Genomic DNA, 112347 nt, shown 5'->3' on the forward strand with positions numbered 1-112347 from the left:
TATAAAAGAAAAAAGGACAAAAAACAAGAAATATGGCCAACAATTTTGATAGAAAACTCACCATACAGTTCCTCTGTAACTTTGGTGTAAAAAAAGTAGAGTGCAGAGTAGAGACCAAAACTTTCAGCTGGGCACAAGTTTAAGATCTGGTCCTCTGGAACTTGTTTGTGAGAGTAGCTCACAGTACGGGACGTCCCATTCAACAGCTACAGGCCCCCTGCAGAGGGAGCTGCTGCCTGCTAACAATGGAGAGGCACACATGGCGAGAAACTTGGCTCTGGGTGAAGGACGAGTCCCGACCAGCCAGTGACCACAGACTGTACCCATTCACAACAAGAGCCCCTCCTCTCCTGTTCCCTCTGTCCATCACAAAGTCTGGTTATGTTTGTTGCAGTTTGTAAAACGTATTATGTCATGTTATAATATGTGAAATACGGATATGGATGAAAATAAGACAACAAAACTAAAATGTTTTATACGAGTACCCCGAAAATGTACCATGAACATCCACCAATAAAAAATAGTTTCAGTTTGAATTAAGGACTTTTACTTGTAGAGAATGACAATTTGTGATATTAGTACATAAAGTGAATGAGCTGAGTACTTCCTTCCTCACACAACCCAGAGCATATTTTATAAAGATTGTAATCTCTGTAATGTGTCACAAGAGGGTGCTCTCCGGCCCTATGCGATGTCCTGAACGGTTTGGACTGAGGTCAGTGCTTTCAGGCTTCAGCCATCAGTCAAATGTGCAGACAAAATAACAATATAAACATCTGGCAAAGATACCTGATCCCTTTCATTTTAGCATCTTTCATTCTATATATTTTACCTGAAGTAATATTTGACTTGTGGCCTCTACTTTCACTATCAAAGCTCTAAAGTTTCTCCCTTTTCTTCCATCTCAACATCTCCTCTCTCCTACCTATTTTCCCCACCTTCTCTCTACTGCCTTCATCCCCCTAATCATGCCCGTATTACATCCTGCTCCCCAGTTCTCTCACTTTCCATCTTTTTTTCCTCCTCTCTTAATCACTCTCCATTCAACCGTCAATTTAGCTCAAGCTCAACTGTGGGACACCCGGTGCTGTCAGGCCGAGCGACAGCTCCTTTGACCCGGTGGTCCACGTCCTCTTCAGGCTGAGGCGGTCCGGACCTGGCAGACAGCCGAGACACACACTGACTCTGTGGAGCCAGACTAGATGGAGAAGTGTCTCGAAGGAGAATGTGCTGCTCACATTAAACATGAAACCAAAAGTAACCCATGATGCCAAACACTTTAAATGAGGGTGTACAGCTACTCAACATGTGGCTACACTAGAAAAACTCTATGTCCTCTGTGACAATGATGCTACGTTTTTATAAAAAAATAAATACCAGGTAGGCTTAAAGCTCACATATACGACAAGCAAGCAGAACGTGGATAAATAACTTCTTAAAGCTCCAATTTTCACAACTTACTGCATAACCCAAACTTCATAATCAACTGTTTGACAAAACGGAGCTATAGAGGGAAGATGGTTTATACTGTGTTTTGCAACACCAACAACAATTCTGCTGATCTTTTCATTATTTGACAAGGTTTAAATACAAAGACCTTGTTGTGCCCAGGGATAATTCTCAAACGGATGTGTGTATTTCCAGACAGCCAAGTTATGTGACCACATTGTTCCTGGGAGACAGTGAAGCAGCAGGAGGCCCCTTATCAAAGCAAACATCTTCCCAATTATGTTTGCTGTTTTGTAGCTCATGGACCTATCATCTGCCGTGCTGACACGTGATTCAATGAAGCAATAGCAGCAGCAACAAGCAAAATAAAAGCAGCTTTTTGAAAGCTTCAACTTAGCCTACACAGTAAAACGTGTGTTTTGGTATTTTGGTTTTCAATAGTCCATTAGACGTTTGTCATCTATATCTTTGTGTTTAATAATCACCTTAAGAAACTTGAATAAACTTGAATGATTTTGTGCTGGACCAAAACTTGAATAATTTTCAAGTTGGACCTTCTTAAAACTAGTAATGCACTAAACTATTTATTTACTGACTGCATATGGTAGCCTACATGAACTATGAAATGAACTGAACAATAAAGACAATGTTCGATTACAATTAAAACAGACTACTCACCGTGCACTAGCCTATAGCTAATCGCATGCGCTTCAGAAACTAAACGTGCGCGCGCCTGCTGCGGGGGGGGGGGGGGGGGGGGGGGGGGGGGGGCTTGAGGTAATTGATTCCGTTTGAACGGTGATTAGCACGTGCATGGAGACCAGCAGAAGACCGAGGACTCCCGGTGCGACGGGAGACGTGATGCTGAGTGTGGCAGGTATATAAAGCTGCTCGGCGGGTCTCCGGTCCACTGACTGTGAGAGGAGCCAGACAGCTGCAGCATGCCGGTGATCGGAGCAGGAAACCACCAGACTAGAGACACCTCATCGGCATCTACCACAGGTAGGAAACACTTTTAATTATGAAGTTGTTACAACTTTCAATTTGCCGTATTATATTTGGTAGTGTAAATAAAAGTTCTTTCTCAAAAGCAGTATTTTGTGTGCACCACAAAGCTGAAAGTAATCTCCAGAGTATATTTTATCACCTTCTAATCAAAATTAAAAAACCTCTATGTTATTTATGTGCTTTCGACTATGCTTTAATACTGCATCCTATGGTTACATGTTTGTATTTCCTTTAATACTCTATTATAAAATGCATTGTAATGGTTTTGTTTTCTCCCTGTTATTATGTTGTATTACATTATGGTGTGTGTGTGTAGTTAGTTCTGGAGAAAATCCAATATTATTATAATAATAATAATAATAATAATAGTTATTATTAGCTATAGGGCAAAATTCAGCACAATTATTCATACTGTATTTATATTTGTTGTCACTGTTGTTAATTGTAACATGAATTATTAAAATAACAATGATGTCAATAATGTTATTAAAGTACACATTTAAAAGAAGTAACTGATGACAGGTCAATGTAAAGCTCAAAGCTAAATTATTATGAATAGTGCTGTTATAAATGCCCTAACTTGTGAATACGATAATTAAATACTGGTTTATCCTGATTGAAGGGCAAAATAACCCATTTGTTAGTAGGCTACAAACTATGATGTGATCATGTGTAATGCAAAGGCACCAGTAGTTGTCTGTTCCACCTTACATGCTTCTAAGTTCAAGGTGGAATATTCTTAAACATCTCTTTATTGTCATGCCACCATTCTCTGTTTCTCACAGTTGAGCCGATTTAGAATTAATGCCTTTCTGGCAAATATGATGAAGCACACCTTTTTCCAGGGCGCACACCCTGCTGTTCTTCGATTCTTTCTGTCCAAAAGAGGTCAGTCCAGTCCACAGCTCAGAGCCAGCCCGACTTTACGGTGCCAGTCGTAACCCTTGACCCCGTGGTGTTACCCTGCTGACAATGCCAGTGCCTCATTTGGCACAGCTTCTCTCCAGCGGGTTGGGATGGCAACTTACATGCAGGGTTATGATGAAAAACTAAAGGAACTATACTTACTCAGTGATCCACACACACATTCAGTACAGTGTATGGGTAAACACACACACACACACACACACACACACACACAGACACAGACACAAGTTCAAGTGAACATTGGCCTCCATTTGTCTTTTTCAGAGGAAAAGCATTCCAACATGAACTCTCAGCCCGACAATGGCCACCAGCAGCAGGCTGATAACGGGAGCAAGCCCCAGGGACCAAACCAGAACCACAAACCAGAGCATGTAGATGGACCCGAGACGCACAACTTGCCCATTCCAATCCCAGACCCCCCCATTCAGTACACGCAAGTAAGCTGCACCCAACAGTTAAGAGCCAAAGAAATCAAGACTAGGGTGTAAACTTTAAAAAGAAATGTACTCTTCTGTGAGTATTATTCATTCTCTAATTTTCCTCTGGAATCTCAGTTGTTCATCAATAACGAGTGGCATGAGTCCTGTACTGGAAGAAAGATTCCTGTGTATGATCCTGCCACAGGGAAGCTGCTGTGTGAAGTGGAGGAGGCTGACTCAGTGAGTAAATCCTACATCACCAAGATGTTCTATGCTGAACACATTGTAATGCCCCTTCAACCTAATTTGTGATTTGTGATATAAATAAAATGTAATTGAGTTTTGTGACCACCTCCCCAACTTGAACCTTTTGTAGGAAGATGTGGACAAGGCAGTGAGGAGTGCCAGAGCTGCTTTCCAAATAGGGTCTCCATGGCGATCCATGGATGCCTCAGACCGAGGCCTTCTACTTAACAAACTTGCTGACTTAGTAGAGAGAGACCGTCTACTACTGGCAGTGAGAAACGCACGCACACACACACGCACACACACACGCACACACACACACACACACACACACACACACACACACTCAACTGGTCGATGAAGTGATGATGCTTTATATTAACTACTGTGGTTTATTTCTAGACACTTGAGGCTCTGGACTCTGGCAAGGTATTTCTCATGGCATATTTTGTAGATCTAATAGCCACAGTCAAAACCTTGAGATATTATGGTGGCTGGGCAGACAAGATTCAAGGCAAAACCATTCCCGTGGGTGAGTTGCCCTTTTTTCCAATATTGCTCACCATGCATTTAGATCATAGATGTTGCCATGTCGGACAATTATGTTTTAATATAAAAGCCACAGTGTCTGTGATTGAAGCGATCATGAATTAACTGTGCATTTTTTTCAGATGGAGAGTATTTTACTTACACACGCCATGAACCCATTGGGGTGTGTGGCCAGATCATTCCTGTGAGTATAAAAGACCAAACACTTAATAAAAGATGTACCATGGACATTAGTTTCTCCACTGAATTGTAATGAGAAATGTTGTAGTTTAAGTATCCAGAATATATTGCTGCATGTACCTGCTAATGCTTATTATATATTAATCATACTCTTTCAAGGTCCTCATGTTGTTGCAAGTCAAACATGTCTATGCATTTTGGCCCACAGTGGAACTTCCCAGTGATGATGTTCGCGTGGAAAATTGCTCCTGCTCTGTGCTGTGGGAATACTGTAGTCATCAAACCTGCAGAACAGACCCCATTATCAGCCCTGCACATGGCTGCGCTCATCAAAGAGGTACTTGAAGTATCACTGTTTCCCCCCAACAAAGATAGAAGATCAAAAGACCATGTGGGCAAAAGCCATACATTTGTATTCAAAGATTGCAGAGACCTATGTAGCTTTAAAAGTAGAAAGACTGCTCTTAGATTATGTCTCATTTAAAGATTAACATGTGTCTGTGTTCAGGCTGGGTTTCCTCCAGGAGTGGTGAACGTGGTGCCAGGTTATGGTGAGACAGCAGGCAGCGCCATTTCCCACCACATGGATATCGACAAAGTAGCCTTCACCGGATCTACTGATGTGAGTGTTTGGCAAATTGAGCAGGTGTCGCTTCGCTTCTCTTCTCTCTTTCTCCCTTCTTTTTATTTGTGTTCAAGTGACCTTTGCTCCTATTTGTGTTAACTCTTTCACTGTAATGTAACTGTGTTTGTCCCACATTGTCGTAATCGGTTGCCAGGTTGGGAAACTCATTCAGAAGGCTGCGGGTGACAGCAACCTGAAAAGAGTTACACTAGAACTCGGTGGAAAAAACCCAAACATTGTCTTTGCTGACTGTGACTGTGAGTAGTAACAGTTACTGGATTACTTTACTTACACCTTAAAGGTTCTGTTTGTACCTTCACTGTGTGTTTAAAGTATTTTATCTCAAGGATGGCATTATTCTATGCACTGTTGATGAAGTCAAGATGCTTTAAAATAACTACAAATGACAGCAGGCTAGACTGATCTTGTTAGTTAAGTATTTCCAGAGCATAAGTCAGTAACCTTGTACTGTACCTTCAGTGTAAACTGTGAATGTACCACACTTGAGAGGTGGCAGGTGTAACTCCAAACCCTGCACTATTGCTTATCAACATTTTCAAATGGCACTGATGGCAAATTTAGTTCAAACAGGGATTACACAGTGTCACCCTTTCCACTTCCTGGCAACAGTATTGCTGCAGCACTTTATATATGCACATGTTTGTCTTGCAGTAGAGTACGCAGTGGAACAGGCCCACAGTGGCCTGTTCTTTAACCAGGGCCAGTGCTGTCTGGCTGGATCCAGGGTGTTTGTAGAGGAACCGATCTATGAAGAGTTTGTCCACCGCAGTGTGGAGAAGGCCAGATCTAAAGTCCTGGGGAACCCATTGCTGCCAGGGGTTGAACAGGGACCACAGGTACAGCATACAGTTAGACTAAAGAATCTGCTCAAGTTACTGCAAGCTTTACGTGCAAAGAGAACATTTGATTTGAGCTGCTGTTTTCTGCAGATTGACCAGAAGCATTTTGATAAGATAATGGAGCTGATAGAGAGCGGGAAGAGGGAGGGAGCCACGCTGGAGTGTGGGGGATCCGCATGGGATCAGCAGGGACTTTTCATCCAACCCACCGTCTTCTCAAATGTCACAGACGACATGCGCATCGCTGAAGAAGAGGTACTGAAACACACACCTGCACGGACACAACCACACTTACACGTGTTCTGAATTTCCTCGTCATGTAAGCTATTCATCGTTGCCACCACATGTCCCCCTTTTCCCTTTCAGATTTTTGGTCCAGTGCAACAGATCATGTGTTTCCGTGGCACTCATGAAGTCATCCACAGAGCCAACGCCACACACTACGGCCTAGCAGCAGGAGTGTTTACTAACGACATCGACAAAGCTCTCACAGTCTCTTCTGCTTTGCAGGCTGGAATGGTCTGGTAGGGATCAAATACTCTAAAATTCATCTTCAGCAGCCCAGGGTTTGTGGATCAAACAGTGAAACCAAAGAAACCTTATTTAAAGAAATATTAGACTTTAATAACATATTTCCATTTTGCCCCATAGTATCTATCAGCTGGTGTAAAAGGTTTGGCGATTTCATTGAATGATGTGAATCTATTGTTTCTTCTTTTTAGGGTGAACTGCTACAATGCCATGAGTGCTCAGTGTCCTTTTGGTGGCTTCAAGATGTCTGGGAACGGGAGGGAACTGTGAGTATTAACATTGAATATTACCTCAACTTTAACTTGGCTGGTGCTCGATGTTTGGTTTCAGAGGTAGGGACATGACATTACATTACATTTACATAGTAGTTTTTATCCAAAGTGTCTTTACAATTAGTGCATTAAACCATGGCTATGAATAATATTCATATTTTTTCTTTATTATATTCATTTATATCATCTAGTTGATAATATATTATGATTGAATTGGTTATCAAATAATAAAAGCCACAAGCAAAAATGTAGACTACCATATCCAGTGTCAATTCATTTTTTTTAACTCAATAAATATTGTTTTATTTCTGTCATTACTTTAAAGTGCTCTACCCTTTACTGCATTATCTCTGATTTATGATAAGTTATTGCATATCTCTAGGCAAATGATATGTAAATAAAAACAACAACAACTTTTTTTAGCAATAAGTAGTCTGCAGGCTTTTTCATGAGCTGTATATAGCCCCAATAATCTCCACCAAGAAGGCAGAGAAGTTGGTATGTTGCTTAACATGACAAATGTACTTCCTACTGTTTGTAAAACTTAGTGCAGTGAGGGTACTGTAGCCTAGTTATTTTCGTGAATTAATCAAAATTGAAAAAGTGTAAAAGTGAGTGGGACAAAATAGGATTTTAAAAATGTGAGCCCATCCCCAGTGCCCAGAGGAAAGGATGTCCTTGCTGGTACAACAAACATGGCAGCAGCCTTTTATACTCAATGTATAAAAGGCTGCTACACAACATAGTCCACAACATAGCTACTACATGTAGGTTGGTTCTTCGGTACTTTCTAAGTATTGTAAATATTGCTCATGTAATGTTCCTCACATAATCAGTGGTGTATTTTTTTTTTTTCAGGGGGGAATATGCTCTTCAGGAGTACACAGAAGTCAAGGCCGTCACCATCAAAATCTCACAAAAGAACTCATAATAACGTCATATCACAGGATTTACTTTTTCCTGTCTTTAATTCTCTGCCACCACACAGCTTCAGATCCTCCAAACACATTTAGCAATAATCATATTGCACCTGGATATTTTGAAGGCATCATCAATGATGTGCCACTCCATAAACATATACTCCTGTCATTTCACTTAAGATATACATATTTTTACAACTTTGTGTCAATGTGGTGTCTCTTTCTCTTTATATTGCTGTGACAATACTGACTTTCATTTAACTTTTTTCCTTTAGTGTACTATTGCAGATCTATTCAACAGTTTAATGAAAAGCATGTTCTCTATTATTGTTTGTCATGTGTATCAAGAGAATCTGTTTCTTCAATTATTTTAATAGCTTTCATACAAAAAATAGAAAGACATTTTACATACTATTTACATGGCTTTCCAAATGAAATTCATAAAACTTTTGACCCATATTAAGAACCAGTAAACTTTACACGGATTGCAATGCAGTAAACATGATCATGTTTTTGTAGAACTGCTATTAATACACATAAAACACTCATGGCTGTGTCATTTCCTTTCCACACGGTCCCAACTCATCTCCACCTTCAGTCTGAGGACATGAAGGGATTTGACTGTGGATGCTGCATTGTGCTGTTGCATTGATTATAGACTTTCTCAATAGTTAATTATACTCGATTAAGTATTTGGCATGTTTGAAATGGTAATTGTTTGCATTGAGTTGGAAAGTAACTGTTAATAAATTAATGTATATTCATATTTTTTCTCAGACAATCAATTACTTCTAAAGAATTTAAATGAATGATATTCTAGTGGCACCCTTCATATACTGTATGACTGTGACTGCAGTTGTAATGTTAACAGACACTATTATCTAGGATACATTTTAGTCCATGAATCATGAGTCATGTCGCCTTGGAGGACCAGCCCGACCTCTTCCTCGACTAGGCCCAGGTTGAGGCCCCCTGGCATTCCCAGCAGGCCCTCTTCTTGGCCCCGGGGCATAGGTCACTGGAGCTCTGGGGTTTGGGGCAGCCAGTGACACATCCTTTTGCAGATTTACCCCCTTTGCCGCTGCACCTGGCTTCATTTTGGGAGACTTGCTGCCCTTCGCGTTTACAACACCTTAAAAGACAGATGGAGAGCAAGAAGAGTGGTAAGGACAATCGGATGTAACGTCTCTGATAGCATGTGCAATAATGGAATCTATTTGTGTGTGTACCAGGTGGGGTTGGCTCTTCCTCGATGGGAGGCGGTATTAGAGACTTCTTTGGCAACAGGTCCTCCAAGTCTATCATCACTTGATTAGTGCTGTCCTTGTTGTTCCTGCGATTCTTCTCTTCGTCTCGCGCCTAAAGTGTTCAACCAGACAGCCATGTGTTTGATTAGGTCTTGAACACATAATATGGAAAAAAAGAGGACAACAAGAGGAGGAAAACCAAACTTAGACATAACAGGAGAATACTCATACTGACCATTTTCATCTTCTTTTTAAGGTCCATGTTTGCTTGTTTGTATCCCTTTGACACGGCATTCAGGTAGTAGAGGGCCAACCTGTTGTGCATTATTAGATTAAGTCTTTAAACGGTACAACAGCTGAGACCACAGTCAGGCTTCAAACACAGGTCAGTAGATACTGAGATCACGCCCTCCAAGTTATGACTTTGCTTGCTGCACTTTTAGACAATATGTATATATTTGACTATTTTAGGTCTAAAAAGTAAAATAAGGTTGAAGACACTGTAGGAATTCAACATGTCTGACTATGAATGGGTGCCCCCCTGAGGTAGTATAAATAATCCCAGCAAGTCACTGGTTAGTTGGTCATCCGTTCTCTACCTTTCAGATTTGGGTTTTCTGGGAAAGATACATCGTCCCTTCAGCATCATAGTCTTGGATTGTGGTTCTCTCACATCATCAGCTTGTCCATCGTTGCTACTTTCAGAGATGACCTCCAATCTGACTTCTGCTTCGACTATTTATGTAAAATTTGGTTGCCACTTTCTCAAAGTTACCTGGTAAAAGTTACCTGGTAACCATTACCGCCGAGCCCTGAATATAATTTCAACACTATTTGTTTTCCTTCCTCTCAAGTAGCTTACGGGGATGGCTTTCCAGCTCAATTTGCATTCTCAGCAGATCCAGCACAGTGTTTTTCAGTTGATATTTGAGTGATACCTACAGCATGAGGAGGACAGCAGGCAGGATGAGTCCGGGGTTTGTAGCATACGTAAAGATGTTGGCGATGAAGGACGGTAGGTCCTGTTCTATAGTCTCCATGACAACATCATATATCTTATCCTGGCCACTGGGGGGGAAACATGGATCAAACGCAATAGTTGTATATCAATAAAAGGTGTCCAGCAAATGTGAGACAGTTTTACCATGTTTAGGATCAAATGTGCTTGAGTGCACTTTGCAAGCTACTGCAACATGTATTTAAACTAGTTTAATTAGATGTAGTTCAATACTACCCAACACTGAGAATGAGCAACTGACAGACTGACACTGTAACGACGAAAATAAGCTTTTAATAGACACATTATGTTCATTACATGACTAAGTTTCTTTAAACCTTTTAACCTGCAGAAGAACTCATCATGAACTATGACAACAATCTAGTATCAGTCCTACTGTCTCCATCTCTTACTGACCTGAATGGCCCACAGTCAAATGACGGGGACAAGGTCATGATGGCGTAGACAACAGGTAAGAGGCTGAGGAACAGCACAAGCAGCAACAGGCCCATGTAGAAGTTGTTGGACCGCGAGGCCTTGAAAACTCTCTCATGAGGAACATTACAGCACATCACTGCCCAGCACTGGTAGTACATTGAGGACAGGAGACGTAAAATGTTCAGACCCACCAGGCCTGGAGCGTAAAATGCTCCCATCCTGAGGAAAAACACAGCAAAATTATCTAAAAAATATTGCATTATCAGCCAGCTTCTAACTAATCATATATAAAGAAAAGAAGTCAACTGAGTATTCTAATTTATGATTTAATGTCATTCATTTGAATTACTTTAACAGTCAAACAAATAACACACATATGTTAAGGCAAGCACTTAATTATTCATTATTAGCACATTAGTGACAGAAACATAAGGAGTAATTCACCATATCATTCCTTGATTGAAGACAAGCCCCAGCACATTTCCACTGATGTCAAATTCTCCATATGAAGGCTGGAATCAACACAACGATATGATTATCATGTTCAAATTAATGAATAAGAACCAGCTTGATCACTTTGCATTAACTCACTCACTCACTCACTCTCTCTCTCTCTCTCTCTCTCTGTAATTAAGTTCTCATTGCAGTGTCCTGTATCACTGGATGTTAGGGATCAGCTGTCCTGCCAGATGTCATTGTATGGTATCAGGTTGACTTGGATCCAATAAGAACTGTGTTGTACTCAAACAGTGTTCAATAATAGCTGAATGACATACATATACAATGTTGACATAAACGGATACACCATCTTGAAATTCACATTGGGCTCCATGACCGCAGACACATGCTGTAACTCAATCTTTTCAGCACAAAAAAATAGCATATGCAAAGTTTTGTTAAGTCGGTAAACATTTAATATTATTGATTCTTTACCTAATCAAACACAAACAAAAAAACACACATAATGTACAGAGACACAGTGACCCATTAACACACACCACGAGTAGCCTACTCACAAATCCGGCCTCCAGGTCCCAGCACCAGCAGTAGTTAAGAAAGCGGACGATGACAGCTCGCAGAAAGTCACCCACCAGGATGGTCAAATAGCTAACCTGAATGTCCGACACGACCAGCTTCACAAATCCCTACACAGCATCGGATACCAACGTGAAAAGAAGCAAAATAAATACAACAAATACAAACCTACCAATTAATTCAAATGATTGGTCTCTTCTGTTTGATTAAACAGAGGGTAGTAAAGTAAAGGAATGATGCTGCAAACTGAGTACAAATAACCGGTGTCTACTACTGTTTATACGCCCATAATTTCTCATTCACCATTGGAAAACAGTATAATGCCACTACTGACAATTCCCACTGCATTCTCCCAGCAGGGTCCTCTGATGACGTCAGCTGGGGACACATTTGGAGGAGGCACATCTGTTGTGTTGAAGTAGGAGCTGTAGTTGGCGTAGTACTGGTTCAAAGCCCATATAGTGGCATTCCTGATGGACTTCTCTGTCTCCAGCTAAAGAATAAGAAATACGTCAAAGCATATTCAAAGTAAAGCAAATCAAACTTTATTTACGTACTACAATTCACACGCATAGAGATATACAAAGTTTGCCGTCTTGGTTTAAAGGAGTAGTTTCAGGAAATACTTTTCACTTTCTGTTTGAGAGTTGGATGAGAAGCTCGATAACACTTTTCCCATTATATAAACCTTTTGCTTTAAAGGTATCTGCTGTCACAACATATGCAACAGTAAGAAACATATACACACACATCCATTGTACCTTTTCATTAACCTCATCAAACAGGGCGAAAAGGAAGGTGTAGAGGTTTCCCAGGAAGAGGGCAAAGATTCGTCCTAGCTGCCACTTCAGAGCAATACGAGGGTGATAATCTTCCAATTCTGCAATGGTTTCAAACAGAGGAGGACACACCAGCCCCAGCAGAGACATCACAAACTCCACCTGATATATTGGACAAGAGAGGGGAGTTACTGATCTCATTTTCACTCTCATTTTCAAGCAGAAATTCTCCCAAATCTCCTTGTGTTCCACATTAAATGTCCACCTGCCTCGTTTTTTTCAAGCCACGAGAGTTTGTCTTGCTCCATCTTAGCAAAGTCTTGCGAACGTTTCACTACAAAGTAGATGAGGTATCCGCTGCCTCCAAGAGTGCATGTGATCAGGAAGTTTGCCAGAACCCTGAGGAAGCGTCGGAGATGGATGTTTTCATCTTTCTGGTTCTCCTGTTCATCCACGATGGATTCCTACAGCAGGGCAACATAAAAGTTGTGATTAGTTGAGATTTTAAACTTCTTTTCCATTTGCAAACTGTAGACGTTTTCACATATTACATTTTATTTAATCAACTATTGCAATGTAAAAAAAGTTGCTTCCGTGCATCTCTAAAAAAAGACAAAAATGACATACACGTACAACATAATACAATATAGCAAACACATAGGATGATAAATTGATAAAACAATTGCTTTGTGCTACATTCGTATTAAAGTGCAAGTTGCTTTGTGAAGCTACCTTTCTACTTTCAAATTATTGGTTGGCTGATGCTTGTTCTATCACTAAAGATGTGTGTCGGAGTTCAAGTAGCAAACAGCCTCTGCTTAAGTACTATTCCTGAAGCAAGATGTCCTACACCTAAAACGCTCAAACTTCTGTAGGAGAAAGATTTGAGGAGAGGGGGGCCAGCGATCACCTTCCCAACGCGTTTCCAACTGTTCCCTTCTCAAGGACGGTTGTGCTGCCATTCAACAGTATGAATGAGAAGACACTCTCCATATAGCTCAGTAGAATTGCAGTATCGACCCACAGCTTTGTCGTGGAACCGTAGCAACAACCCTGCGTTTACCCCCTGAGGTAAACACTGTTAGCTCTGTCAGCACTGTTGCCATTAATTGCATTGTTTGCTCTGTTAGCACCGTTAGCTACTAGCCGAGCAGCTCAGCCGTCGCCATGTTGAGAGCCGTTGGGAGGTATTAGAAATGCTCTGACTTCCATTCCATAAGTTAAACTGCTTATCTTCCAATACAAATATACACAAACACACACACCTGCTCACCTTGAAGCTGGTGGTAATGGAGGCGAACTTGTTGTCTGCAGTCTCTGGGTTTCCTATCAGGTAGTCCCAGCTGGTGAACATCTTCCAGCTGAAGGTGAATTCTCCCTCCTCCGCCCCGTCACCGCCTTCATTTGAGTTACGAGCCATCCTGAGAAGACAAAAAGACCACATTAAAAATACACAAACATCTCTGTCTTCATGTATACATGTACATCTGATTGTGTGTGTGTCTTGCCTTACGTTCTTATGACAACCATCAGACTGTACCCAAAGATGCCAACTCCCACCAGCAGGTATGACAGAGGAAGTCTAAACTTCAGCACCCCGATCGTTCGATCGTTGTTGTAGTAGCCGTAGAACAAAAAGGAGTACTTGCAGAATCCCTGTTGATCAGATATTCAAGGATTACAATTTACAGACATGCATTACAACTATGCAAACTGGTCCCCACGTTTTTTAACAAGACTAAGAAAAGATTCAAACATGGCAAATACAACGATAACATATTGATAAATCTTAATGAAAAACAAGACACCCAATGGGTCTACAGCCATGCTATGAACAAACTAATGAATAAAGCTTAGATCCTTACTTCAAAGTCATTGAGCACAGAGAAGTCCATGGCTGTGTCCTGCTCCTCTCTGGGCACAGTTTTCCTGGGAATGGAGCCGTATGGAAGACCCATGAGAATCTAAACAGAAGAGAGGGATTGGAGGTGAGAAAGGAGAGCAAAAAACATGTACAATGTCCTAGTGTACCCAATGTGCCCACTGTGCTAACATGAGAAAGGCTGTACCTCTGGCAGAACCACCAGGCCAAACATGAACCCAAACAGGACCATATTTAGACCGTACATCCACCTCAGGAAAATAAAGTAGGATGCCACAGATGATCCAAAGTGACCTATGATTATGAGAACAGAGAACTTGACTTAGAAATTGGGTTTTATTAGAAACATTGAGGTCATAGCTCAGTGATTATTTGCCATTGATGTCAGAGCAGTACCAACTTTCTACATCCTTTATCTTCCTCTCCCAGGGTATACAGGCTGTTTTGAAGTTTTCAAAGTCACGTTTAAACTTGATTAGTTTCTGAAATAAAAAATAAAAAAGTAACATCTCCACAATATCCTCCTCATTCTAAAGTTGTATTAAGTGTTGCAAAATGAGCAGATTACCTTGGTCATCATGACTTTGAATGCATACAGCTTCTTTCCTTTTCCTTTTCCAAGAGCTCCTTCAAATTCTTCAACAAACTTCTGCGCCTCCCTGTTTGACCATTCAGAGAAAACATCCATAAGATTAAATGTGAAACATACAAATGAAAAACCCAATCTACCTAAGCAATGACTTAATTAGTCAGTGGCAACAGGAACGACAGGAAAACGACAGGTTTGGCATGATTTACTGATTGATGAAGATACCTTGTTTAAGATAAGAGCATCGGAAGGAAGACTTGGCAAGCAGCGGCTCAGTTAGCCACAACATGCACATTAAACAGTGTTAAGCTCATGAAAAGGTTAAGGCAGTTCACCTATCAGGTTGCTTACACTGATCTGTACATAGAGAAAGATACACACCGAGTACACACACTATTAGCCCTTCCAAAGGCAGCTGATAATGTCTTCTTACACTGAGAGGAAGATAGCAAAGCTACAGCCAACTGTGTGGGTGCGGTAATAATTTATCTGAGATTTACAACTGTATTCATGTGTCTTCTGTGCATGTCACAGGAGGGAGAACTTATATAGTTGAATATATGTGTGAATGTTGATGAACAAAGGCTTGGATCTAATCATTTTTTTCCATAGTTTCCATAAAGGCTGTGTTTCGTGTTGTTTGCTTTTTTAGAATAAAATTTATCTGAGAGTGTCATTATGAGCGTATCGGCTTTGATTTGCAATATAACAATACTGATAAAGAGAAGTACAAAACCGCTAGTAATGAACATGTTTTAATAGTGAATGATCAACATCACATGTACATGACATGAGTGATGGTAAGCATTTAGGAAGGTGTTTCTAAGAAATAGTCAATGACAAAAAAAACATGGGGAACAAAATGCAGTCAACAAAGATTGCAGTAATCACACATAAGCAGACAGAGGATGTGAGTTTTTGTTTTTACTTGAGCAGCACAAGTCTCTTCTTCATGCGCCAGGGTTTGTTCCTTAACGTAACAATCAGTTTCTTCTTCTCCTCTAGCTGTTCCTTCAGGGCTGCGATCTCTCCCTCCGACAGCGATTCTTCACCAGAATCAGAGGAGGAGGAAGAGCTGAAGAAGGGAAAGAGCTGTCACATGCTGGCTTTGACAAGGCACCACAGCAACCAAATCTAAAAACTTGAGTGAACCTCTTTTCATTTAAAGAAAAGCGTGTTTATGACCAAATACCTACAAAATGAAAGGCATTCCCATCAGCCTCAGCTGTACTTTGTGTTTAGTGCTGGTTAGCAAATGTTAGCTATCTCGTAGGTTTAACATTACGCTTTCATCATCTTGTCATGCTCATATTACCATTTTGCTCAAAGTTCTGTACAGTGCAATTAAGGAGTACAGTCTAAAAGAGGTGCTAGCTTGGCCGGAAGGCAAAAGTGTGTATAGTTTCTTCGATTGCCTCACTCAAAAGGCGAGGTGAAAAAGCTTGCAGGAGATGCAACAACAGTTTAAACACAGGGATAACACACTTTTTCAGGCTGTCACTCCTGGAAGACAATTATTTCGCTTCATGAAGTGGGTGTAAAATTTGAATGGTCAGTTTTGGAAAATTATAGACCAATTTCTTTAATTTTTCTTTATGGCAGCATGCTTTGCTGTTTGCGGTCAGTGTTAAATTACTTGACATTTTCTAGGTCATTTAGAGTGCAATAATGCCACCATTTCTCCTTTTTTTCAATTTACGCAGTGTAGTCTAAACTTAGTCAATTCATATGCTTTTTTGACATTTAAAATGTAGCCAACTCCCAAACACTCCCAATGAAACAGGAGTCAGATCTGGTGTCTCAGGATGTTTTGTTCTGTTGTCTTTACTTTAAGGCAGCAGTAGCCTAAATAATGGATGAACAAATGAGATTACGGCAACTCTCACAGCAGCCAAAAATCAGCAACCTGAACTTGTTCATCATGCTGCACATTTGGTTGTTGATGGACATTTAGAGTTATTAGAGTATTCTATGTTGTAATAATATTGAAGTAATTATAGTGTTAATGTTTCATTTCCCTGAACATATGCCACATAGCTTCGTATCGCCATAGTCTGCCAGAGGTCTGCAATAGACTGAATGAACAAAGCCCAAACAGGTGTGTGGGGCGTGCGGATATGTGAGCGTCAGCTTTCAGAGAATACTGCACCTGCTCAACTTCCCATTCTTCTTTTTCTTGTCATTCTCACCGCCCATATTCTTCCCTTGTTTCCCTTTAACATTTCCCCTCTTCTCCTTGTTCTGGTCCTCTTTCTCCTTTTTGGACACGGCTGTCCCTCGCTTTTTCCTTTTCTCTCTGTCCTCTTCGCTCTCCTCCTCGCTCTCTTCCATAGCTTTCTTCCTGGAAGCTTTTGAACTTTTTCTTTTCACACTCCGGTTGTCTTCCTCATCCTCTTCATCGCTTTCCTGGGGCTTGGCCTTCTTTTTTCGTACTCTTTTCCTTGGTGATTCATCCTCCTCATCCTCTTCATCCACCTCATGACCACTGACTGGTTTGGATTTACATCGTGGTTTGGCTCTTCTGTTTTTAATCCTCCGCCTTGCCTCATCTGAAACAAACACCTACATTTTAGATAAGTAGCTTGTACAAAGTACAATAATAATGCGGAGAGGAATCCTCAGAAATTATTCCAATCAGTTTCTATAAAAGAGAAAACTACGAGCAGTAATTTACACTTATTTGCCATCACCACATTATGGCAAATCTTAAAGACATACTAATACCTTGTTCAATGTAACTGTTTCTCCGATGAAAAGCAAACAAACTCACCTTCACTTCCACTGCCTGATACAACATCAATTTCCAACCCAACTGTGAACATACAGAAAAAAACAACAAACAAAAGATATTTATCACTAAACAATTTACTTGTATTTAGTCATTATCAATATAATCAAAAAGTGAATATTTAAAGAAACAATTAAAGACAGGTAAATATTACTATAATAATAATAATAATATTATGAGCGTAATTATATTTTTACCTTCTTCAACCTTAATTGCAGCATTGTTTTTCCTCTTTGGAGGCATTTTGCTGCGTCTCTATAGGTTATTTCCTGCAGTTAGTCCTCTGCTCACTTCAGACTCTGTCTCCTCTCCATCCATTAGTCACTTGGTGCAAGGGGCTGTTACACTTGTGAAGGTACTGTCAGAAAGCCAGGATACACCCACACCCACACACACGCACACACACACACACACACACACACACACACACACACACACACATACATGCATGCAGGAACAGGTGCTCCTCTGTTTAGGCTGTTCAAAGACCGGGCTCCTTGACGACCGTCGAAGACAACACAGTTCATTAGATGGTAATCAGGATGCCGGGAGAAAACAGGATCAGACAATGGACTATCAAATGCTAATTGTTTTTTCACTGGAGCAATTGGAGCTTAAATACAGTGTAATCCTCCAATTTATTCAAATTGGATAATGGATAATAATTAGTATCGTTGTCCTATAATGTGTGTGATTATATGAGGAAACAATGCACCAAAAACTGATGGTTGGCCATTTGCTATCACTCAGTTGTGAACCAGAAAAGAAACACCAGAGCAAATGTTGACATAATGGTCAGGCCCTCATTAAAGTTAAATGAAAGCTTAAGTAATCCTGAGTGAAAAGTGAAACAATTCACTGTATTTAAATACTGTACAGAGCCTCTGTGGGAGTACAGTGCAAACTGAACACACAAGAGTAACTCCAGTGATTATGTAACTAGGGTTTTATTAAAGGGACAAGCCTGTCCGTTTTACAAGCTGTTTATTAAGCTAGGTTCACATTTACCTTAAAAACAATATTCACACGCCCACATGTACATTAAAAGACCTCACTGTTCGGAAATAAATCACAAGTCACAGTCCTTTCAGTATGAAATGATGTCCTTGTGTTCCATGGTAGCTAAACAAGGAAACACTGACCATCAAAAAGACTGATCATCATCCATTGTTTTAGGGCAGACTTTAAAAAGGTGACCTATCCTTTTATTAACAGCTAGAAATGAGGACTGAGGGATGAACAATGTTGCCTATGCCCCTATTATGTGTTTCAACCTGTGTAGTTATGGTCCAATGCTTGAATAATACAGGAGGAAACAGGAGATGCGTGCTGCTGCTAACAGAGAGAGCAACACACTTCCATAGTTATAAGCATGCTGGCTTACTTGTTCCTGAAAGACCAGCTAAGCCCTCGGGTTTGTAGCTTTCATGTCCTCCTCATCCAGCTCCTTCTCGCACTCCTCCCCTCCATTCTTGCAACCAATTCAATATTCCTCTCCATCCTTTCTTCTGACTATACTGGATTGAGGCTTACAGAATGTCTTAATACATTTATTCTTAAAATTGTGTCTCTATAACTTTCCACCAGTTCACACTCCAGTTTGGACAACCTTTGTTCTCCAAAGCAAACCTGTACAATGTCCCAGCTGTCAAATCAGTGCTTGAAGCGGCGCAATGTCTCTATCCTCCCTTCAATGTTAGTGAATAAGATATGTCCATCAAGATACAGCGGGCCTTGAGATATCCGGTCATGTGTACCCCGTCATGGTTCAGTTTTCTGCTACACTGTATACCAGCATGCAGGGAGACTGGGATGTTAGCCAAAACACAACTCCAGTGACAGCAGGCATCAGGGAATTGGTATTAACTGAATAAATAAGAGGGAGGCAGATTATGACTCTAGCATAGAGATAAGATGGAGGCTTTATATAATTATGTGATTGACATTTCTTGGCCCACAATGAAAGAATAAAGCATAGAGGCTTATTCTATCCTCTAGTTCTCAAATAGCTGCAGAGATTAATACTTAATGCACTTCATGAATTGATTATTAGCATCAATGGGATTTGATTGGCACTGAAATTCAATGACAGTGGCACAAAGAGCTTGTTGACTTGTTGTCTTAAATGATGTAGACACAACACTAATTCCTCAATGACAACCCTTACATTGCTCATCTTGAATTTCAAGTGAACAAGACTTTGAATTACCATTAATATATAGGATTTCAGGTTAATAAAGTTTCACTAATGAGACAACACCATTACTTTTACGTGTGACTGACAGGTCAGCTAAATGAGAGGTTGATTGACAGGAGTAGAATCGGCTACTGGGACACTGGATATGACCATGCAGTTATCGGATGACACGACTCATGATACATGATGAAGGTTAGGAGATCACAGTGAATGGGTTTACACTGACAGCTCAAATCTGAATTCTTGACACAGATTGAATTTGTTTCATTTATGTCCGAAAAAAGAATAATCTAACACTCTTTACGTGTGTTTTCAAGTTCAGAGCAGTGTATCATGTCATTACTTAATGGCTGTAAAGTTGAGTATAAGTTCAGCCAGAGATGAAGTAGAGGTCCATTTAAGCCTTGCTAGGTTAAATGGCCTCCATGTCTAATGAATTGTTTCATGCTTTGGCCCAGTCACAGGTCCAGGAACACTTGTGCCCAGGGTCTTAGTTTTAGAGGAAGAAGAGAAAAATACATGTCAGTGCGATTTTACATGATCGGAATTTTGAATAGAACTAATTTGTTAGGAAACTGAAAGATCAATACGATTAAAGTAAAGTTAAAATATGGTTATGGCATGTGATGTTATCTTCTATCAAAAAAGATTTGTAGAATTAATCAAAAATGAATTAATACAATTTAGAAAAACAACACCTCCTTGTCTAGCCCTGATTTCTCCACCATGCCTTGAAGTGCTGATGAGTTGCTGTGATATCAAAGATCAGGCCAAGCAGAGCTAATATGAAGACTTCTGTAAACCGCCATCTGCACACCTTACCTACATTGTAGCATAAACACACACTAACAGTTTCCCAGTTTTGTATGCTGCATACAAGGAACATTGTCAGTTTATTTAGATTTCAAATGAATTTACAATAACATTTTGTATTTACTCATTTACGGATCGGTGGTTTCAAAAGACACGTGACGCATTTCAGAAGTGTAATTCAACATAGAAAGAAAATACGATTGTGTTCTTCTTAACGTTTATTTGGTAAACAAACCAACAACTACTTATTGAAATGCTTGCAGCTTTTTTTATTATCATGAACACAGTTTTAAAAAGAAAATGTCCACTAACTTCCCATTACGCGATTTTCTCCACGTGCTTGATTTTGAGTGACATTTGCTGACAAACTGATTTTCATTCCCTTAGTGTCTCTGCAGACTCGGCACCCTGTGCATCCTCGGTTCACTTTGCCGAGGGAAACCGGGCAGGTACCCAGGAGCCCCATGGTTACCATGGTGATAGACCCTGGGGACAGGGGCTCTGGTGGCTGGAAGTTGGCCTTCTTGTTCTCGACCTGGAGGAGGAGCGTTGCGTCCATTCTTACCGTGATATAGCCTCTGACTACTACTGTGGTCTTCTTCTTCATCTACTGGATAAGAAGATAGGGCAAGAGATATGTTTCACGTATTAATCGTACCGATAAAGAATTATCTGTTTTTTTTATTGTCTAGAATAAAAATGCCTCACCCGCTTGGTCTTGTAGTGAAGAATTGTTGTTCTTTTGTTGCTCTGCAGTCTATGATGAAGCTTTTCTGGCTTCTTCTTGATCCATTTGTGCCTTCAGCGCTGCTAGTTTGTTCTTTTTCTTATTCTCTTCATTTTGCTTGCAAAGGACATACAATAAATTATTATAAGATACGACTTAAGAAACCACTGTATGATGTAGAAATGTAGAATAAGGCATACAGAAATGTACATCAGTTGCTATATTGCTTTTATTCAACTGCTGACTCTTGACAAGCTCTTTGGACAGATAGGAGAAGTTCCTCTGCTGCCCTCTGTTGGACTGATGATACTAATACAACTATTGTGGCCACAGAAAGACACCAGAGGAATCAGGCTGTGCATCTACACACTGTTGGGAAGTTTGAAAGCTGATAAAAAAATGTAAAAAAGAAATGTAAAACAAAAAATTGTGAAGAACAAACAAATAACAATCGTGAAAGTTCCTGTCCATTTTTTACCTTTATGTGCCTGAAATGTAATTTATTTAGAATGTTAAAGGATAGCTTTGTGACATACTTTATGTCACATTGGTCTTGCACAAATGTTCCCCAATTCTCCTTCACTTGATGATGGGCATCATTCACGTGAAATTTCCAAGTACGAACTTTAGTTATTCTCGCATATCTAAAATCACATTAAAGCTAGAGGGGAAAAACTAATTTGGGTTACCGTTTGTAGTTTTTTCTTCAGTTCCACATTAGCTTCTTTGTAGCTTTTGGATGTGGATTGCAAGTAATAAATGGCCAGTCTGAAAGATAAAAAAAACACATCATTACCAACAAAGAACCTTAAACTGTCCTACAAAAAAAGGAAGTGATGACAACATGGTCATGTAGTTTAACTCAAGCAGTGCTGAAGAATATTCATGCAGTCTGCTGTTGACTCACACCATAAGCAATATGAAGGGTAGCACCAGTCCAGGGTTAGATGCATAGCTAAACACTTTACCAAACCAGGCAGGAAAGTCCAACTCAAGAGTCTCCTGGATCACATCAAACATATGTTGTTTCCCACTAAGGACAAGAGAAGAATTGTGACAGAATGTCAAGTAATCAAATGGAAAATGCCAGATCCCTTGAACAAGCATCCTTACCTGAAGGGTCCACAGTCAAAGGAAGGGGGGATGGTGACGATGGTGTAGATGGCAGGCAGAGTGGACAGGAAGAGAATGACCAGCAACATGGCCATGTAGAAGTTATTAGAGCCAGAAGCCTTGAAGACCCTTTCCTGCGGCACATTGCAGCACATCACGGCCCAGCACTGCAGGTACATGGATACGTGGAGCCGGAGGATGTTCAGGGCAGGCAAGCAGGGGGCATAGAAAGCACCCATCCTGAGAAAGAGATTAGGCAAAACATTCAGGTGACCTTGGGTGACTTGAAAGGCACCTCCAAATAAAATGTATTATTATTATTATTATTATTATTATTATTATTCAATAGAGGACTGACTGAAAGTGCTATTCATCATCACCCTTTAAACGTGCTGATTGTTTTCTCACCAAATCATTCCTTGATTAAAGATTAGGCCCAGTACGTTCCCACTGACATCAAACTCAGAGTAGGACGGCTGTCACAAACGACATAAAAAAGACATGACATTTAAATTCACCTCTGGAAAAAGATGCACATTTTTAATGTGTAATCACATATACACACTTAGACATACAATTGTAGGGGAACAGTCACTAAAATCAATTTGAATAGATGACTCACAAATCCGGCCTCGAGGTCCCAACACCAGCAGTAGTTGAGGAAACGAACAAGCACGGCTCTCAGGAAGTCACCGATCAGCAGCGTGATGTAGGTTGTCATGGTATCAGATATGATCAACCGAACAAACTCCTGCAAAGCATGAAGCAATCATACAAACAATGCTTGTATGTATGTGCATATTATATATAATGCAATGGATAGTTTCAAAGAAAGAATACTAAATGGTTTCCTATCTTGATTTTGGTGGTCAGCTTACAGAGGTTATACATTTGGATTTACCACTTTATCACTTTGTATGTGTCTCAATATTTGAAAAGCATGTTCAGGTTAGTTTACCATTGTGTACATGTTTTATATGTAAGACATGAAACTGCACTATATGTCCTACCGAAAATAAAAAAACACGATCATTTAATTTGAATGCAAATTATTAAATGTAAATATAAGATAAAAGGTCATAATACTGAGCTAGAAAAATGTGTATCTATTAAAAAAGTCACAATTCAATGGTTATATTACATATTTAAAATGTATATGGATATTCAAAATGTCCTATATTTTTATTTAACATTTGTCACTTTGGGTATCTATAACTTTATGCTGTAAAAAATGGTTACATGATACAATTACATACTAGTTTACACACATGCCACTGACCTGGCCCACCATGGTCTCCCAGCAGGGCCCTCTCGGCACATCAGCAGGCTGGATAGTGACGGGTGGAGCGGTGCTGTTTTCTGATACTGTACCATTATAAAGACTGGCTTCCCACGTGGTTATATTAAACTTAATTATCTTTTCCTCTTCCCTCTGCAACAAATATACACACCACAGGTGAAGTATATTATATATTTATAAAGTATGCTACATGTATCCGTGCTGTGGTTCTCACTTTGAGGTTGATCTCATCCATGAGTGCAATGATGAAGGTGTAGAGATTTCCCAAGAAGAGGGCAAAGATGCGACCCAGCTGCCACTGTAGGGCCACACGAGGGTGATAGTTCTCCAGGGCACTAATGACATCAAATAGCATAGGGCAGAACATCCCCAGCAAGGACATGACCATGTTCACCTGAGAAACACAAATTGATAATAATTAATGTTGCTAAAACAATACCAAAAAGATCAGTAGGCCAGCTACTAAGGCTTTAAAACCCTGTATCACATGTAGAACTTGCTCAACATGCATTTATTTATCTGTCTCTTTGATTCTCTTTCTCCCATTTATGATTGCTACCTCATTCCTTTCCCACCAGCTGTGATTCTCCAGTCCATCAAGGGCAAACTTCTGAGAGCGGCGCACTACAAAGTAGATGAGGTATCCACTTCCTGCTAAGCAGCACAAGACCAGGAAGTTGGCCAGGACACGCAGAAAACGAGTGAGATGTATGTTGTCATCCTTTCGGCTCTCCTGCTCCTCTAAGATTGCCTCCTACAGAGGTAGAAGAATACAGGATATAGATGAATGTGATGTAAATGTCATCCGTCACTATATTGTATCAGCTACACTGACCTTGAAACTGGTGGTGATGGAGGCAAACTTATTGTCTGCAGTTTCAGGGTTTCCTATCAAGTAGTCCCAGCTGGTGAACATTTTCCAGTTAAAATTAAAGCTGTTATCATCTCCGACCCCCGACTCATTTGCATTACGGGCCATCCTTTAATCATAAATAATAACAAATTCAGTAAAACATTGTGCCCAAAGGAAATTAATCATTTGAATGCATTCATAATGAACGTACGTTCTTATAACCACCATATAGCTATAGGCCACTGTTCCCACACCAACCAGGAAGTATGACAGAGGCATACGGAACTTGAGCCAGCCAATGGCTCGCTGGTTGTTGTAGTAACCGTAGAAGAGGACTGAATACTGAGCGTATCCCTGTGGATGCACATTTTTGTTGAGGTGATATGCAACTAAGAATGCATTATTATTGTTCAGATGTAAACTGACACACAGGCCTAAAGATTGAGGTGAATGTGAAGATGCAACTGACTCCAAAGTCCCATAAAACAGCAAAGTCCATGGCACTGGTTGCCTCAGCCCTGGGGACAGTCTTTCTTGGGATGGTGCCATAGGGTCTCCCCATTAATGCCTGTTGGAAATAGGCATGGTAGCAAGGAGGGTTATTGGAAAAGAAACTCAGCAGACAGAATGAACAGAGCAATATGTGAGAGCAAAACTGCAGAAACAATACCCGGAAATTTGTTTCTGGTTTAAAAAAAATGCCATGTACAGTACCTCTGGTACCATAACCAGGCCAAAGGTCAGACAAAATAAGATCATGTTGATGCCATACATCCACCTCAGAAAGATAAAGTAAGAGGCAACTGAGGAGCCAAAATGACCTGAGAGGCAGAGGGAATAAATATGAGGATGATTGTAACACCAGTTATGACTTGCTGTAAACAGGGAAGCTGGAGAACGAAATGTGAGGCCTGCAAACCGTACAGTATACGCTGTATGATTCATCCTGCATAGACTTTAAAGTCTTGAATACTATGAAATGAAGATTGATACTATTAAGAAACTTACTTTCAATCTCCTTGATTTTCATCTCCCATGGAATACAGGCAGTTTTGAAATTTTCAAAGTCTCGTTGAAACTTCATCCATTTCTACAAAAGAAAAATAATTCCAAAAAACCTGCATCATATATTCAATAGAATTATTTAAATAACTATATGAATATATACAGTATTGATTCCTTACCTTGGTCATCATTACCTTGTATGCATAGAGCTTCCTGCCTTTCCCTTTTCCTAATGCTCCCTCATATTTCTCCACAAACTCCTGAGACTCCCTTCAAGGAAGAAGATGATTTGATTCAAAGTGATCCAGAGGCCACATGTTGTGTTACAGCTGATCATCAGGAGATTCTGACTTTTTCAGGATCCTAATTCAAAGTGCATGTCGATGAAAACATGAGTGATTTTACCATAAAGTCACACATTTCTTTTTCATTGGCCAAGGTTTTCCCCTCAACACTTGGATCAGTTTCTTCCTCTCGTCCACGGCCTCCTTCAGCTTCTCCAGCTCCTCCGATGACAGAGACTCTGGCCTCACCTCTACCTCCTCATTGTCCTCTTCATCATTGTCCTCTTCCTCACTTGGCTCTGAACTATGGCATAGAAGATGTGTTAAATGTCTTTGCACCTTTCTTGTGTGCCTGACATAATAGTTGTGTGAAAAAGACCTTCTGATAATTCTGCAGAATGGGAAGAGTACAATAGTTTTTCTCAGCAGGAAATTAGAGATAAGGTTAATTTGTTGGATAATACTTTACCTTGTTTCAACGACCTTCTTGTGCTTTTTTCTCTTCACTCCCTGTGCTTTCTCCTTCACTGTACGTTTTCTTCCATCCTCGTCTCTCTCTTCTTTGTTGGCACTACCATGTTTCCTTTTTCTCTTGGCATGTCTTTCTTCACCTTCTCCCTCCTCCACCTCCAGCTTCTCCTCCATTTTTCTTTTTTTTTCATATTTTATGTGCTTCCTTGTTTTTGCCGATTTACCACTTTTTATTTTGGCCTGCACCTCCTCGTCCCTCTTTCTCCCTTTGTCATCTTGATCACGCCTTGTTCTCTTTCTCCTGCCCTTTTCTCTTCTATCATGCCTGGCCTGTGATTCCCCCTTCCCTTCCTCTGCTCTAGATGCTCTTTTTCTCCTCCCATTTCCCCTCTTTCGTCTCTCTCTATCACTATCGCTTCTTTTTGCTCTGTGTCGTTCCCTCTCACGTTCCTCTTGAAAAGTAGAAACTTCAATCTCTTCACCTAGTAAAAACGTAGTTTCTTTGTTAAATCAGTATTAACATAAAATGCTGTACAGATGATTTACACTCACTCACATCATTGACACTAAATGGTGTCACTTGCTTTCTCTCTGTGTTAGTTATCTTATGGTATTGTGAAGTTTGTCATTGTTCCCTACTCAGTTAAACCATCTCTTTTTCTCTCTAACTGATATATTTTTGTGATACTGGAGACACGTATCATGATAGGGGGGCAAAGGGGAGTGTAAGTATTATATGGCACTGGGTATGGGGGGTAAACACTGAAGAAGATTAACTGATAGAGCAGTGAGGCCAAATGTGTACAGCTCCTATAATCCCAACCCAATAGGATAAAGTGGGACAATATTATTAAAGAGCATTAGGTCAAGACTCCTCTGCCACCCTGGACTATAGGAACGTGTATCATTCATGCAATACCATTATAAACCCACTCACCTTCAAAGTCCAGTCCAATGTCAACTGCCGGAGAAAAAAAAAGTTGAGAATATCAGTGTTTTTAACATCTATTTGCTATGTCTGTTAATTGCCACTATGTTATGAGAACCGGCAACTGTATATTGTGTCAATATTAATTTGATGTGGTAATTGCTAATAACATGCACGCAAATTAATTATTTAATTCAAATGCCAATATTATGTCATATATGTGGTAAGGCTGACATGGATACCAATCTTTTTCACGGTTTCCATTGTTCCATGACAGGGATAAAGTCGATGAGACTCTTCTGAGACATATAACAAGGCACATACCAGCCTCCATCAGGAAACCTTCTTAATATTGAAAAATAGAAGACTTTTAAAGAATTTGATCCCAATACAATGCAAGCTGGGAACATTATGAATAAACTAACCATGTTTTTAAACAACTTAATTTGAAGAGTCACGTAAAATGGCGTTTTATAAAACCTTGTGAATAAGGACCACGCCCCGAGCTCAGCTCATTTCCCGTGCACTAAGTACATAAGCACAACGAACCCGTTCACTTCCTCTTTGACACAGTTTCCACATCTCTACCCCCAAACCAGTTCTTGTCTCTCTATTTCGCTCTCTCTCTCACACATGATTACAGGAACAACGGAGAACTCTGCACCAGCAGAGCTTCCCCACTCACAATCTCTCCATCCCACCCGTTCCCACCAGCCACCGGACCACAGCGGCCTGTCATCGCACCCCTCAAACCTTCTTTCCACAAACCCATCTACCCTCCTTGTTCCTACTACCCTACACCCTTCCATCCCTGAACCTTCATCCCTCAACCCCTAACCCTTACCCACCACCCCTTCATCCCTTCCTCCCTCAACCCCTCTCTGCTTCCTAACTCTAACCCTCTCTTTCCATCTCGCAATAAACCATTTGAAACCCATATCGCTATTAGCGTGTTCTTTGGGAGTGACCGATGAGTTGGTCAACTAAGTTACAAGACTAGACTGAGTCAATGATTGAAACACAATTCATGATGACATGCTTAAAACTGACACACTTGTTTAATACACTGAGGTAATCAAAGAGCAGAAGTATGTTATGAAGTAAAGAGTACAATGTTTGTCTATTGTCTATGTTGTCTCATGTTCATGTTTTTTCCTCTGATGACCTCAGCTTTCTAAATCCAGTCCTTTTCTCACTAACCCTTTCACTGGCCGAGCTTAGCCTACCTTATTGTATACCTGGCACTATTGTCCTGCAGTAAAAAGGGGCTAAAAAGTCAAACAAATAGGACCACTGGCAAATTGGACTGATATTTATGTAGTCAGCCCTTTGATGTGTGTCATTAGGGTAACCGGAGTAGCCAGCGATCGGGTCATTATGGCTGTGTGCAGTAGAGGCGCACAAAGTAGTCAAACAATGGCCTAATGAAGGGAGACGGGGTGGCTAAGTCCACAAGGAGGGGGAGACAGCTGAGGGCCAGAGGCCAGCTGCCAAATATGCAGCTGGATATGAAATAAATATAAATATATTTGAGGTTGTCAATGGGTAGTCTTTTATTGATGATTAAAACCATAAAGCCAGCTGTGCTGTTTTTACTTGTCTGTTCTATTCATATTAATGAACTAAAGGCACTACTAACACAATAAATGTGGATGTTTTTGTTCAAATAATTAATCACAACTATGTCATAAACACACTACAAACACAGAAACAAAAGTCCTTGCTTTATTTAAATAATCAGTAATCCTTTATCCTAATGAACAGCAATTGAAAAATAATTTAGATCAGATTGCATCAAGTTAGTCTATCAGACATTTATCCCCACAGACAAAAAATAATGAATGTATACTAAAAACAAAACTATAGACTCGTAATATGTGAAAACCAGAATAGCAATCTGGTCATGCAATCTGGTCATGGAAATATAAAGATGGTCATGGACTTACTGTCATTCTCAGAGGTGATCGAATTGTCTCGAGGCATCTTCCTCTCATGGTCCTGTCACCCCTAAAGCAGTGGCCCCAGTATGCAGTCGGTTTTGTGCACATGTGAGGTGGAAATTAAGCTGCAGGGTTTCAGTGGTCTCCCACCTTTTTACAGGAAAGGATGCTGCTTATCCAAGCTCATACACTGCCATGGGGTCGAAGAGAGAGTGTGTGTGTGTGTGTGTGTGTGTGTGTGTGTGTGTGTGTGTGTGTGTGTGTGTGTGTGTGTGTGTGTGTATTGAGGGCCTGATCCACGAGTAACTCGCATGAGAAGTTTACTTTTTCCTCGCCACCCATCGACCCGAAACAGGGACAATGACAGCATGGAAACCCTAGAGCGACGCAATTTCACTAGCAATCAATTATTAAAAACAGTTATGACTGCCTTTATATAGCTGTATGTGTGTTTGTGAATGTTTATTAGTGTCTGTCCACTGCTGAGTATATATATTAAAAGACAAATACATGCAGGTTATGAAAGCTTTGGCCTAAGAGGGGATGGTGAGAGATTGTTTTCATTGCATCATCACACATGACTCAGCTGTTTGGGTTCACTGAGAAGTGAAAAATCATATTCATGTAGCTAAATGTCCTCTTGGTTTACAATTTGATATAAGGACAATTGCTTTATATTGTGTTATCAGTGTAAAGATGGCTTCCTAGATTTGTTTATTCACATATGCATCAGTTGCAATGTTCCTTCTGTTCTCATACACTGACCCTTGACACTCTATGACTAAAAATAGCAACAGAAATCAGTGTAAATCACCAGTAAAGAAGTAAATAAACCCTGATACCGATTCCTGACGAACTATTTCTTGAAATGCACTGCTTTGAATATGTGTCTCACTTGTAGACTACAGCACCAGTCAGTCTGGCCCCATATTATCAGAGCAATAGTGACTTTCTGTCTGTTTCTGGTCACAAATTCATCCCTCTAATGAAACTTAAATAAAGGCCAAAGCTGACATTTCACATTATGTTAGAGTTTGGTCCTGGCTGGTGAAGAGTATGAAATGACTTACAGATTCATGGGTTCATGGACTAATTCAGCAATCTGAATGTGTTTGTGTGCTTGCAAAATAATTTGGTGCGGGGGGGAAATCACATTAGGATAACTTACCACCCATTTAGGAACGAAAAGTTGGCCCTCAAAAGGAACATCACATATGAGTATGGTGTCATACTGACATGATCAAAACATGAGGCAAACATACTGAACATAAAAATAAATGTGTAAGAGGCAGAGATGCGTACCAAGCCAATAAACCTATGGAGGGCGCTGTTGCTCTTTACTGGAATGTGTAGGAAGACATACCTCTGCCTTGTTTATGATTATTTTTATCTTTAACTGACTTGTCTATTTGTGCATGCATGAATGGAGAAACCCCAAAGCCTCACAGTAAGCATGTTTGTGTACTCTGGTGTGATATGGGAGCAAGGAGAGTAGGAGGGATATCAGCTTCCTTTTACTAAACTTAGCTGCTGCTATGAGGGAGTCACTGAACAGAGCTGAGGGAGATCAAGAGGCCACTTGAACAGAGAGTGGCATCAGAACAAGCTGCATGATGCATCCGACTGTAAATGGATCTCTTGTGGTATCTAGCTATGAAAAGACCCTTTTAACATGCAATATTTTAATACACGTCTGTCTGTCAAACGATATGAAGCTGAGCATGTGTATTTGTGTAATGCATGGTACTACATGTGTAACTCCTTTAGAGTAATATCTTTTTTGGGTTTAGAGCCAGACATAGTCTGTGCTGATTGTTTTGTTTGGTCACACTCTAAAATGACTTGCAGCTATCAGTGTGCTCTTTGCAAACATTCAACAGTGATTCATGGCACAGTTGGCGTGGTAAAGGGGTTGTGAGCCCTGCAAAATGGCCTGTATGTACTATACAAGTAAAACAGCAGCTACCGAACAGATGATCTGTCTGTCATCAAGATATCTGCCCCCTGATGCAGAGGCAGAAAAAACATCACCGACTCAGAGGAAGCCTGTCCACTAAGTCATAGGCATTGCACAGTACCTTAAGAAATGAGGAGTTAACAAATCATAGTGTTTAAAGAATAGCAATAAACTCACTACACATGCAATTTAATCAAAACAAATATAACAGTTGTTTGCTGGTCATATTTAGATATGTCCTATTTCCTTTAGTTTAAAAGCACAAATGCCTGTATGGCTGATTCTGCATGTCTTTCTCTGCTGAAAACAACCACTGAACTTTGTTTATCATTTATGTCCCTTTAGCTCCACAACTGCTGACACTAAATGTAAAGCAGCAGGGAGTTGTGGCCCAGAGGGCAAAGCTTGGCTGTTTGTCAGAGAGAGAAGGGAGTTTAGGAGCGCATATTAATCACTTGTGACTGCAGGCTATGAACACATTTTTACAAAAAGGGATTAAAAATGACACAATTACTGTAGAGTATTTTTATAAAAGACATCCACAGCACACAGTATCAAGTGTAGTATAAATGTGATACAGAGGATTTACCCGCAAACTGTCCAGGTTGCTTGTTTTTCAGAGACTATAGAAACTACTTTGACTACTAATGTTGGGATTTCATCATAGTCATTACAACATCCAAAGCGGGGGAATAAAGAAAACACATTCATATTGTACCATCACCAAAAACATAGCCTTTGGCCACCTGGTGCTCTTCCTCCCTTGTTTCCCCCCTTCACTAAATTCCTTCCTTGTGTTTCTGCACAAGAGAACTGACTGTTGTCCCAGTATGAAAGAAGAGGAAGAAATACAACTCGTCAGGAAGGAGAGCTCAGCCCTCAACTTATCAGGAGTGAGAGAGGAAATAAGAGAAAGAGGTGGTTCACATGAAAGGACGAGAGGAAGTGTGTTGCTCAACGTTGTGGCAGATTGTTCATGGCACAGCTACAGATAGACAGTGAGGGGGTGAGTGAGGGAAAAAACGAGAGCATGGTAAGTATGCGTGAGTAAAACAGCGTCATCGAGCAAGGAGGCGGAATCTGTCAGACGATGGGTGTTGTTAGGGGCGGGATTTGGCTGCTGCAATTGACAGATTACAGCGGCGGAGGCGTGGCATGTTCTTGCAGACAGAGAAGCACGTGGCCAGGCCCATCTGCACGAGGGAGCAGCAACAAAGGCCAGTCAGTCTGGGGAACAGAACAGAACACAGGACATCTGCTGCACACGCATGTACACGCACACACACACACACACACACACACACGCACACACACTCTCTCTCGCTTGCTCTCTCTTTCACAAACTCACATGCAAGGGTTCACATTTGTTCACCTCACACAGGCATGCAAACTACAGGGTCTCTTGTATCAGCTGCAAAGGAGAAACCCCATGGCACACACAGCAGCATACTGTATATGTATAACTGGCAACTAGTCTAATTATTTAAAAGACACAGCAACGCTCATTATAAACATATGCACTAACTATCTGCTACTTTCCACAAGAACCACACGTATACACACAAAAGTTTTACACACCGTGTTATTCCAACAATCATCTCGATAGCCATGTACGGTGGGGATTGTGTGTGCAAAGAAGGGGGGAGGAACGAAGAAGGGGAGTTAGGACAATTTAGTGTATGCTGGAAAAGTTTGGGGGTACTCCTTCTTGGTTAGAAATAACCAGGACACACATTAATGAAAAATGTAGAGGAGTTGTGTAGCCACACATGTGAGGGACAAAATGGTCAGTCGGTGCTGATGCAGCAGATCACATTCATTTGATCAGATTGTTGTTCTTTCTGTATTCATCTCTCTTTTGCTTTATGCCTCTTTCATTTATTTTAGAACATGTAATACTTTGTTCTTGACACTTTAGCAAAGATGTGACCCAGGTGTATTTTACGTCACACGTTTCCTGCAGTGTGTACCCCTTAGTGTTTCCTCAACAATTACAGCAACAACAGTGTAAATGGAACCGCAAGTAGCAAGTATTTACAACAAAGCAGTCCATGATCTCCCCAGAATCACACAGACAGGCACCCTCTGTTCGTAAAATGTTTCTCTTTACACCCCCCCCCCCCCACACACACACACACACACACACACACACACACACACACACACACACACACACACACACACACACACACAGACACACACATACATACATTTTTGTAATGAGAGGATGCACATGAAGTTGAATGTGGACATGGCAGGGCGGGGGATCAAGTTTTGAAGCAATGGTTTAAGTCAGCCTCAGTGCAGAGCTTATCAAGCCCCGCACACAGCTTATGTAAATGGATAAGCTGCCATTTCCACCACTAGCCCCTTTATCAACAGTGTCTCACCACATCGACTCCAGACACAGGCAAGCTGTGCATCTGTGTGTAACTGTGTGTGTATGTGTGTGTGTTAGTGTGTGTGTGTGTGTGTGTGTATGTCGGGGCCCATATCTGCCTAGTAACTATAGACAGACAGGTGGTTCCAGATTCTCAAGTAATCCTCAAACCCACACAGTCACACACAAGCACAGACTGAAACGTAACAAAAAGCATAGCTGACAATTGTATGCATCCGTTGTCATGGCAACATTGTACCTTGCAGCTCCTCGCATGGGCCTGTCGTTGTTGTGCAAAAGAATAATTGGCCCACTCCCCTTTAATTTATCCACCAGCACCATTATACCTAACCACCCCCACACACACTCTCAGTACTGGTACCAAAACCTACAAACACACACTCACACATATAGAAGCCAAGCCATGACAGCAAGGGGGATGGGTAATGATACTCGACACCTCCCACTCTCTCCTCAGCTGCCCCCTCCCTTCACTGAAACAAATGAAGCCTCACATACTAAACAGACACACACTTCACATATACATGCTCCTTCTTTTCTGCTTCTCTGTACAGGGCTGCGTTAACACAACACTCACACACAGAGACCTCAGTCAGTGTAAAACACAGACCTGGTTTTCCCTTAACCTCCCCCTCTCTTTGCCTTCTTGACTGAAAAGCTTACCTCTGTACTCAAGGGAACCACTACTATTGCTTACATCGAGGATGATTTGCATTAAAATGCCACATGATGAGCTTTCACAAGCATTCTTCACATGTGTCTGAACATAGCTGCCTTTCATTGGTTGTCAATGTTTCACCTTTGCCATCGTTTGATTACATTATTAGATTACTGCGTCACTTTAATCAGCAAATAATGTTCCTGGCTTTTGAGGACCCTCCCTTGATACCTTGTTGTAAATGGTATGCAAATTTACTCAGTGTTGTTAAAGCAAATAAACAAGTGAATGTGTGACTCTGATTACCACTGGCCAGTTAAAGTGACTCAGCTGGTTTAGTTAGAACAGACATTCTGACTAAAGATGATCAGAGCTTGTTGTCAAGAAAGTACACCTTTAATATTGCTGTTATTATTATCCGTTTCCAGGTCTCTTCAATTCTCTTGTTGTTTGTAAAAAAATGAGAACAAAAGTTTCAAAATGTGTATAACTATGTTGTAGTTATTGTATTTTTGTTATTATTACTATATATATATATATATATATATATATATATATATATATATGTATATATATACATATATATGTATATATATATATACATATATATTATTTATTTATGAAGGAACCAGGTCACATAAACACTTTACACAGATGTTTTCCTTTTTGAAACTCAGAAACTGTGCCCTCAAAAAATAAATACTCGATGAAGAAATCTATGAATAAACAGAGTGTGCTACGCAGGCTAGTAGAAGACAAGTTAGTCTGATATTATCGAAATGTAGTCTGATATTATCGAAAGGAAACCGATTGCACATTTGCACTGTAAAAACATGTGTTTATGATTGATTTATTTCCTCTGGAAGAGGAGTGTGTGTGCGCATGTGTGTGTGTGTTTGTGTGTGTTTGTGTGTATTCCCCATAAAAAAGCTAGGGGAAAATCAGCAGCAGCTACTTTTACTTTCACTCGGCTGAATCTTTTTTCAATGTCCACATCAATTCTGGTTTGAACTGGAGTGAACAGAATGTATTAGGCAATAGCTTCCAGACTGTATTAGCCTTCTAAGTTTCCAAGAATTCATTCACTGATAGATGACAGCATGTTCCCTCAAACTTATACACACACACACACACACACACACACACACACACCACAAGGCCTGTAGTGCCTGCATGTGTGTAACTACACTGACAAGGTGGGGGATTAAGTTGGGACTTGTCAGAGCTGCAGGGCAAACTATACAGCACACATGACACACTGCATTTGAGTGGAAGGGAGGTGTTTACCGGTTTCACAAAAACAAGCCCAGCACGACATGATCTGGTGGTTGTTTGTGAGATAAACAGCAGGCCAAAGTCAAATTTGATGGAACAAAATAACTCACATGATGCTGTAATGTTAGCATGTCAGTGACTTTTCAGCCAGATCATGATAGTGAACCACTAGAAGTATGTTTAACACCAGTATTTTAGAAATACTAAATACTAAATTATATTTTAAGTCCTCTACATGACATTTTGGCCAACGGCATCAAATACACAGGAATGGTTTTCTTTTCACACTTTTTGTATAATTTACTGTTAAAATATCATTCCTCAGAATGCAAGAAAAAAATTCTGCTGGAGAAATGTGAAATTGCTATATTTTAGCATATGCTTTTAGCCTGAATTTACTTAAATTTGGAATTTGCAATTCTTTTGTTGAACTGAAAAGATTGCTTAATCCCCCCAACTTCCCTGAAACTTTACTGAGGTCATGCCATCAGGGCCCTCGATGGCAGCTACAACCGTGTTTACTGAAATGTATTTCACAACCAATTTCTGACAGTACTATCCTGAGACTATCCTGATTTCATTTTGCTCTTATCTTTTGTAGCCTCCCACAAGACATGTTTACACGCTCAACGTCAACACAAGTGTGTGTGTGTGTGTGTGTGTGTGTGTGTGTGTGTGTGTGTGTGTGTGTGTGTGTGTGTGTGTGTGTGTGTGTGTGTGTGTGTGTGTGTGTATAACCTCTCTGTACATCTATCTTCTTGAGTATCAATATCAACTTTTGAATTGAGGAAATGTTTCCAAATTGAAGTTATTATGGCCTGAGAGGCGAGGGGCTAAGCAATACATTATGTAAATGAGGTGTTCAATAAGTGATTATATATATTATATCTAAAGTATCAATACTTCAGATTCAAGGTTATTGTTGTTGTTGTTGTATTAATACTATTGATACAGCATCAATAGGATCGCTACCAAAACGTTCAGCATCACTTAGGGACATATGAAAACTCATGTATTTCACACATTAAACATATTTTAGATGACACTGATCAAATGGGTTGTATTTACAATCTAAATTAAAAAAAGCTATTGAGTGTTGTTTTGACATGCATTGACAGACAGACTATATCAAACATTGTTTTTTGGCTTGGTATCAGTTCTAAATGTTGTGGTATCATCCACCCCTACTACTTGGTTCTTGTCTGTTGTTACCCCCCAGAAAACATGTTTACACTCTCAGGGTCAACAAAACAAGTGTGTGCGTGTGTGTGTGTGTGTGTAGGGGGTGATTGGGGTGATTAGGGGGGGGGGGGGAAGCCTAGTTTCACCCTATCCCTAAACAAACAAACATATCTCTGTGGTTATAAATCAGCATTTGTTTTGTTTTGTTAAATAATCGTATAGGTGGCAAGAGGGGCGAGGCAGTTTCGACAAAAAATAGTGCCCTCTCACAGAATATTGTACAAAGAGGCATTTCCAGGAGAATATCCTCTTAATATGCCCTCGATGGACTGGCGGCCTGTCCAGGGTGTCCCCTGCCTTCGCCCTATGTCAGCTGGGATAGGCTCCAGCACCCCCGCGACCCTAATGAGGATAAGCGGTATTGAAAATGGATGGATGGATGGATATCCTCTTAATAATCATATATTTATTTATTTAAATTCTGTCATGTCAGCACTATAATTTATTTGTTTAGGCGGATTACTCAATAACACAGATGCGTGGTCTTGGAGGCGGATGACGAATAGATGTGTAATAACGCAAGTGACTGCGCGCATGTGCACGGCCGACTACCCCTTCCTCCCCCACCGACTGGCTAAACTGTACATCGCGCTCGGGGGCTCCGCTGTCAGCCAATGGCGACACGTTGTTTTACCCGTGACATCATCCGCCACTCCTCTTACTAAAGAAGGAAACAAACATCCATCCAGAAGGAACGGGAGACGGAGAGAGGAAGAGAGAGAGGTAGGAGGGCGAGGAAGGGAGAATCAAACCCACCTAGATCCGTCTGACACGAAGGACAACGACACACAGACACAGATAGAAAGAGTAAAGGACCAGGACCTAAAACCCGCGACCTTTTTTCTTCTGCCAGGACAAACGGCCACTTTTCCCCCGTCTTCTCGCGAGAAACTTCATCGTTTTTTAGCAGGTGATGATCTTGGATTATTGCTTTTTTTCTTAAGGATGAATTTTGAAGTGAGCTCAGCTTGTCGAGGTAAACAACGAAAAGAGGGGTGTTTAACTAAGCTGATGGTCGGTCACGGCGACCTTTACCGGTGGATTGAAAGGTCAGGGGGGGTGTGGTGGTGGTGCTATTGTGTGGTAAACAAGCTGTTTGGTCTTTGGCTCGTTGAAGTTTTCGCCACCAACAGCACCACCATCTCCTCCTCTTGACTGGAAACATCACAAGCCCTCAAACGTGACTCCGTCTGGTTTAAGGGCAAAACAAGGGAGGGAGCTAGCTAGTGCTGGTTGCTGTCTCTGTTTTTCTATTTGCCCCGAGCTGGGGGATGGGGAACCAAAGCCAGCTAATTCCTGTCTAGAAATAGAAAATTCATAAGCCGAATGTGCAAGTAGAGCGAAAGAGTTGTTCTGAAATTACTAGATGATTTGGTTAAATATTAGTTAAATGACCTGCCAGTAACTGCCTGGTGTTGGTAGTTTTAGCTTTGAAGAAAAGCAGCTTTTCTCGGTATTAAGAGCTGTGTGTCCCCACCAAGTCGTTTCTTAGTATGAAAGTGTGGTTATATATTCGAGGTTGTTCACATTGTTTCGCTGAAAACACGTAGAAAACGGAAATAAGTAGAACTATAGCGAGAAAGGGGGAGCTACAGAACGATGTCCAAACAGGAAGCAGAGAGATTGCAGACAAAGGAAGAAAGAAGAAACAAAGGGAGCAGAGAGCACACTGTCTAGACTGTAGGTTATTTCAGAAAACATCAGTGCTGTAGCCTTCCTGACGGCGTCTGATGATTATTTGCAGCACTGTGCCCTTTTATAGAGAATACTTTCAGTGCGTGTAACCAAACAGTGGGCTTTTTCTTGTTCTGTCCTTCAGTGTGACTCAGTAGTTTTCACCACAGCAGGGCCTGAAATAAGAGCTAATGTTAAACCTGTGTCTAATACAGGAGCACAGTACCCCCCTTTTTGTTTGCTCGAGATTTTCACAGCTCTGTTGTTTAAACTGGGTTCAATAGTCCATCACTTAGAGAACAAACGGAACAATTTAGATCAGTTTTCACATTTTATTGCTGTGAGTGTTTAGGTTTTTATGAAAGGAAGTTGGTGGTGAATGACTGGCTGGTGATCTATCTTGGGCTGTTCATCAGTTATATTCCATGCACTCTAAAAAGACCTAATTTAAACATCAAACATTCTTTATGCAGTCTATTCGTGCCATGTTGAAAGCTATGATGTGGGTAACCGGAGTGATTTCACCTCCTACCTTATCTCAGGTTTGTGAGAGGTCTTAGGTTAGGTTAACATGTCTGCTGTTTGTCTGACAGCTGGGCCCAAACGTGACAGCTGAGCCACGCTGTCCATTGTGCCTTTGTGTCAGAAAGTTAACAGTCCTGGTCAATCTGTTAGCAGCTATGGTCCTGGTCATGTTCTTTGTTTTATATTTCATGTTGTTTTTCTTGACAGATGTGATGTTGTCTGTCTCAAGTTTGAATTGATATCCTTCATTTGAGGAGCTGCTTTTACTCAAAGACCTTGTATGGATGTATAGCTCAAATTGTAAAGCCCAAATGTAGCTGTCAACATAATGAACTGGTGATGGATGTAAGTGAATGATACTGTTGATCGCATGCAAAGACAAATTCCTGTCCAGCTACATGTTACTAACCTCTAGGTCAGTCATGTTGGGTATTTTTCAGCAGTCAGCAGTTGAACACATGACGCAAAGGCAGAGAAGGTCTTTGTGGGCTTTTCCAAGGAAAACCTTTTGTTGACACAGCAGTGATAACATGCAGGGGTAGATAAAGAGGAGAGATGGGGAGGGGTAGCTCACAATTTAATGTGACTTGTTAGTCTGTTGGGGAGGCCAGGACACCTTGAGTGAACTGACAAAACATTCTTAAACAACTGCCAACCTCTCCTGGAACATTAAGCTTGTCTGTCCTGTTTGTGTCCATGAGCAGAACGGGGCCAAAGGTTGTTTACAATGGAAATATGGTTCTGTTGCTGTGTGCGCTGGTAGTTGTTGACTGTTGTTTTCTTTTCTGGAGGGTCTGGTATCAGTCACACTGATGATTTGTAAAACAGACAGGGCAGGACTGGCAGACAGGAGGCCTCTTACCTAGCTAATCTAGAACTTCCTGTCTGTTGTTCATTCATCAAGGTGTTTTTGATCTGTTGCCTTAAAGGCAGCGCCTCCCATTACACAACTTCCTGTTGTATTGCATTGCAGCAGAGCTGTGTAACAGCGTCATGGGGCTACACATTTTGCCAAGCTCTGCACATACACACTTATTTATGGCCTTATGTGTGAATAGAAATGACTCGAGAGGTTTTGTAATGTCTTGTGGGGCGAGAATCACAGGGGGAGGGATGGGAATACTTTTTGAAACTGTTGACCTACTTTGTTTCCCATCTTGTGTCTTTTGGTACAAACAGTTTGTTGCTGTAACTGCTTTGTTCTTTTGGGGCCAGAGATACTACCAGTGAGTCAGTGCTTTGTTTGGTGTTTATCTGGAGGAAGACTGATGAGGCAGTGTTGGTAATAGTGAAGAGTCATATCTGGTCATATAATTATCATGAAACTGTGTTGACGCATTTAACACAATTGGCTTTAGTTATGAAGAATGAACTAAGTGATGCCAACTATGTAATACTTCATAATTAGATCTTTGGAGGGGAGGATTGATATAAAGTTGTTCTTAAAAAAACTATACAGATATGAAAATGAGAGCTGGTGGGTGAAATGTTAAGAGCCATACCAACTGTTCTCAGGACTGCGGGGAGGGGATGGTAGGAAGAAAAGGGGGACGCAACAGAGAACAATGCTGTGGGACAGAACAGCGTTCAGCTTCTGCCAAGGTGCTGAGCAGAACAGAGCGAGTGTTTGTTTGTTCTCTGTACTTCCTGTGGCGAAGCGTTCATTACTGTATTCATGCTAAAGGGCAAGTCGAAAGAGACAGGCATGTTGTTTTCAAATGTTCATAATATGCCGCCTGTTATCTCTGGGCCCTGGCAACAAGTTTCTTTGGAACCAGATTGGCAGGACAGCAGCGTCTTAACAGGGACATGTGCCCCGTGATGGAAAACATTGTCGCTTTCAGTTGTATTTCGCATTGATGTGTTGGTGCAGGTAAATGTTCTCCGCGTGTCTGTCGGTCTAATTCTCACTCTGTTTCTCTCATTCTGTTAGCAATGGCCCAAGAGACGAACCAGAGCCAGGTGCCCATGCTTTGTGCCACAGGCTGCGGTTTCTTTGGCAACCCAAGAACCAATGGGATGTGCTCCGTATGCTATAAGGACCACCTGACACGGCAGCAGAGCAGCGACCGCATAAGCCCTCTCAGCCCTATGGGTAAGTTAGTTCACACAACAAAAAAAAGAGATGGAGAACTCTGTCTGCTTTCAACCCCAATTGATTTCAGAAGCCCAGTTTGTACTATAAACTATATATTTACCGCTTGAGATAAGGAGGGAAGAAAGCGTAGACATTGTTTTTAAATACAACCAGTTCCAGGCCAGTCAGTGTCTTTCCCAGCTATCCTCTCCCTGCCCTCCCTCTCTGTTTTTCCACTCTTTGTTGTAATGAAAGACAGCTGTTTTCTTCATTACCATGTTCAAGGTTAGGTGAGTGTTCACTCCTTTTAAACATTTCTAAGATCAAACATTACAGTTTCTCTCACAATGTGACACTGGCAACCTGTTGAGACCTAGTTGCCAAACAAGACAAACACGGTATGAAGAGCAGAGAGATTATCTTGAAGATAGCTTTGAGAAAATAAATTATTCCTATATGGCCAAGTCCACTGAAGAGATTTTAAAAGATTAATCTAGGGTAGATAAGAGGAGTTTATTGTAATTGAATTTGAACATCAATACAGTTTTGGGGTTTCTTAATATACAATCCATTTTCCACCAATGATTGTGCATATTTTATACTTTTTGTATAGATTTCAAATGTTTTTGTTTACTGTTTTGTCTAATGGAGTTTAGTCTGTTCTCACCTAGGCTCAGCTGGTAGTCTTACCTCAGAGGCCTCAGCCATCCAGAGACTAGAAGCCAGTCTTGCCAAGGTTGATGCCTCCCCTGCCTCTTCACCAGACATGTCTAGGTCAGTAGTACTGTGTTTTATTTGAGATTTTTAAGAAAGTTAGTAAGTGGTGAATCTGAGAACTGCTGGTTCCTTTTCTCTTGCTGATCCCTGTTTCTCCCTTTTTTTATTTAAACCTTCAGAACTGTTCAAGGATCTCTTCCTGTGACCCAACAAATGACAGAGATGAGCATCTCGAGAGAAGAGCCAGAACCTTTAGAGCCTGGTAAGACATACACACTCACGGAGGCACACTTGTAGTTACCGACAGGCTAGCCGATATAAACAAGTGGCACACACATGAAATCAATGCTCACATACAGACTTATTATGGCAAATATCGCCTTGTAGGACTCACTGTAGCTACAGTTTATTTTTGATGCTTCGCTGAATACCTTAAACCCAACTGTTGGTTTTACTTGCAGCCACCAAGAAAGAGAGGAGCCCTAAAAATAAACCTGTTTTAAAAATACCTCTACACCAGAGGGCATTCTCAGATTGGATGCTGCCTGCCAGAGGCTTTCTCAGTGTAGTGCACTATTTTTTGCCAAGAAAAAGAGGGGGCAAGTTTGAGAAACAAGGTTCATTTCAGTTGCCAGTGTGTTTGCATGTCTTATAGAAGTGTTAATGTAAATTTACATTAACAAATGTAAATTTGTTGCAAATCTTGCAAATTCAAGATAAACAGAACATGACTAAAAAGTATTTTATTTCCCCTGTTGTCTTTCTCTTCTGTAGTTGTAAACCAGCCTGCTGCTTCTAGCCCTTCTCCTGTAGCTTCTTCCAGCAGTGAAGAAGGCAAGGGTGACACCCCAAAACCCAAGAAGAATAGGTGCTTCATGTGCCGCAAAAGGGTGGGCCTTACAGGTGAGCAGATGGGGGCATGAAGGCGCATCTGATGCCACACATATTATTACTGTCAGTGATGCCGGTTGTGATGACTATTTTACTGGTCATAGATGGAAAGACAAAGTGTTTTCTCTTACGACCTCTCTAATTTAGACTTTCACCTCTCTTGTTCTTACTTTGACCCATGACCTTTGTGCTTCCAGGGTTCGACTGTCGCTGTGGCAACTTGTTCTGTGGCATCCACCGGTACTCCGACAAGCACAACTGTCCCTATGATTACAAGGCTGAGGCTGCCGCCAAGATCCGTAAAGAGAACCCTGTGGTGGTGGCTGAGAAGATCCAGAGAATATAGATTTTACAAAACAGAAGCAGCAACAATGACAACACCTATAACAAAGACTGGAGAATGAGTGTGAACCTTTTTGAAAGGAGCACTGGCATGAGTGACGAAGTGAGGATCGAAAGGACTTGATTTACAAAATTACAACCTCAAGAAAATGATGGAAAAAAGAAGAAAAAATCAAAAGATCCTGTCTGAGGGAGATGCATGAATGATCACTTTCCTCTTTATTTTGATTAATTCATTAGTTTGTTTTATCCTACTTTCTGTGGTGTGACTTTGCGGCTGTTCAGTCCTCTTTTAAAAAAAAAAAATATATGTATTGTCTTATTAAGAGCAGCCCAGGCTAACTGTCAAGGATATGGTGTGCTCCTCTCACCCAAACCAGGCGCCATTTTGTGCCAAACCACAGACAGCCATTTTACTAAGACCCTGTCATGTGTCAGACACAAGCATGTCTTTCAAAGCATTCAGACTACACAGTAACAGTCCACACGAGTTGTGTCCCTCAACCTTTTGAACTTCTTTTGTGCTCCGTTGGTACTGGAGAACCGTACAACTGTCCCCCACCATGCACAAGGGGCTTTGTTACTTTGTCTATGTCTTTCCTAGCTTTACCTACCTCACAGCTGCTGTGTTAAGCTTCGTTGTCTTCCCTTTTACTTTGTTTTCATCAGCTTTGACCCCAGCAGAACCATGGATCATCTTGATAGTCAGCCTCAGTGACCCTCTGATCAGCATGTCTGTGTTGACTTTGATTGGTTTGATTGTGATGAGGCTGTTTCCAATATGGCTGGAGGTATCATGCTAGACAGGGACAAACAAATTACTCCTCCAAGTTTCACTAAATCTAAACATTTTCAATGGACGTGATGGGTAAAGGAGTTCCCCAACTGGTCTGAGCCCATATTGTAATTGCAGACTCCTGGTGCATGGCTGTGTGCACTGATGTATGGCCTGAGAGGAAGGATGGCACCCTTCCCTTGAAGGCCTGGTTGGTGGATTTAAGCAACAATATTGTAGGAGCATGAATGAATGGGATAAACACATGAGTTACTCTTCATCTGCATTAGTGTTTCAGAAATATTTGGCATCACTCAACTTAGGGTTTCACACATTTTATTTGCTCGGAGACAATTATCTGTTTGTTTTATTAGTTTGTTTTTCTCTCTTCCATTGATATTGTACTGATGTTAGCGCATGCATTCAGTGCATTTGTGGAATTAGGGTATGTGAACCATGATTTTTTTAAACATTTTAAATATGCTAACAGAACATTCATGTGAGCACAGTGAGTGAGTGAGTGAGTGAGTGTGTGTGTGTGTGTGTGTGTGTTTCCCCAACCTTTTTGTCTGTGGAGCTATCCGGTTTATCAGCACATGTTTACAGAACTACAGGAGCATGCCAGAGCTAGATTTATGAAAAATAATAGATAACAAGATTAGATGTAACTTCTTATCTGTCCAACAGCTATTGGTCTTTATGGCTGCTTTAGAGCCCCATAGAGAAGTGTGCGTGTGTGTGTGTGTGTGTGTGTTTTCATGGCTGCCTGACACATTGAAGCCCGTGTATGTTTGTGACTTGTGTTAATCCCTTGTTTTCTCCCCCTGTAAGGATGTTTGATTGTTTTCATTTAAAAGACAACTGTATGTATCAGTTTTGAGTTTATCCTTTCCGATTCTTAGTTATATGCAAATTTGTACAAAAAATGAAAAAACAACAAACTGTGTTGATATTTATGTATTACATATAATCTTGCTATCCAGCATTACGACAGAATAGTATCATGTAAATAAAACTGTACAGAGAGACGTTACCAAGCTTTATTGTGTATTGATTTTCACATCTCACCATTTTCTAATTTCTCAATATTGTTGGAGTTTTAGTTGTGTGTTTGGCTATTTTTTCCAGAGTACTGCACCTTTTAGACATAGACCTGTCGGGTCAAAAATAGAGTTAACCGGTCATTATACCATTGTAAATATGAAGAATACAGTGGCGTTTAAGAAGATGAAGTGAGTGTTGAATTGGCACAAGACGATTATGTCAGGAGCTCCAGCCTCTAATACCTTACCTCGGCTAACACTGCTTTTAATACAGAACTATGTCAGTACCGATAGTAAACCTTGCTCAAGACACTCTTCCTGGAAGAAAGCAATCCTTCTCCTCTATATCTAGGCCGTATATGCAGGACTCTCATTATGTGTGTGTGTGTGTGTGTTTCAGAGACAATGTGTTTTCTCACTCTCCTGTAGGCAGCTCTGGGGCTGAGTGTGTTCACAGATGGCGTCACAGCAACAGCTGCTCAGACAGCTGAAGTGTGCTCATGTGGTCTCCCTGTGACAGGAAGCCACACAGATCACATTGTCTGGACACAAGTCTAAAGTACAATGGAGGATTTACACAAATGCATATTGGGTGGGAAAACCTTTCAGTGTTTATATGTATTTAGCTCTCTAAATCCAGCTATAATGACAAAGAATTAGAAGGCAAATTCATCACTGACCACACAATCCGTACTGTTAATCACAAGTCTACATGCCCTTTGAACAGAGAGGTAAGAAATGTCTTGACAGATGAGGAGGATCAACACACTTCAAATATGACCTGGAACAACTACAGACATCCTGAATCACACTGTGTGTGTGTGTGTGTGTGTGTGTGTGTCAGTTGTCAGTAATCCCTCAACCCCCCACATGCCCCCCACATGCACACTAACCTATAATTTGTTTCACTAATGTGTGCCGCCCATTTATCTGTGTCACCCCCTCTCTGTGTGTGTGTGTGTGTGTGTGTGTGTCTGCCATTGGGTGTGAATGAGGTTAAAAGATTGGCTCAGACATCAGAGTAAGACATCAGAGATTCTGAATGGAGGAAAATAACAGATGTTGTTGGCAGATGTGCAAAAGGATATGGAAGTGATATGAGGCCACAGACAGTAAAGACAAACATGAACACACACTTCTTTCTCAAGAGAACAGTCACATCCACATTAGCTTCATCTTCCTCCTCTTCTTGTTTTTATGTGCACCTGTCTCAGTTTCACAATATAGTTTCTACATCATATTGTAAGTGCTTACTACATTTAATACTACATCAGTATGAGAAGTAATATGGACCAAAAATGTTATTGCACACATGTGAAATATTTGCACATTGTTAAATCCCTTCAACGTCCACACATAATGAACTTTCACAATACCCAGGAAGTATTTGTACATGTATTTGTACTGTTGTTACTCAGATGTTGAAATGGGTCGTCCCTCAATTTATAGGATTGATGGTTTGATCACTGACTCTTCCTGTTCACAAGACAAAGTATCCTTGAGCAAGGCATTGGACTCCAAAACACTCTCTATGCTGCCATCTGGGTGTGAAAGCTGTGAGTGTGGCCCATGTACCTTAAATATTAGAATATCCCTTTTAATGTTTGGAGCAACCAGATATGTTGACATCTAAATTAGCCAGCATACTTCAGAAAATAACTAAAAATAAATGAATAAATGGGTAGACTTTTATAAATACTGAACTTGTACTGTGGTATCACAGCGAATGCAGCTGGGACCACCATTCACAATGCAGTTGTACTGATAGAGTTGATTATTGGGGGCTCTGAGCCTTATCTTTCTAATTAAAAACAAAACTGGATTTAGCCAGGAATCAAAAGCCACACATTGAGGGATTATAGGACAACCAATTAGCAATAATTGAATTGAATGATAACACACAATCACTGCTTTCATTTGATGTGAGTGGGTGATAATTAATCAATGTGTTTGAGAAACCAAGTTGAATTGTGTATTCTGTAAAACACTCTATTGTGGATGAGATAAACTCAGCCTGCCGGGGGCGCTCTTTGTATTTACTCTTAGCACCAGCTTTAACCTTTGCCACCGGAAACGGAAACTGGCGCCTTGTTGTGCGCTCGTGCGCTCGTGCTAGTACAACCGCTTTTGTGACGTACGAGAGACGCATTTACTTGTGTGGAACCGGACATTTTGGAAACCGTCTCACGCTGTAAATCCAAACACGATGATCCCTGCTTCTGCATAACTGGACAGAGTGAAGTCAGCTCTGGATGTACTGAGTCAGCGGGCTGGTTCACATTTAGTTAAAGTGCAGTAAAAGTTTAAAGACCAAACTCGCAGTATGGCGGACGTTACTGCCCGTAGCTTGCAGTACGAGTACAAAGCGGTGAGTGTGTTTGAAAAGAAAGTCATTCAAGATAACATTGTGGAAGTGGTGTGGCTCTGATAGTATGATGTTATGATAGTAATGTGTTTTTAAAAGAAAAAGCTAAATGTTTTAAATGCAGGCTGCTACGTGTTTAGCTAGCAATTCTGCTAATTAGCATTTAGCTTAGCCGATGCTGTGCAGACGTAGTTCGCTGCTGGTCGTCTTTACCTTTTACGTTACTTGTGTTTGTATCGACCTGCTAGAACTCAAACTTGGTGTTACAAGCCGATCGCTCCCTGATCGACCGCACACGGAGAGATGAGCCCAACGGAGAGGTGCTGTCCCTGGTGGGGAAGCTGGAGGGGACCAAGATGGGCGACAAGGCTCAGAGGACCAAACCGCAGAAGCTGGAGGAGAGACGAGACAAGTACGTGCTGTCAACAACTTTGCAAAGTCAAAACAACTTACTGAATTAAAAAATAAGTTACATTTTCAATAATTAAAAAGGCCAGTTGAAGAATAATTAATGATGATGATTTGTCAACCAATAAAATCATAGATATTCTCACCAGTTCATGACTACATCAGACAGAGGACTAGTTTCAAAACAATAAGCAGTTTAAGTGGCTCTCTTACGATCATGACATGGAACAGATCAAAATAAAGTTGACGAAAATAATTTCCGTGATGAATTATCCCCACAAACTTGTTTAAAGGGTCTGCTTGGTACTGAAATGAATGGTTGCCTTGGTAGGAAAATCTATCTGCTGTGGTTTGGAATATATTTGGCACAAATGGCTAAAGAACTTAATGTATGATTCTCATAATACACCTCAGTCATGTTATAGCTAAGTGACAATACTCTTAACTCCTTTTATTTTGTCTTGTTCCGTCTATACAGGAGGCGAAAAAGAGATGAGGACAGACACGACATCAAGAAAATGAAGGGTTTTACTCTTCTGTCTGAAGGCATTGATGAAATGGTGGGCATTGTGTATAAGCCCAAAACCAAAGAAACCAGAGAGACCTATGAAGTGTTGCTTAGCTTCATCCATGCTGCTTTGGGAGATCAGGTCGGTAAACTCTAAAACACCTGTTTAAATGTCAGCTTGTGTGTTTTATCAGCAACCAGCTCCTGAAGCTTTAATTCACCTCGTTATTATGTCTTCTTGTAGCCGCGTGATATTCTGTGTGGAGCAGCGGATGAAGTACTGGCAGTGTTGAAGAATGATAAAATGAGGGACAAGGAAAGGCGGCGTGAAGTAGAGCAGCTTCTTGGACCTGCTGAGGACACTCGCTACCATGTGTTGGTTAATTTGGGCAAGAAGATCTCCGACTACGGAGGCGACAAGGACTTACAGAATATGGGTAATTACATCGGAAATGACTTTCAACATAGTTATTAATAAGTTAATGATGTCAGTAAGTCATGTTTAGTTTTTCCATGTACATATTATTGTGATTGTAGACTATATTTTACCTTTACAGATGACAATATTGATGAAACCTATGGTGTGAATGTCCAGTTTGAATCTGATGAGGAGGTGAGGGCTTTTTGCCTTATCATTAAGATTCATAAGTTATTCCTGATTTGTAGCTGCTAGTTCTGAGTTGAAGGTAGATTGTCATAGGTTTTTCTTTTACTAATTATTTAGGAGGGGGATGAAGACCAGTTTGGAGAGGTTCGAGACGAACACTCGGATGAAGACAGTGAAGGAGAGGAGGCAGGCGTGGGATGCGCTCTTTCAGCGAACGTAAGTGCAACTTCTTAATCAATATTTACAAAGATAGTTGTACCTTTTTTTCCCCCTTTTTTTTTTTACACACAACACCGCACTGAAAGTTAATAAATTACTTGTCACTTAGCTTGGTGCCACAGGCGATGTGATGACGGCAAAGAAAAAAGATCTACATCCTCGAGACATCGATGCCTTCTGGCTCCAGCGTCAGCTCAGCCGTTTCTATGATGATGCCATTGTCTCTCAAAAGAAAGCTGATGAAGTTTTAGAAATCCTCAAGGTATCTAATGTCTGTTGTGAGCTATTTATTTGACCCATACAGTGGTATATTCTTCAGACTCTCATCCATTTTGTCTCTGTATTCCACAGACTGCCAGCGATGATCGAGAATGTGAGAACCAGCTGGTGTTGCTGCTGGGCTTCAACACCTTTGATTTCATCAAAATCCTGCGTCAGCATCGCCGCATGAGTAAGTCAGTGGTGAAGAGCTATGTTTAAAATGATTAGATCTTGTGCCTTTTAAAAAAAAAAAGTAAATCACTCTTTTCTCTGACAAACAGTTCAGTATTGTACCATGCTGGCAAGTGCTCAGAGTGAGGCAGAAAAGGAGCGGATCATTGGAAAGATGGAGTCTGATCAGGAGCTCTCAAAGATCCTTTACCAGCTGCAAGAGACAGAGAAGGAGGATATTATTCGGGTAAGACTTCTTGCTTATAAAATTATCTTATAGTTTAGTGTGTTCCATCAGTTGTTCATGGGTTTTTGTGTTCTTAGGAGGAGCGATCTCGCAGGGAGAGGGTGAGGAAGTCTCGCGTTGATGACTTGGAAGCAATGGACATTGACCATGGAGAGGTAAATAATATTTGGGTTCATATATCAACCTACTTGTGATGTCACTATAAGCAAACCCAAGATTACTCCATTGGGGTAGTATCAGAGATGCTGGCATAGGTATATTTACAAAAGTTGACATGTTCTTCTTGTTCTAATCCTACAGTCAATGGCCTCTCGACAGTTGCTCGACCTTGATGACCTGGCCTTCACCCAGGGGAGCCATTTCATGGCCAACAAGCGCTGCCAACTGCCAGACGGCTCATTTCGTAAACAGCGCAAAGGTTATGAGGAAGTTCACGTGCCTGCCCTCAAACCCAAGCCCTTTGCTGATGATGAGGTTTGTTGGTTATGTCTCATTGCGGAAAAGTTGTCATTACTATGTGTCCAGCTATGCAGCAACTAATGCAACACTTTCAGTGACGAGTAGTGTATAGATGTGTTCATGGCATTCATTCAGCATATTATTTTGTCATCAGGTGCTTGTGCCCATTGAGAAGTTGCCTAAGTATGCACAGGCTGGATTTGAAGGTTTCAAAACCCTGAACCGCATCCAGAGCAAAATGTACAAGACAGCCTTGGAGACGGATGAAAACCTGCTAGTGTGTGCGCCTACGGTAAGTTAACTTGGTTAAAGCCAAAAGCAATGTGACAGGTTTTCCCAAAGTGTATTTATTATCTCTTATGTATTATTTGTGCACACAGGGAGCTGGTAAGACCAATGTTGCTTTAATGGCAATGCTGAGAGAAATTGGAAAGCATATAAACCTGGATGGAACCATCAATGTGGACGACTTCAAAATCATCTACATTGCACCCATGCGCTCACTAGTACAGGAGATGGTGGGAAGTTTCAGTAAGGTGAGCCCCACCTCTGTCCTGCAGGGATTTGTATACATTAAATCAATTAATTTCTGTGGATGTGATTTTATAATTCTCACTTTTCACAGCGCTTGGCAAGTTACGGCATCACAGTGTCTGAGCTGACGGGAGACCACCAACTCTGTAAAGAGGAGATTAACGCCACTCAAATCATCGTCTGCACCCCTGAGAAATGGGACATCATCACCCGTAAAGGTGGAGATCGAACCTACACCCAGCTAGTGCGGCTCATTATCATTGTAAGTGCTGTTAATATGTTGATGAAAGTTTCTGTCGTTAAACATGCCTAGTATAGTAAATGTCTTGACGTAAAACTCATGTGCAGGATGAAATCCACCTCCTGCACGATGACCGTGGACCCGTGTTGGAATCTCTGGTGGCAAGAACCATCCGCAATGTGGAGCTGACCCAGGAGGATGTGCGTCTGCTGGGCCTTAGTGCCACTCTGCCTAACTATGAAGATGTGGCTACCTGCCTGCGTGTAGATCCTGCCAAGGGACTCTTCTACTTTGACAACAGGTAGGTCGTTTGGAGGATGACCAATCGCATGCATTTGGAGAAGGACACTTTTCTTTACAGTTACATGTGTTTTCTTGTTGGCACTTTTTGCATATTCATCTACAATAACCTAGATCCTTTTCTCTGTAGTTTCCGCCCTGTGCCCCTTGAGCAGACTTATGTCGGCATCACAGAGAAGAAGGCCATCAAGCGTTTCCAGATCATGAATGAGATTGTCTATGAAAAGATCATGGAGCATGCTGGAAAGAACCAGGTATGTCCTGTCTTTTTTTTCCCACAGGAAGAATATTCTAAAATGACATGCATGAATGCTGAACCAGCACTGATCAACAAGGTGTTACAAGATTAGAGAGGCTCCTCACATTTATTTGTCCATCAGGTGCTGGTATTTGTCCACTCCCGGAAGGAGACGGGAAAGACGGCAAGGGCCATAAGAGACATGTGTTTGGAGAAGGACACACTGGGTCTTTTCCTCAGAGAGGGTTCAGCATCTACTGAAGTGTTGAGAACTGAGGCTGAGCAGTGCAAGGTGAGCTAATGCCTCTAACTGGAGACTTCACTGCAGCAAAATTAGATGGTTGACCAAATTCAAAAGGTTTTTAGCGCTTGTTCAGAACCCTGTTTGACGTAGACTTTTTTATTTTTTTAAATCTAGAACCTCGAACTGAAGGATTTGCTGCCCTATGGCTTTGCTATCCATCACGCTGGTATGACCAGAGTTGATCGTACGCTGGTAGAGGATCTGTTTGCTGATCGACACATCCAGGTCCTGGTGTCCACAGCTACTCTGGCTTGGGGTGTCAACCTGCCTGCACACACTGTCATCATCAAAGGTACTCAGGTGTACAGCCCAGAGAAAGGCAGGTGGACTGAACTCGGAGCCCTGGACATTTTGCAGGTGAGTCTGTGTTGGTTACTAAACTGCAGGACAGAGGGTTTCATACATCTCACTAACTGTTATAACTCAACTAATGATGTCTTATTTCAGATGCTTGGTCGAGCTGGCCGGCCCCAGTACGACACCAAGGGAGAGGGAATCCTTATCACGTCCCATGGAGAGCTGCAGTACTATCTGTCCCTGCTCAACCAGCAGCTCCCCATAGAGAGTCAGATGGTGTGCAAGCTGCCTGACATGCTCAATGCTGAGATAGTACTGGGCAATGTGCAGACTGTGAAGGTTAGTGGCCCATGAAGGTGCATCATCAGGTGCACAGGGAGCTGATCAAATATTCAATTTATTTTACAATTTCTATAACTTCTCATATTGTTGTTGTGTCAGGATGCTGTGAACTGGCTCGGTTACACCTACTTGTATGTGCGCATGCTGCGTAACCCCACCCTGTATGGTGTCTCTCACGATGACCGGAGTTCAGATCCCCTGCTGGAGAGACGCAGGATGGACCTGGTGCACACAGCAGCCAATGTTCTGGACAAGAACAGTCTTGTTAAATATGACAAGAGGACTGGCAGCTTCCAGGTAAGCACATCTATCAGTGGTCATCTTATTAATGCCGATGCTGTTAAGTTAGTGATGAGTTTGACGTCCCAGTTTTAATGGTTGCATTTTGCCTGCAGGTTACAGACCTTGGACGCATTGCCAGTCACTTCTACATCACTCATGACTCCATTCAAACTTACAACCAGCTGCTGAAGCCCACTCTCAGTGAGATTGAGCTCTTCAGAGTATTTTCACTATCCTCAGAGTTCAGGAACATCACTGTGAGAGAGGTATGGTTGTCACTCATTGTTATTCAGTTATAACCTTCAACAAAACTCCATTCAACGTGCACAATTGAAATGCTGCCATGTTGCTGTGTCTCTCAGGAGGAGAAGTTGGAACTTCAGAAACTGCTGGAAAGAGTTCCCATTCCTGTCAAGGAAAGCATTGAGGAGCCCAGCGCTAAGGTAGCATTCATAATACGTGTTCAGTTTGTATATACATATAACCGTTTACCAAAATAGTAAGTGCTAACAATGTAGTTCAGTGTGGTTGATTTCAGAGGACATGTAAAATGTCTTTTTCACACCCATCTCCAGACAAGTTAACATTCGTCTATTCAACATAAAGGCAACTCTTATGTTAGATTAGTTCAAAGTGATGGTCATGGTTGTTTTTTGTTTTTTTTGCGTGCAGATACTATGCATGATTAATTAAAGCAGTTTCCTTGTATTTTGTGTCTTATCCTTTCAGATCAATGTGCTGCTCCAGGCGTACATCTCTCAACTCAAACTGGAAGGCTTTGCCCTCATGGCCGACATGGTGTATGTTACACAGGTACGCCACAATCCAATTCTTTTAAAAGGAGATATATATAGCTCTCTCTCTGTACATATTTGTAACAAAATACATGTTTTTGTTCTTGAAATGAAGTTGTCAATAGATTAAATTATATTTCTTTCCTTGCAGAGTGCTGGAAGGTTAATGCGGGCCATATTTGAGATTGTTCTCAACAGGGGCTGGGCTCAACTGACAGACAAGACAATGAACCTTTGCAAGATGATTGACAAGAGAATGTAAGTATCACTCTTTCCTTTCCAAAATAGGCTTGGTGCTGTATTTTGTTTGCAGAGGCTGATATTCTGTTTCCCTGTTCTCCACAGGTGGCAGTCGATGTCTCCACTGCGACAATTCAAGAAACTGCCAGAGGAAGTGATCAAGAAGATAGAGAAGAAGAACTTCCCCTTTGAGCGTCTCTATGACCTCAACCACAATGAGATTGGTAAGTTTTCTTCCCCCACAACATGCTCACTGAATTCCCTCCTTAGCATGGAAAGTCATTACAAGTCATGCATTACATTTTTCAGGTGAACTGATCCGAATGCCAAAAATGGGGAAGACCATCCACAAATTCGTCCACCAGTTCCCCAAACTGGACCTGGCTGTCCATCTGCAGCCCATAACCCGTTCTACACTGAAAGTGGAGCTCACCATCACTCCCGACTTCCAGTGGGATGACAAGGTCAGACCGTAGTCCCGCGATGTGCTGCATGTACTAAACTGCATCTTAGCCTCCCAACTCACTTAACTTTTCTGCTTAGATTCATGGATCATCTGAGGCTTTCTGGATCCTGGTTGAAGATGTGGACAGTGAGGTCATCCTCCACCACGAGTACTTCCTGCTCAAAGCCAAGTACGCCCAGGACGAACACCTAGTGACTTTCTTTGTCCCTGTGTTCGAGCCTCTGCCTCCACAGTACTTCATCCGCGTGGTCTCAGACAGATGGCTCTGTAAGTTCTTCCTTAAAACATGCGTTTATAGAATTCGCAGAGCAATGCAATGTTAGCATTTCTAACATACTAACTGCTTTATTTTGTCATCTCTTTTCAGCCTGTGAGACTCAGCTCCCAGTGTCCTTCCGTCATTTGATCTTACCAGAGAAATACCCCCCACCTACTGAGCTGCTGGACCTGCAGCCGCTGCCCGTCACCGCTCTCAGGAACTCTGCCTTTGAGGCTCTCTACCAGAACAAATTCCCCTTCTTCAACCCCATTCAGACACAAGGTGCCGAACACCGTCCTGTACTCTGTATTTGTGGTTCTTCAGGTGAAGGAGTGCTCCGAGGCTCTCTGTCCATATCACATTGTTTTCTTGACTGAAGTTGTATTGTTTCTGTTCCTCCAGTATTCAACGCTGTGTACAACAGTGATGACAATGTGTTTGTTGGAGCTCCCACTGGCAGTGGAAAGACCATCTGTGCAGAGTTTGCTATTCTGAGGATGCTGTTGCACAACGCAGAAGGTCGCTGCGTCTACATCACTCCAATGGAAGCACTGGCTGAACAGGTATGAAATAATGTGGATCTTATGTGAGCTTTCTATCAAAACTAGCATTGCTTAATTTTTCCATCCATTGTAATAAACAATTATGTAAATTCCTGTCACTCAGGTGTTTGTCGATTGGCACCAGAAGTTCCAGGACATCCTGAACAAAAAAGTGGTGCTGCTGACAGGAGAAACCAGCACAGATCTGAAGCTCTTGGGAAAAGGTGACATTATTGTCAGTACCCCTGACAAATGGGACATCCTGTCTCGCCGCTGGAAACAGAGGAAGAACGTCCAGAACGTCAGCCTTTTCATTGTGGATGAGACACACCTCATCGGAGGAGAAAATGGAGTAAGAACATAACACGTGTCATACGTACCAGGCGTGCACAGCACTATTCATTTGAAGACTGTTCATCATGTTAACTTCCCGTGGTTCTTTTCATTAGCCTGTGTTGGAGGTCATCTGCTCCAGGATGAGGTACATCTCCTCTCAGATTGAGCGCCCCATCCGTATCGTGGCCCTCAGCTCATCTTTGTCAAACGCCAAAGATGTGGCCCACTGGCTGGGCTGCAGCACCACAGCCACATTCAACTTCCACCCCAACGTCAGACCTGTGCCCCTGGAGCTGCACATCCAGGTTTGTAAATTGTGTGCTAGTCAACAAAAAAAAGGTATATTGTCCACAAATGTACAGCCAGCCAATAAGGCATAAATTCCTTTCAGGTTCCTGATTTGCTGTTAACTTTTCTGGTCTGTTTTAGGGCTTCAATGTGAGTCACACTCAGACTCGCCTGCTGTCTATGGCTAAGCCGGTATACCACGCCATCATGAGGCATTCTCCCTCCAAACCAGCCGTAGTGTTCGTCCCTTCCCGAAGACAGACTCGTCTCACAGCCATCGACATCCTCACTTTCTGTGCTGCTGACGTGGTTCCTCAGAGGTCAGTCCCTCCAATGAGATCATGCCTGTAAATGGGATGAATGGACTGATTGTGCGAATGTCTTCATTACACCTCGACACTTTGGACAAAGAACAAATGTTTGTCTCTTTATAGGTTCTTGCATTGCACTGAGAAAGACCTTGCTCCATTCCTGGAGAAAATAAATGACTCGACTCTTAAAGAGACACTGGCCAACGGCGTGGGCTACCTGCACGAGGGCCTGTCTGCAACCGAACGCAGAATAGTGGAGCAGCTCTTCAACTCAGGTATGAGTCACTCTTCACTTTCCGCTTGGTCTATATATTTTTAAGCCTAAATAATTTTGATTGGTATCTCGTTCTTTTCTCTTTTGTTTTTACAGGTGCCGTTCAAGTGGTGGTGTCCTCTCGTTCACTCTGCTGGGGCATCAACATCTCAGCACACCTCGTCATTGTCATGGACACCCAGTACTACAATGGCAAAATCCATGCGTAAGGCTCCCACTAGTCGACGCTCTCATAAAGGTGTGTACCATGCATAATATGTATTGTGTTATTGACATTCTGTTTCTGTTTTCCCTCTTTCTCTTAGCTATGTGGATTATCCTATATACGATGTCCTCCAGATGGTGGGCAAGGCCAACAGACCAATGCTTGATGATGAGGGACGCTGTGTTATCATGTGTCAGGGCTCTAAGAAGGTAGAGAGATCCTGTCGTTTCTGTCTTGGTCAGAAAAAAAACAGTCACTTGTCAACTCTATGACAGTGAGACCTGACCAAATGGTTTCTTTTTCTTTTCTTGTTAGGACTTCTTCAAGAAGTTCCTGTATGAGCCGCTGCCAGTAGAGTCTCATTTGGACCACTGCCTCCATGACCACTTCAACGCCGAGATTGTAACCAAGACTGTGGAGAACAAGCAGGATGCTGTGGACTACCTGACTTGGACATTCCTCTACCGCCGGATGACCCAGAACCCCAACTACTACAACCTGCAAGGTGAGTCATCCTGTCGGGTTGAAGAAACAAACAAATGTTTTGAAATGAGGAATAAATATTGAGTTTTGTTTCCTGGATAAAATGCTGGGAACAAGTGTCAAGTTGTGTGCTTACTTTGTCAGGCATGTCACATCGTCACCTGTCAGACCACCTATCGGAGCTGGTGGAACACACGCTACATGACCTGGAGCAGTCCAAGTGCATCAGCATAGAGGATGAAATGGATGTAGCACCGCTCAATTTGGGCATGATCGCTGCCTACTACTACATCAACTACACCACCATCGGTTTGTGCCACGCTGAAAATCTGTTGTGTCAAAGATCCTTTTGTGTTTTTTAAAATGGATTGAATGAACACATAGCTGACTTGTTGTGTGGTTGTGTTTGGCAGAGTTGTTCAGCATGTCCCTGAATGCCAAGACAAAGATCCGTGGATTAATTGAGATCATTTCCAACGCTGCCGAATACAAGAACATTCCCATTAGACATCACGAGGATGCAATTCTCCGACAGGTAAACGGAACAGAATATATATATATATATATATATATATATATATATATATATAGATATAATTGACATTTTCAGCCCATCTCGGTAACATAAATACTTCTCTACCAAGTATGTTTGTGTTACGACAACTTTCTTTTGTCTTTCAGTTGGCACAGAAAGTGCCCCACAAACTGAACAACCCCAAGTTCAACGATCCCCACGTGAAGACCAACCTGCTGCTGCAAGCCCACCTCTCCAGGATGCAGCTGAGTGCTGAGCTGCAGTCGGACACAGAGGATATCCTGAGCAAGGTACAGTGTCATGGAGATTGTGATCCTGAGTGGGAGGAAACTGGTACATTTCAGGATTGTATTCCTGTGCATATATTTAACCCGGGTGTTGTGTTTGCAGGCGGTTCGTCTGATCCAGGCCTGTGTTGATGTGCTGTCCAGTAATGGCTGGCTGAGTCCTGCACTGGCAGCTATGGAGCTGGCCCAGATGGTCACTCAGGCCATGTGGTCCAAGGACTCATACCTCAAGCAGCTGCCCTTCTTCACCTCGGAGCACATTAAGCGCTGTACAGATAAGGTACACCAGTGTTCTCTTGTTATAATTAATCATAACTCTTTCTTCAATAAGAGTGTACACTTATTTGTTTATTAGCTGAATCCCCATTAGCAGCCGCTAATCTTCCTGGGGTCCATATATCCCATATGCATGAAACCGACCATCTTATCCCTACTCTTTTTTTTTTTTTTCAGGGTGTGGAGAGTATCTTTGACATCATGGAGATGGAGGATGAAGACAGAACTGCTTTACTGCAGCTTTCAGACGCCCAGATGGCCGACGTTGCTCGCTTCTCTAACCGCTACCCCAACATAGAGCTGTCCTATGAAGTAGCAGAAAAGGACAATATCAAGAGGTATGTATGGATTCTGTCAGCTGCATTGTTTACAGCAATGACTGAATGAATACATAGTCCTGCTGCCATGGAAGAAATCCTAATGTTTGTTAAAGGCTGCTCATATTTCATCACGTTATTTCTTTTGGTAAATGTTGACGTATGTTTCTTCACAGTGGCAGTCCAGTTCTGGTTCAAGTTCAGCTGGAGAGAGAGGAGGAGGTGACTGGACCCGTCATCGCACCGCTCTTCCCACAGGTAAATAAATGCCATATGTCCCAGAATGTCTTGCATATTTATTTCCCTGGACATGTAATGACTTTTTTCAAAATATGTGTAATTGTTCCAGAAACGTGAGGAGGGCTGGTGGGTGGTGATCGGTGACCCCAAGTCTAACAGCCTTATCTCCATCAAGAGGCTGACTCTCCAGCAGAAAGCAAAGGTCAGTGAGAGTCTCGCTCTGCCCGTGGGTTCTTTCCATATTTCATCATATCTACTTAACACTTGGGTGTATTGCTGGGTATCGCATTGTGTGCAATGTATACACACGCCAAGTTCAATATTAATAAACAAGCAAACAGTGCACATGTCTACATCGGGCAGACAGCAGCTGGCTCATTTACAGCAGTTCACTTTGGCAGCTGGGTGCCGACTATCGTCTGCTAAACCTGGAGTTTGGATAACGTTACGGCCAAACATGTCTTCATGTCTCCGGAGTCAACAAGCACGAATAGATAGCCAACGGGAACTCAAATTGTGCATTAGTTTGCTAAACCAATTTAGAACACTAACGTTGTGGTCGACAACATATCTCCACTAAGCTGGGTGGACATATATTGGTCCCTGTGAGTCCCTCAGATGAGTTTAAAATGTTATGTATGATTTTACCAGCAGCATATCTTTTTTTTTTTAATTATTATATCTGAATCTGCAATGTAACTAGTAACACTTCTCCGTCGGGTAAATGTAGTGTCACTCTGAAGTAGAAGTACACAGTTGCGGTCCATATTTGTGTTCAATTGTGAAGTTTCTGGCTGCAAGTAGTTAGAATAGTTACAATATTCTTTTATATCTAAACATCAGCAGCACCACAAGTTAAACACTCTGAATGGGCGTGTACCAGTATTCTGTGCCCTTTCAGCCAGCAGGGTCCTCATTTTGTTTGTCTTGTCCTCCGCAGGTTAAGCTGGACTTTGTTGCACCAGCGATGGGCGTTCATAACTACACCCTGTACTTCATGAGTGATGCATACATGGGCTGTGATCAGGAGTACAAGTTCAGCGCAGATGTGAAGGAGGCTGACAGTGATGGAGACAGTGACTCAGACTAATCAATAACTTGATTTGGGTTTTGATGAGGGATCTTTTTTTTTTATTTTAACTGTAGATGTACAGCCCGTCATTTTCTCTAAGCGTGTCAACTTAACCCTTGTGAAGATGAGTCATTTTATTGTTATAACTCACTTGAATGATGTCCACCAGTCCAAAATCATAGTGTACAGGATCGGTTTATAGTCAATCATAAATGCTCACTGAAGCCCTGATCTTAGTGTAAGTCTGTTCATCTTTGTACTTGGTGATCTACTTTCAGTTTGTCTCAGTGACATTTGATAAACCATTAGATTAAACAAGATGGTCTGCCCTATTAAGTTAGTGATGCTACGCTCGGATGCCAGATTGGGTCTTTAAGTACAAAGCTGTCATGTTATATTGACTTTTCTTTTAAATCAAATTCTTGAACTGGTCTAAATGTTTTTAGTTTGTTTGGAATGTTTTTTTTGCAATAAAGAGAAAGCACTCAATTGGTTATATGTAATTTATTTTTTATAAACATCATGTAATGTGAAATTCTTAAGCCAGGTCTTATACAGAAATACGTAGACTAACAGAGCTAAATATATGGTGATGCATTAAGTTTAGACACCGTAATATCAAGCTGAATCCTGGTGAGCTATCTAGAAAAGCTGTAATAGTTGGATGAACAATATGATGTGTGGTGACCGCACAGTTCCCAGTGTTGCTTGCGAAAACGTCTTCAGTTCTGTTCAGTCTTCCTCCTGGAACCTCCAGATGGTGATTTCCCCGTCATCGCTGCAGGCGGCCAGTAGTCCGGCCTCCTTTGGGTTCCAGGCGACACAATTGACATCCTGGCTGTGAGCTTTCACCTGAGCAGACAGCGAGAACACCGGCTGGGCTGGATCGGCCGTCTCATCCTCCTTGAACACTCGCACTGCATCGTCACCACAGGCAGTCGCCAGGGCGCCTGTCAGCCGACACCTGAATAAACATTTTCAGTTTGATCTAACAAGATGACCAGTGCGTGCAGACTGTGAAAATGACATTGAGCTGGGATCAATTAACTGGTGTCGGTTGACATGATTTTTACCTTCTGCACTTATACAATACAGGCTGTGTATGTTTACCCTCAAAATGCTCACTAAAATATGGATTGGTAGAGAATGTGTGGTGATGAGTTAATCTTAATGGATCCTCGGATCAACACCGGAGGGTACAAACCGCTCAGAGTGCATTACGCCCACATAAATGAGATGTCTTACCAGGAGACATCATACACTGTTCGTCCATGATACCCAGACAGAGTGCAAACACACTTCCATGACAAGTCCCCTGTTAAACAAGCAGAGCAGGAACAAACATTGAGAAGACACTTTTTCTAAACAGATGATTTAGTCATCAAAAATAACATACAGCTGACAAAAGCTACTGCAGCAGCTCTCACTCTGCACATATTGAGACCTGCCTGATATTTTTAAGTTTGTCAAAATCGACAACGGTGGAGTGTTAAACTCAAGTATGTGACTGATATCAATTATGTCTCCAATGGTATGCCGCTTCTCTTCTTAATATGATCTTCTCCTGCCGAAGTACTTTGTTTGAAGAAATATAAAATATACATAACGTCTAGTGGAGCCATTGATCGGATGAACCACTATAAAAAGGATTTATATCGAGATTAATGTTTAGTACTACCAACAACTCACCTTGTCCACCTTCACTGGGAAACTCTTTCCAAATCTTTACGGTGCGGTCGTCGCTGCAGGAGGCCAGCCTCTGTCCGTTGGCATCAAAAGCCAAACTCCAGACTGTGGATGTGTGTCCTTGCAAGGTGGCCCGACACTCCCAGTCATCATCCTCTTCCTTGTAAATACAAACGTTGTTGTCGTAGCTGGCTGAAGCGAGGAGCTATATAAACATATGGCAAAAACATAGTGAGATAATGGTGCAACATGGTGAGCAATCCTTCAGGTGCAGAGGGTAATCTACCTCCTGTGTCGGGTGCCACACAATATGCTTGACGTCTTGTGTGTGAGAGTTCACAACGGTGACACACTCGTACTCATCTTCTTCATCCACTGTCAAACAAACGCAAAGGGAAAGTCATCATTTATGAACACATACGAAGAGGCACATATCAGTAGGTTTGCGTTTCATGCCATGACATCGAAGTGCGTAACTGTCGTTTAACACAAACCTTCCCAGACCCAGACACTCTTGTCTCGGCTACATGTTGCCAGCAGATTCCCTGAAGGTGCCCACGCCACACACTTGACCTCATTTTCATGTCCTTCTAACACAGTCAAACTCTAGAAGACAAGGGGAAACTTTGGGTAAAACCTACGAGGGTACAGCATATTCAATGTGAAGAATACATGTATATCATCTAACCTCAAAACCATCGTTCTTTTTTTTCCAAATACAAGTGGTTGCATCGAAGCTGGCAGAGGCCAGATAATTCCCACAGGGAGACCAAGCCACTTTCCTCACAGTGCGCTGGTGTCCATCCTGAAGCACACTCTTACATATCCAAGAGTCACCTACAAACAAGAAGTCATATTGTTTATACTAACGCAGGTTACAGGATCTGTGCATCGATGTAATGAAGTGCCTTGGTTTTTCCAAGTACTAGAGTAGCCCATTGTATCTAACAAATGGTTTCTCTATTGCATTTTCCAGATAGTTAGCCAAATGCGATACATGATCACCTGTACCAATGACAAGAAATGTAGATTAGATTTGATTTATATCCCCTAAATAACAAATTAATGTCACTAAAGAAGTTTTTAAAGTTTGTATTACTTTTAATAGAAGAGAAGAAAAATACTATTAAGTAAAAGAGGATGACAGAAACATAACATCAGCTTCATCTTAATTTGACTTTTCTGATCAGCCCCAAGTGGGGGAACGGAGGGAGTGATGGCAAACTATTAAGAAGTTGCGTACCTCTAAATAACTTAAATAATATAAACATAAGAGCAATGCCATTCACTTTACTTCCTTTAACGTTTATGTGCAATGGATTTCTGCAAGTATTCCAGGGGGCAGTACATCCAACGTTTTCCTGTTTGTTTTACTATAATGTAATCTATAAATAATTTGATGTATTAGTTGTAATCAATAAAATTCGAAACTATAAGATCTTTATCAACTCAACTCACCCTCTCGTCCCCATATCCGGATGGCCTTGTCGCCCCCACATGAGGCCAGCAGCGTTCCGGTTGGGCTCCAGCTGACGAACCAGCACCGGGAGTCCGGATGTGCGTTCAGTCTCTGGACCAGAGCCAAACCCTCCTTCATGTCGGAGCTGCTAAAGTGACGTTATTTCTGTTTCTGAGCCGTATGTCACCGCCGTCTTATTTAACGTTACTTCCCCGCTCTCAGTTAACGGACACCAGGACGCACCCGAGGAGACAGGCAGCGCTGCTGTCCTGCACAACGGGAATGTGTCTACTTTAATATTAAGTGAAAAGGAATGTCGGTGCACCAAGGAACAAAGTACAAAAGTTCACAAAAACAGCCATGTCGGAAACGCCGCCATCTTTGCTTATTATTTCTTCTTCTTCTTCCTTTACTTTTTCTTCTTCTTTTGGGGTTTTAACAGCGGTCGGCAACCAGCGTATTAGGCGCATTACCGCCACCTTCTGCGGGGAGGATCAGAGACTAGATCCTAAATATATTATATACAAATACAAAAACATGGCATTGTTTTCTCCACTTGACAGGTTTGTTTAGTTGTTTTCTTCCCCTATTTGCGAGTTATGTTAATATATCATAAAGATATCATGCATCACATAGATAAGTATTGCTTTCAGCCTTAAACATGAACAAATAACTTATTTTTTATGTGGATTGTCTTCACACAATATGATTATTTTATTATCTTTATCAGTCTGCCATATATATCTTTGGAGCTTGTTTTTAGCCTACACATCTAAAAATAAATAAATAATAAAGAGCATTATATATTTCAATGCCATCGAAGTCAGTGATAATAATACTATATACACACAGTATATAATTCTAATATTATGGAGAATTCCATTAAAAGTCTTACTATAGTAAGCCATACAAATGTTATAGAATAGTATGCCATGAGAAATACTTGTATATGTCATTAAAAAAAGTAAGAGCATGGTATGCTTTAAAATGTCAACATATATTATAGTGTAGTATGCCATAAAATGTAATGAAAAATCCATAGTGGGATGCCATAAAAAAAGCAATGATTCCGGGGATGGACGGGGCTTCTGTATAGAGGTTACATGTTCTGCCTGTGGCTTCCTCCCCCAGACATGCAGCTTAGGTTAATTACAGACTCTAAATTGCCCGGAGGTGTGTATGTGTCTGCCCTGTGATACTGTGTTATCTTTAACTGCTTATCCGGTTCAGGGTCGCGAACTCTCGTAGGGCTGACATATGTTCACGCTCACATACACACCTACGGGTAATTCAGTCAAATGCAATTATAAAAATGTTAACAAATAAGTAAAAGGGATTCTTAAAGTAATTCATTAATATTAGTTGTTGATACTAAACCAACATTTGAAAATACATGCTGCCCTTTTCCATAAGATAAGTGGTCAAATAAAATAGGGTCAAACATCTTTTGGAGCTTGAAAATGATAATTGATAGATAGATGTCCTTGTGACATTGACTATTAGTCAATACTGACTCATCAGAAAATTCTACCAAAAACTGAAGCCATTAGTGCAATTTGAAATATATCACACGATATTAACCATTTCAAATGGACAGTTGTCTAAATTATCATTACCAAGCAATCCACGAAAAGGGAAGTTGATTTTTGGCCTTATGGTTTTGGAGTTAAAAGACCAAATCAAAAAATGCTTTTCAAATGGCCACATGGTTGTGCAATCCCATCAAAAAGTACTCATTCCCTCCTCCTTTAACAAAGTGACTTATACATTAGTATGATTTTACACAATCGCAATACAAATCTAAGGATTAAAATGTAGAATGGCATACTTTACAGCTGTTGTTTAGCTGTATCATCAGTAGGTGGGAGCACTGCTCGCCAGTCGCACTTAGACTGCAGCCTATCGAAGCCACGAAGAAGAATGGTGTGAACAAGGAAGTTAATATTTTACAGGAAGCCAGTGTAAGCTGCCTTTTGTTTTGTTTTGTCTTTGTTTTCTGTATCGAATTGGTGGCCATTTTTCTTCAGAATAGTTTGCTAGATTAGTTAATAGGTTGTCGTTCATCTGGTTTGTTATCATTAAGTATATTTTCTTCATTACATTGTGTCGTTAGCTGTGAGCTTCACGCGCTAACAACAGAGCTAACAGGCCTGAAGGCCATCGGTCCATTGTCTGCCCGTGAAATACTTAACGTTAGGCCGTTTGTGTCAAGCAGCCGGTATCAACCGTCGTTTGGAAACATTAGATACCACAGCGGACGACGCGCCCGGGCCGCTGTCATCAGCTCGTCGCACAGGTAACGTGAGCTGTACCGGCGAACGGTGTTACTTTGGGCCGGTCAGTTCGTTTAGTGCGGTCACAAATAACGTCACTATCAACAAAAGGAAATCGACAATACAACAATCGGTCGGGAACTTGGATGAGCATGTATGCCCCGCCGGGTCCTACTGTGCCTGGAGGCCGGAGGAGGAGAGGCGGCACCTCCATGCCGAAGCAGCCGGAGCGGAGCCTGGTGTCCGCTTTGCCGGGAGCTCTGTCCATCACAGCGCTGTGCACGGCTCTCGCAGAACCGGCCTGGCTCCGGGTTCATGGAGGCACCTGTCCGAGACAAGAGCTGGGGGTGGCAGATGTCCTGGGGTACATTGACCCCAAGCTTCTGGACGGTGAGGAGCAGCACTAGTGCATTACAACCTGCAGGTGACAGGTGTCCGGTACCTCACTTGTAATGCTTTGTGTCTTCTCTGTGTCCTCCAGATTACTGTGTGAATCCACAGACCATCTTGCTGATGAGGGTGATCGCTGCCTTCTGTTTCCTGGGCATCCTGTGTAGTCTGATTGCGTTCCTCTTGGATGTGTTTGGACCCAAACACCCTGCCCTCAAGATCACACGCAGATATGCATTTGCACATATTCTCACAGGTATCTTTCATACTGAGCGTCTTTTCAGATTCCTTCATCAAATAACAAAGGCATTTTTTTTTCATATTTGGCAATCTAACAGATTTGTTTGTCTCTCATCAGTGTTGCAGTGTGCCACCGTCATAGGCTTCTGCTACTGGGCCTCGGAGCTCATCTTGTCACTACAGCAGCAACACAAAAAGTACCACGGCTCTCTTATATACGTCACTTTTGCCATCAGTTTCTATCTGGTGGCAGGGGCAGGCGGAGCCTCTATCCTCGCCACGGCTGCAAACCTCCTGCGCCATTACCCTACAGAGGAAGAGGAGCAGGCGTTAGTGCTGCTCTCGGAGATGGAGGACAGCAGTGAAACGTTCCCCGCTGACTATGACATTGCCAATCAGTTTCAGCCACCGCCTGCCTACACGCCCTAATGCCGCCTGATTGGCCTTGTTAACCCTTGCTTCTTTTCTCAGCACCGCTATTGGCTTGATGAGCAAACCCCACTTTATCAAATGGATATCTTCGCAAATACTCTGCATAATGAACACAGCGTGCACAGTCGGTGCACAAACTCCTTGACTGACAGTGCTTGAGTGCATGAAAGCTTTCTTTTGTGATGGCAGACATTTAGGAGATGATTCTTACTTTCACCACTGAAGTTGTTAGTGATTTGCATGTAAATGGCTTTTAGGAATTGGTTCTTACATGTAAAGCAAACTCAACTGCAAGGAGTGCTCAACATGGCTCATCATAAGTAATTGATGAAACTGCCACAGCCTGATCAGTGCCAATTACAGTATTGAGGCTGGGCTGTCGGCAGATCGGCAGCAGTTGTATTGCTCTGTTGGATTGTGAAAGGAACTTTCTTAAGCATAGTTTTGTTTTTATTTCTGATATGCTTGCCCTGTGTATGATTTTTATTTTCCTGATACATACAAAATGGAGAAATACATGAAAGATTTTTTTAGACATTTCTTTCCTATAAATTATCGAATGGACCTGATTATTTATTAAGTTGTCTGTGCAGACTTTCTTTCTTTTGCTTCGTAGACACCCTTCACTGGTTTAGTCTTAGTTAACCACATCTTTACTTGAAATAAGAAAATTGTCGAAATGTGACCTGTCTTTGTGGTGATTTAAAAAGGATCATGGAATGTGTAGTGTGTTGGAGAGCTAGCAGCCACGAAGAAATTGAGAAACATGGTTGTGTGTTTCACAATAAGACATTTAAAAACAGGAACCTCACTGCATAAGTTGGTTGTCATGTTTCTTGTATTTAGATTTTTTAAGAAGAAACCTTATTTGTACTTTGATTACCACATGAGACCCTTTCCGTACGCGTTTGTTTTATGCATGAGTTCTTTTGTGTGCACATTTTAAACCCTCCAGCAGAATGGTATGAGAACATCTCGCAGCCAGTTGAGGCTTAAATTTGTGATTGATGTGGTGACTCTAGTTGGTTGTATATTGTTCCGTTTACTCAATTTTTGCATTTTGTTTCTCAAATTGTCATCATATGCTTTCATCACCAGTATGTAAATATTGATTGTTTCTACAAAAAGTGGTCATAATAAATATTAATGCCATCTTTTCCCCTAATGTTTGTCGTTTGTACAATTAATCTTGGGTTCTTCACTAATTTGAGCTGTAGATTTGATTAAACTGTATATTGCCTTTGACATTTCCGTCTGACCAGGGTTTACCGTCTAGACGGAATATAGCATTACAGCGAGTAAGAGCCTTACAACTTAATGGACTTTAAAGGGCATACAGTATTGGTACTGTCTAAAGCCATCGCTCCACTGCTACCTTATCAACAAAAAACATTATATATATATATAACCAGCATTTTCAAGAAACTGCATATGGCTGCGGAGTGTTGGGTAAAAGTTTCCAGTCAACTGCTCGGAAATATAAACCTACAACATTTAGCATTATTTTTGCAGGTTTTCGCATCTAAATACCATACCAAGTTATATTCTAAATGGGTCAAGATATTTCATGGATTAAAGAACTACATGTGTAGAATACTCAGAGCTCAAGAGTCACTCTGTAGCCAAATGACTTAAGTTAATCAGGTGAATAAACAAGGTATTACAAGTGAAGGGTGTTCGGCAAGGCGACAGTCCATTTAAGGCAAAGAAGCGACTGCTATTCTCAGATAATAGAGCTTACGTGGTAACGTCACCTGATCACAATCTGGTGGTATATATACAGGCACTGTAAGATCAACTGTACTACCATTCAAAGTCTTCAGGCTCTGTGGCAAACTTTTACATTTTCCTCCTGCACAGTGAGATTGAAGCTAAATCATGCTGGCATCAAGGACCTTGCTGTCAAAACCAACACTGGCTGTTCTCTCTCGCCAGCCGGCCTGCTTTGTTCATCATGGTGACCATGGCAACTGGGGAAATACCAATATTGCAGTGGTAAGTGAAAACTTACAAATATGTGGCCAGTGAAAAAAGTCAAATGATTAGTGTGTGCATTATTGTGATTTGTGAATCACAATGTAATCCAGGTGTTCTCAGGATGTGGCTGGTGGGATGGGACTGATGTCCACGAGGGAGTATAGTGAGTATCATAATTTCACACATTGCTCAAACATATCACCATGCAGAGATGGTAATTTACATCTCCGTCCTCAGCACCATGTACCACCTGAGCCGTAACGGGGCTCGCTTTCAGATGTTTGCTCCAAATCAACAGCAAATGCATGTGATGGACCACATGAAGAAGCAGCCTGGCTCTGGGGAGAACCGGTAGGCTCGTTAGGAAATACTGACACACTTTCAGATACGTGGGTCCAGTGGCTTATTTAACATTTGTTTATACACCTGACTTGATTAATTCCATGAGGTAGTATTTATGATTATTTCTGGCCGTCACATAGGAACATGATGATGGAATCAGCTCGCTTCAGTCACGGTCAGGGAACGATGCAAATGCAAGACCTGTCCAAGCTGGACGTCAACAGCTTCGATGCAGTCATCTTTCCTGGAGGCCACGGCGTCATCAAGAATCTGTGAGAAATACTTAAATGCGAGACAGTGTAGTGGAAAATAGAGTGAAATGAGATACAAGCTGGCATAATAAAGATGGAGAACTAATGTCAGTTTGTAATGCTCAACTCTTTAGATCCTCTTTCGTGAAGGATGGCAAAGACTGCAAGCTGCACAACGATGTGGAAAGAGTGCTTAAAGACTTCCACCGCTCACGCAAGCCTATCGGGTATGTATCAATTGGTCTCTATTTAATCCATCAGTACTGAAAGAGCAATACTGTGAACTCTACTTATGTACAATCAATATGTTAAAGTATTAGGGCAGCAGCATACAACAACTTTTTTTGAAGACTTAGAATTTACATTTTAAATCCAAACATAAGGCAGAATTGCAGTCACTGATTCGTACAACACTTTAAACCAGATTACATTAAACTAGATAAAGACAAGATTTAAACGATCTCTGTAATGGAATTAGGGCATTGGGGCAGCTGTAGTAAGGAAAAAAAAAGACAGTAAATACTGGGCTGTTTCTATGTCGATTAATAATTGTAAATGCATAAATAGGTTAATCATTGACAAATGTTGCAGTTCTGAAGTTTGGATACAATATATCCCATTACCACCAGAAAGCATCATCATTAATAGTTACATTACAAGACCCTTTAATTACTTTTACAGTCATTGTTTTCTAGAAAATAAATGTTTACTTTAGCGCATAGACTACCTCTAAAAATCCGTATGCCAATAGTCATGACATCTTTCTGTAATGATACAGTAATTTAAACTCACTAATTAACCTATTAATATACACACACAAAAAAAGGAACATCTGACAATGTAATACAAATGTGCATTGCATTAAGTAAAACTAAGAAAGACAAAGTGCAAATGGATGCTCCACATTGGCTCAATGGCTACACAGAGAGAGAGGAGCAGGTGAGGTAAAACCAGAGGAGCTCTTACGTTGGGCCACATGAAGGCAGTCAGAAGCAGCAAATCCCGAAGGTTAAAGGACGCGATGCAGCGCGACTGAGCCTCTGGCTGCCATGTTGGCACACGTGTAGTGATGAGGGGCAGCTGGGGAGACAGGTGACAGATGAAGGGACACCTGGTGGCCACGTGAGGAATGGCAGGTCTGAGATGACAGGAGATGCAGGATTACAGGACATAGAGACTTTTTTTTTTTAGTACACACTGCAGCTGTTACTGTAACCGTATGCATTCAATTGGGACATACTACATTCAATTGGGACATACTACTTTGTCTCTACATTAAAATATTGACAACAATAACAATTATTTTTCTACCCAACAAGTGATAAAAAAAAAGACATAATAAATGAGCAAAGCAGACATTATGTAAAGGTGCCGTCAGTATAAGTTATTACAGTGATTCACATCTTGCTGCTGCAGACAGGAGACAGATAAATGCCCCCTCTGTTTGATCAGAGCTATAATTGTTGTCTTGAAATGTGTTAAACTCATCTTCCGAGAAATAATTCCCCCCCCAAAACCAGCAGTGTATACATTTAGAATCAGACTATCTTTCTCAAAGCAATAATTTAGCTCCCGGTGAAAGATTCTAATGCTTCTCTGCAGCTCCTCCACACTACTAACCCTCCTGCTGCAACTCCTCACCTCATGTGCTTCATACTCCTCCTTGACGTAATGAAACACTAAATGTATATCTATAGGCCTTTTTTTCAGAAAACACTTTGAATGTTACAGTAGAAAAAGCACAGGTGTAGATAATGACATTATGACATATGGATGTATGAATCCCACTTAGCTGCTATGATTTTGTATCCTGCTTGCTTTCTGTCACTCACTGTAACAGTTGAAGAGAACAGGGCATTCTTTAGTGTTATTAGAAACACCCGTGCTCTTCCTACAAGTCCAAATGTCTTCTGGTAAAAAAGCCCAATGGAGGCACCCTGAACTCAAAAGTCTTTTAAATATTCATATGAAATCAGCAGGTTTGACCACCTTACTTTTGTCTAGCTGGAAGGGTCTGACTTGTATAATGAAAACTTGACATCCAGCACTGAGACACGATGGCTCACAGGGTTTAGGTATCACGGTGTGTCTGTGTGGCAATGGAAAGGCTCATTTAGTTGGTAGATGGAGTCGAGTGGGGGGAGATGCTGAGTGTCTGTAAAGTGCTGCAGGCTGACAGACTGGTCGGATTTAAACCTCCACAGATCTTTACATATAATGTCAGCAGAAGTCATTAGTGTTAAATTACTGCTTTGATTAAAACAGCAGGAAACATGTCCATTCCGAATGAATGGTTGTTACTATTGCACAGTGGATTGAACAGATTATATTGCACATTGTCTGTTATTGGTTTGTGTAGTCTACTGGGAGCAGTGTTTGATGTGCCGTATGAAGACCATTTAAGGTGTAGGTTCTCTCACATCCAAGGTTCAGTTTGGGTCCTCATGTTATTCTTCTCAGTCTCTCCCCATGTTTCCTGTCTGTTTCTACTGTCAATTATCAAATGAAAACAAGAGATGAATGAATAAGAGATATCAGTCAGGTATGGGCTGTGCACACCCACTCCAGTCAGGTAAGTGAAATCACCTGTGTGGGTGGACCATACTGGAGGTGTGTTGTTTCAAATGTAGTCCAAGATTGCTAGTTAATATGCACAAAAGGTGATAAACAACTGACAAGCTGTACTCATCTTTTGGTCAGTAATAGTAGTTTACTAACTACACACTGAGCTTCACACTGCTGTCCCAGTGAGTTATACTGGGACAAGCCTTTCTTTTTCAGGCTTTAAATCTCTCCTGTCTGATACTGGTAAGGCAATCATTCTCACTCCCTGATCTCTCTGGTCTCTTAATCTCTCTGGTCTCTTACTAAAAAACCTCAACTAATGGTCTGGTCCTGTTTCAGACTAGCCAGCATGGCTCCGGTGCTGGCCTGTCGCGTGCTGCCCAGCATCGAGGTGACCATGGGCTACGAGAAGGACGAGAACACCCGCTGGGGGAACTGGCCTCACACAAACATGGTGCAGGCTGTGAAGAGCATGGGCGCTCGCCACAATGTCCGCGAACCATATATATCCTTTCAGAACTCTGTTTTTGCTATTGGTTGACTAAATCCTCACATATTTATGACCATTTTGTCATTATTTATGATCTGAAGGAACTCCTGCTTTTGACCTTAACCCTTTCTTTTACGAAGCCTATGTGGATGAGAAGAACAAAGTGATCAGCACTCCTTCCTTCATGTGGGAAACAGATTATCACTATCACTACATCTTTGATGGCATTGGAAATATGGTCAAACATGTCATGCGAATGTCAACCAAGTGATGTGACACTTTCAGCCTGGAAAAGAAATAGATGAAGTTGGTGTTTATGTACGACGCACACCTCTGTATTGTGATGAATTCTTACCAGAAACAATATAAAGGCTTTAGTTAAAGAGCGCATGGCTTGTTGTGTGTAATTCATTGTATTGGTTAATATGTATATGTGCAGAGAGCAGATCTACACATCTGAGGAGCTCATGGGGGCACCATCTCCATTTAACTGGAGACATATTGTATAACAGGCAGGGAGGAATTCATCGTCCTAACCTCTGCATCTGATCAACGCTAACTCCGACCTTGCAAACTGTAGGGTCAGCACTTAAATAACAATTCCATCTGATCTTTTGTCACATTTTTCCAGCTGCACTACAGCTTTAGGATCATGAAAAAAACAATAACAGTACACCACAGCACATAATCAATACAGGATTTACAAAAGAATAAATGTGTCTTTGGTCTCATTAGACTGAATTAATGAGGATCTATGTAGCGTGTAACTAATGTTTAAACCCCTTAATTATTCTCTCTCAAAATCACTGACTAAGATGTTAAATCTCTCTCCCAACACTTGAAATAAACAGTAATAGTAAATTACTGGGAATGCAATATTAATCACACCTGCTAAGAGACGAGGTGAGACACCTGTGACTCGCTGTCTCCAGGTTTACAGGATGTTGAAATACAGGAACAATTTGGTCCAGACATGTATGCTCCTTGCAAGATGAATTGTAATCACTTTGGTTATTTTCTGACTTTTCATTAAGCGTCATCATCAGGTCACCATTTAATTCGTTCAATAATAATTGGTTTAAGAGCAGCTAAATTCTCTTTTAAATAAAGCTGACTTGTTTTCAGTCTTTTTGCAACACAAGTCAGTTCATAAAGCACATTTATAAGGATGGGCAGGACACCCGACCCCTTTTAAGCCTACTTGTTCACGTGGCTGACACAAGTTATATTAGTAAGGACCACCCTACAACAGTATGTGATCAAAGGTTTAACGATATGAAAAGGGTGCGACGACCCGTCTCAGGTGCTGTTTAAGGCCCAGTTGGCACCTGCAGGATTAAGAGACACAAGTCTGAACAAGTGTGAGGATAAGTCAGGAAGGAATAAGGCAGGAAGGGATAAGGCAGGAAGGTAAGCGCATGGGAAAGGGAAAAAGGAGGTAACCAGATTTAAGAAGACTTGACAGGTGATTACAGGTGTTGCCCTGCTCTGGAAAATGAAGCTTAAGATTAATGCTTTTTGTCAAAACACACAAAAAAAGCAACACATTCTTTAATTCTGGTGCATTCAGAATAAAACAATTTATTCAGTACAAACATATAAAAATGACAAAAAACAACCAGATGGAGAGATATAAAAATGTCTAGTTTGTACAAAACTTCCAAAACCATCATCAGAAATGCATACTCACTCCATATGAAGACTCTTGGTTAAATATAGAACACATTTTGAATCTTAGCTAGAAAGATAATCTTAAAACCCCTGTTTGTCAGGTGACGTAATAAAAAATGTTTTTCTCAATCATTTTTTATTAGTAAATAAAACAAAAAAGTAGGCTAATGGGCACATAATTCATCAGACTTCACAGCAATTCATATACAGAATCAGAAGTCGATGAAATATTCACAGTGTTGCCTTCACATCAATGAAGTGAATTGTAAACATTGTTGCATATCATAACTCACCTTTATAAGTATAAAGAAATACTCATCATGTGAGCAAAACTTGTGTAAAAACAAAAGTAACAACTTTTCAATAATTTTTTATCCTCAGGTCATCACTTTCATTTTGTTCTTGTCAGCTCAAACATTACGTGGTCAATCAAGTAGTGCGTGCTTGTGACATTAACAAAAATAAGGCAAAAATCATGTTCCCTGTGTTATAATCAAGTTTTACGGTATCTGTGATTCAATCACAGAGGCAATCTTTGACCAATTCAGGTGAAGTAAAGTAGCATTTTCTCAACTGATGAAATAATGAAGTGGAATATACAATACAGCAGGGTTCATTCACATTAAGGTACATATAAACATGTGTACATCTGGAACAAATACTGGGAAGCTATTTGAAGTGATTTAATGTATAAAGTCAAACGTTATTGTGAAATATAATATGTATAAAACAGGAAATAAGTTCAGGGAACCAACAGGAAACCCATGGTGGCAAAAAAAAAACAAATTCTTCTTTTAAATACAGTAAATTATTGTCTGTTAGATATTGCGAACTGCTCCACAATTTGGTACCAAAGTACAAAACAATTGGAGATACCTAATCATGTGACTTTTGAGTACTATTATATAAGTACTATATATTATATATATTTGTCCTATTCAAAGGGAGATGGTGGTGAAAATGCTTTGAGCAGTGTTTGATTGGCAACACAGGCAACATTACATAATACAACCATTTCCAGAAGCAGATCTTGGATACAAACCTCCATACTTGTTAGGAGGATCCCTTCATTATCAAAGGGAAGTCTTTAATGCGATAGACATAAACTTGAAATACAACCATCATTATGTAGCATGCTGCTGCTTTTATAAAGCAGGTCTGCGTCATCTGTAAACCTGTCTTAGTCAAGGGTGAGCATTTAATTTATCAAAAAGGACCTTGTGTGCCTGATTGTCATGGTTTGAAAAAAAAGAAAAAGAAAAGAGAATTCCCAAAATACAGTTGCACAAGCTTCTCAGAAAAATAAATAATCCCTTCTCAGCTTCATTATGCAAAGCACAATGGAACAAGTACAAGAAAAATATTACATCAGCGGATAACAACGGAGGGGTTGCAGTCTGTCACGTATGATCGACAAACAGCATATGGTGCTGTCTCTTTAAATTGCTTTACATTAAACCGCTGTACCAGATTATACCAAATTTGAACCATTAGTTTTCTTACATGAGGAAGCTCCAGTGATGTGTGACTATGTCCAGTACCACACTGCTGTCGTCTGTTCATTTAAACTGCTTTTTGGTATCTGTCTCAGTACCTGTGAAAGACAAAGAGTAGTACAGTATCAGAACAGTCCTTAAAAGGACAACCTTTCAAACGTTTGAGCTGTAAACTGAGCAGCATAGATCTTGGCATGCACAAATTCACTGCACATGGATGACACAGTAGCAGGAAAGAAAAGGATTCAGGCAGGTGAACAGTGAGAGGTGGAAATAAAGAGGGAAGAGGTGAGCGGGCAAGCAGAATAACGGACCGAGTTAAGCTGCTAGAGCAGTGCTGAGCCGGAGTCAGAGTCTGAATCGTGGCCCGGGTCGAGGCAGGGCTCACGGGAACAGACAGATTCCTGAGTCTGCCTGTACTCTTGGTACTCCTGGCGGAGAGCGGTGAAACGCGCCTCACTTAGGGAGCGGCTGTATTGGCAGCGAGATGGGTTGGAAACTGGCGGGCTGACTGATGGACACGGGCCTGGGGATGGCATCAGGGAGAGGAAATGCATGGATGGGAAATGTCAGGGGACAAGCTCACAATAGTCACAGCACAAGGATACAGGGTGAACACATGCAGCACCGTCAAATTAAGCATTACACTCACAATGCCACATGCCACATCACTAACATCACACGCACACAACGAGAAAGAGGAAAATAAATGATCACCTTTCTGTCGCTGGTCCTGGAGGCCACCGGTTTGATCATATCTGATCTCCGACCAGCCTCTCCGAAAACCCATTTTTGACTGATCAAACCTCATGGCCTCCAGGACCTCAGAGTCCACACACGCATCAGCAGAGTCCCACTCATAACTCTCATCTACCGATGTGTTCCTTCTAATGAGATACACAAAACAAGTGGTGAGGTCACAGTCATCACTAACAAAAAACAAAAACAACAATATTCATGTTATTTTAGTAACATAAATAAATTCCTCTGCCAAGTAGACACTCCAGTGAGTTTGTTGTCATTTTCCAGGTGTGGTGGCATTTCACCTTTTCACTCTCCTCTCAGGCAGCTCCATCTCAGATCTGTGCCGCTCGCTCTCCTCTGTGGTTTCGGGGGAGCTGAGCAGTGTGGGAGTGATGGACAGGGACTGTCGGAAGAGACCGGCGCTGCCTCTACCACTGCTCTGACTGGCATAACTGGTCCTCCCTCCCTCCCTGGTCTCTCTGACCTCCCTGATCTCTGTCTCCCCTCTCCTCCTCATCACCCTGTCTGGCTGTCTGTAACTTTCTGCCTCTCTCGGTAGAAAGGGGGCATAGTAAGGTGAGGGCCAGCTGATGCCTCTGGGCAAGTAGGGCCTCGGAGGGCCTCTGCTGGGGTCCATGGGTCTCATGCTTTCCCCTCTGAATCCTGGCCAGTGTTGGTACTCTGGGACAGGCATGGAAGAAGGCATGGGGACATATTTATGCGGGGCAGACCTCATGGTATCTTGATAAGAGGGCGACCACCTGGAGGACTCTGGGAAAACAGTGGCTTGCCTTCGTGGATCGGAGGGTTCCAGCATCGGGGACATTGAGGTTTGTCTAGGTGGGTACATGGAAGGAGTGAGGTAGGAAGGGCTTGCTAAAGATCTTTGTGTGTGGTGAGGCCTCTCCAAGCTCCCCATGCTGGGGCGTCTGAAAGGGGCATACTCCCTCCAGGAGGGTCCTGGCCTGGGAAGGTGAGGCGGACTGCGACCCAAACTGTAGGACTTCACCCTGACATCTGGGTTTGGGAACTCGTCCCAGTAACATTTCTCAGAAATATATGTCCTCGGGCTCTCAAAGTGCTCCCATCTCTGTGAGCCTAAGCTGATAGATTTCTTTAGGAAAGGACGAGGCTGTCCCATACCCGAGAGTGTCCTATAAGGGCCTATGCTTAAGGACTTCTTTAGAAATGGCACAGGGGCTTGACATATTCGTGATGCAATGTTATTAGTCCCGCTTCCCTGAGAAGCTTGTCTTTGGGATTGCTCTGATAGAGACTCACGCCTGTCGACAAAGCTCTGTGAGTGTTTTGACACTATATCTGCCATTCCTCTGGCTGCACTGAGCAAGGTGTGAGCTGACCTAGATCCAAGGCTGGATTCAGGTCTGTCTGTACTTTTGTTGCCAACTCGAATGAGTGTTTTCTCATTATATAGCTGCTTGCTAGTTTTCTCTGGACCAGGTGACGATGGAGTTGTGTCATCTGGAAATCTTACTCTATGTGTAGAATCTTTAGCTTCCACATGGTGTTTATGGCTTTGTTTTTTACCAGAATAAAAGCTGGCTTCTGCAGAATGGGGGGTTGAGTGTGTGTTCCGGTTGTCCTGACCATGAACCTCCCAGTTTTTAGGAACTACATCAGGCTTAACCACTGGGGATTTATGTGGCTTTAGTTCTGAACTTTGTCCAGCAGTGTCTGTCACTGCAGCATCTTCCACAGGCTCATCAACGCTCATTTCAATGAAACCGGGAAGGCTCAGGTATTCAAGAATTGCACTTGTCTGCAGTGGGGACATCTGGGGAGATGGAGTGGCAGGCTTTGCCTTGAAGGACCCTGACATTCCAGGGACAGAAAATTGGGACTGGTCACTATCCACCTCTTCTACAAGTGTCAATGTTGAAACAGGGCTTGGACTATCAGAGAAGAGACATTTGTCACTTCTCCTGGAGCGTGTTCGCACACCCTCTCTTTCTAACTCAGAGTAAAACCCTGAACTTCGGCGGTCATCTCGGGCCTCTTTTTCTTTGGCCTTTGCCCCTACTTCATGATGTTCATAGGGTAAGGTAGAATAACTTGATGGACTGGGATCCCTTGTGGCTGTGTAGTATTTTGTAGTTCTTTCAGGCTGATTATATTGTGCAGAGGCTGAACTTTCAGGCCTCTCACTCTCAACTGAAGGACCTCTGGCAGCTGAACCCCAGGGCTGAGCGCCTGCATATGAATGTCTGGACCTTGAAGCAACACCTTTGTCTTGTGTCTTTTCCCGTAAGCCCTGCTCAGTCATGGACTTCCTGCATCTATCCTGCTCTCTCAGAGGACTAAATGACCTGGCTCTGTCTGGTGTTTCTAGACACAGAACAGGGGGAGTGTCAGAGGTTAGGTCAGGGGACAGCATGGGGAGGGAGGTGTTCTGAGTGACTGGAGAGCGTGATGGATCAACAGCAAGAGAGTCCTCTGTGGTTTCTCGACGCGTGCGAGCATGCTGTGATCTGGGCGATGTGGTCTCCTGGGAGCTCTGTGCAGGAAGGAGGCTGGTGACTGATGTAACAGGACTAATGTCCCACTGTATGCACGACGTAGGGAGTCGGTCCATGGGACTGCTGGTGTTCCCAAAGTAGCACGCCTTTCGATAGTCAGATACCCGACTTGTCTGACCTGAGGGCCTGTGTTTCTGTCTTATTGCTACATCCTGTGGCTTCCATATAGGCTCTTTCTCTGCATTGGGTGTGTCCCTTTGAGGGCTTTTTGTCTTACTATACTGTCCCTCGTCTCTCCCACGACCTCGACTTTTTTGATCGGCTGTATAGCTCTCCAGCTCCCTCTCCATTTCTTCCCTCTCTTTTGCTAGTTGGACACACTTGTTAATACTACCACCCTCCAACTCGCTGTCAAGCTGGGAGACCAAGGTGCTGTTATTAGTCAGCTGACTCTCCATAGGCTGGTAGTTTGAATGGTGTTGTCTGTCTCTGTCTCTACTCAGCAACTCTGTTCTCCTCCCCAAACTTGGGATGAGATCTTCAGTGTGGCCTGGCATGCGATATCTCCTGAGAGAATCGCTAGGTTTTTTCTCAGTGTTGTCTGAATAGAAGCTGGCTCTTTCTAATAGAGCCTCTGAGCCCTGTTCGTCATCAGAGTAAAAGCAGCCGTGACGGGAGAAGTTTCTGGCCATGGCTCGTACTCTTCCAGGTGAGGAAGGAGGTCTGCTCAACTCTGGGACGTCCACAGTGAGAGGAGAATCCTTCCTCTTGTCCTTCTCTGAGCTCAAGATGATCGACTTAGGGGAGTCCCTGAATGACGTCCTGTTGCTCCCTGAACCACTTGCCCCACCATTACTTTGCAGGACCTCTATTCTCGAGTTTTTCTTATTGGAGGGGCTGGAACCCTGTGGCAGGGGTTGGACAATGAAGCGCCCATCTGGGCCTCTAAAGATGGACTCCAGAACAGATGGTGAAGTGTCCTGAGAGCCCAGGTGACTCTCAAAGAGTGTATAATGTGGTGGCGGAGATGAGTTGGACAGGAGTTGTTTCCGCTGGTCGTGGTATTCCCCACGGCTGCCTTTATCAAAGGACGACCGATCGAACTGTGAGGAGGAGTTGGGGAAGAAGGGAAGCGGCGGACACAGCTTCAGCTTTAGGACACTGTCCGGGCTGCGAGGAGGTGAACGAGTTCTGAGAAAGACATGGACAATCATTTATTTTTTGCAGGTTCTGACAATAAATTGTCTGCACATACATCAATACTACATCAAAGAAGAGATTGCAATGATGAGTTTGTAAAGTTTTTTTCATTGTTGGTTTCAGTCAAAATGTCATCAATATAAATATGTAATTTAATAAAGTTATGTAGTTAGAAGGCAGGTAGCATTGTTGCTGGTAATAGAATTGTGGAAGTTTTTCTTATCTGAAATAATGGTCCAAAAGGACAGTGGATGTCGTAAAGTTTGGCATATTGAGGCTATATAAATAAAACTGACTTAACTAGACTTGGAAGTAAGTTTACTTTTAGTGTTTTATCAGTCTACTGGTGGCTATAATAATGTTCAAGTTTGATCAAATAGAGCCAGAAATAAGGAATAATTACATCATATGGACTGTTACAATCTAAATACAAAATTAAGGGGAAAAAAATATTCATGAAAATATAGAGCTGTACTGAAAAGGACACTTACTCTGGGGATGAGCTCTTCTGGAGGGCAGACGGCAGATCTAAGAGATAAGGGTGAAGGAAGGATTAAAATGCAGCACAGTTGAAATTGTGTATTTGACATAAACTTGGAAGTCGAAAATGTCCACTTTCCGCACACCAACCAAGTTGACAATAATTCAAATGTTCAAATCCAACGTTTTACCTTGTCTTCTCTTTCTGCGCCGACGCTGTCTCCTTTGACTCATGTAGCATGCCGTCACCAATGAGAGAATGATGGCCACAAACAGGAAGCAAACTCCTCCTAACACACCAGCCAACAGGGGCTCAGGGATGAACTCCATGAAACTTGTGCGCAGGGGGTACATCTCCATCCCTGTAATCAGGCCAGAGTCAATGCAGTGGAATGCTTGAACCGTGACTCAATATGCATCTAATGTTCTTGGTAATCTATACAAAGCCACTTACCTGTGGTGGATACATTGACAGACTCACTCGGTTCACTGAGAACTTGGTTGCTACAAGACATTAGCCTCAGATCATAACTGGAGTCCTGAAGGAGGAGAGACAGATCAGGTGTTTGATTACACAAACTAGTATGCTCATGTTGAGAGTTAAAAAATGTTTATTGTAATACATGTGTTTGATATAACACAATGGAGAAATAAATAATAGCCAAATAACTATTGAATCTACATGAGCAAAGCAAAGAAATCCAGAGGCCACACTGATTGATCTTTTTAAAGAACAGCTAAGTAAGAACTGAACTGATCTGTACCCTTAACAGTCCTTGTACAAGTAGTTCACTCTGATTGGCACTGATGTTGCTGCTGAGGATGACCCAGTGGCCCTGATCCCTGCGGGCCTGCAGCACAAAGCCCGTCAGTGGAGAGGATGGCGCCTCTGGAGGCGACCACTGGAGGAAAACACCTCGGTCAGTCTGGTTGGCTGACAGGAGTATTGGAGGATCCAGGATTGGGAGAGTGGTGACAGCCATAGGTGCTTCTGTTGGCACAGCTGATAAGAAGAACCAATATAAGTTCAAATGGATACATACTTACAGCAAAACAGCATTAAAGAGAATGAGAAACTCCAAACAGAACATGTTCACTTGCACAAACCTTCAGTCCGCACAGAAACAATTTCACTGAAAGGTCCAGATCCGAGTTTATTCTGAGGTAGAACGCTGAACTGATAGCCAGTCCCAGCAAGTAGCCCGGTCACCAGCAGGTAGTTTTTGGATGTCGGCACAGGCAAAGACGCCCATTCATGTTTTCCTCGAGATGCCTGCTTGAACCTGGGAAAAATGTAAAACAGAAAATATAAAGACAGAGCATAAAACAGTTAGAATTGTTTTTCATACAGTATGTATTGTATGTTACTGACCATACAGTGAACTTCTGGGTGTATCCACCATCAAAGCCAGGCACCCAAGACACATTGGCCTGGTTCATCTCTGTGATGACAGATACTGAGGATACAACATGAGGACTTGTGCCTGAGAAACAAAAAAAACTCGTATTTAAGTTTGAACTCTGGACAATACGCGTGGTAGCGCTCATATCAACATAATGGTTTGCTGAAATAAGGTCAGGCCCACTCACCCAGCACCATGACCACAGTGCCTGCGCTGACAGTCACTACACGATTTGTGGCCAAGCACTCCCAGCCCCCTTGGTGATCTTTACTGAGCGGCTGCAGCAGGAGGGAGCCGTTAGCCATCACAGTGTACAGGGAGCGAGGAGTAGGGCCAATCTGTGAAGAAGGACAGGAACAGGTTAAAATAAGGCATGAATAAGACATATTTGTGCAGTCCCGCTAACTATCGGAGTAGAACATTTTCTGTACCTTGCTCCAAGTTATGTTTGGAGCGGGGTCTCCAATGGCTTCACAGGGGATGATCAAGTCTCTGCCCACCTCCTGGAGATACTCGGGCCGAGGCAGCACTCGGAATGATGGTGGGTCCTGGAGGAGAGAGAGTCTTTTTACTTGCGCCCATGTAAAACTGTGCACACTACTAGGAAAGGGAACACCAGCCTCACCTGCAAAATGACCTTGGTGGGTTCAGACTGTCCCATGGTGCCATAACTGTTATAGGCCGTACACGTGTACATCCCTACAGCGTTGTCATTGGCTGTGGCTATAAAAACAGAGCCCTCTGAGTTCACTATCCAACCTGGGAACTGGAAAGATCAAAAGAGGAAGAAATGATGCAAAGGGATTTACGAGGATGTGTGCAATTTGTGACACATTGTATTTCTATGGTGCGTAGCTTACCTTGTCAAGATTCAACTTGTTCCCATCTTTGGTCCAGTTGACAAACAGCACAGGGGGATCAGCCTGGACTGGGCAGATAATGACCCCCTCCATGCCTGAAGGCAAATACGTTTCCCGGGACATTCGGCCCACACGTGCAGGGTCTGTTGTGTAAGAAGAGGAATTAATCACAAAGTTGTTAAACAATATGTTCTTGTTCAGGGCATGCAGGGTTATACAAGATAAATGGGTATATGGAACCACACACTCTCAAAGCAGGCTAAAACCTTACGTTTCACTTTGAGGTGGGCAGAGGCTGAGGGCGGGGTGAGTAAACCATTAGTTGGGATACAGGTATAGTTGCCAGCATCCTCTGGAATGAGATTAGGGATAAGAAGTGTTCCATCCACCAAAACCTTCACTCTGGATTTAAGCGACCTAAAGCCCAAAGATACAACACATGGTGCAATTTAAGAAGTGATCAAATTGACAAGAAAACAAATTTCACTGGAATGAAAATAAATTGTTAATAAATTGAATGTTTGAGAAGGTAATTTTGGAATATATCACAATGATCTGAACCGTAATCCTCTTTGTTTTAAGTTTATAGCGTGCTCATGGTGGTATAATTAGATTAATAATCTAATTAGAACTGATCGCATTAGCAGCATGCTTTGGAAACATGCTCTATTGATTCATTGTGTATATTTAAAAGGCTTCCTTTAAATAGTCTACCCAGTATTCTAATTAAGTACATTCGGATACTGTGATATCAACAGATAAAAAGTATGTTAAGCGTTCATGAATACAGTACATTATACTTTAAAGACATGTACTCACTCAATATGGTAAACATTCTGTCCTTGTTTCAGCCAATCGTAAGTGAGGTTGGAAGGGTAGGCATCAGCCTGACACTGCAGAACTGCATCCTGGGACATGTTGAGAGTGGTGTCCTCTGGGGAGATGATGATGATTGGAGGTCCTTTTGACAAGTTGGAAGAAAACATCTAATGTTAAGATTGTGTTTATATAGTGATGCAGTCAGTTATGACATAGATAAAAGAGCTCAATGGTGAGCGTTGGAAGGCCGTGAATCAATGCTACAGCAGGGAATGGACTGTAGGTGGCAGTATGGACTCTGTAAACATGATGGTCAACCTGTTCACTGGGTCTGTGCAGTGGCACAGACCAACCATAACGCTTTTGAGGAAAACCGGGTTCAGAAGATACATCTTTCATCTCAGAAAAGGTCATTGTTATTTTCTGGTTCTGGTTCACATCACAGCACAGTGCTGAACATGAGATAAGCTGTAATTCTGTCTTTTCCTGATGGTTGACAGTTCACCACTGACCTTTAATCTGCAGCTGTGTAGAGTGGGTGAGGTTCCCCTCTGAATTGGACACGTGACATTTGTACACTCCTGAGATATTTCTTGTCACAGAGGCCATAGACAAGGTACCATTGAGGACCTAAAAGGGGGCATAGAGTAAGAGGATGGAAGAGAAAAGTCAGAGGACGATTATAAAACTGTCATGGAGTCTGCTTAAAAGGAACATCAAGTCTACGAATCCTCCATAAAATGCTAATTAGAAAGTATTTAAATAAAATACAGCAAATGTCATCTGTTAATCCACCTCACTTTTATTTTTTCATGTTTCTCTATTTGGCTCTCATCTTTATGCCAGACAACAGTCGGTCGAGGGTTGCCATGGGCTCCACAGCTGAGAGTCAGTGAATCTCCGAGCAGAACCTCTACGAAAGTTGGTGGTGTCTTGATAAACACAGGTGGAGCTAGAACAAAGACAGAACAGATGCAACATTAGAAGACAATCAGAGTACTAAATGCAGACATTAACAGTCCACCATGGCATGTTCTTCGAGGTGGACAACATCTCGATAAAGGCCTTAAAGGGAGACTTAAATCGTTTTGGTGTGAATTGCTGTAAAGGGTACCACCAGTAGTTCTTGGTTAGATGCTTTGGAGATCTACAATTTAGTTTCTAAACTTACACTTATATTATAATATTTTTAAAGGATTTTTGAATATATTTTTTCACAAATCTCACGTACCCCCTGGAGTACCTTCACGTACCCCCATTTGAGAACCACTGATCTAGATGATCCCTAGACCCTGTAAGCAGTTTAATGCCGTCTTTGTGAAGATGGACAGTTGGTGGGTGTACTTGAATGTAACAAACGTTATTTAATTTGTTCAAGATTTATGGACTTTGAACTCCACTGTATGAAATTGAAATGAGACCCTGTATATGCTTCCAAATGGGATGTTTTGAGTACCACAAATGTAAATGAAGCACAATATCTGGGATGCCACCAAACTTCAGCAACTCCTACAAAAGACATCTGGACTGATATAATTGTATGTTTTGTTGTACATTTAATTGTTCCTGTGTTATTGATGGGAGAATATGGACGTCACCATCATGTTCATGTTTTTTCTCCAATTGAACCATCAATGCTAAAATGATATGCACTCTTTTAATTGGAGAGGGATCAAGATAAAATATGCCATCATAAATGTACAAGGCTGTGTTAAGTCTAGTTTTGGTACTGCTTAACATCGGCAACATGTATTCATATAATACTCAATATATGCACTGATGGAATAGTATTATGTACAAAGGTGTCCAGTGTTCATCTGCAACCCGATGCAGCACCTGTAGGCCTTTCATTCACCGTAGTACAATCATATCAAATCCCTATCTCACACTCAATGGACCTCACTCAAACTCTACTGTGCGAGAACCAGTCTATGTGTGTGTGTGTGTGTGTGTGTGTGTGTGTGTGTGTGTGTGTGTGAGAGAGAGTAGGTGGGATAAATAAACTCTGATTTAAGCATTTAACCTTAATCTTGAGCCACATATATGCGGTCCTGGTCCTGTTATTCTTAAGAATAACTCCTATGCTGACTTCAGCTCAGAGCAGACTAAGCAAAGACAAGATGTGATCACTGTGTGCATAGCACGTCACACAGAACGCCCTGATACGCTGCTATAACACTTCAGCTTGCCAGCGCCTTCAGAGTCTTAGCCAAGCTCCATGCTGTGGCTGTTCTAAACAAGGCCAGTGCCAGTGATGAGCAGTGAAAGAAACTGCTGCTGAGTCCCCAAAACCCTGCAGTGCTGCACCTGTGATGGAGAGGAAGGTCCATGTGCCGTTTCTAAAGTTGTCTTTTTTGCTGTCCAGGAGCAGAATGCGACATTCAAACCAGCCCTCGTCCTCCAGGGTCAGCCGATCCACAAGCAGAGAAGCACCACTGGTCAGCGACACACGGCCTGTGGAAGGAGCAAGGGACGAGAGAGAGAGAGAGAGAGAGAGGGTCAGCACACACACACACACACAGCCAGACAGGCAGAGTCAGCACATGCACGAATAGGGCTTACCATACAGAGGACACAGGCATCCAGTGTCACAAAGGCCACAGTCAAAGTCATAGACTTTATGCTGGCAGACAAATTCACGCACAGTGTGAACATCAACTGTAGTTCTAATGTTTGTCACAAACAAGCAACCACATAATTACGATTTGTGAAAATAAGGGCTGACAAAATATGAAATTCGGGATGAGAAGTCCGTGGCTCTTAAATTGAAGTGCAAACACATGAATCACTCAAGTGATGATTATAATGATTAGCAAAATGCAGATGAAGCTGGTGTTCCGTCATTTAGGGTTTGGGTGGTGGTGGAGTGGAGAGTTAGGATGAGTATGCCAGGAATACTTGAAGGCAGGTTCATTAAATCATTAAAAAAAGGTAAATTAAAAAAAAGAATGTTTTCTTTATTTCATTTGTGTAGTTTTTCAGCGACACTGGGCAGAGAGGTAAACAATGATGATCATGACACACTACATCGCCCGATCACACACACACACACACACACACACACACACACAACCATAACACCCCCCTCTCCTCCTCTCTGTACTTCTTGCAACTCCTTGTGCAGCTTTGAAACTTGATCTGCTGGTTGCCTGGTGACTGCAGCCTGGTTTTCAGGGTACTGAAGTTACCCACCCTTCCTCCCCCTTCCTTTTATTCTGTCTTTCAATGAACTCTTTTTCTCCCTTCAATCTCAGAGCTTTAAACGACAGGAGGATGCGTGCAGGGGGCGAAACACATACGTTGCAGGGCCTGGCCAAAGCCATTTGAAAGTAAACAGGGGAATGTGGAGAAGTTTCCGCCATCTCGTCATATTCGTTTGCAGCCAACAGACAGACTGCTTAAATGATAAAAGAAATGTCTGACACTTTCAACCCTCTGTGGAAAGTAATGAACTAAAGAATACAAAATAAAATTCTCTTAATTTGATTTTTAGATTATCCCCAGTAAACAGACTGTATACAAGAGCAGAGAACTCTTGAATGTCCAGCAGCCCTAAAGCAACAATACCACGGGAAACACACTATCCTCACTATTCACACCACTTTCCCCCCAGACAGCAGTATCTGGAGGAGAGCCTAAACACTATGAAAATCATTCAACTCTATTTGTGGCCTTAAGACAGGGTGAAACACACATTTAGAGTAAAGGCAGACTATGGCTAACAATTAACCCTGCATTCCTGACTGGGGCTGTTGCTGTGCTTAATAGTTAGGTTTAATGTTTGACTGACCTCCTAAAAGACCAGTGTTTGATGGGCAGTGCTCACTTACGAGGCACCATAAAATGAATGGCTCTCATTTCAGTCAGCATCTTTCAAACAACTGGGCAGGGCAAAGGGAGAGGAAATGTGCAGGCAGATGATAACAGGTGTGCGGATAACTTTAGGTATTTTCCTTTTATCTCTCTACAAGGGATCCTCCCTGCTTTGCCCATTTCCTACACAACCTTTTCCAGTCAGACATGGAATTAACTGCCACACCGCTGACTAAGAGGAAAAATACTTTCACGTGCAAAATCACACATACGCTCTTTAACACACACATAATCCTTGTGTGGCTATGTATTATGGGATACTCAGAGATCACTGTGGCTAATCGCACCCCTTGCTATACTTTGTAACATGACTGAAACGCAGCGTATGGAAATCCCTATGACTGACTGCACTGATCTTGTGGGTTCAGAAGCACGTGGGTGTGTACAGTTGATTTTCAAAATTTGGTGAGCGCCCTGCCCCCTGGGTCTCCACAGGGGAATTCTGGTTTCGCTGTTGGACACTTAACCCTTTCCCGTAACCTCCTTCTTGTCTGTCACTACAAAGAGACGGCAGCCCCCCCTCATTCTCTCAGGTTACCATAGTGATGAGACCAAAAAAAAGCCTGGGCTGTAGGTTCAGATTTGAATTCAATTGCTGTAGAAACAGTCGGGCCAAACATGGGTAGGGGAGGTGGGGGCAAAAACATGTTTAGAATTAGAAAAAACTGTCTTGTGTCACATCCAGCAGCACAAGAGCCAGAAAAGGAAGAGAGGGATAAATGAATGAGGAATGTTTTCCTTTCAGCCTGTCGACAGAGAAAAGACTGACGCTGTGTGACAAATGTTGATTTATTTGAATGTTGTATCTTTGGACTTGAACTGACATCTGAAATGGCACTCAGCAGGTGCTCTGCTCCGAGGGTGTTACAAAAAGGGTTGCTTTTCTCTCTGATGGCCCAATGCACAGATACAATGCAAATATGCTACAATATCAACACAACAGATGAAAAACGATCAACCATATCAGTAAAAACCCAACCTGTTTTTCAGTCCAAGAGGAATTGTACGAGAGGTTACGGAGAGGTTACTCGTATTGTGTGCATCGATAATCCATTGACAGCCTAAGAGAGGTTGATCTTTCTGACCTTTGTGCTCCGAAACTCCCCAGCAGACACATTCATCACTCCCCCTGGCTCTACATTAGCACAATGTCCACAAGTCCTTCTCAAGAGACAAACATTATGAGACTCTATGGTGCACGGGGAGAATGGTTGAAACAATAGCTGCTGCTCCTTTCGCGTGTCCACCCCCTTCTCACTGTTTTTCCTCTAGCAGCTATCACATGACAGATCCAGTCTACCTTAAAATGAGCTTTTGTTTCCAGCAGGTTGAGCTTCAGTAAAGCCAAGTGTAGAAAATGAAACACTAATACACCAGTGCAGTGTAAACTTCTAAGACGCACAGTCTTCATATCAGCTAGAGTCAGGTTCACACTCAGTGGGTGGCAGGTTGGGAATAACTCCGCTTTCAGAGTCGCTGGCCAGGAGAAGGCCTTGCCTCACGGTTTCTGATCTCTCATTCTTTCTTCGTTTTTTGAGACAAGATCGATGAGGTGAAGTGAAACCACTGACGTGCAACGGAGCTGAGGACACTTCACACCACATACATTTAACCCACATAATTCTAGTTCATTTTTTGTTACATTTAAGCACTAGGGCTGCACGTGTATTGTATTTTCTTAGTTTTGTGGCAACTTAAGCTCCAGCAAAAGAGTGATATTGTTCCAAGGCAAAGAAATCAACATGTGATTTTTGTATTGGGGGTTCCCACTGGTACTTACTGACGTTGTAATACATGGAGTTTAGTGAATTACATGCAATACAATCGTGGGGGTGACTATGGAGGAAGAAAGATTATTCTGTTTGGAGAAGCATCATCACTGCTTTTCTTTGTCCATCCGTATGTGCATAAGAGAGCCGAGCGGAGGTGCATTGTGGGATGTGTTTTGATTTGAATACAATCATAAGTCTGGGACCGGCCCCCTGCCTCTGACAGCTCACCCCTCCCACTCCCCCAAATTTCTCTCTTCAATCCTCCTGTCTCCCTAATCAGTTTAACCCTCTTATGAATAGCTCTTTGTCGTGAGATAGATTACAGTTAACTCTGTCCCTCTCGCTCTATCCAGCTTTGTTAACCCCTTCACCAGCAAGCGCACACACACATCTCACGTGCTAAATGTCGCTACAGCGGCCACTCAACTTGTCACAGACATTAGCACTTCTCGGTCATGATCAGGAAGCAAAGTATTTTAAAATATGGAATTTGGTCCGCTGAGATTACGAGAGGTGTTTGAACTGTTTTTTTTTTTACAGAACTTGAGTTTTGTTTTCTGGTCAGTAAGAGTTAGAGTCTCCAAAAAAAAAAGCATCCTCATCATGAGTGAACATTAAGCTTATCATACTGTTCAAAATATTGTGGGCAATGCTGATATAAAAATTAAACCCAAGTTGAGTTATTTTAACGTAATCTTAAAGCAGTAGATATATTAATCGACAGAAGAGACAATTGGATAACATTGATTGCCAGCACAGTACTGACTCTGATTTCAAGCTCCTCGTGGGAATCTGGCCAGTGACACCTAAGGCATGAGGAAACAGCATTTTTGTAATGGGCTGCAGCTTTAAACCTGGGAAAATTCCTGAGCAGCAGCCATCTATTCTTCGGTCATTGTGTCGTTGTTTGACACACATCAGCCTGACCTAGTTATAGCGGAAAAACTGGTTGGTGATGGAAAAAGGTGATCAGTTTCAACTTTCAGGTTGGCTATTTTTGCAAATAATTGCATGAATGCAAAAGCCTAGTAGTTCAAAGGCTTTAGAGTTCATGTTTTGTGTGTGTGCGCATCTGTAGATTTAAGTGTGTGTGTGTGTATGTGACGTGCAGGCCTTAACCTCTCCAGTGATCAAAGGTCACACTGACAGCGTAATGAAGGCCTGCTGAGATCTGGGGGTTTACCCATTGTCGTTCTAACCGCAGGTCGGACTTCCCTGCTCACAGTCTCTCCTGATTTACTTCAGCACACAGGAGACATTTGATCTAACCCTGCAACAATAAACCATCCTGACACTGCAAGACTTGAACATATTGTCTCAACAAATTCAATTCAAACAGACTATAATAGTGTGTCATTCAGAGTTTATCCGGCTGTTTCCTCTTTGTTGTGAGTTGACTAATGTCCAGCCCTGCAGGGCAAGCTGGGTGTGCTACAGAGAGGAAGAGGGATGAGGAGTCCTAATACCGTTCTGATTCACAGACACCAGCTCTCAGAGACCAAGACAAGTTGAAGGAGGAACACAGCTCGGTAGCCATGACAATTCTCAAATACAGAGTGCAATCTCAAATACACCTGATATCATATCAAAAGAATTTTGGTTTAATGGATTGAAATAATAATTCAAGATATCGCTGGCTTTGATTCTTCCTTCTCAGTTTCTAAAAATGGCCTATAGCATTGGTGAGCTTGAGATAAAGCAGCAGACCAAGGACAGACAGCCTTTGGGAATGCTTTTTATGTTTTATTTTAGTCTACTTTATTGTGCGGCATTTGCAATACAATGAGTGCACCAAAGGAAGGACAGGAAAGCGCTTAGATTTAGTAATGCATATTGAAGTCTGACACCTTACTTAGCTTTATTGGAAGCAGCCATTATGTTGTAAATCCATCCCCGGCTCTGAACAACAGTACAAGCCTCATTGCTACTCTCTTGTTCCAGATCTCAGACAAGCCAAGACAAAGATCAGGAAGAGGTTGTCTACTTGGCTGTCTTAAGGTTAAATCTGAAATCCCCCAACATTTTAATTTGAGGGTAGAATACATTAGACCCACAGCACTGACACGCTTCACATGCTGCCATCTGCCTCCAGTGGGAGGGGAGATGTGAGGATCTGAGGCAGACAGGGGTAAAGCCCACACCAGACAAGTATACACAAGGGATAGATATTGCAAAATATTAGGACACATTTCTGCAATGTTGGCTGCCTTCATTATGGCTGCCTGTGCATCAGATGACTGCCCCGAAACAATGACATGTTAACGGCCTACAAGAGGGTAACATGCCAAAAATATTGGCTCAGCAGAGGTAGCCTGTTTGTGATTCAAACCCTTTTGGGGGGCTTTTAAGCGAGGTTTCCTGTACATTTCAGTGACCTAGTTGGGACAGTATGGGATTTTGGGTGTCCTAGTAGTCCTGTTGGCTTTGGCAAAGCAAGGGGAGGTTGTGATACCCCTCTTTGTCTTTTGTCCACTGGCAGAACAATGACAGGATTATAGGGCTCCAGTAAGAAAACTCCCATTATTCCCAATGCTTCATCCATCCTCCTTGCAGCACAACAATCTCCCCTTACTGGGTCACCCTTCAGCATACTAATAAAACACTGTCATCAGACGACCAAGCCCCCACCTACACTCCTAATCCCCCTATGCACAGCGTTACTGGTACCCCCCTTCTTCTTGCTCAGCTACCCTACCCCCCTTTAACTGCCTCCATTAAAACACATCCATTCTTGCCCTTCCCCTTCTCCTTGCACTGCAACTGCAGTCTGGACACACACAGACTGAACACCAGCAGTAATTACAGGGATTGTGGTTTGGATGGATTACCTATTTGGAGTTTTGTTTCATTCAAACTTCCCCTCCCCAAGTCTTCATAAATACCAGTGCAACCTAAACCTCCTTAGGCCTACCTTTGCTACCTTCAGATGATTGGTACTCGAGGTACAAGAGAAATGTTGTCACATGGACACTTCCATTCACTAAAATCCACAGAACTATAATTACAGAAATCTGTCAATTGGTAGTCAGTCACATGAATCCTTTCAAAAACAAACTGCTATGATAGCGCCAGAGTCAGCTCTTCTTCTGACTACTGAGACATGTTTTCAACGCACCACATTAGAGTCCTTGTGCAGTCAAATTGCTGAAGCTCGGGAAAAACGATTCATCAAAGATTGATCTTTCAGGTCTACTTCAAAGGAATGGCTTGTAACACATGCTGTTAAAGATCCAACATGTGTTCATCATGGGTTTTCTGAAAGGAGTCTGTAATATAGCACATCTGAATAACTCTTACCCTTGTAGTTTGGATGAACTCGAGGAGCGTACACTCCAAATTTGATGAGGATGGGAACGTTGTAACCGAGGCGCACCCATTCCACTACATGCAGAGGAAAGAGGTTTGGGGTGGTGGCTTCTTGGGATGTAGGAGTGACATTGCAGCTTAGTTCTGCAGAGCCCCCCTCTCTGGCACGGACCAATGATGCCACACATTGAGACACACCTGTAAAAGCAATAGCATATCAGGGTAAAGCAGGAGATTCACAGATAGCACAGAAGACAATAACCCCGAAAAAATTGAATAAACACATGAATCATGCTCTACACAGGCCTGATAAATATGGCATTTTAAAGTGAGTTATGGCTGCCAAAGTAGCCAGATTAACCACTATTGAATTTGTTGGTCATTCATTCCTGTGAAAAGTGTTTGCTATGCTGAAAACAGCTCATCAAATATTTGCAGAAATATTTGGCAGAGTGGAGAGAGCAGGACAACACAGGCAAGCAGAGGCCAGGACACAGAAAAGTTGGTGGCAAACAGATTGACATGAATCTACGACATACGCAGAGTATTCCCTGATAACAACCTGGGTCATCAGAGGACATGTAAAACAACCGAGTGCCATTTGGTGACCAGATCATATAGCTGCAAAGCCTGCAAACACACAGCAATCCCATTAGTGACACCTGGAGCAGTCTCTCCTCCCTCTCACTCACTGCCATGTGCTCACGTGGGTGTGTGCGCAACTGGGTGCCAGTGTTTGCTCTGCTACTCATCTGGCCTGGTGATTACTTTAATCTCAGAAGGGGGTTGGTGGTGCTACTCTGATGGAGAGCAGCAGGACCCTCTGTGCTCTTACCAGCTGACCTCCCACCACCCCCTGGGGTACACACATGGTCTGCAGACCAGCAAAATCAATCCCCCCCTCCCCTCCCCCCAATCAAACACATGCACGCACACTGAGAAGTGTGCCTAGTGTTGGGGGTTGCATAAATCCCAGATTGATCTAAATCCACACCCAGAGATATTATTTAAGTTGGATTTTGGCCCCATTCTCTCTTCATCACCCATGTCTCTATGTTGTAACCCCTCCTCTTTACTTTCTCCAATCTAAGGCAATGGGAGCTTTGCCAGATTCATTATGGCGTCACACTAACTGTATGTAGGCAGCTAAACGGCAACATATGCCAGATGCTTTGCGATGCTTTGCCATGAGGGACATACTGCAGGTCTTGTGGAGGTTGGTAAACAATTAACTTTTGGTGAAGCTAAGCAAACAAATGGCCAAGACAACTAGTTGTCTCACAAGCTAAGAAAGCCCGATCAGAAAGTTTTACAAAAAGGCTAATGTGTATGAATTTGTGAATGTTGAATGGTTTAAACTTTTCAACTTAAATGTGCACAAATTCAACAAATTATCTGACTGAATTCAATCTGGATCCTTTTTTTAGTCATCATCATCCACCATTAAAACAGTTTACAGCACAAACTCATAATCCAAACTACTAAAAGTGAGAACACGGTTATAAGTTAAAGCTTCCCTAATTTGGTAAATGTGCATCAAAATACGTCATCAAAGACTGAAGACAAACAGTAAAGCAGTACCATCATCATGATCATGCAAATATCATCCAAAGCATATTTTCATCACAGCGAATGACTGTACATGCATAAGTCATGTTTACATGTCAGTATTTTAACAAGTTAGCACAATATGATCTACAACAAATACCTGATATAATACCTGTAAACACTCAAAAAGATGACAGTTCCAGCTGCTTTGGATGACTTACTTAATTTTGGGAAACATATTTAACACTTTGATAGTATGGACCAATTTAGTAAATGATCAGATTAACAGTTTCTTGATAAAGCATTTTACGGTTAAGAGTAGTATTACCAGCTTTGAGGAAGACACCAACTGAGAAATGTCTTAAACCATTTGAGAGAAACTCTGAACAAGGATAAATAAATTATGGAAATGTAATGCTGGTGTATGTGATGGATCCATTCATGCATTAGCATACTTACTTAGCAGACAGATGGCTACAGCAATGGTGACAGCCTGAAGCCACCGTCTCTCCAGTCCCATGGCCGTCCGTCACACTCTTTCACACATCTCCCGACCTGAAAGAGAAGACCACACATTGCGTTCACTCTTCAACAGAACACTACTATACCATTCACAGATTCACTGCTGTATAAGGGAATCCCTCACATCCCCTCTCAGACAAATATAATCCCTCCAGTTAACATCAACTCATAATTCAACTCCTAGACTATACTCCAGATACTTCTTAGTTGATAAATAACTGTATTCTTTGAAAACACTTAATCCTCTGGAAAATTGCATGTCTGAGCTGTGATTGTATAAAGGCAAATAGGATATTTCAACAAGTGTCTGCATAGGGCCATGTGTGTATGTGTGTGTATGCGTGCATGTGTGTGTGCGTGCGTGCGTGCGTGTGTATCCACAGAAAAGACAAGGCTCTACTGTAAGTGTATGTACAGATTAACCTGATGCTTGTGATTGGTTCAGCTCCTCCAGACGGTCTCGTCTCACGCTAAATAGGCCAACAGCAATTGACAGGTGACACGAGCAATATTGAAAGGTGCGTCTCTCCTCAACTCCAGATGTTATCTTAATACCAGTGCTTAAAAAGGGACTTAAGTGGCATAAATAGACTGCCATTTGACAACGCTGCTAAATTAAACAGAATCCAAGGCTCCATAGAGTACAGCACGTATCAAGCCGAAGACGACAGCAAGTGCAGGACACCTGACTATTAAACTCACAAACAGCACATGCAAACCAACCAGCACAATCCATTGATTTATATCTTCTAATGAGCCCCACAAAAAAGACTCTACTTAAACAAATTGTGGGTCTACAGTACTTTGCAGTCTGGAAGATGATAACAGCTGCAGCAACTCGGGAGGCCCTCCACCTTAAATTGGATTGGAGGCACAAGTTTAAGTTGCTGCCCTTCAAACATAATGGAAGACCATGCCCCCTACTCTTAAATCAATCCACTCAGTCCCCTTAATACCAGCTTATTACTTTGAGTTCATTTAAGTAATATAAGAAGGGGGCATTCTTAGAAAGAAAGTAGGTGTTGGATATTAGCTGCTGCTATAACCATAGATGCACTATAGAAACGCTGGAATCACTGATTCACACGACGGACATGTTTCGTCTCTGAGCAGTTAGCTTGCACTTGAGTAAACAAACATCCCAGAATAGACCAGCAAAAAGATGCATTTACCTCCTTGCACTTGATCGACACAGGGTTGAGACTGTTGCTGCTGGAGTTGGCAGTGAAGCTCTATAGTAACTTTTGTCACCATCTTTCTAAAACAAACCGAACACAGAAAATGCTACAAAGGTCCTGAAGAGGAGTGGGAAGAAAATACATGTGGGTTTTACAGTAAAAGCTGATGAAGAGGGGAGGGTGGCAGAGCACAAATAAAGGCTGAGGTTGGTAGTTTTTGCACGACAGAATGTTTGTTAATGAGGAAAGGATTAGTCCTACTGTGCAAACGTTATTCGCTCAGTGGGGGTGACGGAATAAACACGACTCTTGTAATGGATTAAAAAAGAAAAGAGGGAAATATTTTTTTTCTCTGTAATAAGCAGTCAAAAGAATGATGGAAATGAACGCATATCGATACATCATAAAGACTGTCATCTTCACAGTTATTTTAACTAAAGTACAAAAAAAGTAAAAGGCCTACTATTATATATCTAAACGTCTTGCTCATATCCAGACCACAAGTAACTTTTGACAACCTCAAGAATTACTAATCCTGTTTTTGCTCCCGTCTGCTGTGCCTCCACACCTTATGACGTGCTTGTGGCAACAAACAGACAGGGCTGCGCCCACACTGAGCCGATGTATTACAGAGGAAGCCTGGAGGGCAGCTTTGTCTGCAGGTGCAGGAAAAGACAGAAGACAACCATATTATATTCTCAGGCAGCAGAGCAGAGCAAGGGGCCATTTAATTGTCATGTACACAGAGAAGGCCTCAAATAAAGAGCCCACATATTTCAAACAGGACATGGAGTCAAAAACAGTCATGCAGCAGTGCTTTGTCTGTTTACTGTACCTGACAGCAATGTGAGACGTAATCTGTCAAGTAACTTACAAAAGTTAGAATAATGTAGGCATTTCCTATTAAACTATTCCAAGCTGAGAGGGGTTAACTAGGTATTTGAGGCAAAATGGGCATAATTAACAACTTCTTGAAAATCTCACATAACCATGTAGAGAGAAGACTGATTGCATTAACTTATTTAGTTGAAATGAAGTTGTACAAATGGGAAATCAGTAGTGAAACAGATAGGACCATAGCGTGATCTTTGACAATTGGATTTTTGGGATGGAAAGGTAAGTGAGGAAACAAACAAGCTCATTACCACTCAATTTAGATGTGTAACACTTGCGTGGACACAGTTTACTTGTCCGATGTTTCACAGGATTTCAATGACACAAATTGCTTTAGATGTAGTCATGACTTAGCCTTCTGGACTGTACATTTGTAACACCCACACTAATCCCACCCTGCTCTTCCAAGTGTTAATAGTGTAATTGAATTAGAGATCAAATTAGTGAGACAAATCAAGGACACTGTTGTCATCTGGCTGTGAAGACATCAATCACTGCTAAATCAAGTCACTATCCTCTCCAGATTATTCTGCTTGCTTGGTGTCCACAAATGTTCGTCGAGATTACACAGTTGGTTTATTTGCTGTAGAGCCAGCAGGTTGTGTTGTCCACATTTTATGGAGACCACAGTCAGCAAGAAGCAATGTGGACCTTGAATTAGTAAAATGCAACTAGTGTATCCGGGATCCTCGAGAACAGATCATTAGACACCTCAATTGTAGAAGCTACTTCTCCCATCTCACTGCCAAGCAATTACTTAATAAATGCAGACTCAAAACAGTTAAGTAGCGCAGTAGTCTTTTCAGCCACCTTGTTCACTTGATATGTGACGATTACATCAAAGGTTTCTAATCCCTTCTCTGACACTCACAGAAAATCCAAGACAACAATTCAACTTTTAACTTATTGTGTGTGAGAGCATGTGCATGTTTTCCCTCAGTACCTAAGCAGAATGATGTTAGCGACATATACAGGCCTGAAAAGAAGTAGCATTACTCTCTTAGTAATCCTTGTTAATCCCGACAGGGGCCGTAGCCTCAGTGCAAAAAAATCCTGTCGCAATTTTGCAAGAACTACAAATGATACTCAAGCAAAAACTTTCACAGGTGACCAGAGCAATCTTATACAGAGTATAAATAGTACATGTGCCAGTTATTTACACAGGACTGTGTTGTGAACCATCAGCTCAGCCTTGACTGGTTGCACCAGCCCATACAACACAGCAATCAATTCATGGATGTAGTCCCTGGCACTACAACCCAATTTAGTATCTGTATTGACATTTATTCTAACTAAAGGAAATGAGCTGGGCACGCGAGAGAAGCCCTAGTCTCGTGATTGGGAAAGCCTACTGTATATGGATTAACATCGTGATTGCTGGTGACCTAACACATAGTGCCTCTGCACATTATACTGTAACATTATTGACTAATGACCGTTGATTGAACGCTTTACATTTACTCACACAGAGAAACTTGAATAGTGCTACCTTTACTATGCAATGCAAGTGTTCAGTAATTGTACAATACTGAAAATGACATAAATAAATCACCAATAAGCTCTCACACAATTGGAATGATTTTATACAGCTCAGTGGTCTCAGGGGAGTGGGGAACGACATGAGTCTCGTGAAAGCAAAGCAGCTAATATCCTTCTTGTAAATCCGGCGTCTTTGTCCTTCCCTGCCCCCAACTCCTTGGAACAGGTCAGTCACATGAAGCTACTTTCAAGACATGACAGTGAAAGGAACTGAGGGTCAAAAGCCAAAGGTAACAACCTCAAGAGCTGAAGGCTACTGTTGACGCATGGCACTGGATTTAATTTATAACTTGAAGATCAAGGAGATATTTGATTCAGAACAAACCTTAAATATCGAATCTCACTAATATGGTTCGTATTTCTTCTATAAAAAGGGAACATCTGTTAATACCCAGATGTAAAAGGCACTTTCAGACAGGTCAACACTAATTATTATGGTCCTTAAATTTTGGAAGGCACTTTCTCCAATCTCCCTTAATTTATATACATGTGCTTTTTTTCATTTTTTGTATGTTCGTTGGTACTCCATGAGCTTGAACATTCAGTAGTGGCAAACTGACTTTCTTAACCATCATTAAGTAGAAGTAACCACCTTCAACTCATGAATTACTTGTTTCTCAATACAATCAATTACCTTCAGTATGACAATCTGCTAACATGGAGCTGTTTGTCACACAGTGTTTTGAATAGTGCAATACACTGGTGAAATATTAAGGCCTGCTAAATGTTATATTATGTGAGGTATTACTGTGTAAAATAACACTTGAGTTGGTATCTGACATGCTCAGACTTTGTTAAACTGGATGGCCTGGAAGATATGCATTTCAAGGATTCTGGAGGAAAAATGCAAAATGGCTTTGGGAACATACAGTAGCTGTCCCCCTGAGAATAATTTGAAAGCAATCACAAAAACAGTGTTGCAATTTTTTGTTTGCCATAATAAGTACTACTGGAAGTACATGTTCTTCTCTGGTATACTCTTTGAGGATTTTTTATTTATTTTTTATTGTTAAACGCAAATAAAGTTGTTGACAACCTACAAACTGATTAGAACGAAGGAAGCTTATATTATGGCCCAACACAAGGGATTACACACATCCAGAGTAATGTGTGCCTCTGTGCACCTCATGTCTCACCAAACAGTAATAACAAGCACAACAAAAACAAAGGAAGGGAGAGCAGGGAGCATCCATCATGTAAAAAAGCACAACACGCTGCTGTACAAAACACGCCGCCTTACAAAGCACAGCACGCCGATGTACAAAACAGCTAAAATCAGGTTCTTCACAGTGCACCATGTGGAGCAGCAGGATAATAGACTGTCTGGTCGATATAAAACAGACACCAAGCCTCAAGCTCTATATTTCTGCACCTCTATAGTGGACTGTGATGTTCAGTCCTTCATGTCGCCATATAGCCTTCCTGTTAAACAAAACAGATGCATCTTTTGTCTGACTGGTGAGTCTGTTACCAGCTGAGAGAAGGGAGCACTGAAGAAAAAGAAGAAAAAAAGCCAACACTATTCTGACTGACTATTTTTCTCAGTATTTTAATCCCGGGAGTGAGAACAGAGTTCCCCTTTGGTTCATTACAGTGTGTTAAACCTATTCACTGGTATTAAAAAAAACACACACTCACTAGGAGATTACAAGTGGTGCATGTGATACACTAAACATAAACAAAGGCACGATATCGCACTGTATCTACTAGTAGTGCATTTTTCTGTGAATCTTAACTAATGTTGTGGCAAAATACAGGACCTATAAAAAGATGCTTTAGCTCTGCCAGCACAGCTCCTTACCTTGCTTGAGGCACTTTTTCACTGAAAGCTGAAAGTGGAATCTTTCAATCCATTGATGATGTTCTTTTAGACTCGTATTGTAGACCAAATTCAGCCGTCCATTCCTTTCTCTTCAGCAAGTCAGATCAAAAAACACGACTTTGAAAATAAAAAGAAGAAAGTGTGGGATAAAAATGTGGTTGTCACATTAAAATGTGGTTGTCACATTAAAATGTGGCGGTCATTTTTGTGGATAAACATACGTTTAAATCAGTCGTCGCCGTTTATTATGATCCGATTTTCTAAAAGTATACTTTCAATAAAATCCATTAACTCGTGCCTCCTTCATCAGTCCAACATCAGCCCATTTAAAGTCCTTATAAACTTTCCACGCGTTGGCCTTTATGTCCGCATTCGTCTTTGTCCAAACTTGCTGGAAGTATCTTTAATTATAAATCAGAGATTATAATTAACTTTACAAATATGTAGAAATGGCCCTCGGTCAACACTATAACGAAAAACGCACACGTTTCATCAGAAAGAGAGCACACACTGCACGTTTAGTCGGAGCACTGGTGTTGATACTCTCGCCGTGTCTCTCCTCCCATTCTTATAATCTACCCCTCCTACTACAGGGATGTTTAAACCACAAATCAAGTCACACAGACAACAATCACTACACTTCCTGTTACAGCTTTCAAAATAAAATCACCACTGACGAACGACGTGGGTAAAACACCCATTGTTAATTGGTGTAAATTAGTGCTGAAAATATTCGTCAATTTAACGATTTATCGAGCAATTTGAGTAATCCATCAATAGTTTCAGTCACTTATTTAGATACATATCAACATGAACTGTCCTTTGCTTTTCAAATGTGAGAATAGCATGGGATATCTTAACATTTTGACTATTGGGTTGGACCAAGATGTCAAATTGGGTTCTGGGAAACTCTGATTTTTGTCCATAATTTAAAAAGGACTAGATTAGATAATTCAGATTAATCAATAAAGGGCTTTTTAAAAGAGAAGATGTTTGGAAAAGTGTTAAATTCTAAAATGAATATTGACTGAATTCAATTTAACTTATTTTTCCTGAACAGAACAAAGTAATGATCAAATAACACTTGTGCTTTTCCTACTAATATAATGTATTGCAATGAAACCTATTGAAAGTAATTGCAGCCCGAGTCTAAAATCAATGAAAAACTGCCGTATGTTTTCCATACTTACGTTTCACATTTTATCTCGACCCAAACGCTTTTATGTTGAAGTTAAGATAACCCGCTTCCGTTAGTTTCCCCCTCGTCTCAGTGGGACTTGATGCTGCTGCTGCTGAAGCGCCTCAAACAAAAGGACGTTTCCGTGGGAAATACTCGTGGAGCGTAACAAAAAGGCAAACACGCCTAAAGTAAAGTAGACACTTGACTCAGAGCCGTTTGGTACAGCATCCAGCATAATAGTCACACAAACACATGTTGCTCGGAGATATATCCAGTTATCAAGTAACGTTGTGTGAAATATTCAAATACAAGGTTTAAGAGTTGTTTTTTTCACCACATCCACCACTCACACACCCACAACTCCTTACGATGTTCCTCTAAGGACTGCGGTCATGTGGGCCGGCATCCGCGGATACTCCGTCATGTGAGCCGCCGCTTGAAATGTAATGCGCCTCTATTCATGGTATTACGGTACGGAGGCTTGTACGGTCCAAAAGACCAGCTTCAGTGAAGATATTTAACATAGTGAACTGGCTACAATCATAGTACTCTCTAATATCGTACGCTATTATATTGAGTTACTTTAACAGTTCTCTAAGAAGCAGTGTTATGGGTGTATTTTACTGTGAAGGATAAAAGCCCCAGACACATACAACAGTTATAAGGGTAAAGATGACTAACTTTATAAGTTAAGTGTAACGATTACTAAGGTTATAAGTGTAATGATGACCACCATTACTGTCCTACTGGAACAACAACATTTACAATAGGTCAAGTGTGGCAATAAGACGCCTTCTTGAGTCAAATATTTAACAAATAACAATGTTATAAAAACCTGAATGTCAATGCGATGTTTAAATTAGACGAGTAACTAGATAATTTAGCATCACATTTGTACCCAGCGTTACATAACCCACCCTTAATAACTAAAGTTACATTTCAAATGTGAGCTAAGCTCTAATTGTTAGCTAGTGACTTTTCAGTTAGCTAACGAACCAAGCTAGCTTTATTGTTTTGAGAAAGTTCACATTAGCAACAGTTATTACCAAAGACTAAAGTCAGATATTTAGTGAACTCAGATGTTACTGTTGCCGCTATTGAGGTTATGCTGAGTTAGAAGATGCTTTTTCTATGTACTTCTTTCTTTTTAACATTACTCTGTCCGTAATAACAGGGAACAAAATAACTACATTATTATGTTTTGTTCAATCTAATTTGGTCACCCTCAAAGCTTAACTTAATTTAGTAACTTTACTACCAAGGTTTTCATTACCGTACCTCTCTGAGCTGGATGTTTCTTTAACTGGGATGTGGTCTATTGGGACACACACGAGGACACGTGGCTCTTCCTTGTTTACCCTACAGTTTAAAATAGCCAATCAAGTGGTCCCTCACACGTGGACCCTGTTAAATTACTATAGTATTTCTACAATGTCACCCTACAACTTGTAGTATTTATTTCATGACATTATACTGCCGCCTGTTGGCCTGTATAGTAACAAATTATTTAATTAAAATCTTAGACAGCACCCATTATATTACATTATCCTGCAAAGCACCTTCAAATGATGTTGGAATTGATAAACTAATGTAGATTATTAAAGAAGAAAATATTTTTTTACGAAGGTTACAAAAATATCAGGTTCTATAGGTTGTGTTTAATCTCACAAGCCAGGTGCGCCATATGGAGATCAAAGGATTGACATTAATCACATTAAATCCTCCAAGGAAGAAGTACTCTGTGCAGTAAGGAAGAATAAAACGGAGTAAGGGAAACTTACTTATATATTGATCATAGTGTGGACAAACCAATCTGGCCTTTTATTAAATATGTGTTATCTGCCAGACGAGATATACAAGTGCATGATGCAGGTAAATTACCTGAAATATTTGAACACATTCACCTTAATAAAATGATACGACCGGCATTAAAGAATCATACATATATATATATATATATATATATATATATATATATATATATATATATATATAGATATAGATATATATACACATATATGTATATATATACATACTGTACATACACACACATATATATATAAATACATATGTATAATAATATTATTATTATATATATTTATTATCTTACATATTAAGAATCACCTGTAGCAATAAACCCGTATTTTAAGTACGACTCCTGATATTGTCTTTTGAATGCAGCTTTCTTTTTCCTTGGAATTGAGGCTCTTCTTCTTCTTGTCTCATTTTTAAAAAAAGCTCCCCAAAGACATCTGGTTTTAACAAATTTTTGCTCAAGATGCACAGACATAATTTTTTATATATAAAACATCTTTCAACCGTAATAATCAATAAAGACGAAATGTCATTCATTATGTCTGTGCTGCCCAGTACAAAATAACCCACGGACCGGTGTCTGTGCCCCGGTGGTTGGGGACCACTGCTTTAATTTATACATTAACAATTTTTTATTACACATTAAAATATTACACCTTACAACCTATTATTTTCAACAACAATGACTTCCGAGCATGACATAATTTCTATGATTTGTATTTGTTTATTTGTCAGGAACAGATGCCCATGCAGGCAAAGCTTTCGATGAAAATGAGGGAAACACTCGTGAACTTTAGGACATGGGAAGAAACCTCTGGAAAGAGAGATTGTTTTATGTGTTTTATGGATGTTGGGCAGCCATGGTCTTTCGCTGGTCTCTCTGAGGGCGCTGGGCTGTTTGCAGCTCTGCTAGGATGGGAGGACCTCTCCTCATTCCACTGCAGAGTTAGCCTTCACCTTCTGCTTGGCCTTCCACAGGCGGGTCTTCAGCTTCTCTGTTTTGTGCTGCTGGATGTCCAGAATCTCCTGGTTGATGGATGACTGTGGATTCTCTTTATCTTTCAAGGCTTCTACCATTTTTTTATTTTTAATATTGAGTCTCTGTGTTTCAGCCCTCTCGGTGATCAGGTAGCTCTCCAACTCAAGGTCGGTGTTGGTTTTGACCACTGCCATCATCCGCCGGTGTTCCATCTTCTCTGCCTTTTTCTCTCTCGTTATCTCTACCAACTTGGCTTGCTGCTCATGGATGATGCAGGTCTTTAAGCTGGCCCTTTTTACGATATATATTTTTACGATATATATATATATATATATATATATATATATATATATATATATATATAAAATAAATAACTCAAACAAAAAACTAAGGGCTCATATTTTCTCACTATTTGTTATTCTAAGATACTGAAATACTTGATGGCCCTTAAGTTGAGTTTTGCAGAATACCTGTGATATCTGTGACTACCCTCCCACTCTGCCGGCTGTGTTCATCCTCTAAGTTGGCTTCCAAGTGGGAGGAGCTGGGACATTCACCTGCTCATACCAGCCCATCTGAATGGAGCCTCCAAGAAGGCATTAAAGACAGCACTTCTTGGAGTGTCTCTCGCTCTCGGCAAGGCCTGCCGCACCAGCCTCATCCTTGTTCAACTAATGGAAGTTGTGGAGCTTTAAATAAACTGCGTTTGGGTCAAAGATCTGTGTGTGGCCTCCCTTTTTGTTGCCAGCCTTGAGCCAGGTGGTAACAAATGGGGACTTGTCCGGGATCCATGTTAAAGGTATCTTTGTTTAAGGGAGTTTTCCACACAGATGAAAAACCATCGTCCTTTTCTGTCCTCCTCTCATTGCTTCTGCCACTTTTCCTTTCACCTCTTTTTAATAATGCTTTTGGTTTCTGCTTTACTGAAATTGACTGCAACATTTGTGCAGCTATTTTGTGCAGCTTTATCTGCCATTTCATTCCCTTTGACACCAACATGTGCTGGTACCCATAGGAACACTCAGACCCACCGTTTGAATTGTATAATCTTTGTTGTATTTCAATGAGGATGTCTGGTTGACTGTCTGAATGACTGTTGTGACTAATGATGAACTGGAGTCCGACCTAATGATTGAATTATTCTGTCTCCAAGTCGGGCCGTTTACCCTTTTCTAAAAGAAGCTCTCCAAAGACCTCTGGATCACGTGACCAATGTGTCAAGAGACGGATGTATCCGTACATTTTTCAAAATAAAATATTTCAGACCTCGATAATCAATAAAATACTTTTTAAAAATTATTATTTCTGTACGGCCCGGTACCAAAGGGGCCGGTGGTTGGGGACCACTGATCTAAAGATACAAATAAACAAATAAAAGATACCCATCAAATTACAGTCTTATTGATTTATTAGGCTAACAAAAAAAATATACCAATCAAACAATGTCGGAGACTGATTTGACTTCATTACAGCAGGCTGGCACCAAATATCTCGGCATATAACCCTCTGACAGGGTAAAAAATAATCTATTTAAGCTTATTTTCTTTCAAAAGGTCAGTTCCTTTTAAATTAGCAAAAGGAGAATATTGGTAGTTTATATATGACTACAAGAAGACTGAAGCTGTGGTATCTGTCAGTCATCAAAGTCTGGGATGTCATCATAGGAGTAGCCCCGGTAGCCCTTGGATGCATAGTAAGCTATTCGTAGATGGTAAATTCCAGGGAGGAAGACAAGGATCCCAATGATAAGGACAGGCACAGTTCGGTCTGAGTGCTAAAAGAGACAAAATATTGATTTCAATAAAGTCACATTATTGTTCATATTGTAAAAACTCTGCGCGTCACATGGGTACTCACAGCGACTCCAAAGTATCCAGCCAGCAGAAGGGAGCCAATGATGATTAACAGCGAGCCGATTAGGAAGAGGACTGTGGCTAATGCTATGGCTTTGTATGGGACTTTGGGTGGGCTTCTTTTGAACTGCGGAGGAGGTAAAATATTTACACTAAAACACTATTTTTCTGACACAGTATGCCCACTCATGTACTGAACTGGCCAGTCAAAAATAATCTGGCTCATAATGTACTTGAACTTCTTGGAGAAGTAAAAGTCTGACTGACTGTGTGAGTCATGAAACTGTAATGTACATTATGTGTTTGAAGATGTGTTGGTTGGTTATGGATTGCATTCCTTGTAACTAAATACTGTGGTGAATGTTCAGAAAATCTCCTCGACAAAGCTACTACTCTTTATGAGTGTGATTCAGCCATGTGAAAACATTTGTTTTATGACATTTGTGACTCTGGAGGAGCTTTTCCAAGTATGAGGCAATAATGTTGCTTTCACATGAAGTTGGCACGTGAAAAACAAACAAACAGACCGATGGAAAGGCATGACAGCAAAATAAAAAACTAAGGACCATATGTTTCTCTGGTAATGGAATAAAACATAGTAAATGTATACTATTTCATATAATTAGTATATATATATATATATATATATATATATATATATATATATATATAGTCCAGTAATGTATGTATAAAACAGATTTCTCTTTTCTAATGCAAACTTGAACAACTTTCTCCTTGTGTGAGGGAGCTATGTAACATCCAGAAAACTATCAGGTTGCATTGTGGGATATGTAGGATCAACTGTTTTGGAGCTTGACCCATACTAGGTGCTTAAAGTCAGGAAAGGTCTGCCTCTGCAGCATTGATTTGTACTTTTCTCACATTTCCTCCAATGTTATTAAAGTGCGATACAAAATTACTGGAGTAGCCCTGGATGTCCAGAATTGCTGCTACAAAGTTAACTTGTAGAAGTGGGTGAACTACCCTCAGTCTATAATCACTGTGTGTGCGTGTGTGTGTGTGTGCGTGTGCGTGCGTGCGTGCGTATACATTTTCAACACAATTTCATAAAATGTATGCTATGCTATAATGAGCTTATAGTGGGTTCCCCTGCCTAACGTCCTCCAATACGTCTTACCTGTAAATCAGTGTAGCCGTCATCATCAGTGGCCAACCTGGAGTACCTCACTTTGCTGTTCGGCGTTTCGCTGGACACAACGTTACGAGCTGGCATCTTCTTCAGCTGCTGAAGTCACTACGGAGCTTGCTAACAGTTTGTTTTGTGTTTCAATGAGGCAGAAGCAGCTTCGGCTACAGAAGCATTATCGACACCATCATCACTCACAAGCTGTCAGCACCAAAGTGAAGTTAAATCTGACCCCGGATCCAATGTACGACCGTTATTGTTTCCTGAAACTAGTTCTGAGAAGAGATTACGGTGAGGTGTTGCCTGTTATCTTCTATCGTGGGTCTTCCGTGTTTTCGCCTCGGTCTGCAATGCGCCTGCGCACACCGATGAGTCGTATTCCAGTGGTTCCCGGGATTTGCACCGCTTCATATCCATCGCAAGAGGGCACTGTCGAGTCTTCTCGTGTAAAATGACCAGGTCACAGAGAGCAGTAGACTGACACTCCGATGTTGAGATTCATCTCTTTGTGTGGATGTTCATTTCCTGAGATGTTCTCCCAGGGCAGTTTTTTAATCACACTGTGTTCTCTGAAGATAACGTTTCTGTCTAGGCTGCAGACTTTTGATACACATACAGTCCTCCTCTGAAGGCTGTTTTCAGCCAGGGATGCACTCTTATATAATCACACACAATATATATTTCACATGGCTTACTTGCATGGACATTTTCACAAAACAAAACATATGAGCATTGGAAGAGTCCGCCAGATCAAAAGCACATATTATTATTTCCAAATAACTTACTATTAATATGCTACTTTTCTACAAAAATCCCACAGAAAAAAGTCTCTTTGATTTCCAGTATATATCAGAATAAGTCACAATTCCATACTATCTATTTCACATATCCTGTTTGCAGGGACATTTTCACAAACAAATAAATAAGAGCATTAGTAGAGTCCTCCAAATCAAAATCACATATTATTATTTCCAAGCAACTAACCAAAAAGATGCTATTTTTTTACAAAAATCAGACAGTAAAAAGTATCTTTGATTTCTATTATCTATCAAAATTAAGTCAACATGTCAATTCTACTTTTTTAAATATTTTGAATAGAAACATTTGATCCTTGAGATATTGACTTTAGTGGACAATATGTTATCTCTGCAGATGTTGTCGTCTCTCTCGTCATGCACAGCAACCATTTGGCCTGTGAATGACTGACCTTGAAATAGACAAAACACAAAAAAATGACATTTGCTGACAATTCCCAGGAAATTAATAATTAAAGCTGCTGTGGTATTCAGGTAGGTTTCCATTTTTTTCAAATGTATATTCCCCTGATGCTCTGTGGAAAATTGGACTATCACCTAGACAAATATAGACTCTCCTACAGGCATAATTCCGATAGCTTCTTTCCCTGAATCTGCACAATAGTGGATCATTGTGATTTTAGCTTTCTGGCAGAGCTGCGTGTAGTCAAGGGTAAATGCCCATAAGTAGTAAATAATCGAGAAATACGCCGCTCTGTTGAAGAGCAGTAATAATAAAGTAAGTGCATATTCTTATTAGATGTGCTGGCAGTCTCAGTCTCAAGTGATCATTAGTATGCTCAATGACCTTGCCTGCAAGTCGCATTGTTGCAGCTTAAGGCCATACTGTTGCACTCTGGAGAGATGGAGGGATATAAACCCTAAAACCATTCATTTGTATTTCATATTCCTGTTCTTTTTCACTGCATTTATTATCGCTGTGCATTATGCTGCACGCTATGTTCTCTTCTGGTTCAATTATCCAAGCCTCTGCTAGACATGATCTCTATAAATCTACCCAGGATACAATTGAGTTTCATTTTTGTTTAAAGAGGATTAAACTGATTTTTTCTGTTAGCGGTGACTTTATTACGCATCAATATTACCAAATAACTGCACACATGGAGTTCATTTGGATCCCACAAAGCATTGTATAAGCCACTAAGGTCTCTTGAAATAACTGATTGTGCACCTGCTGCCATCTTCTCTGTACCTGTTACTGACAATAATAGAGGAGAACTTTGCCCTTTCCTCTAGTAATGATGCCAGTTTCCTTACTTATATCGCATTGTGCTGTGTGACCGCTTGTTGGCTGCTCTCATTAGCTGACACCAACTCTGGATCACCGCTGCATATTTCCACCAAATTACTTCCCCCTTATTTGTCCCATCTTTCAATTTGGGTTTTTAAGACCAACAAATGAAGGTCACTGCACAAGCTGCGTACCGGGACTTAGTCTGAATCGAGAAACATAGTATTTAATGTATCCACTTCTCAGCTTTGAAACAATTCACAAGAGCAGACCAAACTGCAATCATTTTACTTGAATTCTAAATGAATGTGCTCAGAATAGGACTGGAGTAATGTATCTGTAACCCTGCTGCCCTTTGTTGAAGGCATTACTTCATGTATTATTGAGCTTGTCTTGTCTGTCATTTTTGCTGACATATGTGGGATTTAGGATTTCAATCAGATTTCCCTGCAAAATATTGGTGCAAAGTACTTCCCAATACAGATTACAATGGTGCTCCAGTGACATCTGCAGTTATGATTTATTAATCAGATAATAGAGGAGACTGTCACCGGTCAGAGGGGGGGCAGTGAATGTTGCCATGTTAGATAATCCCTGCCACTAGACCATAAAGCCTACACAGAAAAGCAGCAGCTAAGCACACTGAGCCCTCTGTGTGTGTGTGTGTGTGTGTGTATGTGTGTGTGTGCGTGCGTGCGTGCGTGCGTGCGTGCGTGCGTGCGTGCGTGTGTGTGTATGACGTGGTGAGACGACAGCAGCAGTCGCCCCCTGATGACCCAGGGGTATGACACTGAACAGTTAGAGAGCAGCATTTATGCCATAATTAGAGTCCTGTTTGGAGTAGAGTTATGTCTGCTGAGATAATTAGGTCTGTCTTCATAAAAGCTGTTGCAGAAAGCACCACAACTGAAGCCCATGTTGAACTATTATACCACTTAACCATCATGCAATCTCCCCATAGCGCAGCTGTTTTACTTTTAAACCCAGGTTTCAGATATAATACAAATGTGGCATGTGGGCAGGTGCGGCTGAGCAACTAGGTATTCAAAATTTGAAATACGCTTGCAAAGACTAATACAATACCTATATTTTTGGGCTCGTTGAGCCACATGTGGAGGAAATTCAGCTGATTTGTGGTGTTGTGCTTTGCTTGTATTTGTGCTCATATCTGTACTGTCTTACAGGATGGTTGCAGTTACAGTAGTACTTTTATCTCGTCTTGTCTTTTGCAAATGATCAGTCAAGTGTTCTTTTCTCTTGATCTGCATTTCAGATTAGCTGTATTTCTGTGTGGGTGGCGAGCTCACTGCTGCAGGACGCTCCACATGAGGGTTTTCATCAACGATGACGAATTCTCTCACCTTTATTTCACTATGTCATCTCAGTTCTCTCACCACATTTTATGGAAAAAAACTGCAGCGGTCCAGTGGCTTCGAGAATATGACTACACATGATGTAGCAGTTTCCATTTTGAATTAGCCCTTTATATAATATTTTACTTCTAAAGCTATATACCACTACCCTGAAGCATGATGCTGTTTGCATTTACCTGTTCTGATGATTGGAATCTGTGCCTCTTTTCTCTTAAGGTGTGTCGAAGGCACAGCCATAGGAGAGGGCATCTCTTGATATGCAATTAATGCCACTGCAAATGCCAACATTAGTTGCAAATGCTCAGTTCTGGTTTGTTGCCTTAATGACAGGAAATGTATCTTCCGTTGCAGAGATATTGATTTCAGTATCTTTCAAACTCAGCAGCCCGCCTCACTGCATGGGCGGCTGAGACAGGTAATTGCTTTTTCAGCAGGTTAGATACCGTAACAAGATGCAAATATGCAGCAACCAACAAGCACGGATGAAACATATAAGCATCCTTTCACCGCTTCATTATGTTTGTAATCTTTATTCAGCATGGGGTTGTGTCACTGGCTTGCTTTTAATGCAAACATAATTACACAATAATTGATCTCTTAGTTAAATAAATATTTATTAAGAAAGTGGTCTGTTGGTGTCATGTGTGTATAATAATGATACAAAATATCCCTAATTGTTATGATAATTGTAACCTGTGGAAATATTTTTTTGCCATTTTAAAAACACACAGATTTGCTCTTTTAAAATAATCTTTTTATTGTACACGCAAAATATAAATGTCTATTCATGTTTCTACTGATTGCACTTTGAGAGAGTTTGTGCTTGTGATTTTGCATTTGATATGCCAAAGTGGATTTAACAGCACGTACAAGGACAGAGCGCATTGTACGATGAAAGCTGTGGCATTGATTGAGCAGAGAAGCTTTACTTTAAACGGTCAAACGTGTACTTCACAGAGAGGCTTAACATCTCTCACTGTTAGGTAATGCATTCATATCTGGAGCCAACGGGAAAATAAAGAATGAACCGACTGTCTTAACGGAGGATTTGTACACAGTGGGAAAAAACTAATCAGTAAAATATATATATATAAACATATTAACAAACTGTTTTCATGTGTGCTTTAGTGTGCCTGTTTCTACTCTGTCTTCATATAGCTTAATTTTAAAAAAGAGATAAAAAGTGCTGGATAAAAAAGTGCCTGATGAAATTGCATTGTCAGGTATTTGTGATTGACTGTTATACCTTAGGGATTAACAAATGTGTATTGACTAAGTTGTGCAACATATAGATAGCCTATGCTGCAAATGTTGTATTTATTTGAGAATAAGTTATGTGTAATTCTATTTTAAAAAATGCAGAAAAAGCTCAATTAGATAATCACACATTACAAGAGCATATTTAGTATACCCCATACCAAAAATAATGAGCACATATGTTTACAATACTGTATATGCTATGTTTAAATGTGCACTATTAGTTCGGCTCATACGATAAATAGGTAATGTTTTAGATTACAGTCAGCAAATAATAGTGTAATTTGTATCAATAAAATACTACTTGGTACTACTTAGACAAATAAGTATTCATTAATTAATACTTATTTAATAGTGATGTAGAAATAAATCACACTCTTTGTATTATTAAATTGTTACAGAAAGAGGTAACACTTAAAGAAAGTATATTCTATATGCAAAACTGTATTATTACTACTGTATACATAACTTTTCCTGCTGGAGAACAACATGCCTAAATCTAGCCTATCATATCATCAAATCATAAAGAATTAAAGAGCCAAACATATACTTTATTCTACAACATGCATAAACAAAGGTGTAGCGAGCTTTTCAATTAAACAAACAAGTAAATGTTCGGGAGTTTTAAAGTGTGAGTAATTCTAGTTGTTGGAAATGTGAGAGAAAGTTTCTTTATTATATAGCCAACCCATCACTTGTTTACCTCTTTTACATAAGTACCCTATGATGTATGTGTATGTAGTATTTTACTGCTACCCCGCATGTTCAAAACTATGTAGGAAATAATAATGTGTGCTGTAATCCATTGAGTCACCAAATATGGTAACTAAAACGATGACACCTTTTTCTTTTTTTCTTTAGTTGGCTTTAAGTGGGTGACGCTTGATCAAGACACATTTGTGAATGAAAAGTCATGTTGGGCAGACAGTCACTGGTTGTGATGACGCACAGGGAGTGATGCTGATGGGGGGTGAGGTGGTGTGAGGATGAGGATGAGGATGTTTGGGTGGGTGGTGATGGGGGGGGGGGGAGGTAGTGGTTCGAGGAGAAAGCAGTGAGTCATTTGGAAGGCTACTCATCATTACATGAAGAGACTTGGAGCACCTGAAGGTCGGACGTTTATACCGGCCGATGTGAGGTTTCTCTCTCTCTCTCTCTTTCCGCGATGAGCGCACTTTCCCTTTCTCCGTCTCCGCGTGCGAGTCAGCGATCACAACCGCGTCCAAACGTGGCTCAGGCGAGTCATCGGGATTCGAGAATAAAACTCAAAGTTGAGGTGAGTCCCGGAAAATTCTATTTCAAACAATCATTTTGAGTGGATAGTTGCTTTT

At 41.4% G+C, this 112347-nt stretch overlaps 10 protein-coding genes across 15 annotated transcripts; 5 read left to right on the top strand and 5 right to left on the bottom strand.

Moving 5' to 3' along the window:
• Positions 1-4230: 4230 nt before the first annotated feature.
• LOC117736147 (retinal dehydrogenase 1-like) lies at positions 4231-7997 on the top strand. The gene is made up of 11 exons (XM_034541261.1): positions 4231-4320; positions 4452-4581; positions 4721-4782; positions 4987-5115; positions 5287-5400; positions 5558-5660; positions 6076-6260; positions 6354-6518; positions 6630-6787; positions 6986-7060; positions 7925-7997. Exons 1-11 carry the CDS (start codon positions 4246-4248, stop codon positions 7995-7997), a joined length of 1269 nt encoding a protein of 422 aa, XP_034397152.1. The 5' UTR covers positions 4231-4245.
• An 894-nt stretch (positions 7998-8891) lies between these two features.
• tmc2b (transmembrane channel-like 2b) lies at positions 8892-21310 on the bottom strand. The gene is made up of 20 exons (XM_034540818.1): positions 21205-21310; positions 17724-17765; positions 17103-17502; positions 15882-16028; positions 14933-15023; positions 14765-14846; positions 14552-14658; positions 14348-14446; positions 13996-14138; positions 13756-13903; positions 12752-12946; positions 12465-12644; positions 12038-12196; positions 11685-11813; positions 11113-11180; positions 10648-10887; positions 10176-10301; positions 9469-9547; positions 9216-9345; positions 8892-9118 (listed from the first exon to the last, which is right to left on the bottom strand). The coding sequence occupies exons 1-20, from the start codon at positions 21308-21310 to the stop codon at positions 8892-8894; spliced, it is 2898 nt and encodes a 965-aa protein (XP_034396709.1).
• tmc1 (transmembrane channel-like 1) lies at positions 21275-28171 on the bottom strand. The gene is made up of 20 exons (XM_034540819.1): positions 28144-28171; positions 27442-27465; positions 26503-26986; positions 26155-26337; positions 25929-26019; positions 25753-25834; positions 25459-25565; positions 25214-25312; positions 24956-25098; positions 24727-24871; positions 24451-24645; positions 24106-24285; positions 23871-24023; positions 23214-23342; positions 23000-23067; positions 22592-22831; positions 22386-22511; positions 22168-22246; positions 21460-21595; positions 21275-21361 (listed from the first exon to the last, which is right to left on the bottom strand). The coding sequence occupies exons 1-19, from the start codon at positions 28169-28171 to the stop codon at positions 21509-21511; spliced, it is 2643 nt and encodes an 880-aa protein (XP_034396710.1). The 3' UTR covers positions 21275-21361; positions 21460-21508.
• Positions 28172-37482: 9311 nt separating this feature from the next.
• zfand5a (zinc finger, AN1-type domain 5a) lies at positions 37483-44939 on the top strand. 6 transcript variants are annotated; one of them, XM_034541260.1, is made up of 7 exons: positions 37707-37815; positions 40620-40723; positions 41038-41199; positions 41838-41955; positions 42078-42160; positions 42673-42801; positions 42987-44939. In XM_034541260.1, exons 3-7 carry the CDS (start codon positions 41040-41042, stop codon positions 43133-43135), a joined length of 639 nt encoding a protein of 212 aa, XP_034397151.1. In that variant the 5' UTR covers positions 37707-37815; positions 40620-40723; positions 41038-41039; the 3' UTR covers positions 43136-44939. The 6 variants fall into 6 exon arrangements, with proteins under 6 accessions (XP_034397145.1, XP_034397146.1, XP_034397147.1 ...); XM_034541254.1 differs by lacking the exon at positions 40620-40723 and having other exon boundaries at positions 37483-37881; XM_034541255.1 differs by lacking the exon at positions 40620-40723 and having other exon boundaries at positions 37485-37881; positions 41853-41955.
• Positions 44940-47052: 2113 nt separating this feature from the next.
• On the top strand, positions 47053-60146 carry snrnp200 (small nuclear ribonucleoprotein 200 (U5)). The gene is made up of 44 exons (XM_034540945.1): positions 47053-47317; positions 47563-47726; positions 48201-48372; positions 48475-48667; positions 48788-48843; positions 48955-49053; positions 49166-49318; positions 49408-49507; positions 49599-49735; positions 49813-49890; positions 50036-50209; positions 50349-50486; positions 50575-50730; positions 50820-50990; positions 51077-51270; positions 51400-51523; positions 51650-51799; positions 51926-52168; positions 52259-52447; positions 52550-52747; positions 52846-52998; positions 53095-53175; positions 53462-53545; positions 53678-53784; positions 53872-53990; positions 54076-54230; positions 54310-54499; positions 54600-54773; positions 54894-55054; positions 55158-55385; positions 55483-55674; positions 55799-55977; positions 56092-56243; positions 56339-56447; positions 56548-56656; positions 56763-56952; positions 57075-57239; positions 57344-57465; positions 57612-57755; positions 57856-58032; positions 58206-58366; positions 58522-58603; positions 58695-58787; positions 59526-60146. Exons 1-44 carry the CDS (start codon positions 47273-47275, stop codon positions 59673-59675), a joined length of 6411 nt encoding a protein of 2136 aa, XP_034396836.1. The 5' UTR covers positions 47053-47272; the 3' UTR covers positions 59676-60146.
• Positions 60147-63233, bottom strand: ciao1 (cytosolic iron-sulfur assembly component 1). The gene is made up of 7 exons (XM_034540946.1): positions 62802-63233; positions 62032-62180; positions 61838-61949; positions 61630-61718; positions 61347-61548; positions 60903-60972; positions 60147-60621 (listed from the first exon to the last, which is right to left on the bottom strand). The coding sequence occupies exons 1-7, from the start codon at positions 62938-62940 to the stop codon at positions 60390-60392; spliced, it is 993 nt and encodes a 330-aa protein (XP_034396837.1). The 5' UTR covers positions 62941-63233; the 3' UTR covers positions 60147-60389.
• A 1484-nt stretch (positions 63234-64717) lies between these two features.
• Positions 64718-67302, top strand: tmem127 (transmembrane protein 127). Its single transcript, XM_034542268.1, has 5 exons — positions 64718-64763; positions 65018-65098; positions 65187-65465; positions 65557-65721; positions 65824-67302. The coding sequence occupies exons 3-5, from the start codon at positions 65222-65224 to the stop codon at positions 66132-66134; spliced, it is 720 nt and encodes a 239-aa protein (XP_034398159.1). The 5' UTR covers positions 64718-64763; positions 65018-65098; positions 65187-65221; the 3' UTR covers positions 66135-67302.
• Positions 67303-67963: 661 nt separating this feature from the next.
• Positions 67964-72079, top strand: es1 (ES1 protein, mitochondrial). Its single transcript, XM_034541980.1, has 7 exons — positions 67964-68132; positions 68225-68277; positions 68352-68465; positions 68597-68728; positions 68842-68934; positions 71612-71777; positions 71899-72079. Exons 1-7 carry the CDS (start codon positions 68016-68018, stop codon positions 72031-72033), a joined length of 810 nt encoding a protein of 269 aa, XP_034397871.1. The 5' UTR covers positions 67964-68015; the 3' UTR covers positions 72034-72079.
• A 1312-nt stretch (positions 72080-73391) lies between these two features.
• igsf9b (immunoglobulin superfamily, member 9b) lies at positions 73392-99866 on the bottom strand. The gene is made up of 23 exons (XM_034542635.1): positions 99588-99866; positions 99346-99483; positions 93871-93966; positions 91855-92061; positions 85220-85366; positions 83713-83864; positions 83425-83542; positions 82913-83054; positions 82365-82510; positions 82094-82236; positions 81859-81999; positions 81665-81781; positions 81421-81571; positions 81203-81314; positions 80938-81113; positions 80595-80833; positions 80285-80369; positions 80022-80192; positions 79842-79878; positions 75976-79341; positions 75647-75816; positions 75244-75455; positions 73392-75027 (listed from the first exon to the last, which is right to left on the bottom strand). Exons 3-22 carry the CDS (start codon positions 93929-93931, stop codon positions 75256-75258), a joined length of 6081 nt encoding a protein of 2026 aa, XP_034398526.1. The 5' UTR covers positions 93932-93966; positions 99346-99483; positions 99588-99866; the 3' UTR covers positions 73392-75027; positions 75244-75255.
• A 4864-nt stretch (positions 99867-104730) lies between these two features.
• tmem230b (transmembrane protein 230b) lies at positions 104731-106689 on the bottom strand. The gene is made up of 3 exons (XM_034541500.1): positions 106332-106689; positions 105198-105320; positions 104731-105114 (listed from the first exon to the last, which is right to left on the bottom strand). The coding sequence occupies exons 1-3, from the start codon at positions 106425-106427 to the stop codon at positions 104974-104976; spliced, it is 360 nt and encodes a 119-aa protein (XP_034397391.1). The 5' UTR covers positions 106428-106689; the 3' UTR covers positions 104731-104973.
• Between the last annotated feature and the right edge of the window lie 5658 nt (positions 106690-112347).

The sequence above is a fragment of the Cyclopterus lumpus genome, chromosome 9 (genome assembly GCF_009769545.1).
Source record: "Cyclopterus lumpus isolate fCycLum1 chromosome 9, fCycLum1.pri, whole genome shotgun sequence".
Taxonomy (NCBI): Eukaryota; Metazoa; Chordata; class Actinopteri; order Perciformes; family Cyclopteridae; genus Cyclopterus; species Cyclopterus lumpus.

Bases quoted from the DNA above. Each gene is read 5' to 3' on its own strand.
- zfand5a (XM_034541254.1), top strand. From the start codon at position 37,851: ATGAATTTTGAAGTGAGCTCAGCTTGTCGAG. The intron at 41,200-41,837 runs GTAAGTTAGTTC...AATGGAGTTTAG, and splicing joins AAGCCCTCTCAGCCCTATGG to TCTGTTCTCACCTAGGCTCA. The intron at 42,161-42,672 runs GTAAGACATACA...TCTCTTCTGTAG, and splicing joins GCCAGAACCTTTAGAGCCTG to TTGTAAACCAGCCTGCTGCT.
- ciao1 (XM_034540946.1), bottom strand. From the start codon at position 62,940: ATGAAGGAGGGTTTGGCTCTGGTCCAGAGACTGAACGCACATCCGGAC. The intron at 62,181-62,801 runs GTGAGTTGAGTT...TCTTGTTTGTAG, and splicing joins CCGGATATGGGGACGAGAGG to GTGACTCTTGGATATGTAAG. The intron at 60,622-60,902 runs GTAAGACATCTC...ATGTTTATTCAG, and splicing joins ACAGTGTATGATGTCTCCTG to GTGTCGGCTGACAGGCGCCC.
- snrnp200 (XM_034540945.1), top strand. From the start codon at position 47,273: ATGGCGGACGTTACTGCCCGTAGCTTGCAGTACGAGTACAAAGCG. The intron at 49,054-49,165 runs GTAAGTGCAACT...CTTGTCACTTAG, and splicing joins GATGCGCTCTTTCAGCGAAC to CTTGGTGCCACAGGCGATGT. The intron at 56,657-56,762 runs GTAGAGAGATCC...TTTTCTTGTTAG, and splicing joins TGTGTCAGGGCTCTAAGAAG to GACTTCTTCAAGAAGTTCCT.
- tmem127 (XM_034542268.1), top strand. From the start codon at position 65,222: ATGAGCATGTATGCCCCGCCGGGTCCTACTGTGCCTGGAGGCCGGAGG. The intron at 65,466-65,556 runs GTGAGGAGCAGC...TGTGTCCTCCAG, and splicing joins TGACCCCAAGCTTCTGGACG to ATTACTGTGTGAATCCACAG. The intron at 65,722-65,823 runs GTATCTTTCATA...GTCTCTCATCAG, and splicing joins ATTTGCACATATTCTCACAG to TGTTGCAGTGTGCCACCGTC.
- es1 (XM_034541980.1), top strand. From the start codon at position 68,016: ATGCTGGCATCAAGGACCTTGCTGTCAAAACCAACACTGGCTGTTCTC. The intron at 68,466-68,596 runs GTAGGCTCGTTA...GCCGTCACATAG, and splicing joins CCTGGCTCTGGGGAGAACCG to GAACATGATGATGGAATCAG. The intron at 68,935-71,611 runs GTATGTATCAAT...GTCCTGTTTCAG, and splicing joins CGCTCACGCAAGCCTATCGG to ACTAGCCAGCATGGCTCCGG.
- tmem230b (XM_034541500.1), bottom strand. From the start codon at position 106,427: ATGCCAGCTCGTAACGTTGTGTCCAGCGAAACGCCGAACAGCAAAGTG. The intron at 105,321-106,331 runs GTAAGACGTATT...CCTCCTCCGCAG, and splicing joins ACGGCTACACTGATTTACAG to TTCAAAAGAAGCCCACCCAA. The intron at 105,115-105,197 runs GTGAGTACCCAT...TGTCTCTTTTAG, and splicing joins CTGGATACTTTGGAGTCGCT to CACTCAGACCGAACTGTGCC.
- igsf9b (XM_034542635.1), bottom strand. From the start codon at position 93,931: ATGGGACTGGAGAGACGGTGGCTTCAGGCTGTCACCATTGCTGTAGCC. The intron at 82,237-82,364 runs GTAAGGTTTTAG...CTTACACAACAG, and splicing joins TGCCCACCTCAAAGTGAAAC to ACCCTGCACGTGTGGGCCGA. The intron at 80,834-80,937 runs GTTTGTGCAAGT...TCTTCTTATCAG, and splicing joins TGTTTCTGTGCGGACTGAAG to CTGTGCCAACAGAAGCACCT.
- tmc2b (XM_034540818.1), bottom strand. From the start codon at position 21,310: ATGGACGCAACGCTCCTCCTCCAGGTCGAGAACAAGAAGGCCAACTTC. The intron at 12,947-13,755 runs GTGAGCAGGTGT...GCCCTGCTGTAG, and splicing joins CCATTACCACCAGCTTCAAG to GAATCCATCGTGGATGAACA. The intron at 10,302-10,647 runs GTCAGTAAGAGA...TTTCCCCCCCAG, and splicing joins TTTGACTGTGGGCCATTCAG to TGGCCAGGATAAGATATATG.
- LOC117736147 (XM_034541261.1), top strand. From the start codon at position 4,246: ATGGATGCCTCAGACCGAGGCCTTCTACTTAACAAACTTGCTGACTTA. The intron at 6,261-6,353 runs GTACAGCATACA...TGTTTTCTGCAG, and splicing joins GGGTTGAACAGGGACCACAG to ATTGACCAGAAGCATTTTGA. The intron at 7,061-7,924 runs GTGAGTATTAAC...TTTTTTTTTCAG, and splicing joins TCTGGGAACGGGAGGGAACT to GGGGGAATATGCTCTTCAGG.
- tmc1 (XM_034540819.1), bottom strand. From the start codon at position 28,171: ATGACAGGCCGCTGTGGTCCGGTGGCTG. The intron at 22,832-22,999 runs GTGAGAAAACAA...TCTCTTTCTCAG, and splicing joins TTTAATCAAGGAATGATTTG to GATGGGTGCTTTCTATGCCC. The intron at 21,596-22,167 runs GTAACCCAAATT...GTCCTTTGCAAG, and splicing joins TGAAGAAAAAACTACAAACG to CAAAATGAAGAGAATAAGAA.